Source organism: Rattus norvegicus, chromosome 7 (genome assembly GCF_021556685.1).
Source record: "Rattus norvegicus strain SHRSP/BbbUtx chromosome 7, alternate assembly SHRSP_T2T, whole genome shotgun sequence".
NCBI classification, from domain to species: Eukaryota; Metazoa; Chordata; class Mammalia; order Rodentia; family Muridae; genus Rattus; species Rattus norvegicus.
In genome coordinates this window covers 115,227,536-115,355,000 of record NC_141540.1, presented here as the reverse complement: position 1 = coordinate 115,355,000, position 127,465 = coordinate 115,227,536, and the positions used below count along the sequence as shown (strand labels likewise).

Sequence of the window (127,465 nt, the reverse complement as noted above, 5' to 3'; positions counted from 1 at the left end):
TTGCCATGGGTGATTGGGGTTTAGGGGTAACCCTTCCTCTCGTTGAACAGGTCCTTGATTCTCCACACCTCTTCCCTATACTCCCCCTTACTGCAGCTAACTTCGTACTTCCTCCTTGTGTGGTCTCAACTCAGAGGCCACCACCTCCAAAATGACCACCCTGGCAGCCACAAGCCAGTGCAAACCAGGCCAGCCGAAGCCTGTCCCAGGGCTCTGCCTATCTGGTGTTCATTACTCCAGGGGCCAAAGCCTTGTGTGTCTTACCAGCTTCCCATCCCTAGGCTGGGGATCGGGGAGATGGAGTCGAACCACCACTATGCAAATGCCTACCCTGAGTGGTCCTGGGTGAGCCACGTGCCCTCTCCATGTCCAGCTTCTGTGTCTGTAAACCAGTGCCCTCACACTCAGCCAGAGAGAGGTCACCAGCACGATCACGTTTGCAGTGTCTTCTTCTGGAGGGCACCCGGGAAGCACGCGACTGAACCCTATCACCTGGGGTATGAATCACCCTTAGCTTGGATGTGGTAGAAGTGGCAGATTTCTGGCTCTAGTGCACTGCTAAATCCAGGCGCCATTGCCTCTGGCCCACTAAGCTCTCATAAATAACTCCTGAATGAACAGACAAGCTCTGGCTCTCAGAATTCTGGAGTCTCCAAACCATCATCACAGCAGGCTGAGCCTACCAGACAACTGCTGCGAACAAGGGACACTCCCTGCCCAGGGCTCCCACAGAAAATGGAATGTGGACAGTAAGCTTCAGGCTCCTCCTAACCATGGTCCCCAGAAATGGGAGGGCCTAGGCCTGCAGGCTGAACCCTGCAGCACCATCCAGAACCTTCTGCAGACGAAGAGAACTGGCTACCCTCCCCTCTGCACATGCAGCCTGGCGTGCTTAACTAACGGGCCTCAAGCTGTTTCAGATGACGTCTGCTAAAAAGTAATCGCACCCTAATTTATTCAGCTTGTCAACTTCCCTCTGCCTCCCACAACTCCGGGCAAGTGTGTCGGGTTTGGAAGCCAGCAGGAGCCAGTCTCCTCTCAAGGGGCTGCCTCCTGGAGGGAGCCCAGAACCACTGCTCTCCTCCAAGGGGAGTGCAGCTCCTGCAGGCGCTCGGGGTCAACACTGGCAGGAGCAGAGATGAAGCCCAAGGGGCACAGCTGCCTGTGGCTGGAAAATCAGACTTGTGCTGCTCGGTGTAGGCCACACAGAACTTAACCGAGGGGCCTTGAGCTGTTTCCGTTGACTGGCCGGTCGATTAAAATAGGAAAGCGTAGGCCAGGGTCTGTGGAGTTCAAGATCCCATGTAAGAGTCTACAGTACCCCAACATGAGGACTTTAGCACCTATCCCAAAACAATGTGGCATCTGCTGTCAGTGACCCAGGTTCAAGTCCCCCATGACACTGTTCAGCTAGGCCAGCATCTTCATTTAGTCCTATGACCCTATTCAGTCACTGTTTTTGACCATGGGAGCAGCCCTCACAGGCAGGACAGGTGGAAAAAACAGGTTGCCCAGGCCTAGGTACCAGTGCCATGAACACCGGAACTGACACCACCTGTTATACCATCAGATGCACACTGATAGCTAGACAGGGATGCCACCCGTGTCCCTGTCATGCAGGCACCTCACATAGTCAGACCCACATCTGAACCCGTGAGCTGAGGTCTTGGAAGGAGACTTCAGGATCTAGGAGACAAGGACAGGTCGAGGAGTCCTCTGGGACTGTGTACCAATGTTACCTTCTGCCTACATACACAGGCCTTAGCCTAGAAAACACCATGGTGTCACCTATGCAAGAGAGAGGCTGTTGGAGCTGGGGTTACAGGGTAGCAGAGCCAAGACCTCCAGGCTTCCTGTACTTCAAGGCCACTTGCTGCCCTCCACTGGATGATACCTCCTTCCTCTGGCATGTCCCCTGGGTTGGTTCAGCCTGTAGCACTGGTTGGTACCTCACCATGGTTACACAGGTTTTTCACTATGACCTACATAAATAGCCTTCTGTTCCCAACAAAGTTCTCAATACCCCTCTCCCAGGTCGTCTGCACATTCAGCCTGCCCTCTAGGCTCCTATGAACCCCAATGAGATGCATCCCCCATCACAGGACATCCCCCTCTGGGCTAAGACCACCTCTCCTCTCTATACAGGATAGAGTATGCCCCTACTTCCTGCTCTCTGTGAGTCCTTGCATGCAGATGTAGATGTTATGTGTACAGATGAAGGGGTGGGACCTGTGATATTCTACCTCCTTGAGCCTGGTCAGCTCGAACGTGTAAAACCTGCAGCCTCAGCCTTCCAGAGGCTGCAAGGGACATGATTTTCTCATCACAGAGCTTCTTGGTCAGGGATGAGCTCTGACCCAAGCGTTGTGTTTGCAGTAGAAGAGCCCTGGTCCATGGAGAAACAAGGTCACCAGAAACAGCTAAGGCAGGGGACTGGGAGCTAGTAACCAAGAAGGGACGGGAGGGGAGTCTGGGATAACACAGTGACCACCTACTATGTTTATGTGTACTACTGAGGACCTAGTCGCTGATGCTTACAATTATGTGACTGGTAGTCACTGTGTAAGTTCATGGGGCCTCAGTTTCCCCATCTGTAAATGAGAGAAGACAGGGTTCCACCTAGGCTGAGGTGAGCCACTGGTGGGGACTCAGCATACCCAGTATGCCCTGTGGTCTTCTCCCCTGAAGCTGCTGGTTTTGATCACCACATCTGGTAGGGTTTCTCTGGAGCCACGGGAAACGATCATCTCTCTTTCTTTGCTCAGGTTCCTGTGGGTCAGTGAGAGCTCAGAATGAGCTGCCCATTCAGATCCAGGCCAGAGCCCAACCCACTTCTGCCAGCCCACCCTGAGTCCAGGATGATCCTGAGGGGCCCTGAGGCTCACAGTGTGTCCTGGGATATTCAACAGTTAGTAAAGCTTAATACTAAAAACACATTCTCGGTTGATTAAAATTTATGAGCAGTATAGGCTCCATAGCCACATGACTTCTGGGTCCCGGCCTTCCCCTATTCCCACCTCCTTCCCCACCCCCAACAAATACCAAAGAATCTCTAGAAGTTTCCAGAAGCCAAGTCCAGAGATTGCTGCAGATCTCAATCACTGTTTCCAAAAGACTATACATCCCCACTGACCACTCCCTGGGCACATGAAGAGGAAGGCTGGGCCCTGTTAGGAAGGCTAAGCTCTCCAAGCAGGGCAGTCCTAAACAATCCATTCCCTCTGGCAGTGAAGCCACTTCCTCTGTGAAGAGGAGTCTGGGTCCCCACCTCTGCCAGAGTGTAAGGCCTAGAACACAAGTAGAGCAGCTACCAGCACTCATAAGAGCAGGATTTTATTGATATTCATAACCAGGCCTGTACTGTGAGTTCTAATTTAGACCACAGTACACTAAGGAGCAAGTTCCTGCCCCAGTGCCAGCCCCCCGACTCCTATGGGACCTGGGGTACAGTATTATTTTGCTTCTGGGTCTCCATTTTCTTCATACTTGGCCTGAATCCCAGGTGTGGGGTTGATACACAGCTACTTCAGAAAGTCCTGGGGTCCTAGATGGACTGGACATTTCCCCCAGCCAGCTTATATCCCCTCTCCCTCTACAACCCTGCAGATTTTCTAAGGTTTGTGGTCTTGTCGGCCACTGAGACTTTCTGAGGCATGATTGGCTGCAGGTCACCACTGGGCCATGACCTGGATGCCTTAGCAGTACCTTGTCCTGGTTCCAGTTTCAGCACCAACATGAGGCGGTAGCCCTCCATCGCTGAGCAAGAAAGCCTCAAGGTCACCATCTCTTGACCCCAGCCCACTCCAGCCCTACTTTGAACACTCTCAGGAATGGACCAAGCTGAAAAAGCCAGCCTAGGTTTAAGAAAGAATTGCAAGTAGGCTGTGAGTGAGAGATGAAAGTCAGACACCTCTACCAGTTGCCTCTTTTCTGGAGGCTGAGCTCAAGGGAGCATCCTATCCAGCAGGGCTGGAACCCTGCTGATGTCCCCAGAGGCAAGAACCTAGGAGTAGCCAGACTATCTGCCTCTACTCCCGGCAATGTGGACTGAGACCCCCTTGGTCTCAGACTTACAGTGGGTTCTGGGCAGACCAATTCCTCCTGAGTATCCTGACCCAACAATTCCATGCAGGTCAGGATCTATACATCTAACTCATTTCTCCCTCCATTTGACAAGCAGAGTTTAGAGTGTTCTATTTGAGGTCCCTTTTGTCCCTCAGGAGATCCAGGTCTTGAAGGCCTCTGCCTCCCTGCTTTACCATGCTTGGCCATTTCAGTGACTTAGCTTAGGTTCAAGGCTTTGTACCACCCCCCACCCTGTACTGGCTCTCCCTGAGGTCCCACAAAGTAACAAAAGGACCATCCCTCAGGACAGAGGGCATGAGCCTTGGGGAATCTAGATGATTCAACTCCAGGATCCTAGAAAGTGGAATCCCCCTAGATGTCACTGAGACAAGACTAGGTCATAAAGATGGGGATGATCTTGGCAACCACAGCTCCTCTTGGAGAAGACATAGTACATTCTCATGTCAGAGCCATGTGATAACAGTTGCTACACCACTGCAGATGCACATTCTCCCCACACTGCAGGTGACACCAGCTCCCAGGACACCTGTGCAGTAGGACCCCTACAACTCCCACCAGGAAGGTGTTAGGGGAAGATGGAAAGGTCTACGTGCAGGCTCAAAGGCAGAGAGAGACTCAGAGTGGGAAACAGCTGCAGGGTAAGATCTTTACACCTGGGGCTCCCAGAATGCTAGGCCTCCTCTTCTAGGACCCAGCTAGCTAGAGGATGAGTTACTGTCCTATCTCAAGGTTTGCCCCATACATACCAGTCAGGCTGCTTGTTCTCGTAGGGCCTCCTATAGTCCCTCCCTATATCAACACCCAGCCTTGAGGCCACTGATCATCATGGTCACCACCACTGTGTCCAGGGGCCTCAGAAACACAGAAGAATCATTCCTTCCAGAGGTGACTCGGAGGGCACTCTGGTCCCCAGGTTCTGCAGGGAATGGGGGAGAGAATTACAACCTCTGCTTTATTAGTGGGTATAAACGTCCTGTGTGTTTGATGCCCCTAGCTCCCACCACATGGTTGTTAAGAGGAATGACCATATTTCTCTGTCTTCCCATGGGTCTCATTCTTGCCAAAGCTGCCAAGTCACCCAGACAGCCTGCCCTCCAAGATATCTCCTCTGTACAGGCCTGTCGGAAGCCATGCTCTACACAGCCAGACTCCAGAATGGAGCAAGTTCAGGACCACCGGTGGAGGTCAAGAAAAAGGAGAAAAGGCAAGGTCCCTATGTCCCTCCCATCCCCATTCCAACCACTGATAGTCACTTTCAATGCTTGCAAAAGAAGTCTTCCGCAGGGTATTTTTATAGTGATCCAAACAGCATTTGGGGGATGGATCCATGCTGCTAACTAGAGGAGAAAGCCATTGGTCAGGGTGACCCTGGCCCAAGCCACCCAGCAGAGGGCAGCAGAAGGGCCAGGTCCTCCTGGTGTTGTTGGGGAAACCAGGCTAGGTACACAGCACACACTGAGCAAAACAATGTCTTGGCTTCATACTCAACCTTGTCCGTACTGAGTCTGACTTTCACTCTTAACTGAACTTGCTTGGTACTCAGCAGAGATCAAGACTCGGGGCTTCTAGAACACACAGAGGCAAACCAGGGACTCAGAGAGGCAAAGAGCAAGCAAGGTCTCCTGTGTGGCTGCCTAGACCATGAGTCCAGTTGGCTTGCCTGGAGGGGGAAGAGAACTGAACAAGTTCAGGTGGGGTGCACTGGGACACAGAGCCTGGATCTCTGTGGAGTGTAACTAGGACCACACTAGGTGCATCTCCACAAAAACCAAGGGAAGCCTCCTTCTACCGTTCTACTAGGCATGCCCCCATGGATTTTCCATTACTTCCTAGGCAGAGACCGTGAAAGTGTGACAGCCAGACCCACATGATGGCCAAAGAGTTGGGTGGCAAGGTCAGGGGATACCTTTGAGAAGCCTTGGGACACTCTGTCTCTCTCCATGCTCCCTGTGGTATCTTCAGGCCACCCTTGCCTTTCATCTCTGCTACCCTATCAACTCCCAATTCTTCAGGGAGTGTAGCTGGACACAGAGACTCATCTCGTAGTGGTGCTGAATAATAAAGGCCCCCTCCTACCACACAGCTACTTCGAGGAAGAGGCCTGCCCCACTTCATTCCTGGAGCTCAAGGCTTGGACCAGCTGTTCTCATGATAACTGGACCTCTCAGCAGAGTCTGGTCCCTTCATAGGGATGAAAGGGACAAGCCGGAACACAACAGTGATGACCGGGCCAGCTTTCATCTCCCAGGGGTGTGGGTTGAGGAGAGCCTCCCCAAGCCTGTCTGCATCTCTGAAATCAATATCCTTTTGAGATGGTGTCAGAGTTTCACTGTTTGATCTTGCAAAGCCTTGTTCTTCTGCGCAGAGACAGGCAGGTTGCATTTACTTTCAGATTCCCAAAGAGGAGTCCAGGACCTCAGCTATTAGGAAAAGAACAAGGCAGACCTCAGGCCTGGCCTCAGTGCTCAGCCAGAGCAAGCTCAGAAAGACGGTGCCGGATCCTCTACTGGCTCAGCCAGGTAGATGCCAGAGCTTAGCAGATGCTACATGTTCATGTTCTCACATTCACATGTGAGTGATGGGTCAACTCCCATCAGACATAGAGATTCCCCAGGGCATAGAGAGGAAGTTGAAGCTCAGGGAGAAACACTCCAGAAGTCACACATCCATGAGTGAAGGAGACAGCACTTCAGCTCAAGCCCCAGACTCTACGTTCTTGTTGGATGCTGAGAATGGACGCCAGCAACAAACCCAAGTTCGGCAGCAGTACTCAGCACATCACTGGCCCAACCAACACCAAAGGGACTTGTGCTCCCTCAAGGACAACATCCAGGCTGAGACACCAGGAGTTCTTAGTGCACAAGGTATCTCAAGTCAAGAGATTCCTTGTGAAACATTCAAGGTCCCAAAGCACTCCACAATTGAGCACAGTGAAGTCCCAAGACCCCCATGGTACTATAAGAAATATTAGTTCAGAAATCAGTTTTCCTTCAGACAGAGAGCTCTAAACTGAAGTTTGCTGGTGCCAGGCATGACTTCCAAGGCTGAGGAGCACACGTTTACACACCGGGTCTTAGAGAGGGCAGACACACAGTCACCAGTACTTTCCTCCTCCCCATAATTCTACCCACTTCGGATCAAAATCCAGCCATTATAATTTGAACCTGAAGTGACTCCCACCATCTGATGGGTACCAGATGGGGGATTTGGTACCCATCTAGTGATGCTATTTTGAAAGGTTCTGGAAATTTTAGGAGGTAGAACCTAGCTGAGAAGAAGTAGACCACTCACGGCAAGTATTAGAAAGCTATACCCAGGTCCTGGTCCTGGGCTCTTTCTCATTCCTGGTCTTCATGATACGAACAGCCTCTGCCACATGCTTGTACCTCCATGGTAGCACTGAGATCCTGAGCCAGTGAATCTTTCCTTCCTTGAATTGTTCCTTTCGGGCATTCTATCCCAACAGTGTTATAGCTAAAGTGCTTCCTTTTTCCTCCCTGAGGATGAGCCTAAGATAATTTCCAATCTCTGGTAGCCATGACCTCCTGTCCATGCCTTTCCTCTTCAAGAGAGGCCATCTTGCTCTCCTCAGCCGGTCTCCCTGAACAGTTTCTGCTCCAGCTCCCCAAGGACTGTCTCCTGCACCCACCACTACTCCATCAGTGTTAGGTTTCCAAGATTTATATTTAGCCCAGTTGGCCCACGAGGAAGAGAAGGACGTATTCCAAACCCAGTGTTCAAAAGAACATTCTAGAAACTATAGCAGGCTACGTGTTTTTCAACCAGTGATTAGGGGAGTTTGGCTCATTGTCTGTCCCCAGAAGATCTCTGAGTGTATCCTTTATGGCGAATGTCCCCCAACCTTGTTTCCTTAACTAGATTCTTGGCTGGGGTGAGACAGACCCTCCAATCAAGCTGAAATATTTTTAAATGTAAAAGATAAATTTAGGAGTTACATGTGTGTCTCATGCTAACATAGCATGCTCTCACAATATGCCCAGCACCATTTTAAATACTTGATTTGAGTTAACTCTTTCCATGCTATCCTGGGAGAGAAGGTATCATGACTACCATTATCTTATAATTGAGGAAGCTAAGTTGCACAGAGAGTGGCAGCTTGCCCAGGCAGTTAGTAGATTCTTCCCTCTTCCCAGACAATGGTTCCCTCTCTTTCAGCACCCACATGCCTCAGCTGACTGCAGCACAGAGCCATGGAATGGTAGAGCGCATGGTTTACCTAGCTGCATAGGCTTCAGGATAGTCCCATGGGAATTGTTTATTCCTGACTGCAACATTGGCACAAAAGGCCACCATGGTAAATACTTATTGAAGGGATGAGAGTTTGATGACTGGGTAAGCTTATTAGTGAATGGACAGATTGAAGAGCGGATGGGTAGATTGATGAAGTAAGTAGATGAGTAGGTAGGTATGTAGAGGGGCAAATGAATAGATAGACAGATGTTTCAATGGACAAATGAAAGAACTGATGAAATAAACAGGGAATGGATGGATGGATGGATGGATGGATGGATGGATGGATGGATGGATGATGGTTATATGGGTGGATGAATGGATAGTGAGTGAATAGACATAATATATGAATGAGTGCATTCATTTGAGGATGAATAGATGAATAGAAGGATGGATGGATAGATAGATAGGCAGACGGACAGATTTGTAGTTGATGAATGATGAATGGATGGGTGGGTGATAGGAGGATGGTTGGGCAGGTAGGTGAATGGATGAGTAGATGATAGGTGGATTGGGTAGAGACATGGGATGGAGAGGTAGATGGATGAAGGTGATGAGTGGATGGGTGGGTCAATCAATGGATGAGCAGATGAGTAGATAATGGGTGGGTATATTGAATGGTGAGGGTGAATAGTGAGTAGAACATGGATGAGTGGATGGGTGGATGGGTGGATGGACTGACAAATGGGTAGATGGATGGGTAGATGGATGGATGAATGGATGGATGGATGGATGGATGGATGGATGCTTAGAATAAAGAATCTGATTGGACCAATGGGTGGATCAATCATCAGATGAGTAGGTAGCTAGAGTAGGTTCCTGTCACACCACAGTGCATATTATCTGCTATATAAGTATCTGTTTATGCAGTGGGATGATTCAGAAATTAGTCACAGTTTGGGCCCCATGTGCATCATCTGCAGATTAATTTGCTCCTCCTGTGTTTCCCATACATGGCCATCATTTCCATACTTAACCACAGCATCAGTAACAGTGATAGACACATCTCCTGTCAGCAGCAGCTGGATCTCCCACTGGGCTTCATTGCAGTCTTGGTGTTGAACCATATCCTGGATCCCCTCACAGAAATAAGGTGACTGGGGGCAGAGAGAGGCGTTGCCATGGCTTCTGGGTAAGAAACATCTAAGTCTGAGTCACTGTCTGATGCCACATGCATACACGTGTCAGAACACACAAGCAGGCAGCTTCATATGTGTGTGGTCTGTGCTGTTGTGAGGTAAAATTCTTGTGGCCAGTGGTTGGTTTAATGCCCTCTTAAAATCACTCGTGTTTTGCTGTAGGCTTCCAGATTCTATAGCTGGTCCTGGCCATGACAACTATATTCAGGGGACGCAGATAGAGCCCACCAGTTCTGCACTATGACCTCACAGGGCACCAGCATCTCCAGCCCTTTCTTCACAGGAGAAATATGCACAGCACATTGTGGAGGGTTAGCCACAGACCCGTGGCACCCTGCCAGGCCTGGCATGACACAGGATCTGGACAGGCACCAAGTCTGCTTGCCACCCTCTCCGCAAGCCTGGCTCCTGTACGGTACAGCAGAAAGGACTGTCCGGGGATAACAGATAGTGCCATTAGGAAGCAGTGCAGCCCATCCTTCCAGGAGAGAGAAATGAGGCCGTCAGTTGGTGGGGGCCCCAGGCCTCCAGGCGTGATTAACGGGATCAGGCGACCCACACGCTGCGGCAGAAGGTGCCAGGAGATGATTGCTTACAAAATGTACCAATTACCTTCGCGTCTTCCCGCCCACCATGCCGCCAGGCAAATAAACACATCAGCTGCCAGCCTGCACTAGCCTGGACTTGGAGAGGGCCCAACGTCCAGGGCCATGGGAAGGGCACCCAGGCAGAGGCAGGAGGACCTGCCTCACAAGTTCTTCATAGCCAATGAGACAAGTGACTTGCCTTTGCCAAGGGAGATGTTTAATGTTTAAGCAAGTGAATAGCAAATGCCAAAGGTGTCCCCCCCCAAAAAAAAAACTTGTAAAGGCTTCCCTGTCCCTGGGAGGGACAGCATTGACTGCCCATGAGTAATCAGTAACCTCTAGCCATTCCAGGCCCATCAGCCATGGCCCACGCAGAGATGTATATGTCTTAGTTTGCATGTGTGTCTGCATGCATCTGCATGTGTGTGCCAGAGTTTCTGTGTTATATATATACCTATGCATGTGGCTGGGTCCATGTATGTAATCTTGTCTGTGTAGTGTGTGTGCATACGTGTGCTTCCATGCATGTATATACATACATGTGTCATGTTTGTGCATCTGTGTCCCTATGTATCAGAGTCCATATGTATGCATGTATACCTACATTTGGGTGTATCTCCTCTATGTGTTTCATGTGCAAGCATTGTGCACCTATGTTCATGTGTGTCCTGGGGTCTGTCTGTGTGTGTGGTTTGTGTGTTGTATGGAAATGTACTCACATCTGTTTGGGTATGCTGTATGTGCATTGCATCCATGCATGGGTGTAATGTGCATATCTGTGCACATGCATCCAGACCTTCATAAGTGGGCAGAGGGTGGTGATGATGACAACAGGAGCCGAGTCAATCATGTCGTGATGAAAGTGACCAGATTGAGACCATGAGATTGGATTCCTCATGAAAGGGAGGGTATAGGACATCTAGGCAAAGAACTTCTGTCAGGTACAGAGTGGCATGGATTAATCCAAGAAGAGGTTGTCTCAAATTCTCCATGTTTGGGAGTCAGTGGGGCACCTATGAGTTTATGATTATGCTGGCCCAGGATGAATACAGGAAGTAATCTCTTCCTCAAGGAGTCTGCATTCAGACCCCTCCATAGTTAGAGACGGTCCACAGAGGAAGCTGGAGGAGGAAGGGATCAAGAAACTGGGGAGGGGAGTTATAATTACTTGCACACATGTATGTGCATGATCAAGCATGAGCATAACCTGTCCCATCCTCCAGGCTTCAGAGTCTATTCCATGTTCTTTACAGTTAGATACAGGTACAATCTCTGAGCCACCCTGCTTTCCATGGGGCCAGGGGCCTCACTCTCCTCCATGGGAATGGGGCGAGGAAGAATCTTTTTGAGGCCATGCCAATTTCAGACCAACCATCTTTGGATATGGCTGTGACCACAAGCTAGTCACTCACCTCCCTGAACTCAATTTCCACACTTGAAATGAGCTGTAGAGTAGGCGACCCTCTGTGGAAAGGCAATGCATGGCCTTCGATCAGGCTCTGGTCAGAGCTGGACATGGACACAGACTTTGAGGATACAACTGTCATCGTCATGGGTCACTTACAAGGGGACCTCCTCCCATCTCCCTTCCCCTCCCCACCCTCTTCCAAGCTCCCTCCTAAAGCATGCTGGTCTGATCAACCAGATGTGGGAGAGAGTTACGCCTACAACATGGAGCTAACACAGGGTATAATGGCAAAGGCCTTCTGTGTCCACCCCGGGCAGCTTGCTCTGGTTCAAGATTCTCAACTGGAAGACGCTTCTGTTTTTCCTGCAGACCAGAGCATCATAACACTTTTACCTCCTATCAAACTCCTCTGCTAACATTTCCAAATGGAGCACAGTGAAAGGCCATGAAGGGCAAGGCAGCAGTAGCCAGTCACCAAGCAGCCTGTTCATTCAAACAGTGGTCAACACTGCTACAGGAGACCAACAGAGCTGCTGGGGATTGGCCTGGAAGGCTTGTGCTACCTATGTATTGAAGGCTTGGTCCCCAGCTGGTGAGACAATAGAAGGTGGTAGAAGCATTCAAAGGAGGGCCTGATGGGAGAAAGTGGTCGCTGGGGGGCATGCACTTAACTGGGATATTGGGACCTGTTTCTCTCTGTCCCCTGGCTACCATGAGGTGAGCCATTCCTCCGTTACCACACCCCATGGTGCCTTCCCAAGGGTCCAAAGCAACAGAGCCACACATTCACCGCAGAGTGAGCCCTCCTGAGCCCAACCAAACCTCCTCCTTTTGAGTTGTTTATCTCAGTGACAGAAAGTGAGTAACAGGAACCCAGCAGGAGTTGAGCTGATCTGGCATCCCCAGTAGAGCTGGCCTCCCACAGGCAGGACAGACTGGGGGTGGGGGGGGGGAGGAACGACACAGGACAGCTCCACAGGTAGCAATCCCAGGTCACTGAGACTACAGATATAGATATGTCCTAAGGTCCCCTGCCCCTGGGAGCCCCAGTTCTCCACTGGATTCATCATGAGCCGATGGATTCATCAAGGGCAGCTCCAGGAAAGAAAGTGGTCATGGCAGGGAGCCAGGGCCAAAAAGACAGAGGACCAGCCTTTTGGGAGTAGAGTCCTGAGGATGAGCCTAGCCAGCTCCTCTCATGTTGATTGACCCTGATGAAGACCTGAACTCTCCAAGCCTGGGATTCCTCTGTGTGGAAATGGATGCTGGAGAATGACTAGGAGAACCTGCAGGCCAGGAGTGTGGTTGTGGACATGTAACCGTGTTTCTCTGTCCTCTCAGCTCGGGAGTGGCCTCTTGCCATCTCTCAGCCTACCCAACCCTTTACCTTACTAAGACTCAGCTCAAAGGCAGCCACTACCATGAAGCCCTTGCTGACTGCCTTCCTGTGTCATATTTCCTTCTGACTGGATTCACTGTTTACCTGCCATTCATTCCTCTGCCTACCATCCACCTCTCTGTGGTCCTGTCATCCATCCCTCTGTCTGTCCAGCTAACATGCATACCCCTGTCTGTGCACCTGCTATCTGTCCCTCTGTCTACTTGCTTGTCATCTCTCTCTATCCATGTACTATCTATCTCTTTCTCTCCATCCATTTGCCTACTGTCTCTTATCTCTTCATCCATCTATCATCATCTCCCTAAGCGTGTATCCAACATCAATCTCCCTATCCAACCATCTGTCATCTTCCTCCTTATCATCCTTAGCCACCTATCTGTCCATCTATCACCTCCCATTTCTACCCATTCATCTATCTGTCATCCGTCTCTGTCTATCTTCACATCCATTTCCCTATTCATCCTGCTGCTCTCTGGAAACCCTAAAAAATTCGCAACCCACTGGCAAGAAGAGGTGCCAAGATCAACAGTGACCACATAAAAACAGAACTAACAGGGACACGGAGAACACATTGAACTACTAGCTATCTATTCACGGCATGAGCTATCTCCGGTCTGAGGTTAAGCACATCATCTGTCCAGAGCGTCACAGCCATGTGTGGCAGTCAGTCAGAACACCACGGACATACGATGCCAAAGCCCAGCCTCCTAGGGCTTAGGACTCATTGGCAAGGCACAGTTACATCTGGTTTCAGGGTTTTATCTGCCTCCCGCACCTTATGGCTCTTGTTCCTGTGTGGGTTGAATTTTACACCACCCCCAGACCCACTACGGATGCTGGCTGGGAGTTTGGACTGAAGTTGCAGCAAAGAGAAGCTAGCAGCCTGTGGGTCGTGTATGGGGATGGGACATTTATCTTCTTTGACTGTTCTTGGAATGCCAACAATAAACGAACAATGTATAAAAATATTTCCTAAAACAGCAAGAGAGCTGATCTCCTTAGGCAGTCTCATGGAGGATCCAGGAGGAGCAGTGACTGCACAGGACAGTTCTCAGCCAGGAACCCTCCCCTCTAGGATGACAGGATCCCAAGGCTGAGACAAGGAGTCCCTCAAAGGCAAGAAGACGATAATAGCAAAGAGGGGGCCCTCCCTCTGCTCTCCCATAACCTGCCTGCCATGCCCCTCCAATCCACATACAGGAGGAAGTACCAGCAGTGGTTGCCTCCGGCAACAGAGCAGCCCATGGACACTGTTCTTGCTTGCAATGGCCCCAGATAACCAGGAGACTTAAGACCTGCTTCAGTGCATGGACCTTTGTGGACTACCCTGCACACGGCTGAAAACTGCGTTGGTTAGGGCTTATGAATGAGACCTGACTTTATGAGCTCTGTGCTGCTCTCCTGCTGAACAGGGGTGGAGAATATGATGAGTATCCTCAGAGGAAACGAAATCTAGACACAGACATGAAGGGAAGAGGGCTGGGTGAGGTGAGCCAAAAGTACGAGGAAGCATCACGTGCCAGGGGCCAGACTTGCAGGACTGGAGGAAGCAAAGAGGACCAACCATAGACCCATGACATCCAAGGGCCTCCATAGAGGGCTTCGGGGGACAGAAGGATAGGTAGCTGTTGCTTTTAAGGATGATTTAATGCACAGCCCACTCACCTGCTCTCTCTTGCCTGGCTGTGGCTCCCACAGGGCTTCAGAACACACTGACCTTGACCATGTCCTTACCTGGTACCCTTCTGTGCTCATGGCTCTGGGTGATGTGTGCTGACTCAACACCCACATTCAAACACATACTGTCCACTGTTTGGTGGTGCCCAGAAGCTCAGGCATTGGGATCTTGGTTTCTCTGAATGCAGGGCTGGGAGGCAAGCCTAGAGACAGACTTTGCTATGGGGGCAGCTGGTCTTCTCCCCCAGCTCACCCACTTCTCTGCCCTGAGGAACAGCTGCACAAGACCCCCTATGCTCCCTCCCCACACCACCATGATGTAGCTGCCTGGCTTTGACCTTTCCAGCTCCTTGAATGAACGTCCTTCCTTCTTAGTTACCCATGAGAGCTAGGACAGGGTGAAGAGGTCACAGGACTGCAGCTTCATTGGTGTGATTGCTGCTGAAAACAGTACATTCTTTCTTTCTTTCTTTCTTTTAATTTTGAACACGGATACTAAGAGCCTGGGCCCGTGAACCCGTGTCAGGCCAGGCCAGACTGAACAAGTTCAAGCACAGGAAGCTGAGGCCACAGAAAGGACACAGTACCTCAGAGGATAGGAGGTGTTTATTGAATGGCCAGAGTCTCCTCCACAGGAGCTGCCACTCCATCCACTGCGCAAACCTCCAAACCCCCAAGGACCTTCTGAAGAATCTCTCTCTGTGGGTACTTCTGGGGCATCGTGATCTGAGCTGGTGTCCCTTCTGTCCCTGACCACACTTGTCACGGGAGCAGTGGTCAAGGAGGAGAGACTCAGGGAATGCAGCAGGGAGGAGGACGTGGGAGTAGAGGATGCCTTGTTAGCCATGCTCTTTGCCTTCGCCGTCCATTTGTTCTGAGTAATTGTGTGCAGGGTTGGCCTGGAGCAAAGCAAACACATGAAGCAATTCTGTGTCCTGATCAAAATGAGATAAGGTTAAGTAGAGGACCAAGTCCATGGGAAATTCAACTCGGCAACCCACTTAGTCCACTTCGGCACTGAGAAGAAATGGATGTGGAAACAGAGCCTGGGAGAGTCCAGCCAGTGTGGGGAGGACAGGACTCCCATTCTGGAGAAGTTGGAGGCTGTTGTGGGGGAGGAGCTGAGTCCTGGCAGAAAGGGTATGGAATGGGTGCTGGGCAGTATCCCCATTGGACAGGATATGCTCAGCACACAGAGAGGGCATATGCTATCCATGTGCCTGTGCTGCACACCTATGGTATATGGGCTTACTCAGACCTGGGCAGAGGCTAAAAGTCCCTAGAGTTCCCAGCGCCTGCTGTGCAATGTCCCAGCTCAGAATGCTGTCCTCACCCTTGCTCTCGCTCCTGGCATCAGTGGAGATATTTCTGGCCAGGTGTGTCCTGCTCCATGCCTACCATTTGCCTCCCACTGACTCATCCAGCTCATCCTGCTGACTAGGGTATTCCCTCGAGAACCTAGAGCTAAGCCATGCAGACTTCCTTAAGCAGGCTGATCAGCATAGAGTAACAGGAAAGACAGAATGCCCAGTTCCATGACATTACTCAGTGCTTGAACAACAGACAGATTCTATAAAGCCCACCGCCATCCCCCTACAACACACACACACACACACACACACACACACACACACACACACCAGAATCTAGGTTTTGTCTACCTAAATGAGCCATTATGAGAAGCCACAATGAAGGGAACACAGGCCGTCTAGATCTCTGGACCCACGGAAGAAGGTGTCTTCACAGAGCCTGCATTCTATGGTGGAAGCCGTAGTAACCAGCACAGACTAGAAGTCAGCCTAGGACCCAAATGAGGAAGCTTCCCAGGGACCCATATCCCAGCCCCACCTCAGAAAGACATGTAAGACGTGTGGTACAAGGAGAGAATGCCCAGGAGGTGGGATCTGTCCCCAGCTTACAGGGACTCAGCCCAGGGAGCATGGATAGCTCCGCCTCCCAGAGCTGATGCAGAGAGAGAAAGATAGAGAACCCTGAGCCATGCCTGCCCTTAATCCCAGCTCCCTCCACCAGAAGAAAAGAGGCAGACGGAGCTGGTGAGGCCTAGCCCATTCCTCAGCCTATGCCTCTGAGGGAGGACAGCCTGCAGGGTTCTTCCTATGGCCAAGGAAGACCTAAATCTTTCCACACGGATCCTTGATTTCCTCCATATTTAGCCCCAGTAGAAAGGGGTCCCAAGGTCAATGGTGCACCACACCACATGGTCACGTGTAGGCCTTTGCCATTGCTCAGTGTGACGATTAGTTCGGGTCTTGACTGAAATGAGAAAAGCTAGAAGGTTAGGAAGCACACCTCCGGGCATCTTTGAGTGCTTGAGAAGGCTCTGGTTTAATCTGTTGGTGAATCCAAGTATGCACGGACCATTGGGTGGTGACAGAAGGTAAACAGCGGGACCTGGGCAGGATGGGTCAGCAGGATGCATCTTTGAGGGCATTACTTGGGCCTGGCCTCAGCTTGTGTCTCTCTGCTGCCTGCCTCCTCTGAGTCTACCACCACCATAGTCTCCTCGCTGAGGTCCACGAACTGAAACCATTAACGGAATTAAATCCTCCCTCTCATAATCTGTCTCTGTGAGGTATTTGGTCCTTGCGATAGAAATCTGACTTGTAATACAAAAGCCAGGTATGCGGAGCGACTGATGCGATGTAAGTTATTTCCACTAGAACCGAAGATACTGCTGCATGAAACTAACTCTCCATATACCCCTCCCCCGACCTACTGAGCGCTGCAAGGATACAGAGTCTGCCTAATGCCTAGTCACACTAACCCGTGAGGAGGACCCTGTGGTTTGGGGTGACACTCACCACTCTGTAACTAGCAACGAAAGGAGCCGAACATCCTGGACTTCCCCTCAGAGAGGCAGGACTCTCACAGGAATTAATTCCATTATCTATGGGCACTGTCCCCCACAAAAGACAGCACTAGCCACCCCCCCCAGAGCTGTGGAAATGTGGAGGTAAAGTGTGGGTTTCTGCTTGTCTGGGTCTCTACTCCCATGGAGATGCAGTGTGGACCACTCCTGTGGACTCCAAAGGGGCATCCTGGGTGTAAAGCAGGATATGAAATACTGCTGACCAGCATGAGGAAGAGTCATAGAGTGTCACGTTAGAAGACTGGGGGACACTGCCAGGGTAAGGAGTCGGGGGTATTGACCCTCAGCCAGCATCTGTAGACTGCTTCAGGGCTCCGAGAGGGAGGAAAGGCCAAGCTCCCTACCCCGTCCCCACCCCGTGGACTCTCCCTAGTCTCTCATCCCCCTGCATCCCCAGTGGGGTCTCTGCTTAGGAAGAGAGGACAGAGCCTTATCGTTGTTAACTCAGCAGCTGCGTTTAGCTCTGAAATCCCGCCTGCAGGTCCCACACCAACCTGTGCCAGGTGGCATGTCACTGCAAATGCAGCTACTACTGCCCCTGGGGACACTCAGTGTGACAGTCAAATGCTAAGTGAGCTCCAGGCTGCCTCCTTCAGATGTCACTTTCTGAAGATGATGGTGGCTCTATTGTGGAGCCCCACCCACTCCCATCCTCACATTCCCTACCCTGGGACACAGGCAGGCAACAGATCATGCCCCCCATTCTCCTGGCACATTCAGTGGAGGCCACGGAGACCCCAAAGAGCAGGTCACTGAGTCTGCCATCCCTCTTTATTTTCTAAGACACAGCAGCATCCAGAATTAGGATCTCTATTGTTTATTGTTCCCCCCAGACAAGTGATTCTGCCAAGCAGAGCTCCTACTACGTCCCCATGTCCCCACCCTGGAGCATCCAGCATGAACAAGAAATAAATGCTAAATTGAAGCGAGGGCTGGCATTGCATTGTGCTACCCTCTACAGATGGACTCGGTGCAGCTGGGTCAGAACAGGCTCTGAAGTCCCAGCTTCCATACGGTCCAACGGGAAGGAGCAGGAGCGTCAGATCCATTTCTTGGCATATTCCTATTCATCCATCCTCAGCAACACATGGTCCCATGGCGGGCCTCTGACACTGCCCAACACAACTTGGAGCAGAAGGCCTGTTCCAAAACTGAAAACCCCTCTGAGGTATTTTCGTCACCTTAAATGCCATGTCTGGAATGAAGAAACGACATACCCTTTCACAGTTTATGGCACCATCCAACGGTCAGAAAACAGCCATCAGCAGATCGAGGGCTTCCAGCCTCTAGAACTGGGGAACAAATGTCTGTTGTTTATGGAGCTCCTGGTCTGTGGTATTTTGTCAAAATGCCAAGTGGACCTAGATACCAGCTTGTATCTTAGCAAGAGACTTGTGTTATGTTATCCCTAGGGCTGGGCATGTTTATTCCTGCAGCCTGGCCTCATATTGCTGACTACTGCACCTGTAACTCAGGCTGGTTATAGAGCAGCAGCCAAAAACAGCCCATCTAGGAGCCTAGGGGAGAGACCCTTGAGACTTCTACTGGAGTCTCGTTTCTCCATTTTGTAGAGGGCCCTCACCCGTGGCACAGAGCCACGTTTGAAGGATCAGACACTGTGACCCAACTTCATCCATGCCTCAAAGCTGCTCAGTACTTATTTCCACAGCCCCGACACCATCCCACAAAAGAAGAGGTTTTCTTTAGTTTCAGAGGCAGGCGCATCTGGCCCACCAGTCACTGTCAAACAAACGTTGGCTGGGCCAGGCCCTGTCCTAAATGAACACACAGGTGTCAACCAAAGAGTGGAAGATCTCAACCTACAACCATGGTGAGTCACATCCTTAAAGCTTTCTCCTTGTCAGACCTCCACCCACAAACTCCATAAACCCAGCATCTTCTAGCGCATGCCATTCCATAGATAGTTAGGTTCGTGAGGAGGACACTCCATAGCCATCAAACCCCCTCAAGCCGATCTGGAGTTGAGTGGCTGATCAAAGTGGAGCTCTTCTTCGGGAAGATAGAGGAGGGCACAGCTGGAGCCAGAGGTGGGATACAGAACCCTTTGGAAGGTCGGGCAGCCTTCTCACTTTCCCCTGCCTAACCCAGCTGTCCCAGTCTGTCTGCTTAGTCTGCAGGTGAAGAGACAGTCTGTGAACACAACCTTTGCTTTGTTGCCCACAAGAAAAGCAGCCAAGGTGGGGATGAGAAGGGGGCAGGGCACTGGAGCCTGTGTTAGCTGTCTCTGCTGTGTGACACACAGTTACCTTGACTATTCCCTGAAATCCCACAGGCCAGGAGGTAAAGATGGAAAGGCTTCAAATTCAAGGCTGACCTGGCCTTTATAGAATAAATTTCTGTTTGTGAACCCTAGGTTCCTTCAGAGGCCTTCAGAGGCTCAGTTGTAGTCAGAAGCTCTGGTTTTCCTCTCAGCTCCCAGCTCCCTTGAAGGAAGAACTTGAGACTGAGGCTGCAGGATCAAGACTAGTTTGCTGCTGTGTGACCACAGGACGCTGTTAGCAGCCCTTTTCCCCACAGTAGAACTGTGAGCATTTTTAACATTATGAAGACTTTGCTCTGGACTCCCCTCAGCTCCCTGGTCCAGTCCTTGTGATCTCCATCATAAAACATACCAAGTGTGGTTCAGAAGACAGACCTTATTCCAAGGTAAAATAGAATATTCTCAAGGGTGAGAGTGGGCCGTGGCCAACAGGGTCACTACAGAGAGAAACACACTCAAAGACGGAGCGGACATTACTAGAAGAACCACTGGTGCCGGCTTATACGTTTACAAAGACGTTATACTATTTTCTTGAGGTCTCTAGACTTGAGGCAGCTGTCGGAGGGGCATTTTCCCACCCTGGTGATTGACAACCCCATTTGGATTAACTCTGAAGGGAGGGGGACATTGGTCTTTATCTGACAGCCTCTGCCAGATGGCAATCATACAATCTTTTGGGCAGTTTAAAATATCCTATCTCCACACAAGGCCAGAGATTCAACTCAGATCCTTGCAATCAAAGTCCTGCAGCTCCTGGTTTTAGATGCTTCAGATTACAAGGGAAGGGGTTTGTCCTCAGTGACCTTCAGGACTGCTGATATCTGAGTAACAGTCAAACATGAGGGTAAAAGCCCAGCTCTGGCTACCCCAAAGGCTAACCCTGACCACCAGTCCAATGGTGTCAATGAATGATATAAGGGATAGTGAAAGGCAAGAAGTCAGATGTTAGGAAGAGGAACAGAGGGGCCCAGGGAATACAAGCCTGTCATGAGGTTTAGGTCTAAAGAGCTGAGGGGTTAGGTAAGGCAAGAGGTCTGCGTAAGTAGGCGGTTCAGATCAAAGTATGGTCCTTGGTCACTAGGTTGTGTTTATACAAGATGACAGGAAGATGTTGAGAGGATGAGGTCGTTCCTACTAGAAGATCTGCTCCGGGGAGAATCTCTCCACCATCAATAAGTACCTCAGCCTACAACTCTGATGCTCTAGAATCTAGAACACAAAAGTCAGGTCACCCAACACAAGGACAACACCAATGTCATCACCCTGTCTGGTCTACAAGTGAGGAGGCAAGGCTTTAGAAACATGCCTCACCTTCACAAAGCCCAGGCAAGCCAATATGGGCAGGGTTCCCAGGACACAGAAACCCTGAGGCCACCTTGACGCCCCAGAGGTTCAAGAGCTAGAAGTTAGAGGTTAGGTCTCTGGTCTCCCCCAGGCTCCCACAGCATAGCAAGCTGTGTGGAAAAGCAGCTCAGGTGCCCTGGCCATGGGCTGGGGTTTGGGGTGAGGGTCCTGGCTTGTTGTCTCTGTTTCTGTGATAAACACAATGACCAAAAGCAACTGAGTGAGGACAGGCTTCACTTATTTCACCTTGCATGTTATACAGTCCATCTTGGAGGGAAGCCACAGCCGGAACTCAAGTCAGAAAGAAATCTGGAGGTGGGAACTGAAGCAGAGACATCAGGAGTACCAGATTGTACCCCAGGCCTGTTCAGCTTGTACAACCCAGACCCACCTGCCCAGGGATGGTAATGCCTACAGTGTGGTTGGTCCTACCACATCAATCAGTAATCAGAAAAACGTCCCACCGACATGTACACAAGCCAATCTGATGGAGTGAGCTCCCCAATCTGATGGAGTGAGTTCCTCAATAGAGATCCCCTCTTCCTAGGTGTGTCTAGATTTGTGTCACATTGACAAGAACGAAGACAGATTGATTCTGTATAACGTGGTGTTGATGCTTGTCCTTCCGTCTCTGGGGCAGAATTCTGATGAATGCTTCTGGAGCACTGAGGTAAATTAGGTTTGGTATGGTATGAAGATGGCAGTACTCTACCCTCTAACTCAAGCAGCAGCTTTTGGTCAGCCCAGAACCAAAGAACAGAGCTAACGTGCAGTCTCACCCTGTAAACATCTCACCTAGAAAGGAGGCCTGGAAGGAAGGAAACCCATGCCCAATGCCTAGCTTCCTTCCACCCACAGAGGAACCTGCCCACTCCCAATCCCTGTAGCTTTGAAAAAGGAAGGGCCACACACAGCACAAGGCTTTAAAGGATTTCCACACAGTGTGCTGTGCTTGGGTTTCCACAGGCCCCGGGACAGAGGGTCCAAGGGATGTGTGTACACCTGAGCAGACCTGATTGTTTCACTCCTCAGACCCAGACATCCGGGTCTAACACTGGGTACCAAAGACGGTGCCCTTGGCTGGGCAGGAACGCTCCAGAAGAGGCTGGGGCCAGGAGACAGGCACTTCCTGCCTGATCCTCATTTTGCTCCCTTTCATGGCAGATTTCCGCCTCAATTTGGGTAATTGCTCTCCACTCAGCCTCATTCTTTCCCTTATTCAAGAAGGGGAAAAGCACACTAGAGTCTCTTTGGAGGAGGAAACTCTTTGAGATGGTGCATCTGTTCCCTTTATGGGGGTGGCAGGGTGGGGGTAGCGCCTCAGAATTCCACTCTCTGTCCTTGTCCCTTCTCCACATGGCTTCCAGCCCCCAGAACTGTGTCATCCAAAGGTGGTATGGTGAGGCCATTTCAGGCTGGCAGGCGGGATGGGGTATCTACTCTGGCGGAAGATGAAGGAAATCGAGTCAGAGAGGCCCCAGGTAGCCAGCAGCCCCACCCAGCTCTGAGGCACCAGAACTTACCACAGGGGTTGGGAACTGAAGCTTGAGCACTGCATTCAGTGTTCAGCCAACCTGGGGTACTCTTGTGTTTACCACAGGACAAAGGAGATCAGGTCATACATTCACAAGCCTGGCCCACAGTTACCAGGCACTTTGGTATGCTGCGTGGGGAGGAGACTGGACCACTGTCACTGAGACTCTCAAAGGAATGTACAGTCGGGCAGGGGAAGAAAATAAAAATCACATCCATACCCCAGGAAGAGCTGGCATTACAGGACAGTGACTACAGGACCCAGACACAAAGCTAGGGGAAAGATCTCCAGAGTGGATGGCATTTAGACGGGCCAGGAACACCTTGGCAAAGACCACTTAAGGCAGCCCCTAAGGGCATAACACCTCACCTCCCACAGAGCCTCAGACCTCCCAACACACCGCTGAATGCCAGAGCACTTAGTATGATTTATTTATCTGACAGGAGCTTTTTGAGATCTTAATGTGGTGTTTAGAATCTATTTAAATGGGCAACAAAAAAAAAAAAAAAAAACCCCTCCACACCAGGCAAAAGTAGACCACGTGTGTTAGGCCTTCCAGGCCTTGGCTGTCACTCCCCTCCGTATGCTCCGTGGCCCTCATTTAAAACGAGTGTCCAGTGTATTAAGGAAGGCATCACTATGGGCTGAGGCGGGGGGTTAATAAAGGGTCTGTACATCTGCGATTAGACTGAAAGAAGGATGGTCAGAGTAATTAATTGTTTTTAACTTCAAAAAAATTAAGTTCCCCGTCAGCTCCCACACGCCTGCGTAAATCCTATCTGCTTATGTAAATAATGCTACCAGTGATAACATTAATTAGAAGAATAAGACTTGTGCTCACCCAACTGCAGATAGCAGGTAGTTGGGGAGAGGATTAATTCCTATTTTAATTAGAAATGTATGTTTTTGGCACTTGGCCTCCGGCACAGAACAGTGTCCACGTCCGGGTACAAACTCTGGTTCTTTCCAAATGTGGTGACTTCCTAAAGGACACTGGGGGACATTTGCTTCCAAATGGCGTCCCTTGCCAGCACGGAGCTGGCTAATGACAAAGGAAGGGACAGGAGAAAGGCAGTCTAGTGTGAGGGGCCACAGGGCCTGTGCAGGCCCAGCTCCTCGCCTGCTCTGCCTACATTGTTCCATCTGCAACCAGCCAGCGATGCCATCATGGGGGAGCTGCAGAGCCGTGGAGGGGTACCAACCATGAGGGGTGACATTTGCTTCTAATGCACCCAACACAGGAAGGCGCCACGGGGACAAGATATAACGGAACAGATAACGGCAGAGAAACCCTGCCGTAGAGGGCATGGGGTCAGGTCTGCTTCACTGTGCTCACATAAAGGAGAGACCAAGTGTCTGCCCCGTGTCTGCAGCACTGTGCTGGTGTGAGTGCTGGACTGAGTACTGGACTGGAGCTTTGTGCCAGCATGACAGGAATGGGTGATGAGCCTGCGATGTATTGGGTGCATGGAAGGGGTAGGGCTTGTTTCTGTTTGAGTCTGCAGTCATACAGAAGGTTAAAGGACACTACCCAGTGGACAGCGATGGTCAGGCAGAGAATGCCTCTCCTCTGCCCACCTCCTAGAGGGAGGGTAAGCAAGGAGAGGTTCTCATACCCAGAGAGGGAAAGTGCACACTAAAGTGCGTGCCTCGGATTTCTACGCTGGACCCTGAATGACTGGTCCCTTAGGCTGGAACTGGATTTTGAGACTAAGCTTTAAGGTGGTGCCAGAGACAGTAGGAGGCTATTGGACTTCCTTCCGTGACATTTGTCACACAGCTCGTCAAACCATAGTGGGATGGGAATCTGCCGTTTCACAGACCAAAGAAAACTAAGGTACCATGTGGCAGGAAGTGGGTCCCAGCGTGGGCTCACCATTCCACCCCAAGGCAGAACAGATGCTGGCTGGCAGAAGGGGACAGGCCTTGGAACAGGACTGGATGCCATGATCTAGGTGTCCACGGGGACACTCCTGCTCTGTCTGCCCTGAAGCATGCCACTTTCTTCTGTAGCAATGACTCTCCCACTGTGCAGGGAATACGGAGCCAGTGAGAAGTACTCCAATGAGTGCCTGAGCCTAGGCAGACACTCTGACCATTGTCTGTCACAAGGTGGGCAGCCAGGGGCAAGACCTCCGGGCCTATTGCCAGGCACACTTGGGCTCTCATAGGTATGTGAACCCATGTGTATGTTTGTGAGGTAGTACACATGGGTTGTGAATATGAGTGTGAGGTGAGTGTGTCTGTATGTGTTGTTGTGTGTTCATTTTGTACATATATTACTCTGTGTGTGTGTGTGTGCGTGTGTATGTGTGTGCGCACACTCACGCTTGTATCTCCATAAGTCTCTATCCATGTAGCATGTTTAAGCTTGGGGCCCTGACGGCCTAAGTTCACACCATTCTCTTCACTCCACCCAGAACTAGGTGACTGTGGTCAGGACTCAGTGCCCTTGACCCTCTCCTTCCTGGTCAGAACATGTGGGGGGAGACCAACCAATGGGAGACGCACCGCTCCTTTGTCCACGGCTCTCACATCCACAGTCCCTTCAGACAAAGGGACAGCTTTGACTACTTGTGCAGAGCAACATCTCAGACAAGCCACCTTGGTGACCCGCCCTCTGCTCATTCTCCCTGGTGACCCCTCTCAACTCTTAGAACCTTTGCATGAACCTCACAATCTGGCTGGGACCAGAGCATACCCAGTGTTCCCAGAAGGTTACCTCGCACCCTAATCTAACACCATCCATGGCTCCTCAGCCACCAGCAAGGAGGCAGCAGATGCATGCAATCGCTTCCCTCAGAGGGGACACCTGGTATTGGGTAGGACTAACAGACTCCCCGCATCTGGCTCTGAGAGGCAGGGCTGTATTCAATTAGCAGCATAGGCAGGGTAAGACACCATTTACTAACCAGCCCAAAGAAACCCCAAATTCCGAGCTGACAGCTTAGCAACTCGTGCATCTCACTGGGCAGCCACTCACTCAGTGGCCATGGACCCTTTGTCCTGTACTTGGTGTCAGGATGTGATGCAAACAAGAAGACTTTCCCAAGAATCTGGCATGGGGTGGGGAAGACCCTGGGACTGGGACTGCGGGGTCCCAAGCCATGGGCAAAGGGGTTTCCATCTGACCAAGCAATGAAAGCTGCAAGGCGCCTCTGTGAGGTTCCTGGGCACACCCCACCCACAGCAACCCAGTGTCTGGGCTATAACCTCTGCCTCGCCACTCCTGATCTCAGCTTCCGCATTTGAGAAATGTACTTTGGAGCCTCCGTGTCTCCAAATATTCTACTTCCCAGCAGTGTGGCGTGATCTCGTCTCCTTCAGACCCATAGTTGTTGCTCTGACTTCAGGCTCCCAACCTACCCTACCTCCAATGAACCCTGAGCTCCAAAAGTTTCCAGAATCCAACCTTCTGCTCTCAAGTGCCCAACAGAGCTCCCGGGAAATCCGCAGGAACTATCCAAGAGGAAAAGCTTCTGGGGCCGGCTTAGACTTAGACCTGGCTGAGAACAAAGAAGAGCCTTCAGACACCTGGGGTTGTCTAGGGGTGCCTGAGTGCCACCAATTTCCTCTCATGGAGCTGTAGCAAGACATCAACAGAGGAGTGATACCCACTGTCCCTGCCTCACTCTATAGGAGGAAGCAGAGCTGAGCCAGGGCAGCCTCGTTCCCAGCAGCTGCTTGCTGCTCCTCTCCAACTCAGCACTGCACCTGGTAAGGTAAGAACACTGTCCTTCCCAGTGGGTCACTGAGTGGAAGCCCTGCCTACAGACCTCTTGACCAATCAGGTGGTTACCAGGATGAGTGGATAGAAGGATTTCCCAGTCCCCAGAGCACCAGGAAGTCACCCAGAAGCAAGAGGGGGTGACTAATTAGAGCCTAAAGTGTGCCTCGATCCCAGCTCAGGTCATACAGTCATTGACCATCCAGCCCTGAACCCCTAGACTAGCCAGGACACTGGCCTCACACCACTAGACCCACCACTGGCTCCCTGGGTCCAGTCTGACATGGTACCCAGATGACTCTCACCATGATGATACAGCCCATCTCTGGGAACGTGTATGTGCTAGGCCCTCCTGTCCCCAGAGTTCTGTGGTCACCTTTCATATCACCCTTTGGAGATATGGGACCTATAAGCCTCCTGCTTTACAGATGGGGAAACTGAGTCACTAAGAGACTAGCTTGATGGAGTCAAGAAGCTGTCTGAGCCTCCTGGCTCCATGTCAGACCGCCTACGCTGGGAACAGGCAGGGATGGGAAGGAACCAAAAAGAGAGACACAGTAACCTTACTGGTCTCCATTCCAAGCTGCTCCAACGTAACAATCATCTAGGCTGAGGAGCTACCATGTGTGAGCCAGCTAAGCTCACAAGGGAGAGGCCCGCTAACTGCCATCTCTCCATTCCACACATGAGCAAACTGAGTCCCTGAGATGGACTCAGCAGGGTCCTCAGTACCCAGCGAGCCAGGGCAAGTCCAGGTGAGAATTCAGCCCCAGCAAGGTAACCAATGAATGAGTGAGTATATTACTGAAGTGTCTGCTCCCCCCCCCACCAAGGGCAGTGTGCCCTCCCCTTGACCGTGACTTCAAGCAACCCAGTCCCACTGTCTCACTGTCCATGGAACCTGGTGGACTCTTGATCTCACTCCCCGGGTTTCCTTACCTAAGGAAGGGAACATACACCTGCCAGGTAAGGCCTTTAGAAGGCCCTAGCGATAGAGGTACAGCACCTGGGACGGGTTCCTGCCTCCCAGTCTCAGCCCCTGTCCTTCCTTCTACTGCCTGAGTCAATGCCATGGCCAGCAGTACCCAGCCTACAGTGCCTAGGCCTGCAGCTAGAGAACTCCAGGCCCCAAACCAGCCCCTCCCGCTGCTGGCTGCCTGCCGCCCCCTTGAGGCAGCATCTGTTCCCAGCAGGGATGAAGCTAGCACCCAGCTGCTATTTTTGTGCGTGTTGGGCGTCTGAGAGCTTTGTCTAGACAGCTCCAGACACACAGAGTGAATGAACCCTGGCGTGCCCTGTCCCATCCTGGCAGGAGGAAAGAGGCATCTTCAAAGCCAGATTTCAGCTCCAGAGCCATCTGGAATAGCCAGGCAGTCAGAAGGGAGCAAGGTCACAGGAAGAACCCAGAGAACACCAAATTCTACCATACTATCCCCAGTCGCAGCTCTTCTGATGCGCGCAGCCAGTCCTCCCCCCAGTGTCACGCAGTGAGAAAGCAGGTGACACGATAATGGCCAGGTTGCCAGCCCCAGATGAGTGTCACTCAACATGTTTCTCTGTAGAAGCCTGGGGGGGGGGGGGGCAGCTGTTTACAGTGTGACCGACCTTAGAGCGTCAGGCTCTCCGTAGCCTCAGTTTCCCCTACAGAGCAAAAAGGGGACCTCTTTCTTGAGGTTCACTGAGAAACCGTTCCTTCCAGCAGGCACTGGTACCCAGCACTCTGCATATACCTAGGCCCAGAGAAAACTTTCCCAGCAGCACCGACAGAATAGCTGTGGCCGTGGTGCCTCTTGGACACAGTATTACCAGGCTCTGATCCCGATTTTTGGACCCAGGAGAGCCCATGGCAGTGGAAGAGCCGAGGAAGAAGCAGTGTGCAAGACAATCCCCTTCCAGGAAAGACCACTACTGATTGTCACTCAAGGATACAAAAGATCTCTGAGGACCTCCTCCCTTGGGGGGAGGGGAGCAGCAGTGTCCCTGTGCTTCAGGAAGCTGGGAAAGAGGCTGGAATGTGTCAACCTACTTGGCTTGCACCAATAGAAGGAGGCCTCAGGGAGTGGAATGGCTGGGACCTGCTTTGAGACAGGAGACTGCCCCACAGATCCAGACTCAAGGTCAGGATTTTGTAAAATCTATTTTTTTCCATGCATCTTCAAAAGCGACTGTAAGTGAATCGGACTGCTTTTGGTGTGTCGGATGTTTGCAAGTGTGAGTAGCTGAGGATGTGCTGCCTGCCTGAGGCACCACTCCGGGCCAGCACTTTGATCTCCCTCCTGCCCTGGCAACTTCACCTGCCCTTGTTCCTGCTTAGACCACAGGGCAGGTGGCATCCAGTGTGGACACAGAGAAAGGCAGGTCCAGAGGAGCCCAGAGCATGAAGCTGCCAGAACCGGGCTGGCATTCAAACCATGTTGTATGTGCACTAGCCAGAGAGAAAAGACCTCACAAGGGTCCTGGGCTGCACTGTATGAGTGCCGTATGCCAGAGCTAACCAGAACTTGGGACAGGGAGACATCAGTGGTGCTGTTCCCATGAATACTATGTGGAAACGGAGGCAGCTATTGGCTATTCCCAAGACATAAAAATAGAATGGTTCTAGTACTGTGTCTAACCTGAGACCCAAAGGTCTCCAGGAACCTTTGGGTAAAGACAGAAGAGGGTTGGTTGGTCCCTGGCAGGGGCTGGGGAAAGTAAAATGAAACACCTCAAAGTAGAAAAGGGTTGGATGGGGTGAAATCTCCCCACACTAAAAGGGGAGGGTCATGGGAGACGCAGTGAGCCTTCTCCAACAATATGATTGCATGAACCCCTGAAGGATGTTTGGAAACCTTTAGGCTGCCAGAATCTAATCTCAGCATACCAGGGGAATGGCCAAGGGAGCCACCATTCACTCATGCACTCATCCAACAGTTACCAAGCACCCCATCAGAACCAGAAAGAGATTCCATGGAGGGAGAAAGGAGACCTTGGGGAGGCTGGAGGAAGAACTCAGAAGCCCAGATGGCAGCTTCCTCCTCGGAACCTTGCAAACCACTGAAGGTTCATCAGCAAGGGAGAAATACAGCAGCTCCACAGTTGTGCAACAGCATCCTTGGCTATTAGGTCAGGAGGTTTGCTGGAAGGCGTCACCTTGAGGGGCGTGGCTAGGCAGGCCACCTGGGAGTCTGCTCAGCCAGGCCCTGCTGATTCAGGTGCCTGGGGAGTGAGCTCAGGAAAACCCTTGGGATACCAGCTGAGTCCCTATTCAGAAAGGTGTCACTGTTTCTAAAATGTGAAAAGGGGACTTGTTAAAGAGTCAATTGCACCAATTAAAGCAGCTTTTCTTTGGGCAAAAGCTCATAAATATGACACTAAAATATGTCATTTGCATAACGTTTTCATGAATTCGGAGTGCTCTTTATTGCCACAAAATAAAAGTGGCAGATCCCAACAGTGGAGACCCTCTGCCAGCCCCAGTTGGACACCATCTTCCCTGCAGTGACCATCCTCCAGCACCAAGCCAAACACAGACATCATCTCCCAGGACCCGGCCAGAAAGGATCCCTGCGGTGATGCCCTTCCTCCAAGTGACCAGGCAACAGCTAGTCCCATGCTCCTCCCTGGCAGGTAACCCATAGGTGAGGCCGCAATCCATGGGGCTGTGAGCAGCTGTGGACTGAACAGAGGAAGGGTCAACGACACACCTCACACAATGGCTTGAATGTCACCTGCCAGGGGTCCCGGCACAGCCCTGCCTAGCCTACCTTCTCCACATCATTCCGGAGTACATAGGTCTTCCCTGAATGTCCCACCTACCATGTTTACCTTCATGAGAGACACTACCAGAGAACACTGAGGTCTTGGTACATATCCGATGTGACCAAAGTTCCCTTCCACCGAGGTCAGAGGTCAGACCAGGACCTGGACTGTTTGTAAACAAGACAGAGTGCCCACATTCAGAGAGTGCCCAATATCATCCCTCAGCCTATAGTTGATGCCGCAGCTCAACCCAAGGCCAGGGTCAGTGCTCAGCAGGTTATAGGTCAAGGCTCAACCTATAAGCAGGGATTAGAGCTCAGTACATGGCCAAGATTGGGTTTAACATGCAGCCAGAATCAGGACTCAGGCCACAGCTAGGAAATGAATCTTAACAAGAGGGAACCAACTCATCCCACCTCAGCACTACTCAGCTTCAGAGTCTACACCATCAAGGCAACATGAGGAGACCCCCCTCCACCCCAAAAAAAAAAACCCTATTACTTCTAATGGCCAACCACACTGTTGTCTGGTTGTCTCTCTCACTTTCCCCAGCCCAGCCCAGCCAGACAGCAGGAGAAGGTGTAATTAAAAATCAGGTTTGTTAACACGACACAACGTACATAATATTTAAAACATCCGAGTGCCTTTAACTCGCTACCAACGTGCGTTCGCTCATTAAGCAGGCTTTTTTTTTTTTAAACAGCAGCAACACTGCAAATAGCTCTTATTAAAATGCTCAAAACACCATCTGGTCCTTCATTGAGACTCTGAAGCTGGTGGAGGTGGCCCAGCATGCTTGGCGACACGGAGATTCCTGGCTTTATCTGTTCCCGACCCCAGCCAGCTGCTCTGGGCTCTCCTCCGCAACCTCACCCTCCTGCCCACTTCATCCCCACTGCATCCTGATTTACAGGTGAGGATGCAAGGCTGGACCAAGAGATGTTTGCCCCAGTTGCCAACTGGAAGAGGATGTACAGATCTTGAGCATGGATCCTTCTGACGTGGGTCCAGACTCTCTCTAAAGAGGAAGGAGATGGGAGCCTCGCCAGTCTATGTAGCCAGAAATAAAGATGTCCGCCCTCAGAATGTCCACCACCATCATTAAGGTAATAGAGGTGTGGTGTGGAAGCCCACACCTCAGTTAAAAGGACAAACAGACCCATGTGGAGGTGTTTTGCAAAGTGTACAATGAACATAAGAATTCCAAATAGAGCCAAGGGGATTCTGGAGCGGTCCCTAGAAATAAAGCCATAACCTAGTGGAGTGTCAGGAGGTGTTGGATTTAGACACAACTGACGACCTTCCAGTGATGGACCTCGGCAGAGGGAGGAATGAGTAAGGTACTTGAGGTGAATCTACAAGAAGGGAAGAGACACCTGAGCGATCATGAGACCAGAGGAGCCTCAGAGTGGCATGTCCTGACTGTTGACTACTGTGGCCTGCCAACTCTGTGCCTCCCTGTGAAATCCAGGTCAAGGCTAAAAACCAGGAATCCCAGGCTGCATCCTCTGGGTCAGTCCTCAATCCGGAGATGGGACCAGTCCTCTGCTCATTGCCTCAGTCTCTCCTCAACATACAGTTCACCGAGCTACTATGACAGTATGAGACAGCATGAATCCAGAACCACAAAGGCCTTCCTGTTACTCACACAGAAAATAGCACAAGTGGGAGCCCAGAGACACAAGCACACATGAATATATTACACACATATTTCACACACATAGATATACACATGCACACATGCATGGTACAGCCCAGTGAATGCATATCAGCAAAGACACTTGCACACATGTGCATATGTACACATGTTCATGACACGAGCAAACAGCAGTGCACATGCATGCCAGCAAGAACACATGCATACATGTATGCATACACAAGTGCACACATGTTTTCATATGTATGGCACAAGCAAACACAGACACACCTAGAGTAGCATTGTGCGTGTGTATGTGTGTGTGTGTGTGTGTGTGTGTGTGCGTGTGTGTGTGTGTGTGTATCATGCTCATGTCTCATGTTCCCCATGTGTATGGCTTCAATCAGTATTGAATGGCATCAGGCATGATACTGTGTAAGAAAATACCAGTCAAAATCCCACTTAAAAACTAATTCAAGAGATACTCCAATGCAATATAAGTATAGGAAAGTTCTTAAAAGGACAACATGAAGAGTCCCTGTCCCCTATCTGTTTTCTGGATCCTTGGAGGGGAGTAAGCCCACAGGATCATACATGTAAAATCAGCCTGTGCCACTCCACTGTCCCCACTGACTACCTAGACTATGACCCTGGCACCAGCTCTAGAGACCCCAAAGACGAGTAGATGTTGGCCAGAGGAGGGGATCTGGGACCATGGGCTGGCAAGCAGATGTCCCCTCCTCCCACCAGCCCCCAGCAATAAGCAGAACGTGTCAACTTATGCCCAGCTGTAGATGCCAAAAAAAGAAAAGAAGAAAAAAAAGCCCTCAGGGTTTCAAGGAAACTCACAACAACTTTAGAAAATGTGAGAGCAAGATGAATGTTCTGTTTCTCCCTGCATTCAGCCAAAGCCAGGAGCCTGAGTTTGTCACATGCATTTTGGAAACCCCTGGAAGTGGTCTGGGCCAGGGAACCTCCTTCAGGCCTGGCATTGTTCCTCCTCGGCCAAGCCGCCTTCCTGAAAGGAGGCGTCTTTTATTTCTCTTTATTCTCGGGAATAATGGCTCTTGACAAGAATGACTCCCACTAGCAATTAGCAGTGATTAATGTGGAAGTCCACTGCAGCCTGGAGGAAGCTCTACAGGAGGGGTGGGCAGTGCTGGCATATTCATGGCCTTGGCACAGTGCTGAGCCCCAGCAGGGGCACTGTGGGGACTCCCCGACCCTTGAAGGTGCTCTGGGCCTGGAACTGGGCAGAAGGCATGGTGAAATAGCAAGGCTGGGGTCAGAAGCCAGCCTGGCTCTTCCTGTCACGGACACACACACTGAACATGCAGACAGATCTTAGTCCTGCATGGCTGGAGAGTCTTCCAGTCCTTGGGGAAAGTCAGGCAGAGTCCTTTGATCTACACTATGGTCATTTCACTTCCCACGAAGAACAAGACTCAGGGACTCATTTGCCCAGGGCTTTGGAACCCCAAAGTTGGTGCCAGACACTCTTCTTGTCTTTGCTGTATGCCTCAGTTTCCACAACCTGAGCTGTGGAGCAACCATGAGGGCTAGGGCTATCTATCTCTCGTCTCGTCAGGCCCTCCTGCCATTCCGGGATAATCCATTCACCCCAGTCTCTTGAGGCCCACAGCTGTGCACATCTGCACTCCAAATGCCTCGTCACCCATCTCATTTGTCCCATCCTCCCTGAGGTTCCTGCTCCTCTACCAAGGCTCAGAGAGAAAGGACACAGGCTTGTCATCTCCTTCTCTTAATTGAATTTTAGGGCTCATTAGTACTAAGTAATTAGGGGGCCAGGGAGCACTCATCACCCCAGCAACAGCCCAACTATTTGGGCTTGAATTCGGGCAAACTGCAAGGAACAGCCCTGAAGAGAGGAGACCCAGAGACTCCTGTTTGCCCGTCCATGTCCCTGGTGAGAAGCCTGCAGAGAGCAGGGATTAGAGGACAGGTACAACACTCAGCAGCCTGTGCCTTCCTCCCTCCCAGAGCTCAGATTCCCCAGAATACCCTAGGATTCCTCCAAAGCTGAGCCCCAGCTGCTTCTCTAGCTTAGCCTCCCCACCCCCATCCCAAGCGTAGTAATGACCACAGAGCCACCTGTGGGCATCAGGAAGTCACATGTGAGCCAACTGTTCTTGCCTTCAGGTAACCTCTGCTGGCCCCATCTCCCTCCTCCACATGATGTGACAATCTGGACCAGCCCCTGCCCCACCATCACACTAAAGTGACCCTCACTTTCCCATCTTAGTCTGGTCTCAGAGTGAGGCATCCTTCCAGTTTCCAGATCTGCAACCTTGTATTTACCTCCCTTGCTTTACTTAACAAGCCATCTAGATAGGTTTTTTACCCACTACAAAAACTGACCTCCCTCTCCCTCTCTCCGTCCCCCTCCCCCTCCGCCCCCCCTCACATGTGTGTATACTATACACAGAGTTGGATGTCTTTAGCTCGTGTGTGTGTGTGTGTGTGTGTGTGTGTGTGTGTGTGTGTGTGTGTGTATCCACTGGGCACAGAGTTGGATGTCTTTAGCTCCCATGACCTCAGTGGTCCCTTTGGGGTGGTACCCCTCAGGCTTAGGGACACATATCCATCAGTTCATTTCATTGGTAGGTTTCATCCCCATTCCGCAGGCCTGAGTGCTTCACTCCTTAGGGAGAACATAGCTTACATCTGTCACCGTCTCTAGATCCCAGTGGTCAGCGTCCATCCCCATGCCACCCCTTCCTGAGTTTCCTATAGCAGGCCTGTCTGTACCTCGACTCTGCTCAGACCCCACCCACTAGGGCCTGTGGCTGCAGAGAAGTAGAGCCCCCTCTAGGAGGAGCCTGGATTCTCCCTGAGGAGGCGGACCGGTCGAAACTTGCCTGCTCACACCCTCCCATCCTCAGATTTACAGAAGAGGAAACTGAGGCACAGAAAAAGGAATTTAAAAACAAAAAAACAAAAAAACCTTCCCTTATGAGCCTGGGGGTGTGGCAGGGTCTGGTTGCATGCAGCAACCCAGCTGTTATGCAGAGTCTCAGCCCAGGATGAGCCCTGTAGCCAGAGTATCCTCACTGTATATGGCACGCTGCTAGGAAACCACCTCACAGCTCTGAGGTATAGTTCTTGTTCTCTCCACAGGGTTCTAACTCTGGTCAGCCCCAGGACCCAGACTATGGGCAACCCAGATGCAAATACTTTAAATCGTCAAGACAGACTAGAAAAGGGTTTCCATGTGCTCCTCTGACCAAGATGCTTTGGCCCACTAGTGGAAAGGTCATGGTGCCCCGATTTCAGTTGCTGTCAATGGTCACCTACTAACCCCGACCTGTGTTATAGCCCAGGAGGAGCAGCCACACCCAGAATTGACAGTAGATTTAACTAGGACACTCAGTAACATGCAAAGGTGACCACATAGAGCCCAACTGACCATCACAATAGATCCCCTCGACCTTGGCATTGAGGTTTTTATCCAGGCATCCGTGTCTTCCCCCATCCCACTCTCGAAGCCATCCCAACTCCCTGTCTTTGCTGAACACAGCCTTTATCTACAGGGGAGGGACGTAAAGTAGGTCCTTCACAGCAACTCAATTACACCTCCATTGGAAAGTCTAACACAATCAATTCAGGGAGCCGGCCGACATCATAACACAGTAATTAGGAACAACTTCCAACTCAGGGCTTCCTTTGAAGACTGTAATTGCAATTAATTAAACATCCTCACTGCTCCTCAGAATCTGGTCTTGAGAAAACCTGGAGAGATGGGTCCTACCTCTATTCCAAGCAGCTTGGGACTCAAAGCATGTCCCAGTGTTTGAATACAGCAAGGCATGGAGTTACCTGGAACAGCTGTAAGGTGAAAGGGACCCAGCCTCTTAATTCTACATCTGTATCCTGGACTCACCTCCCCTTTTCTTCCATTCCCAGAATGGTAAGGGCCCCAGGACGCTCCGCCTTGGCTCACCAAGGTGATATCCCAGATCATGTGATTGCTCTGAACACTAACTTTGAGCACCTGCTGTATGCAGCTGTGCCATGAGTGCACCAGGACAGAAACCCTACCATGGCAAGATGGGTGCGTCATCCGGGTGTCAGATCTCCCTCTCATTTGGTGGTGCACCCTGAGGCTGAGCCAAATAAACAGCAGGCAGCTCAGGTTCCCAAGAGGATGAGGGGCCCTGGGAGACACCACTATACTTGGAGCAGGGGACTGGCAAGCCCTTAAGGTATGGTAGCATACGGGAGCGGCTTACCCAGTATGGGTCTTGGCTTAGTACCCCAGCTCCTTGAAAGATGAGGGTGAAGTCCCACCACCCAAGGTGACCCTAGAAGAAATGTTTTCCCTCCAACTTCTGAAGATAATTTGAAGGTTCGTTTGGTTTACCAGATGTTTATTTGCTTATTTGTTTGAGACAGGCTATCACTACAAAGCCCTAGCTAGCCTGGAACTCACTATGTAAACCAAGCTAACCTTGTACTCATAGAACTCAGCCACCTCTGTCTCTAAGTGCTAGAATTAAAGGCATATGCTACTATCCCTGACCTTATTTGAGGCCCTATGATGGTTAGCTTTGCCAACTTGACACAGGCTGAAATCACCTGAGAAGAAGGTCACAGCGACAGGTTGTCTACATTGTATCAGTCTGTGACTTGTCTGGTATGGGGAAGGGTTGTCTGAGTTAGGTTCATTGATGTGGAAAACTCAGCCCACTGTAGGCAGCTCCATTCCCTAGGCAGGGGGGCATGACTGCATTAAGAGTGGAGGACTGAGCTGGTCTCAAGTAAACAGGCAGTCTTTCTGCTCTTGACTATGGATACAGTGTAACAAGTTCCTGCCTTGACTCCCTAGGATGATGGACTGTAACCTAGAATTGTTCGCTGAATAAACCCTTTCTCCCCTAAGTTGCCTTTGGGAGGAGGAGGTGTCACAGTATTTTATCACAGCAACAGAAATGAAACTAGGACATGCCTCATATATTTATGATCCAGGCATCATGAGACTTGGAAGGCAGACAGCTGGAGGCAGCGTCAGTGATACAGAGGAGGGACCAAGAGTTCCAGAAGATGAAGCACAAGGAAAGTTATGCCAGGGGCCATAGCATAAACAGCTCTGGGAGTGCCCCCAACTGTGTAAGGAGGCTGAGGAAGTTGAGGTCAGGTAGGCCTTCCTACCACCATGCCCTCATCCACCAGCTCCTAGAGGCAGAATCTACCTTCTCAGACTCAAGGCAACTTGATGCATGCAGACGTCTGGCCGGGCTTTCCACAAATGGTAGAGACCCTGGGACAGAATGTTCCCTGGGAGTGGAGGGGAAGGTGGAGATTTAGCAGAAGCTGGCCATGGGGCCACACCCTTGAACTTTTTGGCTGTGGCTCAGCTCCCATCACCCTTTCTGACCTCTCTCTTTGTAGATAGGCCTCTAGAGAGGCAGTGATTAAGTGCCTGGCATCCTATCCTTGGGAGCATGACTGAGAGGCATGCCCAATATTTCCCTACCGTCTTGATAAAGGAACTCACTTGGTTGGCACAGACTAATGTCAACTGGTGTGGGACACTGCCTGGAACATGGGAACGCATTCACCCTGGGGCCACATTTGAGTTCCTGCAGCTTCTAAACATCTCTCAGAAGCCAGTGTCCTGTGGCCAGGGAGATGGTGAGAGTAGACAGTGTGTCAGTTGAGCTAGCTAATGTGGTGGGAAGGCCAATTTGAGGGCACAACCAGCAAGCTGGGGGAGCAGGGCTTCCCTGACAACCCTGAGCCCAGGAAGCAAACATTCCCTGAAGCTTGTGTTACCGGTCATTACAATTACCTGATCACTCAACCCCTCCTGTGGTTCAAGCTCACTTGAGCTTGGTCTCCTTAGCCTGGCAGAACTCCTGTTGCAACCTTTGACCCTTGCTGCCTCTCCCTGGAATTGCCTAGCCTTTGCCTACAAGATCTCTGCCTTCAGCTTCCTTCCCTACCTACAAGGCAGGCTCTTCCTTTCCCTTTCTTAGCTCAAGTGCCACCCCCTCCAAGAGGCTTTCACACACTGCTTGAAATAGAGTTTGTACCGCTATGCTATTTCTCATGCCATCTCCTTGCGATGTTTAACTTCCTATTTGATAACTCATTCGGGAGTCTTGGTGCTCTATAGTCCCACATTGGACTATGGAGGTCTGCCTCTGAGCTCTCAACCAACCACATGCCTTTGAAAACTACTTGGAAAAGAAATTTCTAGAAAGGTGAGGTTAAAAACACAAAAGGCCCAAACTGCCCCCCCCAATTTTTCATTATTATACTGTAATCATAAAGTGAGCCTATCACTGCTGAGAAAGAGGAGGCTCATGGTCCATCCCCGCAGGGCAAGCTGACCTAGGGGACTTAGTGTCCTGGAGGACTTCTCCCAATGAAGAGGCAGGGAGCTTCCTGTCCCTGGGAGAGTGGCTTTGAGGAATGCCCCAAAATGGCTGGGAGAGGGGTTGTTTGTTTTGGGTTTTGCAGAACCTGAGGAGGCTGGCCTCCAGTTGCCCCCAGAGTGCTCTGCCTCACTTCCATATCCCTTCTTGGCTCAGCTGGCTTCCTTGACACCCTGCCTGTGTTTGGGGGATAACTAAATATCTAAGGGCTGCTTTTTAAGGAGCCTAAACAGCTAATAGACCGTACGGACAGACAAACGCTAGCACACAGTCAAGATGGATGCTGTCTCATTAGGAATCAAACATCGTCATGAAGATGCTGTTGGGCATCTCTGTACAGTTGAAGAGAAGATCCTCAAGGTGGGAAGGAGCCCTAAGCAGAAGTCAGAGTTCCCGGCCAGTGCAGGGGGGGAGGAGGAGGAAGAGATCCCCTCTTCTGTAGCACTAAGCTGTCTTTGGTGCTGTGCTGTGCCCACCTCATACTCTTCTTCTCTTCTCCCTCCTCTTCTTCTTCCTCCTCCTCCTCCTCCCTCTTTTTCTTCCTCCTCCTGTCCCTGCTTCTCCAACACATCCCCTAAAGTGAACATTCCATCTAAGTTGTTCTGCCAAGAATTGGATTTTTTTTTCTCCCAGCACTAGGAAATTATAAATAACTCCTGTATTAGAAGAAACAAACAAAAACAGAAGCAACATCTCTGAGTCCAGATGCTCTTGTGTGGGAACGGGCCTCCAGCGCACCAGCCTCTCTACGCCAGGAGCCCAAAGCCCCCAAGCAGGATGGAGCCCCGTCCTTTCACTAAAGGCCAGTTGGCCTTACTGCTTGATATCACACGATGTAGAGAAGTCACCAGAGCCAGGCAGTCCCTCCTTGCTGCCCACCTACTGTCGACACAGACTTCTGCCTCAAATGAAATTTTCTCAGATTTTCAAGGGAGTAGTAGACACCATTCTTCTGGGAGGGGACAGAGAGGAAGGCAGGCTGGAGACTGTCAGAACTCCTTCCTGACACTGCCTCTCACATGCGTTCCCCGCTGCTTACACTCTACCCCTGTGCATCCTTAGCGGCTGCCATAGAAAACAGAGACGCTGAGGCACAAGGATGGTCAGCATCCAGCTACTCCTTGGAGGCCAGACAGTCCACACCAAGTGAGGTCCAGTAACTTCCCATCCTGGTGCTGAGCAAGAAAGACAGCTGGGAGGTGGAGACCTGACCTCCCACCTTTCCCCGGGATCATCTCATTCTAACAGCCTGACAAGGGTCACCTTTTCTACGTGACTCTCAGACTCACTAGGCAGTTGAGATCGTGCAGGCATGGTGTCCCGTGCCCCCTCCCCGGCTTCCCTGGCGCACGGTGCAGGAAGAGGCCCGATGCGGGGACCAGAGAGGCAGAGGCTTTATTCGCTGTCGCGGGCGAGGGTGCGCCAAGCAGGACGGCCAGCTTCAGAAGGGAAGGCGGCGGCGGGCGCCAGCAGCACCAAGCCCGGTGGCCGACCAGCGCCCGCATAGCTCAGCGCCAGGCGCTCCAGGCGCCGCTTGCGCTCGGCTGCCTGCGCCGTGGCGTGCAGGGGTCGCAGTAGCGCGGGGGGCGGTGCGCCGGGGCCGCGCAGCAGGAAGTCGAAGCCCGCGCGGTCCCGCGGGTCGTAGAAGAGCGGCCCAGTGGCTGGGTCCGGGCCTGGCGGCCAGGAGAACGGGAAAGGCAGCGTGAAGTCCTCGGTGAGCACGCGGATAGCGAAGTCGTCCTCTTTGCCCAAAGCGCGGTAGGCGCGCCCGATGCCACGGAAATGCGCCTCCCAGAGCTGCGCGTCGCCGCCGTAAATGTCAGGGAAGCGCGGCGCAGGGGGCGCAGCCGGACCTGCGGCGGGCGCGACAGTCAGCAGGGGGTGTCCCACGCTTGTCCCCGGAGTGAGGAGGCTGGGGGACATGGAAGGAGAGGCCACTCGGCCAAAAGAACCAGGTGAGGGCCACTGGGGAGTGAGAACTGGGCTCTATCTCAACACCGAAAGGGGGCCTGCCTCCATCCCTGACCCCTCTCCTGCCTCCTTGTCACCTCTCCCTCCAAAGGGAAAGCTATCCACTTTCCTGAGAGCAGACTGTGGAGGCCTGCAAGGTCCTAAAAGTATGGAAAAGTCAGACCGCTGGGCGGAAAGTTCAAGATGGGGAGGAGGCTAGTTAGCCAGGAAGCCCAGGATAGTAGGATTCACCCAGCAGGTGGCGGCAAGCAGCAGTTGGGGCAGGACATGTCTGAGTCACTGAACAAAAGCCACGCTAACTACTGTGAATACATCAGACTGTGTGCCTGGTGGTGTGGGTCTTCAGCTCGGTTACCGTGAGGAGGAAGTAAGGGTAAGGAGAGTGGAGCTCTCAGGTGGAGATATGGGGTTACAGGAACCTGGCAGGACCGCAGATGCTGGTCCCCAGATGCTGGTCCCCAGGACAGGACGGAGGCCAGTCTCAGTCTCAGACTGGAAAATATGTGGGTTCCCACAATGCAATGGGGGTCAACATCCATTTTTGCTACAGGCAAAGGCCTAAGGAGAGGAAAGTCATGCGGGAGGGCTCAGTAAACCCACAGAGTGCCACACGGATGCCCAGGAGCCTCTGTTATCTTTCTCACATAGTGCACTTACTGAGCTCCTGCTGTGCGCAGTCGGCTCTGGGCTAGGTACTGTTTGTAGCCATGGGCCAGACAGCAAAGCCCGTTCTTCCACCTTCGTAGATAAACAAATGCCTTCTTGAGTCAGAACCTTGGGCAGGATGCGGGGTGTTATGCCAGGAGGAGAGATGAACTGGAGGTGACCCACCTAGCCCAGTGGGGAGAGACAGGTCTGCAGATGGTTTGAGATGCACAGGCAGGACCTGCAGGGCCACACCCTCAGTCTACAGCTCAGAGGGCCAATGACATCCCTGCCCCTATCCCCGCAGCCTATCCTGCCTCCCTGGCTGCCTTGGAAGTCCTGTCATACTGCTCAGTACCAGGGCGGGGTGCAGCCACAGAAGGGAGCACAGGAAGTTCTCTGAGGGGCTGGTAGAGACAAGTTTTGGAGAAGTGAGGACTGCAGTAGGTCCTGGGAGAGGAGACAGTGACTCCATCACAGCCCTGGGCATGGACAGGGTGGTTTTATCAGGCCACCGTTGTACCAGGTGAGTATACTTATAGAGGTACAGTAGGGAGAGCAGCAGGGAGACTAGTAACATAGCAGCTGCCTCTGGTCCGGGTGAAGCCGCTGGGGCCAGGACAGCAGGGAGAAGAGCCCTGCTTCTGAAGATATCTTAAAGTTAGTGTGGAGACGTGGAGTGGAGCTCTGTGGAGGAGGGGAAATGCGGGCTACCACTTGCTAGAGAAAGGCAAAGCTAAAAGAGAAGCAACCAAGGCCTGAGAATGGAGAGTTTGATTTGGAACGGGTTGGGTTGTAGCCTTCAGATGGGCCCATGGAGAGCACAGCTGGCTGGAGACAGACTTGGAGAAATGGGATTTAGAGCAATCACCTGAGGAGGGAGGGGAGGAGGAAGGGAGGAGGTAGAGAGAAATAGAGGGGGGAGGGGAGTGCAGGAGAGGGGAGAGGAGAGGAGAGGGGGGAGGGGAGTGGAGAAGAGATCCAGAGCAAAGCCTGGGGCCATCTGTCCTTGCCAGGTCAGAGAGAGAAGCCAGTGAAGAGACCAAAGAGAAGACAGTGATATAGGAGGAGTGTGGGAGACTCTGGAAGCAGATAGGGCTGAGTCACGTGCTACCAGTGGGTCACATCAAATGAGGCCTGAGAATTGGCCTCAGATTTAGCATCACGGAGGACATCAGTGACCTTGACCTGAGTTGCTTCAGGGAAATACAGAAATTAAGCCCGATTAGAGCAGGTCCAAGAGCAAAATGGGAGAGAAAGATTTGGAGGCAGCAAGGATAAGTAACCTTCCGGCAGAGCTTTGTTATAAATGAGGAGCAGAGAAATTGGGCAGTTGCTACAAGGGAAGTGAAGTTAAGAGAGCCTCCCGCCTCTGTGGTAATGGCTGAGGCAGAGGATGGCTTGGGTGTGGCTGCGGCAGAGAGAAGGGTGGGCCGGGAGTGGCTAAGGTGGAGAGAGTCAGGGCTCAGTGTGTGGGGGCAAGTACCTGAGTCCTGTGATGGTTTCAATGTCATGGGGAGGGAGGTTCACAGCCAGCAGCTGGGGCACAGAGAGAAGGCACCTGGTTGTTGCTAGGAGAGAGACCAGGTAACCAAGAGAGTAGTCAGCGCCCTGGCCTGATGGAGGCGCCCTTCAGGCAGCTGCTAAGAAAGGAAGGTGAAGACCTGGTTCTTCCAGCCCAAAGGACACAGACAATGGAGGGGTGGCACTGGGGGGTGGGGGGTCCCAAGCAAGGACAGGAGAAAGAGATTCCTGGCCAGGTGGGAAGCAAGACAAAACAGGGAGATGGCTAAAAACAGAGGGTGTGTTTCCCCCAAGTAGGACAGGAGCTTCCTCAAGGGAGCAGAACAGAGAAGAATTCTATAATGGATATAGGGGAGCTGTAGTCACCATGCTGACCAGATCTTGACCGAGCTCGAAGTAGATGAATCCAGAGGCCTGAGCCTCGGGAAGGGGAGAAGTCAGCAGGATGATAGGAAAACAGTGAACAGAGAGGGTAGTGTCCCCACTGGGGTGGAGGGCTAGGGTCTTAGAGGGTTTTTAAGGAGGTGTGACCAGAACAAAGGAGGCCCTGTCTGCTCTCCCCAAGGAGGGCTCTCAGGGCAAAGGATGGTTGCAGGAAGGAACTCAGAGGAAAAGACTGATGTCCTCCACTGCCTGAGCCCCACCCCCACTTTCTAGAAGACAGCTGGAGTGCTGCTCCCTGTTCCCACATTCTCAGAACCCACCTCCAATACATACATTCTCATCAGACATCTTCCCCATGTGTCTCACCTGGAGTGGTGACAGGGGGCGGGGCCAGACCAGTGGGGCTGAGGTCCCCAGAACAAGGGGAAGCCATGTCAGAAGCTAGGGTCCCACTTCTGTTTACGTGGCTGCCCAGGAGACTGAGAGGGTCCTTCTGGAAGACAGAACCTTGCGTTTAAAGGGGCCCCATCTGGAAGGGGGATGGGGCAGGGTTCATGAGAGTCGGAAGGTACCTTCATATCCTGTCTCGTCTCGGATCAGTGTGGTGTTCACAGGCCAGTCCATGCCCACAGGGCTCGTGAGAACTTGATTCCCCTCAGCCACACTACCCTGCCAGGGGCACTGCAGGAGTGTTTCCAGAGCCCAGGAGCTCCATCATCAGCCCCTAGCCTCAGCAACTCTAAAGAGCCCAGACTTGAGCCAGACAATGCTCCTGCTTCAGGAAGCTCTGTGGACTTGTGCTCTCCCCCCATGGCACTCCCATGGCTCCAGCAGAGGAATCAAGGATGTGGGGCTGAAAAGGTAAGAATCTCCAGCAGGAACTGCTGTGAGTAGCAGGGCTCCCTGAAGTCAGGAGAACTGAGCACTGTGGCATAGCCTCCCTGTGGTACCACCCTAGCACTCATGGTCCAGGAGCTAGTCATAGCCCTAAAAGAGGCTGGAAGGTATCGCTCCCCTCCATACATGCCTGCAGACTGTAAGGAGGACCAGGAGCCAAGAGAAGAAGTGAATGTCCATGCTTGTAGCTGTGTTTGGGGCCTGGAAGAGAAAAGACCCAACCTCCAACCATCACTGTTGCAAGTTCACTGTTGGGGGGTGCTATTTGTTACACAGCCACGCTGACTGATACAGCAGTGCTGCAGTGGGAGAATGGGGCAGCTTCATGGAAGAGTAGCCTATCCATCATCCCCTACCACTACCACCCACATCTGCATTTTCACATCTCCTGCTATCTCCCGCATTGCTCTCCTCTGCAGGGCAAACACCCTCTTGTCTTTCAGGTACCACTCTCTGCCCCCTTCCAAGGAGCCTTTCTGGTCTGCTCTGTATCTCTGAGCCCACAGAGCCATCAAGGGAAGTCACCTGTGTGAATTAGTCCCTCCCTTGACTTCTGTGGCCTCATTCATCCTGGTAAGGTGCCTGTCTTGCTCTAAGTGGCCCGTACCAAGACCACTCCCTTTCAATTCCATTCAGTCATAGTGAAAGGACTGAAGTCCCTCCCAGTCCCCAAATAGCCACAGCCAGGCTATTGCTCCCCTGATTTCCCTGACTCTTAGGGAATGCTGTTTCCTGGCCACCCATGACACTCCACCTCAATAGAGCTTTATTTAGTTCTGTGTCCCATGCACATAAGCTTACACCTTCAGTGCTACATCAATGTGCCACCCTGTCTATCTCCCAAAGTCTTGGACCAGTGCCCCTCATCCTTCCCCAGCCCTGCCAGCTACTGCTCCTCGTGACTAGGAGTCAACCCTGTGGTAGGAATGAGACCGGCCATATTGCCGGTCATGGTAGCTTTTTTCACTTAACACAGTGTCTTCGGCGTGTGGGGAGTGGGGCACATGCAAGACATCAGCTTTCCTTCTTGTTAAAGGCTGGATGGTATCCCCTGGGTGCCTTGTCATGTGCCCCTATCCAGTCAGCCATAATGGACACAGGCCACTCCCACACCCTGGCCTTGCGGTGGTGGCTGCAAACCAGGAGTGACAGACACGTCCTGAGATCCTAATCTCGATGGTTTTGGATGCGTGCCCAGAAGGGCGATTACTAGATCATATGGCACCGCTATGTTTAATTTTCTGAGGAACCTCCATACTGTTTTCTTTACTGGCTACACCCTGTCACACTTCCCCTCCCCCACTTCCCTGAGTCTTGCCTTTCGGTAGTCTGTCCTGACAGGTCAGAACTGGCAGCTTGCCCTGGGAGGCTCTGATGTACCTGCTGGTCAGGTGTCTGTCCACTCTGGAGAATGTCATCCTAGCCCTGCCCTGCTTTCATTGGGGTTTCTCTGTTGATGACTTGAGCATCTTCTTTCTCTGTTTGACTGTAACACCTTATCATACATTAGAGAGATGATTGCCAACACCTTCCCCTGGCTGGGGCATGTGTGGGGGGTGGGGGAAGGCTGCCTTTCGTTTTACTGTTTCCTGTGTTTTGCTGAAGTTTTTCGCTTGGACACTGCCTTCTCCATCTGTCTCCATCTTCTTCCCCTGTGCTTTTGGTTTCACATCCAGGGAGACCAATGTCAAACCCCCTGTCCCCAAAAAGGTCTTGCAGTTCATTCCCAGCCCGAGGTAGATGTCTCCAGAGGGTGTGAGTTGGTCAAAGGGACTGCGCTGTGCTGCCGAGAAGAAGGGAACAGACCCATGTCTGGCCGCTCCTCCGTCCTTCACCCACTGGGCCCAGCACAGTTCAAGGATCTGCAGCTCTAGAACTCAGAAACAAAGTCTGGCTTCTCAGAGGCCAGGAAGAACTAGGAAGGTGCACTGTGTTTCCTTAGGAAAGGGGTTCAAATTCCAGGGTTCCCAAGTTGCAAGAAAAAGAAAAAGAAAAAAATAACCTGCATCACTGAAACACTGAGGGCTGGGGAAGGCAGAGGGTGGGCCCCTCTGCTAGGAGAACTAGTATGCAAAGGTTTGATAGTGAAGCCCAAGAGAAAACTACCCGTGGCTTCCTGAGGAGATAAGATGCTGGACTCCCAGCTCATAACACCCCACTGCTGGTCCTAAGATGGAGAGGGTGCTATACGGAAGCAGCTCACTACAGAGGCTCCAGGACAGGGTGGCAGGCTCAGTGAAGTCCAGCCTTCACATCCCCTCCTCATCCTCTCCCCAGCCATAGCCCTCTGATCACAATCCTGTCTGTGACCACAGCGCCACCTACTGGCTGCATGGAGGAGGACAGGTGACACATTGAGGCAAGATTGAGAGGCTAGTACCCTGGAAAGAGGATGACAGATAGCCGGGAGGCCTCGTCCCCACACCGGACTTGTTTAGAGGCCTGAGTCTGCATCCTGCTTCTAACACCGACAGCTGTGTGACCAGTGTCTGACTCCCTCTGAATTTCATCCCAGACCAGGACAGTGGGCACATCTGACCCCTGGGTGGCATGAGGAAGGGATGACCCCCACTTGACAGGGCACCTATGTCTGGCAGATGTTTGGTGGTGCTCGCAAGCTGACCAATACAAGCTCGGCATAGCCAGGATCACTGCTGAATTCAGGTTCTCATGAATACCATGGAAGCTTGTGGCTCATGCAAAGTCATCATTCCTACCCACACAGGTATAGTACACAGCTAAGAACTGGTCTTAGCGTAAGGACAGTATCATAGCTGCAAACCCAGGAAGGGATACGTATGGAGACTTGAGGTAATCTGTTTAAGCTTCCTGCGGCTTTATTTAACAAGCAACACACAGAATTCCTAAAAATTCAGGAACCACTCAGAGCCCACTGGGCTGGCTCCCACACACTGTTGGTGAAAGGCCCTAGGCAAAAATGGTTTTCAGGGTCCTAGGAGCCCCACATACACTCACAGAAGCCACAGTACCAGCTATGTTGTGACCTGCCTCATGGGATAGGTAAGGAGGTGTCAGCTCCCCCTAAACGAACCTGTCCAACGCTGCCCCTCAGAATGCGTGGCCTGGGGGCTCCATGAGCATCAGGAAGTCCGGACTGACAAGATCAAGGTGCGAACCAACTCTAAGTCAGCTAAGGGTCTCCTTTCCTTCTGGCTGCAGACAGAACCCTTTGGCCTCATTCACTTGGTTACCAGCCCCTGCCTTTCCTCCAAGGCAGGGAAACTGAGCTGGAGCCGTCATGGGGACTGCAGCTCAGCGTCAAAGCTGCTTATAGCAGACTGGAGCCAAGCAGCCCTCCATCTCCAGAGCCTCAGCTCTGAAGAGCCAGGCCCCAGCCTCCAGACTTCCCCAGACTAGTGGCCTTTGCAGATGTCCTCCATACAATCCCGCATGATGTCAGGATGGGATTCAGCTCTGTGGTGACCCAGACACCTGATGGGTCATACCTGGCTCTTCCCTCCATCTTCCTCAGGTGCCCCAGCCCTGAGACTTGTCTTCACAGTTCCACAAGAGCAGACCGCAAACCTTCCTGGTGTCTACACAGGCTTTCCCTCACTACTCCCCAGGTCCTCAGCCTAACATCCCCAACTGACAGCTGCACTACCCGGCCTTGAGGCCTAGCTTCCTGCCAGGAATGTCCAAGGCCAGGCACTATGACATCCAGCATCATCAGCCAGGACTGGCATCGTCACCATCTCTCACAGACTATTGTTAGACTGGGATGGTGGCCACCATTTGGCACCAGAACCAAGATTCTCTAGCACCCAGACAGGAGAGCATAGCATCTCATGTCTTCAGCTGGAGCCTTAAAGAGCAGTCAGAGTCACAGCCCCCATCTAGGCCCTGCTATCACCACAGGGTCCTGGACTCCTTTAATAGATGGTCCACTCATCCACAAGTAACAGAATGTCGGGGGCTTGAGGGACCAAGAGACAGACATGAAGCCTTACTGGGAACACACATCCTCAATGCATGTGCAGACCTGAGCACGCATCCCCAGCCTACAATCCTCAGAGAGTGCTGGCACCATAACACTGTCTCTAGAGGGTGCTCTGGACACTGGAGCCATTATGACCTCAGGGTGAGGTCAGGGCCAGTCAAGGCACCAGAGAAGGGACAGTGCCCAGGACAGTGCTAGCAACTGGGATCTGTGGGTGTCCTGCTCTGAATCTCAACATGGATGGGCAGCATTCTGACAGGTCACGCAGCCGCACCTCAATTGATAGGACCTCATCAGCCATGTCCCGCAACCCCAGGTCAGTTCAGCCCTGGAAGACATGGGAGAGCCAGAGGCCACCCAGCCCACAGGCACCTGGCTTTTTCCCTTTCCAGGGCAGCAAAACACATCCCAGAGGGTACATCCTAGGACAGCCATGCTGGCCAGTGTCTAGCGGTATCATCTCCAAGAGCAGACTAAGGGAACTTGGGGTGGGTTCCATGCTATTGCTACCCTCAGTGTGATGGGAGGCGTGGTGGAGCTCAACCACAAGTTCTACCCTTACCAGGAGAGGAGAGAACAGAAACTTCTCATGAGGCCCAGAGATGAAGATGGGCAAGGGTCACCACATAGTATGAGCCAGCAAATGGACAGCTGGACAGACAGGGATGGGCTGCTGCCTACTTCTGTGTCAGCTTCTTCAGGGCAGAGTGGGAAAGGCACAATCGCTTGTGTTTTTACAGACTTGACCTAGAGAAGAGGAGACACTGCTGTTCACACACACACACACACACACACACACACACATATACACATGTACATGCATACCCACACACATATACATACAAATATATGTACCATATATACACACATATATGCACATGTGTACAAGTACACATATGTATATATACACATACATGGGTATATACACACATATGTGTAAATATATATACATGCATACATGCATAAGTACATCTGCATATGCACACAAATGAGGCACCTACTGGGTAGCTTTACCCACAGGCCACAGCCTCAGCCTAGCCTTCCAGGTCTGCTGTTTTAAGTTGACTTCTTCCTCTGGCACATGGTCCCCTATCTCTTGCTCTTGCCTACAATGTCCAGAGCCCCCTTAGGTGGCCACTTCCCCCTATGTCTCACCTCACTGCAGTGTGATCCCCATGAGGGGAGTTGAGAGTAATAGTTGCTGACAAACTTTGCTCTATGCACGGGGCCAAGCTCCCAGATGCCAGCTTTATGAGGACACAGTCGACTTTGTACAGTGTACCAAGGACTGGGCTTCACCCACCATACTTGTCCTCTACAGTTTCAGATGACTTCTGAAGAGAGCTAGTTCCTGGCTCACTGACAGCCACCCTCCAGTTGAGCGTTCACATGGAATATCCTCCTGTGAAGACACCAACCCTGTGCTTGGGCCCCGTCCTCAGGACCCATCTTAACCTCAATCATTTGGAAGGTTCAACCTCCAAGGATACATGATGTAGTGAATCTTTTCACTTGAGCCCTAGAGCAAGGAGTGAAGCCTATTCATAGCAGGGTAGCAGCCTGCTCCACAGCCAAGGCCTCCCCTCTGGTCAGGTGCCTGCTGTTCCCTCCTCGCCCAACTTTAGAACCGTTTTTCCCCAAACCTGTCCCCAGGATCTAGGAAACAATCTCACACAAGAATATCCTGCTAGATCCAGATGGAAAAGTAGGAGGCACACAAGCCATCTACTGGAGTGCTCTCAGACAGCACGCATGCTAGCTAGGTTAATACTCTGAAGGCTATTCCAGGGCTCCATCCAAAGATTCAGAGGGGCTGGGGTTGCCTTGGAGATGAGAATTGGTCGAATACTGTCAGGTATAGCTTACAAGCTGAGAAGTGGTAGAAAATTATGTAGAGAGAGGGTCAGGCTGAAGTTTCAGATAAGTTTGTCAAGATGACACCTAAGTAAGACTTGAAAGAAATGAGCAGCTAGGAGCTAGAGAGATGGTTCAGCATTTAAGAGTGTGTACTCTGCTCTTAAAAAGTCTGATTCTCAACCACCCATGTCAGGGGACTCATATCTTCTGTAACTCCAGAGCCAGGAAATCTGATGCCTTTTTCTGGCCTCTGAAGGCACACATTGTGTGTGTGTGTGTGTGTGTGTGTGTGTGTGTGTGTGTGTGTGTGTGTGTGTGTACATGTATGTATATACACAAAGTCATTTAAATTTTAAAAACGAGGAACCAGAAAAGCAGTGATAGTAGGGTGACCTCCTGATAGAAGGGAGCAGCTAGTGCAAATGTCCTGAGGTTGTAGCTTGCCTGGGGGTTTAGAAACAGCCAGAACTCACTGGACTAGAGTGGAATGAGCAGGAAGCAGGATGAAATAAGATCCAACAGGATGGGCTCCCTTTTGCTCTCTGGATTTTGTTTGTTTTTGCCTATTTCCTGTATAGTCTTACATATAATAGAATTTACCAGTTTTAGTATGTCCTAGATCACAAAAAAGAAACTCAGTCCCCAAACATTTTCCCACACAGCCTTGTAGTGAGTAAGCTCTCAGCCACACTCAGCCCAGGAGCACCAACCAATGTTACCTTTTCCGTGATGTCAAAAACAACATGGAGTGTAGCCTTGGTGTCTGGCTTCTTTCATGTGTCATACTGTATTTCTGATGTCCGTGTCATTATTGGTCTGTTTTTACCGGGTTTCTGGGGGGTGCGCTATGGCGTTTTTAGAGAGAGCATTTGCACGCTTTGCGGTTTCAGCTGTTATAAGTCAGACACTATTAAACGTTGGTGCAGGAATGAATTTGTATGTGACTCTAACACAGGAGTGAAGACACACAGCTGGGATGCCTAAGTTACATGCCCACTGTGCGTTCAGCTTCACCCAAACTTTTTCCCCAAGTGCTGAGATTGTAATATCCCCACCCCAGCGCTGCAGGGACTTCCTGCTTTCACGTGCCCACAGCTTTTGATGTATTTGGTCTTCCAATATTATTTTTGAGATGCCCTGAGCTTCCCCTACCATGTCTTTGGTTTGTTTTGATTTTTTTGGGGGGGGTCTGTTTTTCAGACAATATGGCTTCGTCTAGCCGCTGCTCTGTCATCTGCTTCTCTCTACAGGTGGCTGTCCCATGAACTGTTTTGCCTGTTTGGTTCAGTTGTCTGTGTCTGGGTTTGGCTCAGAGTTCTTGATCTGTCTGGGACCCTCCCTGTTAACTCCATGCTGTTTTAGGTTATTTTATGCATGTGTTTAAAATATACATTGGGGTTGCTTTGTGAGCGTGTGTCCGAGTGTTTCACTGTGTGCAATATGCTGGCATATCTGGCCTGCCTTTCCTATTAGAATTGCTTTGGCATATTTGTCAAAACTCAGTTGCCCTGGTCTGGGGAAGTTGCTCGATGGTTGGAGCACTTGTCTAGAAACCATGAGGACTAGAATTTGGATCTTCAGAAACCCATGGGTATGCTGGATAGTCGTGGCAGCCTGCCTGTAATTCCATCTTCGAAGAAATGTCTTTGTTGGGAAATTATCTTGTTAATTGACCCTGCCCACTGTGGGCAGTACCATCCCCACAGTTTAATGGATGTCATGAAGATGCCCTTGCCTCATCCTTGATTGGGAAGGAAAAGAGTATGTCTTTCATGGTTAAATGTGAGAGGATCTGGGGGAAGGGTTAGGAGCTAGGGGCGGGGTTATGTTCTTGAGGGCCATTTGAGAGGGCGCCTCTAATTCCATTTCTATTGTGATTTCATTGTTGCATTTTTCAAACACAGTCTCTGTGTCTGTTGATTGTGACTTTGTTCTTTAGTCTGTGGATCTGGGAAGTTATGTTGATTTCCTTACATTTTCAAGAGGAGCCCTACCTGGAGATGACAGGTGAGGAATTCCATATGTTTTTAAGAGAGTTTGTGTCCCTAGAGGAAGTGTATGAGCCTGTGCTTTCCTTTTTTGCAAGTCCACCGATGATCAGGTGTTGTGATGCACAACTTTAATCCCAGAACATAAGAAGCAGAGGCAGGGGCTGGAGAGATGGCTCAGCGGTTAAGAGCACCCGACTGCTCTTCCAGAGGTCCTGAGTTCAATTCCCAGCAACCACATGGTGGCTCACAACTATCTGTAAAGAGATCCGATACCCTCTTCTGGTGTATCTGAAGACAGCTACAGTGTGCTTATATATAATAAATGAATAAATCTTTAAAAAAAAAAAAAAGAAGAAGCAGAGGCAGCTGGATCTTGTGAATTCCAGGTCCCAGGACTGCCGGGACTGAACAATGCGACCCTGTCAGGAAGAAGACTTGGAAAGAGCAGGCTTGGGTATCTCACAGGATGAGTTGGACTGTGTTTTTTCTTGTTTTCTAGATAAATGTCAGTATTATTTCTCCCCCAAGTGCTCTGTCAAAAGTAAGGAGCTGGTGGGCCTGAAGTGTTCACTGTAGGATGTTTCAATATAAAATAATTTTTATCATACATGAGCTTGTTATTTGCCTCTAGAATGAGTGTTGGCATTTTCTGGCCTTACTCGTCTGTCCAATCTGTTGTCATCCTGGCTTGAGTAAAGTTCTGCATTCTATTCCTTTATCGCCCTACAAACACCTATAAGGTGTATAGTTAGGCACCACTCTCTTTAAAACTAATCATTTACATCTCCTTTTTGCTTTTTTTTGCTCCACAAGGGACTTGTCAATGAATTTGGCTTTTCAAAGAACCAGTACCGGGCTTTGTCAGTTTTCTCTGTTTGTTTGGGAGGAAGGGGGTTCATTTTTATTTTGAAAATTTTGTTCGTACAGCATATTTTGGTAATAATCTTTCCCCTCCCCTAACTCCTTCCAGATCCTCCCCACCGGGCTTGCTACTATTTCTTTATTTTGTTTCTGATTTCTGATTAACTCTCTCCTTCCACCCTGTGGGTCTTGGGGATTGATCTCAAGTCATCCAGCCTGATTAAAATGTCCTCAGTGCTCAGCCACCTCGCCAACCCTCTGGTTCTTGCTGTTTTCCTCCCTTAAGTTTAATATGCTGTTTTATTTTTACAGATGGGATCCCTAGTCCCTGGAGATTTGTTTATCTTATGTGTATGAGTGTTTTGTCTGTGCACTGCATGGATGCCTGGTCCCCACAGAGTTCAGAAGACAGTGTCAGAGACCCCTGAAACATGTCCGTTCTAGGAATGCAGCCTAGCTCTTCTGCAGGAACAAGTGCTCTTAACGTCTGAGCCATCTCTCTAGCACCTGTCTGTCGTTTTGTTTTTAAGACAGGATCTCACTATGTAGCCCAGGCTAACCATGAACTCATAATTCCCCTGCCTCAGCCTTGTGAATATGGATTACAGCGGAGGCCTGCCACTCGCACCACGGATACAGTCCGTGCAGGAAACACAGACTCCGGTCTTTCCTCCCACGTTTTGGCAGTCTTTGCTGCTAGATGGTAGCGTTTGAATCACTCGCATCCCATGTGACTGCTGACGTAACTTGGTGTTCCTGACCTGTGTCTGTTATTGTCGTTTTGCAGTTCTGACTTTGTGTTGATGCCCTTCTTTGTCATCGCTTAGGTATTTATAGTGCGCAATACGGCCTTTGAGCTGCACCCCACCACTTACCGTGCCAGAGCTGTCAACACATCATTAAGACTCTCCCCGATCTTACACCGGTTATATCTTTTAATTCTACATGTGCTACAAGCCCACAATGCATTGTTTCACAGTAAATATTTTAAACAAGCAGAGACCTTTTCGAATCAGTTGCATATTTAGCGTCTCTGGTGTTCTTTATTCTGCTATTTCCATACATGGATCTGTCAGTCTCCTACCTCTGGGTGGGGGGTTGAGGGGAGCTCCTCTAACACTGTCTGTGGTCTGGGTCTCTGGGGATGAATTCATGGGTGGAGGGACACATTATTAAAAAAATGCCATATCTCACCTGAAGGTTTCAAAGATATTCTCTTGGATAGAGTCTTCCAGATGGCTGAGGTCCCCACCCCATCCCCACCTCTTTCTGATCTTGTGTTTTGTGTCGTTCTAACAGGGACACTGCTGCCTGGTGGGTTTCCTTTAATATATCTTTGTTGCCCTTTGTGGATTTTTGTTTTGTTTTTCTTGCCTTTGGTTTCAGGTGGCAGACCACCACCACCCATGTCATTTGGTGTGTTCTTTGTGTCTCTTTGCTCGAGGCTCACTGAGTGTCCTGGATGTGTGGCTCTGTAGTCTTTATCAGACTCGGAAAGTATTAAGAGATTGCGAGTCGCCCCCATAGCTTGAAAACTCTGCCCCGCCTTGCCTAGTCTGCTTGTGTTTTCATTTCCAGATCTTTGCTCTTTACCAGTTTCTCCTTCCGAGGTGTGCAGTCTGCTGTTGGGGCCACACGCTGGAGTCTCCATCTAAAGCATGATTCCTACCCTTTTTATTTCTCCCCTTTCTTTCCTTGGCAGCCTTATCTCATTCTACCATGTTGAACATAACTGTTTCGGCGACCTTGTCCATCCACTGATTTTTGTGACTCCTGCATTGGTATGCATCTGTTTGTTTGTGACAGGATTGCCCACTGTAGTCCTGGCTAGTCCAGAATTTGCTATGCAGACCAATCTTGCTGAGACATCCTCTCACCTCAGCCTCCCTAACGTTGGGTGTACGGGGCCTTCCATGTTGATTATGGTCCATTAATTATCTTCTCTTTGTGGATTGTTTCTTGCTATGTTACATTTCTGGAAAATTTCAAGTGACTGCCAGTAACCATGAACTACGCCTGGCTCAGTATGATGCTGTTCCTGCACCAATGAAGATTCTTCAGCTCTGCCTGGAATATGGACTGTTAAAATAGCTGCTCTCTCTGAGCCTTGCTTTTTAGAGCTTTGACGGGGAGAGCAAGAGCATCCTTGCTTGGGTAGATTTTTCCCTGTATTCGATGTGAGTCCTTAAAGACTTCATTATGGAGATAGGAAAGGAATGAATGCTTCCTAGCCCTGAATCAGCTCTGAAGCTTGTTTCTTCTGCTCCTAATCCTTCACACACCAAAGTCAGATGAAGATGGGGTTGAAGGGGATACTGACCACCGAGATCTCCCCACACTGCCACCCTCCAGGTCAGCAGCTCACCAACACCACAGGCTTTCCTGGCCTCCACTGGGAACTGGGTTGTATCTCAGCAACCAGGTTTCACAACCTAATGCTCGCCCTGGAGACTTGCATGTCTCTGGGATCATTGTCCTGTATTGATGGTGTCTACTGATGACCACGGTCATCTTCTGCCAATCTCTGATTTCATAAAGCAAGAAGGAAATCTGGTCCTGGTGGCTCCATCGTGGATGCACGGGTGGCAGGGATCAGAGACACGGTATGACAAGTGTCTCGTGTGAAACAATGAATATATAAAACATTAGCGACTGTTACCTTCTGGTATAATCGTGACGGCTGTCTTTTAAAACACTCATGATGGCTCTTTTATAATATGCCTCGTGACCATGTTTAGTCTGCAGGCATGGTTATCCTCCTCACCTACCCTAGAACAGGCCCCCCGCGTAGGAAACGTGTGGAACTGAGAATTACGTATGAACTAGCAGATGGCAGTCATGAAGCAAGGAACAGAAGCCAATATAGAGGCACAGAGGAACTAGACTTGGGCAGCATCCAAAGCCAAAGGGCCTTTTCTTCAAACCCTTTATGGTAACTGCCAGTCTAGGGAGATACTTTGCACACTTTTCCAAAGCATAAAGCCCTGTATCGTCTGTGTTCTTACCACTACTGCTCCTGCAGATCTGCCCATGTACACAGAGACCCCTCAGGGGATACCTGGGTAGGCAGGATATTACCTATGCTGCTCTGAAACTTTGGCTATCCAAGTTGATGAGAGAGAGAGAGAGAGAGAGAGAGAGAGAGAGAGAGAGAGAGAGAGAGAGAGAGAGAGCGCGCACTGGAATGAGCAACCCTGAGCCCTTCTGGACTATTAGTGTGTCTGTCTGTCTGTCTGTCTCCCTGCTGGGCCAGGCTGCCTACTCCAGACCTTAAACTTCTCAACTCATAAGAATCCTTTGCCTGAGAAACTTTTACAAGACCCCAGGGATATAAGTGTATATAACAGGCATACAAGCCAAACATTCCCTAAGACAGGTATATACAACAGGCATGCAAGTCAAACACTGGCTGATCATAAAACCACAAAGCATTTTCTCTTAATCAATTATTTGGTAGGTAGGATCTTACCATTTATTAAAGATGAAAGCAAATTAGTTACTAATGAGATGGATGTGCTTGTTTGTCTAACACAATATAATCCAAAGTTACGCCAATTTGATGCTTACATGCTGGGTAATGCTGGCAGGAAACTATTCAAAGTTCATTTTCCATGATGCTGTGTGCAGGGCAGAATGTGTGGGTGGTGTGTTCAGGATGTAGGCTATGGTGAGCTCACACGACGCCGCTCAGGCAAACACTTTCAGAAATACCCCAATTCACAATGTGTTTGATTTTGAGTTTGGTTTTGGTGCGCGTTCAGAAAGTTTACTGTCATCAAATTTTTGAGGCTCCAACATGCAGTTAGTTACATGACCCTGTGTGGGTTCAGACCCGGTCTAAGAAGCTTTGACTTAATTCAACAGTGTCCTAGAGCCTCAAGGTAAGCTCACACACACACACACACACACACACACACACACACACACACACACACACACATTTCAGGCTCACCAGACCACTAAACAGAAGGACAGACACATAGAAGGACATTGCAGAGCCCGATCCAGAGTAAACCACGCCCTGCACATGACCACGTATAGATAAGTGCACATGATGTTCACACCCAGAACTTGCTCCATTTCAGAATCTTCTCCCACGTTTCTGTTTCTACGAAGGAGTCATCGACATGTACCCAGGAACCGCCAGACTATGCCTCCTGGGGCCAAGAGTCCCACCCTACCACCTTCCTGCTGTGCAGATCCAAAAGCAGCCAAACTTCCCTGGAACACGAGTTATTTATGGAGGAAGCCTACAACTCAGGTGAGGGTAGCCTGGGCAACAGGTCCCACCTAGTGCTTCCACCGGAAGTGGTCCTGAGGATGGGTAGAAGGAGCTCCTTTCTAGGACTCAGTGTATCACAAAAGTTGCGGACACACACAGTCGTCTGTGAGCCCCCTGGCTTGTTCTTGCCTCCTGAAGCACCAACAAAATAAATCTTAAAAATGCCATCTCCTCCTCCTGGCCACACCTCCTCTCCAACCACAGCATTTACATTTCAGCTTAGACATGAGCCTCCCTTCTGGAGCTTTCTTCTTCTTCATTCCAGTGCCAAAGGGTATCAGGTGACTAGATAGACAGTTGAAAAAATCAAGGAATTTGTGTATGGAAGGATAAAGAGATGATTTTTGAGTGGATTTATGATGATATGGGTGAATATAATGGCTAAATGGATCGAAATATGTATTAATAGGTAGTAGTTAGCTGGGTGTAGGAGTGGGTGGATTTTGGAGTACCTGGGTAAATGGGTGGTTAAAGAAGTATGAAATGAACAGGCATGAGATGAAGAGATAGATCGCTGGATATATAGGAATCAGGAGGAATTGATGGGTGGGTGGGTGGACAGAGGGAAATATCAATAAGAGAAGAATATGCAGATGAGAATGTGTCCCACCTTAGAATATGCAGATGAGAATGTGTCCCACCTTAAGCCCCATGAAGGACCACTTAGAAAGCAAGACTACCAGACGACTCTCACCCAGTGTGTCTGACTCTCACTCTCACTATATGCCTGCCCCTCCTTCCCCACCCAACCCTCTGCCACAATATGACCTCCCAAAGGCCTGTCATCCTCACATCCTTCTTATCATCTTTAGCCATCTGCTTCAAGATGCTCCGAGACATAGGCACCTCAGACCTTCTCCAAACCAAGTACCTCACCAAGAAGATAAAGAGGATGGCTCAGAGGTGCCCCAACCTGGTGATGGAAACCATCCATGACTACTTCAAAGACAACCCAGAGGTGGTGTTGCTAAGGCCCCTGGGGCATGGGGAGGATAGGGGAGCACTGGATTCCACACGTGACTCAAACCCTGAATCTTACATAGGGAAGTTCCATCATTCTGGCAAAATTTCAATGTCCTTCCATGCCAATAGGCTAAGGAGGGAGGAAGGGAAATGTGCCGACTTAATCTCACCACACTCGGAGCACACTCATGAGGTAGAGGCTTTGACTCTCACAGATGAGGAACTATGTATGGCTTGGGGAAGAGGAAGATTTGCCTAAGGTCACAGAACCAGTAAATGGTAGAAACTGGTGGGTGAACACGTGGGTGGATAGGAGTTGGGCAAATGGGTGGATGATGGATTGATGGGTGGATGGGTGGATATAGTGGATATAGGGTTGGGTGGGGAGATTGGTGGGCAGATGGCTACAGTGACTGACGGAGAGGTGGATTGATACAGGGAGGGAAGGAAGGAAGTGTGGGTACTGAGTACACATGGAGATGGAAGCATTCATTTATGAATACTTGAATGCATGAGTGCACGGATGAGAAAAACCTGCCCAAGTGTTGATGAAGAGAGGACCTCACTTTGAAGGGGGAGTTTTTAAGTCCACAGCAGTTCCCTGAGGACAGACGAGCTCTTCTTCCTCCTCAAGTCTGTAGGCCAGGTTCAAGCTTAGCACTGGCAAGTGTCCCCTAAGAATTGCCAAGTGAATGTGTGCCTCCCTCCGGCCTCCTTTCATATTCACCCGTCACTGTCAGACACCATGGTTTCAACCTAGCCTCTGTCCTCCACAGATCTCCTGCCGACACAGACTGCGGCTGTTCGAGGTCCTGGTGACGGTCATTGGAACCCTCAATGTCCTGGAGGAGACCTGGCAAAAGTGCTTCATGCAGCTGGCCCTGGAGCACATGACCAAGTCCACGGTAGGCCACCGCCCCACCCCCAGCACACAGGCTGGTTCCTTGAGGGCTTCCAAAAGCCCTTCAGTCAGCCAATCGCCTGGGGGTTCAAGCCATGCGTGTATGGTATCTCTGAGCTCTCCCATCCGCCTGTTTTCTGTATGTCCTTGGCCTTGAAATGACCTCTTCAGCAGAACCATCTCATGTGAGACCTTGCTAGACCCATATACAAAAATCAACTATCTGGCTTCAGCCCTACTCTTTCTCAGGATGTCTCCTCCTGGCCATCTCTTCCCCGATGCCCACACACCAGCATCTGGAAGAACTATTGCCAGCTTCACCCACTCTCAGACCCCAACCCAGCTTCAGCTCCTGCCTCTTGGGTACCTGCTTGATGGAGACATAAAGCCTCGGGACTCAGCTGCCCCAGCCCACCAAACTAGGCATGAACCAGAAATATCAATGGTTCCCTAACATTCTGTAGGGCATTCCAGGGGCCTGAAACAGGTGGTTTTCTCCAGATCCACTGACCCTGGGGAGCCCCGTGTTGAACTACTCTGTATACACAGCACGAATGGTTTTCAAAAAAAGAGTGACTGTCACCAAGATGTACCACAGTCCAAGCTACAGCCTTCTACAAGTGAGACAAGGCTGATTTCTCTGTCCATATCACACAGAAGGTTCATGTCACAAGGAGAAGGTTTGTAATAACATACTCACTGCCACTTCCTAACGGTGGCCCAGCACAATGCCATCCAGGGGAAGCCATCCAACACAAGGGCAGGAGGGAGCCAGAGGTTCTAAGAGACTCTGAGTATGGTAGGTAATTAGATGGAGATGGTCCCCAGGCCACCAAATGATGACATGGGTGGGACAGGGCCCGTGGTTGCAGAGTTAAAATCTAACCGCTATACAATGCTCACACCCATCAGGATGGGAAGAACTTTGGCTTGCTGGGTATTTTGTACAGTCCTGACATCAGCCAGCTTACCAGGTGGATATTATTACAGGAAGAGGTGTGCCCACCCCACCAAGAGGGTCTTATGCCAGAAAGAGGATGGGGGCTCCCATAGTTAGAGGACTTTGCCAGTCCACAGGGTAGAGAGTGGACTTGATGAGCTGCCTGGTTTTCAGGGGAGTCTGAACAGCCTTGATGTAGACTACAGAGGAAAAAGAGAGCAAAGACTGTGTTTACCTAATTCCTTTTTTCAAGTTTTTTTCCCCATCATTGTGAAGTATGCTGGCTTCGTTAAGGAACTACACAGCAGAAGCCAATTCTTTTTTTTTTTTTTTTCCGGAGCAGGGGACTGAACCCAGGGCCTTGCACTTGCTAGGCAAACGCTCTACCACTGAGCTAAATCCCCAACCCCTTCAGAAGCCAATTCTTAACAGTGAATGTCTGTCATACTAGCACATAAGCTGAGGCAGAAGAACCACCATGAATCTGAGGCCAACCTGGACCACACAGTGTGTTCCAGGCCAGCCTGAGCTACAGAGTAAGGTCTTGTCTCAAGAAACTGAAAGAAAACCAGCAAGCCAACAACAGAGCTGCACGCACTGGTGCAGCTGCAGGCTTATTTCAGCAATGCCCCAGGACAGGGACCGCACCTAGAGGTGAGTGCTACCGATCATCCCGGGGCATCATCTCCCTGGAGTGGACAGGGACCGCCTGAGGCTTTCTGACATGAGGCTGAGGTTTGGCAAGCTGAGTGTGGATGTGGCAAGGGGGCCAGGGCTGCTCCGCATTTTCTGCCTCTGAACACGTCCAGATGTGTCCCCACCTCTGCACCACAGGGCTTTTGGCAGTGGCTCACACTGTCGGAGCAGAGATCATCTTCGGACAGTCCAAAGTCCAGGACACACACATTCCCTGGAGGCGTCTTCACCAAGGTCCAATTTTGAGTTGAAAGGTCCAATTTTGAGTTGAAAGGTCCAATTTTGAGTTCTCAGCTTCTAGGAAACTCTCCATTCTCTTGCAACGTGGACTAAAATAAGATCACTGCCCCCTAGTCTTGGTGCCTTCAGTGTAACTGTTAAAATCAAAGCCATCTGAGCCCAGATTAATCATATGTCCCCTTTTTCCCTCCAAGAGCCCAACATGGCTTTGCCCTGCATGCTCTAGACTTCCACCCTGAGTCTAATCACGGCGCCACGGTCGTGGCCACGTGCCCTCGGTCTGGCAGCAGAATCCTCTGATTCCGGAAAACCGCTGAGCGCCCTGTGCTAGTGACAGCATCCCTCTGCTCTGCGCCAATGCTGATACGCAGAACTCTCTCTCTCTCCAAGCTTCTCGACTCCTATCCCATCTCTCTGGACTAAAAGTTCACAACATTCCAAATCTTCCAGCAAGCATTGTAAGTGCTGCATCTGGAACTTTTGGGAGAAAACAGTTCTGGTTTTATTAGGATCGACTCACTGTACAGAAGAACGGGTTTTGCTGTGACACCTAGAAACACGCGCATCGTGCATGCTGCTTTTATCCAGTCTTGTTCTTCCTTCCCGCACAACTACCGCTAATCATCTTCCTCTCGCAAGCAGTCTCCCGTCCATTTTCATTTTTTTTAACGTATTGTTTAATCTAGATTCCAGGTATAAGACAAGACAAGGACATCCATCTTTCCCCATCTGGCTTATTTCACTTGATCTCCTGTTACATCTATTTTCCTGCAGAAATGGAATCAGACATACATCCTTTGTATGTCTGAATAAAACTGCACTGTGTGTTTCTACTGCGTCTTCTTTATCCATTCATCTTCTGACGGAGAACGAGGCTAAGTCCATACCTTGACTGTTGCAAACAGGGCCATGTAAACATGGATATGCACATGTCTCTGTGGTAGGTTGACTTAAGACCCAGGAGTGGTAAAGGTGGATCATGTGACACATCTTCTTTTAGTTCTTCGAGGAACGGCCATACATAAATCTCACCCCCTACCACCATCCTCACCAGGACTTGTTCATCTTCTCAATGGCGCCCTGTGCTACATAGGTTTTATTGTTAACTTGTCATGAGCTAGATTCAACTGGGAAAAGAAAATTCCTCCGGATTACCCTGAGTGTGTATCTTTACTGCTAATTGATGTAGGAAGGCCCAGCCCACTATGGGCAGTACCATCCCTAGGCAGAAAGATAGCAAGGCTTAAACCAAGTGTTCCTGCCTGATTTCTGCTTCAGTTCCTGCTCGAGTTCCTGCCCTGACTTCCCCCACAAGTCAAATAAACCCATTTCTACGCTAAATTGATTTCAGTCGATGAGTGTTTCACCACAGCAGCATGAAACCAAACTATAACACAGCCATTCTCTGTAGGATGATAGGGAATCTCGATGTAGTTCTGACTTGGCTTTCCCAGAGGACTAAGGATGTTGAACTTTTTTTCAGACGCTTATTGACCGTTTGTACTGCTTCTTTTGAGAACTGCCTGCTCCATTCATTATTGGATGATTGTCTTTTGGTGTTTAATTTTCTTAGCTCCTTAAATGCTCCCGATATTAATCCCCTGTCAGATGAATAGCTACCAACGATTTCCACCCTATCCTGTGGGCTGACCTTTCACCCTGATAATTGTTTCTTTTGCTGTGCCAAAGCTTCTTAATTTCATGCAATCCCATTTGTCAATTCTTGCAATTGTTTCCTGAGCTATTAGAGTCCCTTTCAGAAAGTCCTGGCCTGTGCCTATGTGAACGAGAATTCCTGGAAGGAATCTGTGTCCGCAAAGGCTGATTAACTGACTTCAGCCATGTGGAGAGGGCAGAACGGTGCAAACCCAGAGCTTAATTGCAGTTTATCGTGGGCTATCTTTAGCCTACTAAAACAGCCACTCCTTGCCCTCCTCTGCATGAGAACAAATACTCCATCACTAAGAGACATAATATTCTAGCATATTTTTAAAAAACCCTTTAGAATGCATTAATTTATCAAAACCCTAGTTTCCCACCAACCAAAGGGATAAGATGTTATCAGCAGCTAAGGCCTAAAGTAGAGGCCCATCTGGCTTTAGCCCTCCTCCCTGCTCTAGTTGGAAAATACCTCCACTCTGGCTTTCTTTTGTTCTGTCACTATGAAAAGTCCATAAGAAATGCCACCTGCCTGGGACATGGAATTTAGAGAAGACTAAATCTGTGTTCTAGATTACGGTCACTCATACTCGGCTCCAAAATAAACTATCTTCTATCCCCTTTGAGATGAGAGCTGATTAGTTTCAAGTTGTCAAGTCTTACGTGAAAGTCTTTGATCCATCATAAATTGAATTTTATCTGTTGTGAGAGATAGTGATCTAGTTTAAGACGTCCACGTGGGGATGATCTGACTTTTTTTCCAACACCATTTTTTAAAAGCCATTCTTCCCTGCAACATAAATATTTTTGGCACATTTGCTGTAAATCAAGAGGCTATAGTGTGTTCATTTCAGGAGTCTCTACTCTATCCCATTGGTTGGTTTGTCTGGTTTTGCATCAGCACCACGCTGGCTCTGTTACTGTGGTGTAGTGTCAATACCTCTGCCATGACTCTCACTGCTTAGAGTTTTTTGGTATCCAGCATCTTCTGAGATTCCATATTAATTTAAATTTTTTTCTCTTTCTACGAAGAACATCATTACATTTTGATGGGGCCATATTGAATCTGTAGGCTGCTTTTGGTAAGGTAGCCAGTTTCATATTATTTATCCCGTCAATCCATTAACAGTGAAAGGTCTGTCTTCTGGTGCTTTCTTTAAATCCCTTGGGCAGTGTTTTAAAGTGCTGATGCTACAAGTCTCTCACTTCCTTTGTTGCGTTTATGTCTCCATTGCTGCTTTCGACGCTATTGTAAATTGGATTTATTTTCTTGCTTTCTTTCTTAGCATGTGTATTATCAATATAGGAGCATTACTGAGATATAGAAAACCGCTGAGTTTCGCATGTTCATTTTTGTGTCCTGCTACTTTGCTAAGTGTTTGCCAGATCTAAGAGTTCTCTAGTGGTGTCTTTTGGGGTTTTAGTAGAGCAATGGTTCCCAACCTGTGAGTCACAACCCTGTTGGGGGTCGAACAACCCTTTCTCACAGAGATCACATATCAGATGTTTACATTACAATTCATAACAGTAGGAAAATCACAGTTATGAAATAGCAATGAAACAGTTTTATGGTTGGGGGTGGTCACCATAGCACGAGGAACCATATTAAAGGGTCACTGTATCCTGAATGTTGAGAAGCACTGGTATAGAAAGAATCACGTCATCTGCAAATGGGACGGAAGTAATTTGAGTTCTTCTCATGTCATTTGTTTCTGTATCTTTGTACGTTCACGAGAAATTCAAACTCTATACCAGATACAAGGGTAAAGAGTAGACATGTTTGTCTCCTTCTTGATCTTAGGGGAAATGCCCTCAGCTGCCTTCATTTATCGAGCGCTCAATGTAGATCTGAATGTATGGCCTGTGTTGTGTTGAGGTATTTGAATGTATGGCCTGTATTGTGTTGAGGTATTTGAATGTATGGCCTGTATTGTGTTGAGGTACACTCCTTTTAGTCCTGGCTTCTTCAGAGTTTTTATTATGAGATGTGAATGTTATCAGTTGCCTTTTCGGCGTCTACTCATATGATCATATGATATGGTCATGTGATTTCCATCCCTCATTCTATTTCTATCCTATGGACACTTTATTAATTTCCATATATTAGACTATCCTTGAAATGAAGCCAACTTGATTTTGGTGTATGATTTTTCTTGGTTACTGTTCTATCTCTGTGAAGAGATGCCATGACCAAGGCAACTGCTATAAAAGAAAGCATTTATTTGGGGGATTACTTACAGGTTCAGAGGACTAGTCTGTTACCATCGTGACAGAAAACATGGTGACAGAAAGGCAGGCATGGTTCTGGAGAAGCACCTGAGTGCTTTGCATCCTGATCCATAGACAGCAGACAGACAGAGAGAGAGAAGAGAGAGAGAGAGAGAGAGAGAGAGAGAGAGAGAGAGAGAGAGAGAGACTGACCCTGGAATGGGCTTTTGAAACCTCAGAGCCCATTCCCTGCAATGTACCTCTTCCAACAAAGACACCTCTCCTAATCCTTCCCAGCTGGGAACCGAGCATGCAAATATATGAACCTACGGGAGCTAATCTCATCCAAACCACCACACTCCATTCCAGGGCCCTCGTAAGCTTATAGTCACATCATAATGCAAAATTCGTTCAGACCAGCTTCAAAAGTCACCATCATCTATTACAGTCTCAACACTGTTTAAAGTCCAAAGTCTCTTCTGAGACCCAAGGGAATCTCTTAGAACTCTCTGTAAAGCAGATCACATACTTCAAGCATATAATGTCACAGAATCTATATTAAGTTCCAAAACGGGAGAAAAGGGAGCGTAGTGAGGAGATCCTGGGCCAAAGCAAATCCAAAACCCAGCTGGGCAAATGCCACTCTGCATCTCCATGTCCAATGTCAAAGGGCTCTTCAGAACTCCAATCCATTCGACCTTTGTTGCCTGCAACACAGTTCTCTCTATTGGGCAGGTTCCAGGCCCAGACAGCAGCTCTCCTTGGCAAGTATCCCCATAGTTCCGGCATCTCCAACATCTTGAGGTCTCCAACACAACCCAGGCTTCGCCTTCAAAGCTTCACACAATGGCCTCTGCAGGTGTCCATGCAAAGACTTCCCTGACACAGGCCTGGCTTCCCCTCCTTTCCATAACTGGAGAGGAAAATTCCACAGCCCCTTTCCCATATTCTTCACACTAAAACCAGAACCACATGGCCAAAGTTACAGAGTTCTCCTGCTTGCTGGGGCTGGAACCTGAGAGCCTCGAGTTACATTGTATCAGCTTTCCTTCTATGGTGGTTTCATTTGCTACTTAAGCTTTCCTTTAATTCCTTCTCACAAACTGAAAGGTCAGCTAGGTGGGACCTTGCCCTAAGGTTAGCACTCTTTTTATTCCATGTAGCATCAGACTTTCCTTTATACTTTTTATCTCCTTCAGCCCAGTATGTCATTACCTTTCCTTAGCCCCTTTTCTCCTCAAGTTGTACTTTTTCTATTTCTCGTTACACTGTTTGCTCTTTTTCATTGTAGATCTGCATGAAAGTGGGCACTAATAGCCATACAGGACACACAGGATGCAGTCAATACTAACGCCTTGAAATCTCCTCTGCCAGTGGCATTAACCCCAGAACTCTTCCATTAAGGACAAGGGCGAAAAGCAGCCTCATTCTTTGCCAAAATATCACTGTCTCCCATGTTCCTGCTATAGCCCTGTAAGCTCCACTTAATATGTTCATCCACTTTTCCAGTCCAAAGTCCCAAAATCTTCCATTTTCCTCCAAACAACAGCATGGTCAGGCCTGTCAGTAATACTCTACTCCCTGGTTCCAACTTCTGTCTTAGTCACTGTTGCTGTGAAGAAACACCATGGCCAAGGAAATTCTTATAAAAGAAAGCATTTAATTGAGAGGCTTACAGTTTCTGAGGGTCAGTCCATTGTCATCATGGCAGGGAGCATTGTGGCAGGAAGAGAGAGAGAGAGAGAGAGAGAGAGAGAGAGAGAGAGAGAGAGAGAGAGAGAGAGCTGTTGACTTTTGAAATCTCAAAGCCCATCGCCAACAAAACACCCTTACCAACAAGAACACACCTCATCCAACAAAGGCACACTTCTCATCCTTCCTGTCTTAGTCAGGGTTTCTATTCCTGCACAAACATCATGACCAAGAAGCAAATTGGGGAGGAAAGGGTTTACTCAGCTTACACTTTCACATTGCTGTTCATCACCAAAGGAAGTCAGGACAGGAACTCACACAAGGCAGGAACTTGGAGGCAGGAGCTGATGCAGAGGCCATGGAGGGATGTTACTTACTGTCTTGCTTCCCCTGGCTTGCTCAGCTTGCTCTCTTATACAACCCAGGACCACCAGCCCAGGGATGACCCCACCCACAATGGGCTGGGCCCTCCCACCTTGATCACCAGTTGAGAAATTGCCTTACAGCTGGGTCTCACAGAGGCATTTTCCTTAACTGAGGCTCCTTTCTCAGTGATAACTCCTTGTGTCAAGTTGACACACAAAACCAGCCAATATACCAACAGCCCACTAAGAACCAAGCATTCAAATATATAAAAATATGGAGGCCATTCTCATTCAAACCACCACAATGGTATTAATGTGTTCTTGAATTTGTGTCTGATAGTATTTTATTGAAAATTTTTCTACGTACATTTGGGAATTTTGTCTCTCTGTCTCTCTGTCTCTGTCTTTGTCTCTGTCTCTGTTTTCCTCTGTGTATCTTTGTCTCTGCCTCTCTCTCTCTCTCTCTTTCTCCGTGTGTGTGTGTGTGTGTGTGTGTGTGTGTGTGTGTGTGTGTGTGTGTGTTCATACCTTTATATGATTTAGCTATTGTTTTGGTTTAAGTGTGATATGTCCCTCACTGGTTCATGTGTTTGAACACTTGGCCCCTCTACGATGGTTCTGTTTTAGGAAGTTGTGAGACCTTAACCAGGTGGGGCTTTGTTATAGAAAAGGGGCCACTGAAAAGCAGGCCTTGAAAATTATAGACTTGACCTACACTATCTCAAGTTCTCTCTGCTTTCTAACACACCAAGATGTAAGGAATCCACCCACAAGTTCTGTCATGCTTTCCCCACCATGAGGACCATTCCCTCTCAAACTGAACCAGAGCTAACTTTCCACTGAGTTAGTCATCTTCCTCATGTGTCCCAGCAATGTGAAAGGTAACCAACTTGGACCTCAGGATAACACTGGCTTTGTAGTGTTATCTCTCCTTGTATGTATCTCTCCTTGGTATGAGATGATCTGAGGAGTCCTGATGCTAATTCTTTAAAGGCTCACCCAGATCTGAGATTCCTTTGTTGGGAGGCTCCTCACTACTGTCTCGTCCGTACTACTCATTCTACACCTGTTGAAGTTGTTTCTGGCAACGTGATTTAATTTGGTCAGGCCATGTGTTTCTAGGAATTTAACCATGTCTTCTAAAGTAGTCCCTAACGGTTGTCTGAGTTTCATTGGTATTGGTGATAATGTCCCGCTGCCCCCACCTCATCTCCAACTTTTTAATTGTTTCGTCTCTCCAGCTCTTGGTTTGTTTGCTAAGAGTTGCAGGTGTCTCTGCAACCTTCATGGCAGCAGAGTAATAAGCTGTGGGAGGCTTCAGCTCAGTGGGACTCAGTATCTGGTGTTTGTTCAAACTTCGGGAGTCTGACCCCCAGGTGGTTTATTTTAGGGTTATTAAAACACAGCACAATCTGGTTAATTTAAAAAAAACAGCTATTTTTGTGCTGATCAACTAAAATCCCACATTATCAACAAAGCTACCTAAATCTCTTTGAGGAACAAAGTAAGCTAAATCCAAGACAGATCTGACTACATTGAAAGTCTTTGTTAAAGTACCTCTGACACCTTGCGGAAAAAGACAGGGTCTACAGATTAACTCACAAATGCAAACCGACGAGATGGGTCTGGGGGGGGGGGGAGGGGGCTGGTGCCAGAAAGTCTCCTGCCACACAGATTGTACAGAGGTCACCAGACTAGAAAGCATATCTACCCCAGACGTCTGAGCTGACTACAACGTTTTCCATGCTTTCCCTTGAAGGAACAGCACTGCGCGTTTAACATTCCAGGTGCTCCCTACAAAGGGTTTGCAATAATGTATCTTTTTAGAAAACCAGCTCCTCCGTTCACAGTGGCTTTCTGTTGTCTTTCTAGTCTCTGTGTCACTTGCTTCCTCCTCATCTTTAGCACATCCATCCCATCTGGTAGCTTACTCTTGTTCTCTAAGAGTTTGAGATACATTGTTGCCCTTTTTATTTGTGTTTTTTCTCTTTCTGGTAGTAGTGGTTGTTGCTGCTGCTGCTGCTGCTGCTGTTAAGATAAGCACCTGCCCGTGAACTCTCATTTTAGAGCCACCTTTGTTGCATTCCTAGGAAGCTGTTTTCATTTTCCTTTGATTTTTTAGGATTTTTTTTTAATTTCTTCAGCAACTCACATCTAGAGTGTACCATTTAACCAGTGTATACTTGTATAGTTCATGTAGTTTCTCTTGTTATTTACTTTCTAGTTTTGTTCTATCGTGATCTGATAAGGTGCAATGCTTTGATTTCAGACTTTCACGTACATGCTGGCTTGTTCTGTAAACTATCAGTGGAACTTGTTTTGGAGAAAACTCTGCAGCTTTCTTTCTCCATTTCTGTAGTCTTTATTCCTCCATTAATTTTTAAGAGAAGGTTGGTAAATATGGCTTCTGGGTTGTCAATTCTTTACTCTTGGAGCTCAAAGAGGGTTTGAAGCATCTTCCCTGAGAAGTCTGGTATCACTCTGATCAGCTGAACTTTAAGTCAGCATTTTCTTCTTGAATATTCAGCCCTGTGTCTTTGTTCGGTAGTCCTGGCTTTTTAACTGTGACTGCACTGAGTGACTCTTGCCTAGGCATGTCTGTTTGGGGTTCTAAATTGCTCTTGTTTCTTAGATGCCCTCTCTTTCCCTTCCTTTGGGGGGTTTTCCACTACACTTCTAGCCCCTTTTCCTACTCATTGGTTCTCATATTTGGTTTTGTAGTTAGCCCTCAGAATTCCTACAACTTATGACCATGTTTATTTGTTCTTTAATTGGTCTCTGAATATAAGATGTCTTCGACTGGCACATGCCTTTAATTACAGCACTAGGAGGCAGAGACTGCCAGATCTTGTGAGTTTAAGGCCAGCCTGGTCTGTAGGGTGAATTCCAGGACAGCCAGGGCTCCGTTACACAGAGAAACCCTGTCTCGAAAGAAAAAAAAAATCTCAACTTCATGTTAAATTCCTCCCATATTGGTGATCCTTTGTTTCCAGCGTTCTCTGATATACTGAGCGTTTCATTTCCAGCATTTCTGTTTGACTTGTTTTATTGGTTGTTTTCCGACATTCAGCTTTCTTACTGAACTCCTCAGTGTTGCTGGCTCTCCTGCCCATGTTCTTCCATGGCTTTCTACTTCTTTATCTACTTGTTTCAATATATTTTACTGTCACATCGTATCTTTTTGTTAATACACTGACATGTCAACCCTCCCCATATCTTTGATTTAGTAGTGGAAGAGTCATGGCCTTTTGCAGCAGTGAAGTAACAATGCTTTACTTTTTTGTGTTTCTCATGTTCCTGAGCTGTGTGGTTTGCTCATCTACTGGGCTATTTGCCTCTTGAGACTTTATTCTGGAATCTTACCAGCCTTTCTCTTTGGGTTAAATCCCAAGCACCACTCCGAGAAGAGAAAACAAGCTACTATGACAACAGCAACACCAAACCAGAGCAGAAAAAGAAACATAATTAAGATCAATTAAAGCTAACTGCTACATCACTGATAACTGCAGAAAAGAAAATGGCAGAAATTATGGAGATATTGTAAGCTGTCAAGGTACAATGGTTAAGGTAAGCAATAAAATGTATATAATATATATTATATATATAAAGAACGAAAGGGTTGGGGATTTAGCTCAGTGGTAGAGCACTTGCCTAGCAAGCGCAAGGCCCTGGGTTCAGTCCCCAGCTCCAAAAAAAAAAGAAAAAAAGAGAACGAAATAGGGCTGGAGAGATGGCTCAGCGGTTAAGAGCACTGGCTGCTCTTCCAGAGGTCCTGAGCTCAATTCCCAGCAACCACATGTTGGCTCACAACCATCTGTAATGGGATCTGATGCCCTCTTCTGGTGTGTCTGAAGACAGCAGCAGTGTACTCACATAAAATGAAAAAAGGGGACAGGAAAGGGGAAAAGGAAGAAGAGGGCTTAAATAAAAGACAACAAAAAAAGAACAAAGAGGGTGAGGAAGAGGGGAAGGAACAAGAGATGGAAATCTGAACAGGAAAGAACAATTTGTAAATACTAGACAAGGTGGGGTGTGAAAAATACAAAAGCTTTCTTTTTAAGTACAATAAACAAACCTGGACTGCTGAGATGGCTCAGTGCAAACCTAGAGTTGTATTCCTGACACCTACATAGAGGTGAGATAAAAAGCCAGCTCCCCAAAACTGTCCCCTGAGCCCCACATGCACACAGGTGTGCCCACATGTACAGATCTGCACACTAGTAATTTTTAAAGACTTGTGTGTATGTCTCTCTCTCTCTCTTTCTCTCTCTCTCTCTCTCTCTCTCTCTCTCTCTCTCTGTGTGTGTGTGTGTGTGTGTGTGTGTGTGTGTGTGTGTGTGTGTGTGTGTGTGCAAGTGCCCAAAGAGGCCAGAAAGGGGTTTTGGGTCCCTAAAGCAAAGCTAAAGCTGTAGGTGACTGTGAGCTGCCAACATGAATTCTGGGAACTGAGCTTGGGTCCTCGGGGAGAGCAGCAGGATGTGTCTTAACTGTCATAGCCATCTCCCCAGCCTCCAGCACCCCTCCGAATCTTTATTTTTCAAATTTTATAACACATGTAAATGAGGCTTTGCCTTTACCCCATCCCACCTCAGTCTAGGGGTGCGGGGGAGCCAGGGCTGGGGCTTAGTTTTATTTCTGTTCCCTGCACAGCTTGTCTTTCTCTGTCACCTCTTTCGGGAGTCCTGCTGCTCCTCTCTCTTCCTCTTTGGAATAAAATCCACCCCACCCCCGTTACTGTGACACTTCTCATTCACAGTCACACACAGGCAGCAGCTTCTAACGTGTCACCCCTTCAGAATTCTAATTTTCAGGAGACCTCGATTTTGTTCACAGAGCCATTCTCTTTCATTCCCCCTCTAGGTGTTAGGGGAAACCAACATCTTATCTATCTTCACTTTCCCACCTCAGGTGCTGCAGGAGCCTGTGACCTTGGAGGAGGTGTGTGCTTGGCTCCAACATCCAACAGCTCTGAGGCTGTAGCCACCAGCAGGGCATCCCCCAAACCAAGGAGGCTCTGACACTTTCTACCTGTTGGTGGCCTCCATCTCTGAAGGCTGGGCTCAATCCCCAGGCCGCCTGCCCCCTTTAGACACTGTCACAATCCCAGCTGTCATACCTGTTCCCCTGAACAACAACCACAGACCAGGATTCCCACAACCACCTCCCAGTCTTCACTTAATTATCTCAAGCAGCTAAGGGAACTCAGGGGAAGGCTGTAAAGCATGTGCGTAGAAAGAGGTGTGGGGAAGGAAGGAAGCATTCCTGCGCTCTCCAGGTACTCCCAATTCCCAGAGACTTCTCTGGGTTGAGCTGTCAAGGAATGTGTGAACCCTAACCTGTGCAGGCTATTTCCTGGAAATGACCTGTCTGGGGGAGCATTCAAGGGCTCAGGGGCTTCCTGCTGCTGTTTGCAACATTCCTCCCTCCAAGGCATAGGGCAGGAACTCCCTGAAATAAGGTCAGATGACCCACTATGGGACAAGGCAGGTCTGAAGGTCTCTATGATCTGCCCCAAGACAAAACGGAAGAGAAAGACAAGGGTGTCTGCAGCCTGCCTTGGGGAATGTGATGGTTCATCCCTGCTGTTAACCTGGGAATCCAGAGAACCTCAACCGAGGAGCTGCTTCTATCAGACTGATTGTCTGTGGGGCATTTTCACAACTGCTAATTAATGTAGAAGGGCCTAGCTCACTTGGGGCAGTCCCATTCCCTAGGCAGCTGGGCCTGAGCTATGTAAATAAGATAGCTGACTGTGAACTAGGAGAGAGCCAATAAGCAGTATTCTTCCAGTTTCTGCTTCAAGCTCCTGCCTATCCTATGTGGCAGGTTATAACCTACAAGGTGAAATTAACCCTTTCCTCTCCAAGTGCTTTGGTCATGATGTTTATCATAGCAACAGAAAGCAAGCTAGGACATATAAGATAATTCTAGATTTTGTGCTCTACCATGCACGAGGAGGAAGGAACCAGGGATAAAACAAAAGATGTGTGTTCTCACAGCATGCACTGTTAATAGCATTCAGGGAGGGCACCTCTTCTTGTTCCGGTGGCATCAATCGATTTTCACGATTTGTTTAGCATGAGTACATATTCATGGTGCCCATGTGCCCGTGCACATGGAGGCCACAGGTCCCTCAAGTGACGTTCCTCAGGAGGACATTGTTTCTTGAGACATTGTCCCTCACTGGGACTTGGAGCTCACTGAGTACATAAGGCTGGCACCTCACCAGCCAATTGTAGGGATCCACCCTTGCTGCCTCCCCAGCAGGATGATTGCAAACATGTCCTGCTTTCTATATGCCCTGCTTTCAGGTTCTTGCACTTTCCACAGTGAGTACTGTATTGTCCATAAAGAGTTTTACCTGGTGTTGTCCTCTATGTCCAGCCTCTCCCTTTCTCCAGTCAGTTGTTTCTCAGTTTTACTGTGTAGAAGGTTGTATGGTTTCCTCCCTGTCATATCCAGAGCTCTGCCCAGCATGGCTTGTCCTCCCAGCCCTTTCACTGCCACCATCATACCCAGGCTACCAGTCCCTCCAGATGCAGGGGATGGTGATGAGAGGGGCAGATCTCAGTGCTCCCTGCTGCTGGCATAGCCCTAGGTTTTCAGTTCCCTTGTCCTTCAGTTCCTGGCTTTCAGAACATGATTACTGTTGCTCCCTCTTTTTAATCTCCTAAATATAGTTTTAGATGAGGGACTTCTGTGATGTTTTGGGGGAGTCTTAGGGGGGTTTTGTTTGTTTTTTTTTTAAGTCGCAAAATCAGATTCAATCCAGTCTGTTAACGAGAGGCCCTCACAACTGTGTCTATAATAAGCTGTAATTGGTATATTGATTTCACAGGACAATTTCCTGCATCACAAGGGAGAGCAGGAGGGGGAGGGGCCTCAGACATCTACCCCGGCTGATGCTGCCAAACCATCAGATTCGAGCAGGCAGCTATATCCTGCTGGATCCACCTCTCTCCAACCCCACCCAACAGCACCCTGAGTGGGTGGGAGCAGGTTTGGCAAAACACAGCAGACTTGCTGAGAAGAGCATTGTATGGCACCTAACTGAGCTGCAGGCACAGCTGAGCTGTGGCTCCTAGCTGCCTGGGAATGGCCCTCATGCAGGTAGATAGGGGCTTGGCTGGACTCTTCCGTGGAGTTTTACAAACACTGGCTGTCCAGACTGAGGTCTTAAGGTGGAAATGTGGCCTCTACTCAAAACTCATGGTGACAAAGAATGGGAGGGGAGGGGTGATTGACATCCTAAGCTGCCTGGGCTCCACGGGAAAGGTGACATTAGCCAGAGGCCCTATGAATGTCCTGAAAGCAGACTTACAAATAAACATGGGTTTGACTAGAGCAAGAGGGATTGGAGCTCCAGGCAGGAGCAGAGTGGGAGTAAAGACTGGGGAACAAAGACAGCACTCGTGTTGTGGGCTCTAGAAAGCCCAGCATCAGGAGACAGCCCATCTCAGGTTCCCTTAGCCTGTCTTCTATCCAAAAGATGGCTTGGTAAAGGCAATACACGTGGAGCTGCCCGGCTTGGTACATCCCACACTCGCCCTGTTCCATATGTCCCACCCCCCTTGACCACCACCCTTCTTCCCCTGCTCAGGAACTGGATGATATATATCAAGATGCAGCCAGCAATGTGTTACTGGCCCTCTGTCGGCATTCATGGCCGGCAGTAGCCAAGCACTTGGAGACGGAGCTTCTGACGGGTGTCTTCCCACACCGCAGCCTGCTATATGTAATGGGCATCCTGTTCTCTCAAGGTATGTGCTGTCATAGGGTGGATCAAGGGACGGGCAATGGAAGGAGACCGTGAAGGGCCTCTGGGACCACCCTCTACCTGTGGCTATAGTTACACATGGGTCATACAGCTCTGAAGCCCTACACTCCCACAGTCCAACCAGCCCTCAGCAGTTCTGAGCTCCATGCCCCACAAGCCCTCAGTAGCCCTGGCCATTCTACAGACCTTCCCATGAAGGGGAAAGGACCTCTGTGATACAGTCTGATAGAGTCACATTGTTGTTGGTTCAGGAGTTGGCCAAGACCCTGTGAGATTGTCACTCTGCCCTGACACCTCTCTCTACTGACTGTCGAGTTGCTTTCCCTTGGACACACAAGGCAGATGAGAATCCCAGCTCAAAGAAGTAACTTTGATTGCCAGAGTCATGGAGGTTGCCTTACCTCGTACCCTGGGCTTTCTGCTTGCTTCATTCATTCACTCTTTTCACGTGCATGTGCTATCCTTTAAATCTTGCCCAATCAAGAAGGTGCTGGTTGTGACAGGACCAGCTGGCTGGAAGGCCACTCTAAAGGGTTTCCAATAGGAGGCAGGCAGTATGAGCCACATCTAGTCAGGCTTTGGGAGCTACAGGTCAACAGCCAACAAGGTCAGGCAGGAAGAAGAAGCGGGGGGGCTCCAAAGATATTCTAGAAAGTTTGTGCTCAAGCCTGAGACCAGGCAGGATCTGACTTAGCTCAGCCTCCCCTTTTCCAAATTAACAGGCAGGGTAGGGGGCCCTTCCAATGCAGAGGGATCCCCAAAGCAAGCCTCCCATCATGGTAGAATTCCCAATCTTCCTAAAAGGCCTTCAGTCCCACCAAGTGTCCCTTCCCAGCCTGACTTTTCTATACCTGAAGGGACCACAGCATATCCCAAAAGGCCAGGCTTCAAAGAAACCCTCCATTTACCAATGGAAAGCAAGGTCCAAAGAAGGCAAGCAGCCTAACCACTGGACACAGGCAGTACCAGGGGTCCAGTCTCTAGACCCTCACCGCCAATCCATCTCATGTTCTTCCTACTGGAGGCTGCCCTACCATATATCTGTGGATCCCACCAGGCAGGAGCAGATGGTGTCTGGGGGCAGGGGGTTGTGCTAGACCTGGCCTGTAGCCTACCCTCTTTTCCCACAGAGAAGTTTCTCAAGAAGGAAGACAGAGAGAGCTGGAAAGATCTGCTTTCTCAGGTACAGAGGGAGCCCATCACCCCAGAATTTCTGAGGGGTATCAGCAAATGAGAGACAGCAAGCTTACCCGGGAGCCCCTGTTGTGGCCTTCGAGGAAGAGGGAAACAGGAAAGGTGGAGAAAATGAAGGGATTGGTCAGAGGAAGAGGAAATAGGGACGGCAGGAAGTTAGACAGAGAATCTCCACTTACAGATAAGCACCAAGCATAAGGGCAGGAGGTACCTTGACCAAGGTCACTGGGAGAGCCAGGATTTGATCTTGGTCTCTAGACACTTGGTACAGAGTAGATGCTCAACACAGACAAGTACATGCCACTCAACTTCGGGGACTAGAAAAAACACAGGGGCCAGAGTTAAGACCTGGGAAGGCTTGGGTGAACTGAAGGTGTGGCAAGCCCAGAAGCAGTCCCACAACAGGCCCATCTCTGACCTTCTCCCAAGTGAGAGGCTTGTACTGGCTTACAGTCCAATGTCAACTACTCACAACTGTGGCCTGGGCTGACTTCCTTTGCCTCTCTGTTGCTTAGTTTGTTCATCTGTGAAATGGGGAGAGGTGGTTGTGAAGGTCTTGTCCAGTGTAGAACCCAAGGGGGCCCTGCTGCTCAGTGTTGGTAATCAGCATTGTGACAGGCAACAGGCAGAGAAGCAGAAGTGTGGTTGGAGAGATGAAACAGAATTGCAAGAAATACGTCACTGAGGACAGGAGGACCAGAAATATCACTAGCCACAGTCATCTGATTGGGGATCCTCCCTACAATAAGTAGGACTTGCCTCTCTGTGTGTGTTACACACTGTGTATCAACATCCAATAAATTTAGAAGGACTAAAACCAAACAGAAGACTTCTATAACCAAAAGCTAAACTAGAGGTCAGTGTTAAAAATATATCTGAAAACATTCCAAATGCTTGGGGATTAAATAACTCGTTTCTCAGTAAAATGTAGGAGAAAGACATCTGAAGGAAAATTAGAAAAATATTTTTATGTGTTAATGAAAACCTATTTGAACATCCTGAGGTACAAAAGGCTTTTTTAAAATATTAGTGAGGATCTACAACTTCATTGTTAAAAGCTACCAAGGGAGAAAAAACTAAATCCAAGATAAATAGAAAGAAGGAAAAATGCACTCAATGCAAGAGAAGTGCCCTAAGTATGAGGCCAGCTTGGTCTACATAGCAAACACAAAGAAAGGAAAACAAGTTCCTCACAAAATATCACCATACTGATTAAGGGGGGAATGTCTCTTTCAGCACAGACTAATTAACAACTGCACAAACACTTTCTGTAATAAAGGATTCCTTGCAAAACAGAAGACTATCAGAACTGAGATAAGAAGAAGCAGACAGCCTCAATAGTCCTTGAGAATGGCAACAGAATCTTCCTGTTCGGAGCCAAGCCCATTTTGCCAGCTGCACAGCAAGCAGGCCAGTCACTGAACTGCAGGCTTGCAAGAGTAACGAATTTATTCATTAGCTGCCTAGGAAATGGACACAAGGAAGCAGGTCTGAAATCCACCTCTAAACCTGAGTGGGGAGAGGTGACTGGATCACACTTCATCTTAAGGCACTAGGTGTCACCAGTCAGCTGACAGTGACTAAGAGCAGGTGAGGTCTGGTCTGTCTATTCAGGGCAGCATCTGGCAAGTCGGGATTTTTCCTGAGTTTTGCTTCCAGCAAAGAAAATGCCCAGTTCTACCTGGAGGACTCCAATGGAGTTCTGTGACTCTGAGGAATCCTGTGGTGTTGTTCTGTGGACCCTGCACGCCCCTACAAAAAGCGCACAGCAGCCATCCTTGCTCTAGCCTCAAACTGGACATTGGTACTGCCAGCTACCAAGGGAGTAGCTCATGTAGGGCTGGCAGAGCAATGTCCCCAGTGAGAGATCTGAACCTACAACTGGATGTCCACCTTAGGAAGCCAGACAAGGGGAAGCCTCACGAACACAAACCAATTAAAAACAATCAAATTCCAAATTAAAAAAAATTATGTATATAAAATGAAGTTGGATGCAGGCAGCGGGTTGGATGGATCTCGGAAATATTCACTTAGCTTAAAAAAAAAAAAAAAGCACACACTGAAGGACTTTAAATACAGGCAATTCCAGAAAAGCCGACACTAATTTATAATCAGAAAGGGTCATGCTGGTGGCAAGTCTCGGGAGCTCTGTGCAGATTCCAGGAGCTAGAAGGTATATGAAGCCCACAATTCTAATGTGTGTTCAGATCTCTTGCACTCTGTGCTGTGCACTTCACTGTAAGTTAACGACGCCTGAAGGTTTTAAATGGTAACACAGCTCCATGAGTAAAGGTGCTTACACCAACCCTGATGTTCAATCCCAGGACCCACATAAAGGAAAGAACTGACATGTGTTCTGCCTTCATGTATGTCTGGGCACCATGTGTATGCAGTGCCTGCAGAAAGGGCAATGGATCTCCCAGAACTGGAGTTATACATGGTTGTGAACTACCATGTGGGTGCTGGGAACTAAGACTAGTTCCTCTAGAAGGGCAGCCAGTGCTCTTAACCACTAAGCCATCTCTGCAGCCCGTGTGTGTGTGTGTGTGTGTGTGTATGTGTGTGTGTTATATATATTATATACATATATGCATTATACACATATATGTTACATACATATGTGTGTTACACACAGATATGATTTATATACATATATGTAACATTACACATATATAGTATGTAATATATATGTATATATATATCAATTGGGAATAGATAGGCTTCAAAGTTTCAAATATTCTGATTTTTCTAAATGAAATGGTGCCTGCCCTGTATAGTCCCTGGATGATCTGAGCAGAGTGTAGAGCACATGCACAGACAGAAACACTGACACTGCCCGTGCTGCAAAGACAGGTATGCATAAGCCCTGCAATCCATGCCACACCAGCTTGGGTCAGACTGGGCCACACACAGAGGAGACTGCAGAACTATGGGGAGGAAAATGTTTAATTTTCAGAGTTTTGGCATTCACATTGCAGACAAGAGGCTGCAGTACTCATCACATTGAAGGGACAAAAGGAACCGGGTGAGAAGACAGGACCCCCTACACACACACACACACACACACACACACACATACACACACACACACACACACACACAATCTACTATTTCTGGGTAACCTGGAGGCATCCAAGGAGTCACAATCTGGGGTCAAACTGGCATCTGTTCTGTATCCTAGAAAGCAGGGAAAGGGAAAGGACCAAGAGCAGGGCCCAGCCAGGACAAGCAAGCTTTTTGCAGGTTCTGCCATCTAATGGGAGTAATATCCATCTCTGGGATAGAGGAAGACTAGGGGATGACATAAACAATCCTACCTACAGGGGGCACTCTAGGACAGTCATCTGCCTTACAAGACGCTCCCCCTTGGGTTCTCAGTGTCTCTCATTTAGGACTTCTTTAGGATAAATCCCTAAAAGTTTAGTTGCTTAAACAATTGTATTTTGGGATTTAATTTGTGTCAATATTGTTTTTTAATTGGTGCTGCCAAAATGTTCACACATACACATACAAAAAGCTGTCAATTCAATCACCCTGCCACCAAAGAGCACTTCTTTTCCGTTACAGATCTGTTGGGCATTTTCAGTGCCGTGCAAACAGGGCCTTGATGAAAGTAAGAGTCGGTACTTACAAGCTGTATGGGGCTACTGCCTGCTGACACTGTTGTAGAGTGAGAAATATATATAGATATAGATATAGATATAGATATAGATATAGATATAGATATATATGCAGGAAATATACTCAAGTAATGATCAAAGGTGTGGCTGCATAAGCCAGCAACGGAGTCATTTATCATAATCAAGGAGTACATACCACACCATAATTGTGTGTCAGGTGTGATAAGACTGGTGGCACATAATAAGCCTGTTCCCACCAGCGTCTCCACATTCACACACACACACACACACACACACACACACACACACACACACACACAGAAGCAAAGACCCTATGGCAGCAGCAATAGAAACCTCCCAGCTCCATTCCAACTTAATGGTCTGTGGTCCTAAGTTGGTGAAAATAATATTATGAATCTAATCTTTACACAGTCTTGGCCCAAGTTAAATATTAATTTCCATTTCTTTTTTGAATATTCATTATAGGATAATCACATTGCTAGGATTACAGACACATCCAACAGTGCTTGATTTGTTTGTTGTTGCTTGGGTTGGGTTGGGTTGGGTTGGTTGGGTTGGGCTGGGCTTGGCTGGGCTGGGCTGGGCTGGGTTGGGTTGGGCTGGGTTGGATTGGGTTGGCTTGGGTTGGGGTGAGTTGGACTGGGCTGGGCTGGGCTGGGTTGGGTTGGGCTGAGCTGGGTTGGGTTGGGTTGATTGAGTTGGGCTGGGCTGGGTTGGATTGGGTTGGGTTGGGTTGGGCTGAGCTGGGTTGGGTTGGGTTGGCTTGGCTTGGCTTGGCTTGGCTTGGGTTGCCTTGGGTTGCCTTGGGTTGGTTGGGGTGGGCTGGGTTGCCTTGGGTTGCCTTGGGTTGGTTGGGGTGGGCTGGGTTGGCTTGGGTTGGCTTGGGTTGTGGTGGGTTGGGCTGGGCTGGGCTGGACTGGGCTGGGCTGGGCTGGGTTGGGGTTTTTCAAGGTGGGTGCTAAGGTTTCAGACTCAGATCCCCAAGCTTGCCCAGTAAGCTCCCTTAGCCCCTGAGCCATTGCCTCGGCCTCTAATTTCCACTTCATCAATAGCAACCAAGTTGAGCTTATGCCTCCTTCATCAATATGTTCCCTTTTGCAATTTAAAATGGACTGTCGTAGTTTCTCTTCTATTGCTGTGAAAAGACACTGTGACCAAGGCAACTTATAAAAGAAAGCATGTAATTAGGGCTGGCTCACAGCATCAGAAGGTCCAGGACTATCTCGGTAAGGATCATGGGAGCAGGCAGGCAGGCATGGTGTTGGAGCAGTCAGTGAGAGCTTACATCTAGTCTGTAAGCAGGAGACAGAGAGAGAGCAAACTGGAAATGTTGTAGGTTTCTGAAACATCAAAGCTCACCCCCTGGAGACACACCTCCTACAATACCTCTTAATCCTTCCTAAATAGTTCTGCCAACTAGGAACCAAGCATTCAAATATATGAGCCTATGGGGGCCATTATCCTTCAAGTGACCACATTCCATTCCTGGTCCCTACGGGCTTGTAACCACATCAGAACAAAAGGCATTTAACCCAACTCCATATGTCTTCATAGCTTTTCACAGTCTCAACACTGTTGAAAAGTCCAAAGTCTGGCCTCTTTCAGGACAATCTCAAGGCAATCCCTTAATTGTAACCTGTAAAAATCAAAAAGAAAATGGCATACTTCCAACATGCAATGCCACAGAATCTACATTACCACTCCAAAAGGAGAAACCAGGGGGCATCGCCCTCTCAACTGTATCTTTCAACTTAGCTTATATGTTTTAAACAAACTTCTTTGACCATTTATCAATACTTTCCAAGAGTTGGGTGTGAAGGGGTAACCCTAACACCAGAAGAATGTTGGGAACAAAAACCTCAGGCTCGTCGTTGACTTACGGCATCTGGGAACGTTGGAAATGGAGGACTCTTAGACATCATTTCAGCCATCTTACCGAGCTAAGCTGGAACCTTACAGAATCCCGTGTTTCGTTAAGAAACAGTCAAGTGCCTATCACCGGCTGGCACCGCGCCAGGCACTGGAAGGACACTGGGAAACAGACTGAACTGTGCCACACTGCAGCCTCCGGGGCTGAACACAGCCTGAACACAGCTTGAGAAATGCACTCCCCGTCTCTGAGATCCACCCAACAAGCACAAGTGCTGCAAACATAGAGGAGGGAGGAGCAGGGGATAGTGAAGCCAGGGCTTTGAGGCTCTAGGAAAATGCCTCCAGCCCTGCTCGCCTCACCTGCTCACAGATGACCAGAAAGTCAGTGCCGTTCCTGAATACAGATGTATGGTCCAAGGAATTGCTGTGGGCTATCACCAAGGCTGGAAGGACACAGCAAGAGCATGCCCCAGAGAAGGTAGGCCCCTCACGGTTCCCAAGGGCCCCAGCCTGTTCACCACGCAGGCCCATGGGCTGTGCCCCAGAGAAGCAGGGCCCTTGAACAAAACTGGTGCATCTAAAGAGAGAAGGAACTAGGCTCAGGCTGGACTAGAAGTACCTCCCTTCCTCACTACAGGCTGTGGTTGAGACCATCCTTAGGCAAGATAGGAAGGGTGGTCTCAGGGTGAGGGAACCCAGGGAACCCCGGGGAAGTTGATCATAAGAGCTCAGGTCAGGTGGGTCCTGCTCAGGACAGGATGTTGAACCCTACCAGGCCTTCCTGTTTGTCTACTACGGGCTAATCCTTCAAGCTGAGGAGAACAGCACCACCGTGAGGACGCATCTCAAAACCCTCTTGGAAACATCTCACCAGTGGGACAAGCAAAGGGAGGTGAGTTCCCAAACAGGGGGGAGTGAGGCAGGGGGTGGGGAGGTAAAGGCCAGTTTCCTCTGACCCTCTAACTGCATAACCCAAACCACAGCTTCGGTCACGGTCGGTCACACACTAACTGGTCATAAACTGAGTTGTGCTGGTCACCTACTGATTCCTGGTTTCCATCACACAGAGCTCTGATCCTCATCACATCCTGAACCGTGGTCCTATCTCACACTGAGCCTTGATCCTGTCCATACTCAGCCTTGTTTCTAGTCACAGAGTGAGCCCCCTACCTGGTTTCACAATGAACCCTGATCATTGAGCGGGCACACTGACTGTTAATCCTGCTCCCATAGTGAGCCCCGAAGGTTACACACTGAGCCTCTCTACCTTGCTCCTGACACGGAGACCTCCTGAATCTGGTCTCACACTGCATCCTTATAACTCTCAAACAGTGGTTCTCCAGTCAGAATCTGAGCCCTGGTGCTGCTCCCAATCTGAGACCTGACCATGAACACACACTGAGGCCTGATCCTTGCCTTACACTAAGCCCTGCTCTTGATCATGTCCTGAAGGCTGATCACAGCGTGATCTCTGACTCAGTCACAAACTAAGTCCTAATCGCATCTCCTGCACCTCAGACATCTTCACTGCTGCTCTCGAGGACATCTGCTCAGAGCTGAGCTGGCACGAGAGACAACCAGCCCCAAAAGCTCCCTTTCTGCCTCTTTGCCTCCCCAATTCCACCAGAGACACCTCCTGGGTGTCTGGGCTCTGGGCTCTGGGCTGCAAGTCCTAGATTGTGGGTGAGTGCCTGCCCCTGCTGGTGGACTGGGGAATTACTGGCTCCGGGGACTCTGCCCACAGGGCATTGCTCTCACAGTGGGGCTGGTTGCCGTACGCCACTTGGACGATGCCTGGGCCATCCTAGAACAGTTCGGGCGGAGCACACCGCTCAGGTGGAGCCTACAGAACCTTTCCCTGAAGGTATCAACTCAGGGTTCCTGGGGTTGTAGGCTGGGGTTGGGGGAGTAGGAGTGGACATCAAATCCCACACTGCATGAAGGGAAGCATAGCAACCCCTGCAGGATTATGGTTGTCACTGAGGCAAAGATCTACCCCAAAAGGTGAGACACGTGACCCGAGAACTGCTTGTGGCCATTGGAGGGGACTCCACTCTGTGCCACCTTACTGCACCCTACATGACTCCCCCAGAAGACAGTACCTGGGAGCCTTTCCATGGGGATTCCTGGGTTGGGGAGGCTCTCTGTGATCTTGCAGGTCTGCTATGGTTAACCCTGCAACCCAGAGAAGGCTCTGCTGGGTCTTCACGTCTGGCAAATGGCAGAATTGAAGTGCATGCCTCTGACTCTCCATGGGTACTTGTCACTGTTATATAACGCCACCATGCTAGTATGGTGATGACATCTGAGAGGAGAGGTGACTCTGGGCCGCACCCAAGCAGGAAATTCCACTTTGCCCATTACTGCCTGTCTGGATAGAAGCATGATCTTTAACCCATAAGTGTGTGTGTGTGCCCATTCAGGTGCTGAGCTATAGGGAAAGAGCTATCACAGGAGAGGCCCCCACTCTTCCAGTTCCAGTAGAGCATAGAACATCGCCTTTGATGTCCTGGTATCCCCAGGACCCATCTCCCTAAAAATCCAATTCCACTTCCACAGTTCTCATTTGGTGAGCAAAGACCCTTTAGACACTCCCCTCCCCCTCCTTGCTGAGATCAGGGTACCCCCTCTCACCACTCCCCAAGTAGACTGTGGGCAAGACCCGACACCAAATCTACTCCTTCCCAGCCCCACACCCAGAGCAACAAGGACCTTCGGTGGAAGTGGGCCAGCAGCACCATGCTCCTCTCCTACGGCCAGATGGCAGCCTGGGCCAAGAGCCACATCCTGCCATGGGTGGACAACATCTTATCCAGGATGATCTTCTACTTCCGCTTTAGTTCCTGGGTACAGGTTACCTCGCTCACCATCACCCCAGTCCTGCACCTTCCCCAGGACACAGCCAGGACTCCAGCTCTGCCCTGCCCCAGTTGCAGTCAGAGAAGCCCAGGGCCATCTTTGGCCTGTGCCCAACTCTCCTGCCCTCCCGCCAAGCCTCCTGTGCTGTGTGTGCATTGCCCTGGTGCCTTTATTATCCCTGAAAATTTCTCTGGTCTGATAAGGACCCCATCCCCCACTTCTTACAAAGCAAATGTTGGATTTTTCACTTGGGGAGGGCTGGGTCCTAAAAGGCCAGAGTGATACCTTTCTCTAAGGAGTACCATGACCTGGGTTGTTGTAATGGCCAGCGATAAGTCTTACCCATTAAGGCTGTAGTCACCACACCCCAGAAGCCCTCACAGGCCCCTCACATTTTGACCAGGCTCATAGAATTCACACATTTAAACCAAGAGCATGCGCTCCTTCCTAAAGAAAACCCTACCCACCAGCCCCCAGCCCAGTGATCCCTGCCATGGCCCCTGACCCAAGGGTGCCTGAAGATGGTGGCCTTGGCCTCGCTTCTTGCTCTCTCCCACAGGCTCCTGGGCTCTCAGCCTGATCTGTGCCCTGGGGCTTGACCTACACAGGATGAGACCCTGAAACAAAGCTTCCTTACGAGCATCTCCATGCTGGTGGGGGCCATCAGCCGAAGTGAGGGGGCCCACAGCTACGAGTTCTCCCAGACGAGTGAGCTCCTCGAGTGTCTGATGGTACGTGCCAGGCCCTGAGCACCGGCTGCCTTTCCCTCAGGGCAGCCCCTCCTAGGTAGAGCTTCCTCTTTCAGACCATCGGCTTTCCTAGGTACAGGAAACCTCCTCCCTCAGACCTGGGAAAGGGCAAGGGCAGTCCCAGCCCCATCTGGAAATACTCCACATGCCCTGAGTTAGTTGGGTCTTGCCGGGACCCTGAGCAGACCAACTATGCCCACATTACAGGCAATGCCACAGAGACTCAGGAAGCCCAACACATTGCATTCTGCATAATTTCTTGGCCCAGGTCCAAGACCAATCACTTCAGATTCTGGGTTCCCAGGTAGATTCTTTGGGATAATGAGAAATGCACAAGAAGCTGGGCGGTAGTGCCGGGAGCAAAGGGCCATTGATCAAAACAGGTTCCTGTCCCCTGCCTGAGACCCAACAGCAAGTGGGATGATTTATAAAGAAACAAGAGGCAGAGAGGCCTGGAGCTAGTCCAGGGGTGGGCAGTTAGGACTCAGTATCCAAGACTCAGACCTGGCCCGTCTCGTGCCAGAGGCCACACTGGCTCTATAAGGGCGGGCCAGATCTCACTGCAGTGTGGGTTAAGCCGCAGCATCGCCCAGGTTGCATGGAGTGGGACTAAGACTTGGGGTCCGAGGTGAGGTCAGCTCGCTAGCACCTTCTCCCGTGGACTTACAGACACTGATGGAGAAAGAGCCACAAGACACACTGCTCACCAGCGTCCACCAGCAGGTCATCCGCATTGTCTCCAGCCTCTGGTAGGTTACAGTCTGGGACGACTGCCAACTCTCTGCCCAGGCTGCTAGCAGGAAAAGGTGGAGGGAAGTCAGACGTCGAGGCCCTGCAAGAAAGAGCAGCTAAGCTGCTGTGGGTCACAGGGGCCAGTGAGGGGTCGGGAACATTTAGTCTTAAGCACAACCTCTCCACAGAGTTAACTCCCTCTCCCAGATAGGCAAGTAGGGAAGACCCAACGAGGACAAGCAGCTAGACCCAGCCAAGCTCCAGGGAAAAGGAGCGAAGCTGGGTGTAGAGAGCCAGGGATGCAGGACCTGGTTTATCTCTCCACCCACAGATCAGGGAGGAGGTCAGACCACAGCAGGCAATCCACATGGCCTTTGGCAGGTGGAACTGGGCGGCTATCCACTCCCGTCTGCATTTCCCAGAGGCTTCACCTCTGCTAGCCTTCACTTCCTATTTACCTGCTGTAGAGCCACTGGTGATCTCTAGGTGCTAGGCCCTGCATGGTCTCTGGAGACAGAGCTGGAAGCCAGCAGCAAACACCTCTGTTCTCCAAACATGCCCCTGAGATGGGATTCACACAGCACACGAACTGAGAAAGGTACTGGAAGAGAGGAAGCAGGACAGGGAGAATGTAACATCGTCATGGTAGGAGCCCCAGCACCAGGTCAAGGAAGCTGATTGACAGTTGGTAGAGGATTGCTTCATAGCCTGTTCCTATAAGCTTGGTGCTCCGCTAGAGTCCAGGGCATAGCCTGAGGCTGACAGAAAGGAAACTGTTAAGCAAAGTCCTTCACAGATGAGTCAGTGAGTCCTGCAGGTACATGGCTGTGGGAACAACACCTCCGAAGGCCCTTAGCTAGCTTGAGTTGATAGATGAGTAGGAGATTGGGGAAGCCAACTCATGTACAAATCTCAGTAAGAAGCAAAGGGCTGGGGCTGGAGAGAAGACTCGGCAGTTAAGAGCACTAGCTGCTCTTCCAGAGGTCCCGGGCTCGATTTCCAGCACCCACATGGCGGCTCACAACTGCCTGTAACTCCTGTTCCAGGGGGTCGGACACCCTCACGTGTTCGTACATGCAGTCAACACACCAATGTACATAAAACAAAAATAAATGGTCTTAAAAAGCAGAAGTGGGAGCGGCAAAAGGCTGCATTGTCAGGAACAGAGGATAGGAGACTCCTAAACCTCTGCCTTGGCAATCCCAGGATGCTTTTCCCTCCCAACAGTGCGCTGAGGCCACCCATAGATGTGGAAAGGAAGTCCCGCCTCCTCTCCATCTGCTTCCGAAGCATCCTTGCCCTGCCACAGCTGGATGCCCTGGAGAAGCAAGCCTGCCTCCTCTTGGAACAACCCAACATCCAGGTGCAGCCTGCACTTAAGCTCAGGGGACTCTAGCAGAGCGTCAGGCGCAGTGGGCTGTGTGTGTGGCTGGATGGAGAACAAGGGCTGGCCACTCCACAGGACGGGGTGGAGGCCCTGGGTAGTTGCCTAAAGGCTCTGGGTCTCCATTTGCCTGCCCGGGACATGGTGCATGATCATCATTTGGGCCAAGATTACTAAGGCTTACCTGGTGTGTGCCTGCTCAGGAACTCCATGTGTAATGGTGTGCACAGTTCCCCTGCTGGCTCAAGATCCATGTAGAACAGGCAAAGTCACCACTGTGTTTGCTTCCCTTTCTCCAAGCCCCATGCCAACCCAAGGAATTCACAGAAGAGGGGAGATGGCTCTCTCAAAGGGACAGGTTCCCTGATATTGCAGGAAATTGTCCTTCCCCGCTAAGGTGGCTTAGGGAGTCACCTTCCCTGAAGGTGGGCTATGTTTCACCACACTTACGAGCCTGCCTGGGTCACTACTTTTCAGGACTCACCTGGCCCACCTCTTTAATATTAGCAGGCCTTGCAGAAAAGATACCTGTCATGTCTCATGGCTACCACCAGAGGGCGCATGAGATTGTCAGGCATAGTCCCAGCCTGGTGTGTCAGTAGCAAAGGACAGGACAGCTTTGCGAAGGGAGCTCCACTTTGTGGAGCAAAGGCACCAGGCTGTCTGTGTACCCTTCCCACCTTCCTGAAGTGACTTGGGGGCAAGGGGTACACAGCTTAGAAGAAAAAAAATATCAGCAGTGAGGATGCCAAGGGCCTGAACCCTGCCCAAGGGCCCTGTTTGTATTATACATCCATGAAGCTGTGTGTTCAGACTGTGTCTGGACAGATGGGCCCTTTGGGTCAGAGGGAGTTGTAGTGTCTGTCCCAACATCTTACAAAGCAACTGGTGACTGGAAGACTCCTTGGCTCTGCAGAAAACATTACCAAGGTCTGGGTGTCCACACTGGGAGCTGGGGGCATTGATCCAGTCTCCTGTCTGACACCACTCATTCTGTCTCGTGTCCTATCACTCAGGACTGGCCACCTGTCACCCCTGGGGAGGATAGTTGTCCTAAGAAACAGAGCCATATCTCCAGCTCAGCAGATGGCCAGAGTTCCTAATGGCCTCATGAGAGTCTTACTGTGCATTTCTGTGACCGCCCCCCTCCTCCCTGAAAATACCATTGGTAAACACTTTTGAGGGTCCTTATATGAACCCCAGATGTCACACCAACCATATCTTTTGCAGGACCAGGGAAAGGTGTTTATCCAGGCCCTTTTTAAAAACTTTTAAGAGGACCAGTGAAATGGCTACTATGTAAAAATGCTTGCCACTCAACATTCATGACCTGAGTTTAATCCCAGAATCCACAGTAAGAGAGAACTGCTAAAAGCTGTCCTCTGGTTTCCATACATGTACTGCATAATAATGCTAAGTAGATAATGAAATTAAAATTTGCTAAGAGCCTAGGGATGAAGAATTCCTTTCAGTAATAACATCCCTTTTACCCTGGGGTTCTAGGGCAGGACAGCCCTGGTCACATGTCTACATGTCTATGGAGCCAGCCATGCTGGGACTGAATTGTCCTGCTGCCATGGGTGGGTTCCCAAGGCCTTTCTAGCCAATATCGATCCTGTGTGGCAAGCCCCCTTGTCAGCTGTGGGAGCCCAGCCTGAACACATGCAGAGAGTGGGTGCCACTGGACACTGCAGCAGTTTTTGGGCCTCGTCCCCACAGGACCTGGCTGACCTCCTCTCTTCCACAGGGACTGTACAGCCAGACCATGGAGGCACTGGACCACATGCTGCAGTGTTTCATGGTGCAGAACCCCACAGTCAATGAGCTGCACTTCCTGCTGTCGGTGAGAGTTTCTGGCAGCTGAGGGACAGGGCAGGGGTACACAGCTCTGGTCTGAAAGTCCCAAAGAGGACATTCCACAGAAAGCAAGATCTGGCCAGTAGGCTTCACATGTCTAGAGGTTTAGAGTATCTGGAAAGGACAGGGAAGCATCAGTTAACCTGACCTGCTGAGGAAATGGCTTCCCCTACCACCTGTACCCATGCCTCAATGTCCCTCGAGGACATGGATCCCACAAACCACCTCATCTGCCCACTAAGGGGAAACCACTCAGAAGATAGTAAAAGCCTAGGAGGAGGGCCTGGGCCCAGAAGACAGGCCAGCTCTACCGAGGCCAGAGGTCAGGACCAATGGAAGCTCACTAAAGAGTCCTAAGTGAAGACCATAGCCATCCCCGAGAAGGACCCACAGGAGTAGCCTGGGGCCAGGGAGAGGCAGGAGCAAGCTCAGCAGGTCAGAGTAGAGGTGACCTGGACCATTGGAGAACACAGGCAAGGGAGCTCCAGAGCAACTCTAGGTACCACCTAGGAATGTGCCCAGGTAGCAATGGCTTTTACCAGTGTAAGTCATGATGGTTTCCGCACTCATTCCTGGGCCACAATCTCCAGATACCCTGTGTCTCTATCAGCTGACCACCCAGCCTCTCAGCCATGCGGCTGTCTAAACCAATGTCTACCCTCTACCAGAGGCAAGTGCATCCCTGTTTGTGTGCATGGCAGAAGGTTCTAGAAAGGACCGCCTGGCATCCAGCAGGCTGAGTGCTTATTGGGGAGGGAGTGTGTCTGCTACCCAGGAAGAAGGTAGTCCTGAGGGGTGGCTCTAGGGACAGACTGACAAGGGAACAGGAGATGATGAATCTGGACTTGGTAAAAGGCCAAAGAGCTTTGCTCTGAGGGTGGGCAGGGATGGCCATTGCTGGAGGTCTGGCAAAGCACCTGACCACACCCACCCTGCAGCACCTGTATATCTGGCTGACATCAGAGAAGACTCATGAGCGACAACGGGCTGTGCACAGATGCACAGCACTCTTCAAATTCCTGAACCATAAACAGTGCCTAAGTGTAAGCACCACCTCCCCAGCTCCCCAGCTCCCCACCTCCCCGCCTCAACTCACTCCGTAGACCAGGCTGGTCTCAAACTCAGAGGTCCGCCTGCCTCTGCCTCCCAAGTGCTGGGATTAAAGTCATTTGCCACCATTGCCCTGCAATAAATCTATCTCTCTCTCTCTCTCTATCTCTCTATCTCTCTCTCTCTCTCTCTCTCTCTCTCTCTCTCTCTCTCTCTCTCTCTCTCGTAACTGTGGTCCACAGAGTGGCTACTTATTTTGTTAGTAGTTTTATTGGGTTCAAAGCTGAAATCATAATGACAATGACAATTTAGATAGTCTCCTACATGTTCACTGTCCTAAGACACTAAGGACCTGTTCTAGGCCACACCACTCATCTGGGCATTTTCTGCATTTGTTTTGAGCTATAGTTTGGAGTCAAGTCCTTATTTTTTGCATAACCCCAACCCCTACCACACAATACAAGAGATCCTCTAATGGAGGCCATTCTGGGATGCATGAGTAGCCAGTGGGATGCTGTAGGCAGGCCCCTATCAATGCCATGCTCTCTCCCTAGACCAAGGAGAACTTCATAAGGGTTGGGCAGCTGGTAGCCATGCTGGGGATCCTGTGCCAGGACTCTGATAGTACCATCCAGTGTGTCAGTCTAGAAGCTTTGGGCCATCTCTATCAGCTTCTGATGCACCAGAAAGGTGAGTGTTCTCAGCAGCACAGCACACCCAGACCCTCCCCACCTCAGCCTGGTATGGTGAACTCATACCAGCATCCCTGAACTCCACCTCTCCCCAAGTCCACCCTCAGCCCAGCCTTGACTCTGTCCAACCTTCTGCTAACACAACCCCCAAAATACCCAGGCCTGAAACCAGTTACTAATGGACCCAGCTGGACTCCTGCCCTGCCCCATAACTCCAGCCCACTCTACCCTGTTCATATCCCTGCCTGCCCTAAACAGCCCAAGAAACACCAGAAGTAGAGAGGGAAAGCCCTCGGGAGCTGTTCGGGCCTGATGCAGATGGAGCTGTCCGATGGAGCAGTGGGGACCAGAAGGGTTGTCCTCCAATCCCCCAGGGGATGGCATCCAAAGATGACAGCATCTTCTACATGAGCAGCGACCAGGCCCTCCAGGTCAAAGTCTTTAAAGTCTTTTCAGCTGGGCGGGTGCATAGCCAGAGCAGACTGCCACCCACATCTGTGAGCAGTGATAAACACATCCTTCCTGAAGCTGTTGAGGGAGAGCCGGGCCGGTTGGAGGGACACCAGCACTCATTGGAACATGTATACCTTGTCAGGGATCCTTTGTGGATTTCCTCAAATCCCTTTCTTGAGGTCTTCCAACCTTCTCTAGAGTATTTTCTCATTTACAGTTCTCCTATCCCTTTCAAACCTGAGTTTGAATTGTGTTGTCCCTCAGAAGCCGCATCCTGAGGCTATGATCTAGAGGCTGGCCTTAGCTGGATGGCCCATGCTAAAGCAGCATAAGACCTGTGAGTTCAGGAAGTCTGTGAGGTACCCAAGCAAGACTTGATCTGATCCCATGGACTCTGGAACTCAGCATCTCTAGAGTGCTGTCCAAGTACTGAGGTTCCTTAGAAGTTTAGTACATAATCTCTGATCCCCTGAGGACAGCACCTCAGTGGACCCGCCTATCATTAAGAAAAAAAAGCTCACTTAGTCCTAGTTTGCACCAGAGAACCTGGGCTGGAGGCAGAGGCAAGGCAAGGGGGTATGGGTTCCACTGGCTGCCAGTCCAGCAAGTGCCAGAGGGAAGATGAGCCACTGACCGGGAAGCATAGTGTTCAGGGCCTGGAGAAAGGCATTCTGCCCTGCCTACCCTTGGGGTAAAGACAGAGATAGTGTGGATGAGAGCAGGGCTGCAGCATGGATGGGAGGACCTGCTAATTGCACGATGAAGTCATCGTCATCGTCAGTGTCATTGTCATCAGCTTTGCCATAACTTATCACCATCACCATCATGGCCACCACTGACATCACTCATACCTCCATCGATATCCTTATCATCTCCCATCACAATCCCTACTACCAATCACTACCACCACCACCATCAGTACCATCACCACCACCACCACCAATACCTCCACCATCACCACCAACATTCACTATCGCCACTACCATTGTTACCACTAATACCAGTATCCTCACCATCACCTCCACTGCCATTAGCATCAATCCTACCATCACTGTCATCAGTATCCCAACTGTCAATCATCACCATCACCACCATTGTATTACCATTGCCTCCACCATCGCCACCCCCACAACTGCCACAATCACCCTTAAACATCACCTTTGCCATCACCACAATCACCACCACACCGGCTTACATCCACTCACAGCCTTGATTAAAGCTCAACATCACAGGGGTCTTTGCCTTTCCGGTGTCTTCAGCACTCTGGATTCTGTGGATCTCACCACCATTCCCACTTGAACTTTTTGTAAGGTTGAACGTGGTCTACATCTGTACTGATCAGAGAAGCCCCTGACCACATGTAGCTACTGAGCTCCTGAAACGAATCTAGGGCTCCCAGAGAACAACTTAAATGTTAATAGACTTTAAGTCTATCCTGGATCTAAACTACTATGAGTGGTTATATTGGACAGCTGTAGTCCAATTCTTTGTAGAAGATTCTGTCTGTGTATTGACCTAGCTCAGCTCTATTCTCCAGGGCAATAGGGAGAAGGACTTAACCCTACCAATCACCTTGCATTTATTTCCTCAAGTGTCCTTTCCATCTTCCTGAGTGGCTCATGAGCTACATTCAGACATGAGACTCACCACTAGACTGACCCTAGAGAATGTGACTGGAGACACCAGCCTGGCCCGCACATTCTCTCCCTATTCCATTGCATCTAAGGCTAGAGGTCAGACAGACAAGGTGGTCTGGAAGATCCTCCGCAGCTCTGAAGTTCAATTCTCATTGAGTAAAACCCTAATAAGGAGAAGTGGGGCCTAATCATGGGCAGCACCACCCTGAACTCAGGATACTTTATGGATGAATTGGAATCAAGAAGGGAAGAGGAAAGGATGAAACAAACTACCTAAGAACAAGCCAACACTGACTGGGAAAAAGAGCCCTGTGCCTGCCCAGTGCTGGGCCTCATATTCTCCCTTCTTGTCCCTACACATTGGTTGGGGCAGGGAGGGGTGGAAGAGGTTGTATACTGGGCCCACATAGAGAGCTAAGAGGTGTGGATGCCCAGAGATTACAAAGGAAAAGGGTAAAGGGACTGGGGCAGGCACAAGGTTTGAAGTGACAAGGTAACAGGCTCTCTACCCTCACAGGCCATCACAAATCATCTGGAAATGGCAGAGCTGACTGACCTCATCTGGACAACCATTGATGGCTTGGGCTCTACCAGTTCTTCCTGGGTGCAGGCGGCTGCTGATTTGCTTCTCCTTGTCATCCAGGAGCATGGGGACAGCCTGGCAACTGTGAGGGGTTGGGGCCCCACCCAGGGCCAGGGAGGAGAGGGGCAGAGTTGGAGACTAGGCAGTAGGCAGCATGTAGGTGCTTTTCTCTGGACCATGATAAAGACTTGGATCCCATTGCAGGATGGGTGGGTGGATGGATGGATGGATGGATAGATGGATAGGTGGATAGATGGAAGGATGAGTAGATGAGTGGGTAGAAAAATGGATAGATGGGAAGGTGGGTGTGCAGGTAGGTAGGTAGATGGATGGGTGGTAGATGGATTGGTGGGTGGATGGGTGAATGGATGGATGGATGAATGGATGGATGGGTGAGTGGGTAGGTGAGTGGATGGATGGATGGATGGATGGATGGATGGATGGATGGATGGATGGATGGATGAGTAGATGCAGGAGTGACTCACAGAGTCCTGGTGGCCCTGATGGCAACAGCAGAATCATGAGGTAAATGTACATTAGTTAAGTGCAGCTTTGGACCATAGAGAAATGAGGTGACAGGGAAAAACAGACCTGAGCTTCTAGAGCTTGTGGTCTGATGGGGTAACAGGATATAGATGGAGATGAATAGAATGGTCCAGTAGTTGCAGAAAGAGAGAGAGAGAGTCATGAGTCCTAGGGGATGAGAAGGATGAGTCCAGTGGGAGGCAAGTGGTGCCAACTTTTCCAGATGCCTCAGTCTGCTTCAGGCAGGTGTGCAGAGTAGGTGGGGTCCCCATCAGACACCTCCCACTACTCCCTACCCCTGAGCAGGTTGGTAAAATGGGCCAGGCCATCCACCAACACCTCTGTGCCATCCAAATGCCCCAAGCCAAGGACAGTGCCCTGCGTGTCATCACACTACTGGCCCGGAACCACATCCCAGAACTGGTGGCTGCCTTCCTAGACTTTTCCACGCCCCTGGACAGGTACCTAGCTGTATCCTCCTCACTGACCCCATTACTCAGGGCAGCAGCTTCTATCTCCTGTCCGCCCATCACGGCCCACGGGAAGCCCAGAATGCTTGGTGTAGGCAGGAGCCAGCACCTCTGTTCACTTAGTCATGACCTCTTTGGCATTCCACATGAAACATTTACCCCAGCCTCCACAACGCAAACCAAGTGCTCCCTAATTCCAGAGTGCGCCTACCAGGACCCCCACAACCACAGAGCCTCACCATCCATCAGTGTGGCCCCCTCTGCCTTGCTCTGTTCTTCATTCTCTTCTTCCCTACTCTTCTAAGAGCCACCTTAGCCCTCTCAGGTGGGCCTGACTTTTCTCTCAGGCCACTGGACCAGTGAGGATAGGCCAGGGAGAGAACCCTGGACCCACTGTCCTCTTCCACTCACTCTCCTGCCTTATCCTGACACGGCTGACACGCTGACATGCCTTATTAAATGTTTGTTTGATGCTTACCTTGCTTGAATACCCTTTAGTTTTGTTCTCATTTCCAGCCTTTTTATGTGTGTAATACACATGTATGTATCAGATGTGCGTGTGCACATGGAGACCAGAAGTTGACACACAGTCTTCCTTAGTCTCTCTCTCTCTAACACGGAAGCAGAGTCTTACAGCTGGAAGCAGAGCTCACTGACACATGGCTAGGGTGGCCAGCTTGCTCTGGGTAGCCCATCTCTGCCGTCCAAGTGCTGGACTCACCAATGGGCTGCCACGCCCACCTGGCATACGTGTAGCTTCTGGGTATCTGAACTCTGGTCTATACACTTGCAAAAACAGGCTCTTTAAACTACTGAGCCATCTCCCATGCTTGAAAGTCTCTGTCTGTCTGTTTTGAGACAGGCCTTGCCAGGTTGACCTTGAACTCAGTGTTTTATTCCTGCCATTCCTTCCCTGAGTTCAGTCAGTTCTTTACAGATCGTACTGACGATCTATCCTTTCTTGAGCATATTCAAGTGGTCAAGTCTCTAAGCACTTGCTCCTTGTGGAGTGGGTGAGTCCAGGATTCTCCTGTGGTACTGGTGCCCTCGGGGTGTCTTCACTTTCCTGGCTCCTACCTTCTAGTTTTTGCAGTAACTCTAGAGTTGTTTGTCCAAGTCACTGTTCTATTGCTGCGAAGAGACACCATGACCAAGGCAACTCTTATAAAACATTCAATTGGTGTCTTACATACAGTTACAGGGGTTTAGTCAATTATCATCATGGTAGGGAGCATAGTGGCAGGCAACTGTAGTGCTGGAGACATAACTGAGAGCTACATTCTGATCCGTAGGTCAAGAGAGAGATTGACACTGGGCCTGACTTGGGCTTTTGAAACCTCAAAGCCCACCCCCAGTGACACACTTCCTCCAACAAGGCCATGCCTCCTGATCCTTCTCAAGTAGTGCCACTCACTAATAACTAAGCACTTAGATCTATGAGCCTATGGAGGGCTTTCTTTTTCAAATCACCACCCTGTTCATTTTGTTCCTACTGTTGGAGCTGTTGGAGTATTTCATGGGATTTCGAGTTCAATTGCTCCACCTTCTGTCAGTATGGCAAGGGTTAAGCCATCTACAAGACTAGACTTGGTAGTAGGCACCAGCACCATATGTCCTCCAATTCTTTTGTTTCCTTTTCTCTTCTTCGACAGGGATGTCTCCTTCTTCCCTCTTTCCTCTTCCCTCCTTCCCTTTCTCCACCAGGTCTCATCCCCTCTTCTGCCTTCTCCCTTTCATCCTTCCTCCTTTTTCTTTATTTTTCTTCCATCTCTCTTCCTCCCCCATTGTCTTCTCCTTTTCCCTTTTTATTCCCAATGCTATTTGAAGATGGTGTGCTGTTTAACTCTCTCCCCTGTGGCCGGTGCTCTGACCTCCCAGAGTTCTCTCTCTCTCTGGTGTATTTTAAGACTTCAAGTGGATTCATCTTACTGAAGGTGATTTTGATCCCATCTGAGCTTTCCCTTACCCTGTGTTCACTCTCCAGAAGTGTCTCTTATCTGCCTCTGTCACAGAGCCATGAGGTGAGAGGTGGAGCTTGACCATTAGGGCTAGTGAGGGTTTTTTTCTCTCCACTCCCAGTGATGAGGCCACAGTTGCATTGTTCCCACCAGGCTCTGTGCTGTCTTTTGAAGAATCTAGAAAAGTGCCAATCTTGACGAGCAGCACCTTTACCAATGCCCAGAAATTTCCGGTTCCATTCGCTACCGAAAGTTATGTCTTCCTTACTCAGTTCCAGGCCCTGTCCTTGTGGGCCTCTGTGCCGGAGGTTTTCCACAGAGATCTCTGGTCCTGCTAGGTTTGCGGGTCCAGGAGAAAGGAAGAGAACTCGGGCAGGTGTTGTTCCACCTCCGTTTCAGGCGGGGCTGAGCAAGCAGGAGAGGGACTAGCTGTCGAGGGGTGCAGGAGGGCTTCTGGCGGTGATTTTGGAAGAGCAGATCTCTTTCCCCAAGTGGCAATGTTACAACACTTAAGACAGAAGCTCTCAGACAGCGGGGTGATTCTTGCACACCTTTAATTCTGAACACGACCTTAAATACAGGGGTTTTTTTTTGGGTGGGTCACCTCATCTACATAATCGGGGGCGTGGTCTTGTCTCTACGACTGATCTGTCTTGAGCCCACGTAACCTGTGGAGGAGGGGCTTGGAACATTGCTGTAAGTGGCTTGGTCTGTCTCAAACCTCTCCACAGGGGTTTGTGGGGGGGAGGGGGCTGCAGCTAGTAAGACCCTGATCTGAGATGTTGGGAATGCGCCTGCTGTCCCTGTTAGGGATTCGATCTGTCTTGACCAGGAATCAGGGTACCTTTCACAACTCGGCGCCCCACATGTCTCCAGGATAACATTTACAGAATCTATTCTGAGCACCAATGGAGTCTCTTGGCTAAGTTTATCTAGATTTACATTAGCTTCTTCGAGTCACCTGGGCATAGTCATTTGTGATGTTTTTTGATGTTGTTGTTTTTCTAGTTTTTGTTTTGTTTTGTTTTGTTTTTTGTTTTAGGGGTTTTTTTTGTTTTTGTTTTTGTTTTTTGTTTTTTTTGTTTGGTGTGTGTGTGGGGGTGTGTGTGTGTGTGTGTGATGGTTTTAAACATAAAAGTTCCTGCTGTAACTGCCAGGCAGTTTGGGGGCTACATTGGTGGTAGACGTTTGGACATCAAAATAGGCTTTATGGTTCAGATTCCCAGAAGAGCATCCTCCTCCCAACTAGAGTCCTGAAGCAGAAAGGGCCCCTCTCTCTTATTTTTAAAGGGCAGAGATCTGTTTACTTACTGCTTTGATTTTCTCTTCCCTATGCACATAACGCTATGGAGAGATTACCTATTAGATGCCTAGCATGGACAATCTTTCTTTAAAAAACCAGCTGCATACCCTTGCTGTATATGCTGACAGACACCTTGACTCTCAACACTCAAGAGGCTGAGATAGGCAGACTGCAACTTTAAGGAGAGTCTTTGTACAGAAATCCTCAGAAACAAACAAAAACAAATTGCCACCTTGCCTGGGATTGCTAGGAGTGGTAAGACAGGAGTTTCCTCCTCCAAGTTCAATGACAGCCAGATCTACAGAATAAGTTCCAGACCCACAGAAGAGACAGGAAAAGCCTGCTCTAAAAAGCACACCCATCCCAATGGTGTAGTATGTGCTAAAAGTGTAAACAGCCGTAGAATCTGGACTCTTCCGATGTCTTTCTTCTTGCCTGGCTTTGTTTCCCTCTAGCTTCATGTTCCAACTTTATGGTGTCTCACTGCAGTGATCTGTGGCACTGTGAATGCCAAGCTTCCTCTCCACTGTCGGTTAAATTATTTCCCACTAGAGACCTTGATGAACAGTGCATCTGTGTCTTAACATACTCAAGAACCTCTCTCTCTCTCTCTCTCTCTCTCTCTCTCTCTCTCTCTCTCTCTCTCTCTCTCTGTGTGTGTGTGTGTCTGGAAGAGACAGCTGTGCTGTGTCCCATCTCCATGAAGGGTGGTGCAGGGTATTTCCCAGCGTGCTCTTGCCGAGTCACGCTCCAGGAACAGGATGCTATCCTAGCATCTCTCCTGCTCTGTGGCCCCAGTGATGTTCAGCACCCGAGTTGTAGTCAGTCATCCAAGTTGACTTGGTGGGCGCTGGTCATCTTACAAGGTTCACTGTTAATTCCATGGTTGAGCTTGACTTACCATCTTCCCATTTTCCTCATTTTTCTATGTGTACATGTATACAAATGTGTGTATGCACATGGATGGGTGTAAATTCTATGACCGAGGTTGAGGTCAGGGATCACCTTCAATCGATTTTCCACCGTGTTCATTGAAACAGAGTCTCTCAATCAAGCCGGGCACAGCTCATCTCACTAGCCGTTTACTCTGGGGTGCTCTGTCTCAGGCTTCTGGGGCTGGAATTACAGATGGATCACCACACCTACCTGGCATCTCCGTGGTTTCTGGGTATCAAAATCCTGGTCCTCATGCTTGCCTGACAAGTTCTTAACCACCTCCCTCCTTCACTTACACAGTGAGACTCTCCAAGTGTCTTTCCTGCTTTTCCATTGGCTGTCCCTGCTATAATATGTAAGAATCTTTCCCAAAAGCCGGACACAATCCCTTCTTGCCTGCAACGTTAGGAACATCTTCCATGAGGCAACTACTTCCCTGTACCTGCCACACCCTTTTGTGAGCAGACACCAATTCATGCTCCATGCACTGCCTTCTTCCAAGGATCTCTTGTTGGCTATGGTGTTGCTCTCTCCAGCCCATCTGGAAGGATTCCTATAGGACACAGTGTGGTCCCAGAATCACTAACTCACTCCTCTCCTTGCTCAGTCTCCTCACAAGTCTATCACTTCCTGCCCTCAAAGGGTTCTATGTCTCTATTCCAAAGCCACACAGAGTTCTAGTTGTGGCCACTCGGTGGCAATTGACCTCACCTATACAGAGCAGCCTCGCCTCTGACTTTCCAAGAACGTCTTCTCTATGTTCTGCCCCTTGCATTTCCGTAAACCATGTCAAGTGAGTGTGCAGGCTGCCTTTCTCCTCTTGAGCTGTTTTTACTTGACTTCTCAGAAGCACTGCTTGAGGGGCCCCGAGGGATGTCTCGGTGCTTCTGGGCACTTACTGTTCTTTTGGAGGACCACAATTTGGCACCCAACACCAGTACTGTGTGGCTCACAACCATCTAACCCCAACTCCAAGAGATCGGACACCTTCTTGTGGCCTTCCTTGGGCACTCAATGGTGTGTATACAGACACAGATACACAACTCATACACATGCGCACTGGTGCGGTCCACACCACCCAGTACTTAGACCGTTCTAGTCCTCGTCTAGACACACCAGTTCCCTTTGTTAGTATTGCAGCTTTGACTTTCAGTATTTCTACATTTTTGTTTAACTTCTCTGTGTGTGTGTGTGTGTGTGTGTGTGTGTGTGTGTGTGTGTGTGTGTGTGTTGCCTGGGAGTCCAGAAGAGGGCATTCCATCACCGAAGCTGTAGTTAATGGGTGGTTGTGAACCATGTAGGTGCTAGGAACACAGCCGAGGTCCTCTGCAAGAGCAAGGGCTCTTAACTGTGAAGCCATCTCTCCAGCACCCAGACCTGCCTACTGCGGACAAAATTTTATCAAGCTTGTCATAGCCAATCATCGTCTTTGGTTGGAGTACATGTTCTGTTTGCATGTACTATAACTGCTAATGTGTTCGGGATTGACTTTGCTATCTTGACTCTTTCCCGACAAGAAAAGAGCCTTCAAAGTCCTCTCATGAACTGGCACGGCCCTGTGTCAATGCCTAGACTCTGCCCTCGGTATTGCCCCTTCCAAGTTCCTCTATACTAAAGCATGTGTCATAAATTCGTTCTTCTGGCTGGGCAGTGCTCTGCTGTGTGAACTGTGCATGTGTGTGTGCATGTGTGCGTGTGTGCGTGTCGTTGTGTCTGAGCCACATTCTTGAAAGACATTCTCTCAAGTTCTGGAATGACATGGTGACATAGGTCACCATGCCCAGATAGGGCATTCACAGATTTTCATACCCAAGGGTAACTCTGAAACCAGCCTCCTGCTGATACCATGGGACAACTACATGTGTTTGATCCTGTCTCTGGTTTGAGGGAGGCGGGGGTGTGTGCACTTGGTGAAAGTTCAAGGCCGTATGGCCTTATCCAACCTAACACCCCCCCAGTCCCCACTAAGAACAGCCATGACTTCCCACAACATCCCACCTAATCCTACCAAGAACAGCCACGGCTTCCCACAACATCCCACCTAATCCTACCAAGAACAGCCATGACTTCCCACAACATCCCACCTAATCCTACCAAGAACAGCCATGACTTCCCAAAGCAGTTCTGCCTTTTTCCACTCCACCAAGAGTGGTGTATGGAGTTCAGCTTCTACACATCCTCCTCAAGGCTTGTGCTGGTCACGCCTTGGACCACGCTCTGTAATGGATAACACACTAGTTCCCACTAGACTCCACGTCTTTCCACCAGCTTCTTCCATGGCCCTGTATTGCTCCTTTTGAGAAGTGTCTGCTCAATTCTGTCAGTCTGTGGGTTCTGGCTGTCTCCCCTCTCCTTTATTTGCTGCTCCCATCCCTCCCAGGCCCACTTCCCTGTAGCTTTCTCACTGTACCTGAGATAAAACTGCCCATAGCAACATCACACTGCTGGGACCTTCTCCATCTTGGATAGCTGTCGGTGATCAGGCTCGCATCCAGCCTATGCTCATCCCGCTGGTTCCTGGGTCTCTCCACCTCCACTTCATTCTTGCCCTCCACACTTAGGGCCTGACATATCCATGTTGCCCACTAGGCTGCTACTCCTGAGACATCAAGGATTTTTGTAATTCTGCATGTATGTCTCACAGAATGTATGTCTCCATGTATGTCTGAAAGAAGTTACCTTCAAAGGCTAGTGCCTAACACACGAGGGGGGAAGGGGACAGAAGGCCCAGTGAGCAGAAACTCTTACCCCGCAGGGTCTCAGGCTCAGGGAGGACTCACTCACTCTGGCCTCTTGATGCAACCGTCCTGTGACCACACTGTAGCTGTCTACCTAGCAAGTGTCAGCGGGGACTGGGGTTATTGCCACAGGGCCTTAAGGGTAACCCCCTTGGGTCTTCCTTGACATTTATGAGACCAACTCAACTTCCTGGTCTTGCCCCACAAAGCCCCTTCCACCCTATATTCCAGCTTGGAGAACAGGGCAAAGCAGAGAACATCCTTTCGGGACAGCCCTTACCTACCCTCCCTGCCCTGAGCCTCAGATGGCTGCAGGGCCAGTGCCCACATACGGACAGGGCCATGATCTGAACAAGCATATCTCCCTGCAAAGTAAACCAGGATCACACTGCCCTTCACTGGGGCCCTAGACGAAGAGCCCACTACCCAAGTCAAGCAGGCTTGGGTCACAGTGCCACACTTACAGTTACCCCCTCTATCCACAGCCAAGCCTTTCGCCTGTGGAGGGCCCTAGGAGCAGAACAGCCTGCAAGCTACCTGATTCTGACTGTGCTGCTGGCTTGGCTGCAGAAGAGGCCTCTGCCCCCTAGTGTCGGTGACGGCAGTTCATATCCCAAGGAGAAGTCCTACTTGCGTTCACTGGCTGTGAGTCTCTGACCCCATCCCTGGCAGGCAACTGTGTGAGCACCCAGATCAGTGTGCCAGGCTTCAGGGAAGGGGGCGGATACCCAATCCACTCTCTATCTGGAGGAGAAGGGCATAGGGCAACCCAGCTCCTAGACTGAACTCACAGACCTTGTCCCCCAGGTTCAGTTCCCAATGACTTGGCTCAGAACTCTGAGCCCTTAGCAGTCTTCAGTCTGCCCATAGGACTGCTAAGAAGACTGAATGAGGTAGCCTTGGAGGGACCTTTGACAATGCACAAACAGAAGCCTAGAGTTTGGGGCTCAAAGCCATGACCCCTATATAGGCATCAGAGACTCAGAGGAGCCATACTGTTGACAGCAACGCTGTCCCTATAGGCTCCCCTCTCCAGTTTTTTCCATTAGCCCACACCTCACTTTCACACCCTAGCCAGGACATCCGCTTGCTAAGGTGGCCATGTCTATACCTGTCTTCTTCGGCTAGGCTCTTGCAAGGCAATAGCTGTGCCAAACTCCGTGTAGAATTTTCTCAGAGCCTGGGTCCCAAAAGTACCTAAGTGATAGCCCAAAGCACACAGCTGCCTCCCCACACCCAAATCCTCCCCAGACAGACAGCGACCTGTAGACTGAGAATGCAGGAAATGCTTAGGCTGATGCACAGGTTGAGGAATCATGGGTTGGGGGAGCACATCTGGCTACAGAACATCAGCTAAAGAGCACAGGCTGGGGAGCACCATTTGGGGAGCACTACATAGCAGCAGAGCCTAGTGCTCTGCTAATGCCCAAGCCTTGGTCCAGAGCCTCTAGTGGAGACTACACAAGTGGCATAAGCTGGCACAGGTTAAGGGGCACTGCCTGGACACTTAGACTTGGTCCTTGGGCCCTCTGAATGGGGAGGGGAGGGATGTGATAGAGTGTGGGTTTTGACTAAGCATCCTGGGCCAGAATCCCAGCACTTCAGATCCATACTCACCCAACTCCAACAGGCCATGAACACAATTCACGAACTACAGTTTGCTCGAGAGTTCAAGAAAGCCGTGCGGGATGTTTTTCCCCAGCTGTTCCTGGCCCATCTGGCCCAAATGCACTATATCCTGGAGCTGAGCCAACCCACAGAGCCTGAGCAAGAGCAGGAGGTCCAGGAGGTAGCTGTGCTAAACCCTCAAAGGTGAGCCCCAAGGTCTCAGAGGTAGCTAACCCGGGCTTTAACACTCACCAGTAGGAATGACTACCCAGGACAAAGTTAGCTTCCTGCCCAAGAAACAAGTGTGTGCACCCACACACAGAGGACCTTAGACAGCAGAATGTCATGGTTCAGATCAGGAGTCAGAAGTCAAAAGTCAGAGGCTCTGCAGGCCTGCTCTTTATTACTCGCTTAGCTTTCTGTCCCCAGGATATGTTGGTAGTCTGTAGCTCAAAGCTGTAGACTTTAATCTCAGTTTCCACCATCCCATAAACTGTCCTCTGCCTGTGTCTAAATACATTTTTTTTCAAGACAGAGTTTTGCGTGTAACCCTGGCTGTCCTAGAACTCAATCTTTAGACCAGGCTGGCCCCAAACTCTTAGAAATCCACCTGCCTCTGCCTCTGCCTCTGCCTCTGCCTCTGCCTCTGCCTCTGCCTCTGCCTCTGCCTCTGCCTCTGCCTCTGCCTCTGCCTCTGCCTCTGCCTCTGCCTCTGCCTCTGCCTCTGCCTCTGCCTCTGCCTCTGCCTCTGCCTCTGCCTCTGCCTCTGCCTCTGCCTCTGCCTCTGCCTCCTGAGTGTTGGAATTAAAGGCATGTGCCACCATTGCTGGGCTAATGCCCACTTCTTATAAGGACACAAACCACTGAGTTTGGACCCCCTTAATAACTTAAATCTCCACCGCATGGTTGGGGATAGAGGAAATATCTCTAGCTTTAAAAGGACAATGTCTTAGAGTTTCTATTGCTATGACAAAAAACTCTATGACCAAACAACAAGTTGAGGAGGAAAGGGTTCTTTTGGCTTACACTTTCAGATCCATAGTCCATGACTAGAGGAATCAGGACAGGAACTCAAGCAGGGTTGAAACCTAGAGCTTGGAGCTGATGCACAGAAGTAAGAAGTAAGGATGTTTCTTACTGGTTTGCTTCACATGGCTTGCCCAGCCTGCTTTCTTAAAGAACCCAGGATCACCTACTCAGGAGTGGAACCACCCACTATGGGCTGGGCTCTCCCCCCATTGATCACTAATTGAGACAATGCCTTACAGCTGGATCTCAAAGAGGCATTCCCTCAGCTGAGGCTCCTTTCTCTATGATGAATCTGGCTTGTGTCGTGTTGACACACAAAACCAGCCAGTACAGACAATTATCTCATAATAGTCACGATCCCAAATTCCACCCATGTCCAGGATAGCAGCCAGCACAAACTGTCCCAAAGACAGGTGTGTGTCTGCTTTCTTTGTCCCCCTGGGAGGGTACTGGGCCACATAGACACGTATTAAGCAAGGGCTACCCAGTTATGACACAGAGAACATTCTTTTCCTTTTTCTTTCTTTCCTTTTTGTTTTTGTTTTTTTTTTCTTTCAAGGCAGAGTGTCTCTGTGTAGCCCTGACTATTCTAGAACTTTCTCTGTAGACCAAACTGGCCTTGAACTCAGCGATCCACCTGCCTCCGCCTCCTGAGCGCTGGAATTAAAGGTGTGCACCACCGCCGCCCAGCAGGGCACCTGGCCTTGATCTATGTGCTCCTTGTGATGGGTCCAAGACATAGCCCTCCCTCCCCACAGCATACACATGGACCAGCAGAGGCTCAGAGTGGCTCTGACACCTCTCTAGCCAAGAGGCAGTGAGCTGGACCACAGATGACCATCCGTCCCTCACTCGCCATAGCCAATGCTGTGGGTGCCCGAGTGGGCTGTGATTTGTCTCTATGTAATGTCATAGGCAGTAATGGCCCACTCCTCACCCCACGTGGGCAGGATTTCAAGGACACTCCATCCTGCCACGGTAGGCTTCCCTTGGGCTTCCCCTTGGCGCCTGGTCCTATTTCCCAAAATCCAATATGCAAGTCTTTAAAACCCACTGGGGCTCACTCTTTTCATTTGTCTCTGTGACGATGTGCTTCGTGCAATTTGTCAGTTTTAACAGCTCTCCCTGAGGCATGTCACGGAAGGAAAAAAAATGTCACTTCTCACAGTGCCTCTGAATTCCAATATGTACAAAATCTTTTTTATTCACATCAACCATGCAAAATACATGAATCTTCCCTAATAAGCTAAGAAAACATTCTCCTCCCAGAGCAAGCCGGGGAGAATTGCAAAGATGGCTGCTTCCTCCCTTCTGCTTCTCCCCGCTTCTCTTCCCCCAACACCTGCTGCCCTCAGAACTCTGCTCACCTCAGAGTCACCTGTCAAGACCTCCACAGTCACCCCTATGAACAGCAGCGCCTGCCTCAGCCCCTACCCCACCATCCACCCAGCCCTCAACATCTAGTAACTGATATCCCGGCTCCTTTGCTGGCTTGTTGTCTCCGCCCTATGGACGGAAGGTTCTAGAAGGCAGGAATGTCTACTTCTACACCTCAGGAAGGTCCCACCCTCCTTGGCTCATGGGTGGCTTTCCCTGTGAATGGAAAGCGCAAGGAGCATCCTTCTCTACCTCGGCTCCCTGTTCTCACTGGCCACACCGCACACAGGTCCTAAATGGTAGTCCAAGCAGCCAAAGGCCCTGAAACATGCCCTGGGTAGAGTGCCTGAGCTCTGATTCACCCAGATTTAGACCTATACCCATTCCTGAACCAATGGGAGCATTCAAGGCCCTGATTGACTAGTATGGCTCCCATATCTACCCCAAGCTGAACAAGACGTGAGCCTCTCTCCCCAGAGGAAGGCAGCCTGGCAGGAACCAACCAAAGGAGCCCAGTCATAGGCAGGCCACCCAGCAGGCACATGAGCAGGGTGACAGTAGGAAGTTTGTTGGCGTTCTTTCACTCTCAAAGGGTAGGTGGCATCAGTGAGATATACCACAGTGTAGGGCCTGACACCTTGTGCCAGGCTGACTGGCACTGTGGAGAGAGAAAAGGGGGCGCTGAGAGAGGACCTATGAAGCCACTGGTGAGTATATCAGTGGCTGTAGATGCTCCTCAGGGTGAATGACCCAGAACACTGGGTGGCAGGGGAGGTAAGACTTGACACTGGAGGTTCCTGATGCTCTGTTCAGCTGAGCTGGGCCCTATACTCAAGAGTGGGGCTTTGGGTAGAGCATGCCTTTGGCAGGTGTGGGTCCACCCTGGCTCACAAATACTCACGCTCTGGAGACTTCCACCACCCAGGCTGTTTCTCGGCTGTGTCTGTCCCCTGCCTCTCAGAGGACTTCCCACTTACTTCCACCACAACGCGTGAGATGAGTCCTTTCTCTATTTCCAACTCACTCTCATCCTAGCCTGGATGTTGACCTTTGCCCTGCTGAGCCGAGGGACAAAGACTAGTGGTAGAAGAGAAGCAGGTGTGTGGGCACACTTATCTCAGCACTGGGCTCCACACCTGAACCAGGAGGGTCCTGAGTTCAAGGCTAGCCTCATTGAACTTGAGGCTAGCCTGAGCTACATTGCAAGATCTTGTCTTTAAATGGAAAAAAAAAAAGGAAAATGGAGGAGGAAGAAATTTCCACGGTGTTTGGTAACAACGTGGAGGAACGAAACCTTGCACAGTGGCAGTGAGATGTGAGATGGAGCAGCTGTGTGGACCTCAGAAAAGCCAACTGTAGCATGAGGTGTGGTGGCATGTGCTTGTCATGTCAGAAGGATTGTGAGTACCAGGCCAGCCTGGGACATACAGAGAACTTATCTCCAGGAGGGAAATACCTGGAGAATGTCCACATGGCCCAACAATCCCACCTGACAAGAAACATCAAAAGCAGAGCCTCAGGAGAGTCTAAGAAACTTACTGACAGATGCTACTCACAGTGGCCAGAACTGGAAATGTGCCAAGTCGGGGATGGACAGACGGACAGAATGTGACCCATCCAGACAATGGGATAATATATTAGTTACTTTCTCGCTTTTATGTTCAAATACATAGAAAGCAACTTAAAGAAGGAACTCTTCACTTTGGCCCACAGTACTCGGGCTGAACTATCATGGCAACAGGAACATGTGACTGGGGCTGTTTCCCACTTCTTGGTGGACAAGAGGCAGAGAGGGGTGGTGTACCAGAAGGAACCAGAGAACCTAGAGGCATGTTCTAATTTTCTAAGATGCTTATAAATCTAATCAAGATGGCCCATCACAGACAACACTCCAAATTAAAGGAAATTCTGACACATGGGACATCATGGACAAGCCTGAAAGACATGAGTCAGTCATCACACAGAAAGCAGCTGAGCAAGGTGGCACAGCACTGTGATCCCAGCAGCTGCAGAGCAAGCTCAAAGGGAGAGTTAAAGGAATTCTACTCTTGCGAAGTCCCTAGAGAAGTGGAAGGCAGAAGGGGCCGTGCCTTGGGTTGTGGCGGGGTTGGGGCAGGAGTCAGGGTTTAGTGGGAGTCTGCATCTGGGAAGATGGGAGGTAGTAAAGGTTATTATAGCAGTGCAGCTCGCTGCCACTGACTCATGCTTAATTAAAATTAATATAATGGTGAGCTAATGAGAACTGCACTTTACCTTAGTTTTAAAAAAAAAAATAAAGGGCTAGGGAAAAAAAATGGCTCATTGGGTAACTGGCTGGGCAAGCCTAAGGACCTCAGTTTGAATCCTGCTACTGGACACACTAGCGCAAATGGGTAAACCTGACAGCGAGACGAGAGACTGAAACACGAGAATTCCTGTGAGTCCACAGACACAGCAACAAACCTGTCTCAAGGTGAGAGGTGAGGACTGGCACCCTGTGGTTGTCCCTGACCACATACACATTGTAGCCTACTCCTAACCACGTTCACACAGACTCACATGCCGGCACACACACACACCCTATACATTATTTATTTATTTAGCAAACAAAAACAGAATAAAATGAAAGGCATTGAAGGCTGTGGATGTGTATGCTGGTGTCTGGTCAGCCCTCGAGAAGCACAGAGGCACTGTCTCCTCTGTCTGAGGAGCCTCAGCAGGTGTAGAGAATGGCACTGTGTCCGGGCACCACTGGGATGTTGGACGGTGGGGAGTCTGACAAGAGATAGTGTGACCTTCTGGATGGTCAGGGGCACCGCCCTATGGCTCAGGTGTCTCCTCCAGGGGCTCTCTCTGCTGCTTACAAGAATGCAAGAACTTGACATGGCACCCTGTCGTTGGGGAATTCTGGACAGGGGGGCGAGAGTTGTAGACCTCTGGAGACTGTGATTTTCTCCCGGAAATCTCCAGGCAGAGATTCCCAACAGCTCTTGATGGTCATCTTTCTGAAGCCATGCTGTGGCCACGGAGACAAATCATCCGTAAAGAATAAGCTGTCACATGGGCCCAAGATGCCCCAAGATCAGAAGATTCCAGAGTGTCACAAAATGAAGCACATACCCTCCCACCCCCTTCTGAAATCTGTCACCCCTCTGTAGCTGTGACTGATATAGAAGATACTGCTTTTTAATGCCAGCCGGGGAAGAGAGTTCAGCCAGGTGGCCCTTAAGTTGTCACCATCAGGGTCTTTCAGAATGGAATTTTATCCTCTGACACTCGGTTTTGCAAATCTACCCTGAAATGGTGCTGATCTCCTAGACAGCCCTGAGGCACAGCAAGCCCACACATTAGCCTCATGAACTCCCAACAACCAGGTCAAGGGCGAACGGTCAAGTGTGGGGCCACGGAACCATGGAACCGGAAGGAGCTGGTCTGGAGTATGAGTGGGGTCAAGTTTTGTCCAACCGCTGAAATCTTGTCTCAAGAGCAGTAGGAAGTATAATGACTCCCTCCCTGCCTCCGGCCTGCATGTCCTGCACACTTAGCCCCGTGCCACCCCCCACCCCCGTGTCTGCTCACACCAGAAGGAGTCGCTTCCAGGTTAAACCGCCCCTCCTCTTACAAGCACATGGAATTCTTCCTTATGCAAATGAGGCATCTAGGCCCTCCCGCCCCTGACCAATGCTGTACACCCATCCCAAGAGCCCTACACACCCCTAAAAGTTTAAAAAGCCTTTGTTACCTCCCAATTAAACAAGCTGCTCCTGCAGCCTGTCCCCCAAGAAGTCGTCTGTCTCTCTTCATGCTCACTCGGCCTTGTATGAGGTCTCCATCATCCATGCAGCCCCGTTCTCCCCTTGTTTCCCCTCTCTGGGTCTGCTGGTTGTGGTCACGGGTGTTTGTGCCATTAAGGGAGAAGGATGGAAACAACAGTCAAGGAGCCAGGCCACCCTGGGCTTCATGGGACTTGCATTCTCCCACTTTCTGCTTGTGTTAGGTAGACACTAGACACTGAGGTCCCTCACAGGTTCCCTGCGACTGGTCAGAGGAGCCTCAGACTACCAGTTCCAAAAAGCATGTCCCCCAAGTCTCCCACTGTGGCAGACTGCTTGAGAATGGCCCCAGAGCACTCAGTCATTTTAAATGCTTGGTCCCCAGTTGTAGAACTGTTTGGGAAAGCTTAGGAGGTGTGACCTTGTTGTGGTTGGGTTTTGAGGTTTCATTATCTCAAGCTCTTCCCAGTCTCTCTCTCTCTCTCTCTCTCTCTCTCTCTCTCTCTCTCTCTCTCTCTCCCTCGCTCCCTCCCTCTCTCTCTCTCTCTCTCTCTCTCTCTCTCTCTCTCTCTCTCTCTCTCTCTCTCTCTCTCTCTCTCTGATAGATGTAAGATCTCAGCTACTGCTCCAGCACCATGCCTGCTGGCTGCTGCCATGTTCACGTTCCCAGCCATGAACTCCACTAACTCTCTGAAATGGCAAACCCCCTAATTAAATGCTTTCTTTCATAAGCAGGTCCTAGTGACAATTGTGTTCAGCTCTGCCCTTGTGCCAGCACAGCCCTCCTCACCCTGGGCAGGGGAAGGCTCAGGTGGCATTTGCAGCTCTGGGTAGAGCCTGGCCTCTCTGCTTGGCTGCAGCACGTCACTGGAGGCGCTGAAGAGCCTGCTGTCTACCACAGGACACTGGCATGACTTTGCTCACCTGGAACTGCAGAGTGCGTGGGAATACTTCACCTCCATCCACACCTATCCACAGGCCGTGGGCCTCCTTGCCAGGTACTAGTGGGGCAAGGGAAGGGAAGGCTGGGCATATGGACCACAGCGATCCATACCACTGAGCTTTCTGGATCATCTGAGGCCACCAAGGGCAGCCCAAAGCCAGCATCCCTTGGATCTGCATGTGTGCTTACAGCACCCTGAAACACAAGAGGCACGCGCCACACTCAAAGAGAGTGCAGGTGCAGACTCTTTCCCCAAGATCCACCCTGCCCTGGGACCTCAGGAGCAAGGTCTAGCTGTTCCTCCTCTGCCTTCCCCATGCATAGCCCAGGCCTGGCACATGGGAGAGGAACACAGACACAACCTGGCCAGCCTGGGAGGTGGTAGAAGGTACACTCGTGGGCGGTACCCACAAACCAGGCCCTGCCCCCAGGGCCATGGTGCAGAACCACTGCACACAGATCAAGGCAGTTCTTGGCTACTTGCTACCCAACCTGCAGAGCCAGCAGGAGCGAGAAAGGAAGACGGCCATCCTGCTCCTCGTTGAGGTAAGGCAGGGAGGGAACAAGGGTTCCATGTAGTCTGTCCCACCCTCTACCTGCCTGACCCCCAGACAAAATGGCTTACCTCACTCATCCTGTGGGGATAGCTTCCCAGACCGACCCCTTCCAGGTCTGCAGGGGCTTCTGAGGCTTCTCAGCCTATAGCCCGGGGCCTGTCTCTCCACCCTTCCCTGTCCACAATGACCCAAGCAGAGTTAATGAGCCTTGGGCATGGACTCATGGGACCATATTCAAGTGTGGCACTATCCTGCTCACATATAACTCGGGCTCTACCCACTCCCACCCTAGAACCTGGCAAAGGCAGAGATTTGAAGGAGAGGTCACTTCTATATCTGGTACCAGCTACCTGGGTCTAAGCCAAGCAAGGGCTCTTGTGCCTCCTCTCCCTCCACCAGAAGGATTTGTGAGGTGCTCTTCCTGGGGCCCTGTTTTCATGTTCCATGAGCCTACCAAGGGTGTAAGTTGGCTCCAGACTAGCTAAATAATCTCTCTAGGCCTCAGTTTCACCAGCCGTACCTAGAAGGGTTTGACCATTGAAAAGTTTCAGATGCTTTTTAACCCTGGTACCCTGGGGAGACTAGCCAACCATCCTTCCCCAAGCCCTACACAGGCCTAAGCCTCACAGCCCCCCAACAAAGACATAGGCTAACCAAGAGAAGGTACCAAGCCTGAGCCACTTTGCTCTCCGGGGCCCCCAGTTCCTCTATAGTCCTGCCCTGTTGGAGGTGCTTTCTAAACAGGCTGCCCTGACTGTACTGGCTCAAAGCCTCCAGGACCCCAGCTCTGAGATCCGTGTGGCCAGCCTGCAGGGCCTTGGAAACATACTCTTCCACCCGGAGAAGGTGAGAGCCAGAGGGACATGCAGCCCCAAGCAGGAAGGGTGGGTTGGGACCCTAGCTCTGTCACTTGGGACACTGACTCTCCCTCCCTGGGTCTCAGCTTCCTCCTCTTCAGAAATGGACATATTTTAAGAGGGCACTCCTGTTCTCCAGGGACATGTCTCCTTCTCATAAGGGGACAGACTCTCCCGCACAACTCTAGAGGCCCACTGAGGAGACAGACAGACAGCACCTTTCACCCTGCAGAGTGGCCCCCTTGAAAGCCATGTGTCCCTTATCCTTCAAGTTTCAAGTCCCAACTAAGAGCCCTGTGCTCTCACCATAGCGAACCATACTCCTTACAGACAGCTTGGGGCAAGAAAGATTACAATGGTACCTTTGGGGGACCTGCCTTTCCCTCATTCTGCACCCCTCTCAAGTTCAGGCCCTAGGGTTTCTGACACCTCCCTCACTGCAGGCACCATGTAGTGAACAAGACCTAAGGCCCTGGATAACACCCTTCCCAGACTCTAGTGAGAAGGCCTGTTTAGCACTCAGCATTCACATCTGTGGAATGGGATGGAAATTGAACCTGCTTGGTGTGGTAGGCAGGTCATGAGACCATTGGTGGCCATGATCATCGCCCTGGCCATGGTCAGCCCTCAAGCCACTGCCATTAGCCATCACAAGCAGCGGCAGCACCCCCTTAAGGCCACGACCCTATGAGCTAGTTTATTAACTCCATCTAATAAAAATACTGAGATAGGCGAAAGTGTCCTTACTAGTAGAGAAGTGTCCACTCATCTACCCTAGGGAGTGACAGGTATGCAACCCCTTCTGTCGCTGCTGTGGGGCCTTCAGAGAAAATGTGATCATGAGAATGCCACAGAACTAAAATCCTAATGAGGCCCCAAAACATCCTTGACCATCAGCCTGTTCCACTCCAATTCCATTAGATGTAGAGGTCTGCACATGGTTAAGGCAAGTCCAACCATTAGAGTGACCACGGTCAGCAAAGCCCTTGCACTGCATATAGCACAGATGGTGCTTATAATGGGGTGGGGTGAACCCAGTGTAGCACTCACTCACCAACCTGTTAACCCACCCACCTATACATGTGCTCTTCCATACATACATACACACTTACATACATACACACATATACATACATATACACATACATACATGCATACACACATACATACATATACACACATACATACGTATACACATACATACACACATATACAAACATATACACACATACATACACACATACATATACACACATACATATACACATACATACATGCATACACACATACATATATGCTATACACATACATACATGAATGCATACATGCATATACACATACATGCTATACATATACATGCATGCATACAAACATACATACATACAAACATGCATACATACATATATACATATACACATACATGCATGCATACATACATACATACACACATACACACACACACACACACACACACACACACACACACACACACAAATACATCTTTCCATGTATGGACTCCTCCATCTACCCATACACCTACCCAACCCATTCATCATCCTTCCACCTACCCATCTATTCACCAACCCCATCCAAACAGACTAGACCTCAGACTCAAGGGAAAGACAGGGGCGGAGGCTCAGGTCAGGTACCCCAGGTGAAGCCAGATGAAGGGGACAGACCTGTGCCTTCCACCCACCGCCCACTACCGTCCCCACAGGAAAGCCTGCTCCAGAGTCAGCTGCCAGCCTTCCTCAATGGCTTCTTCCAAAAGAGCGAGGCAGTGGTGGTAGGCATTATGGGCATGGTATCGGACGTTCTGCACCGCCTGGGCATGCAGGGCGCAGGTGCACAGACTCTCAGCATCGCTATCAACACCCGCTACTTCTTTGATGACGTGAGAATAGAGCCAGGCGTGGCTGGGCTTAATTCCCTGGGCCCTCCCCACACCTCCCTTGGGCCTCACAACCCCTTCTGCCTTCTCAGTGCACCTGGACACTGAACCCTAAGGCAGCTGCCAAGCTGTGAGCCCACAGGTGCACCAGATGTAGCCAGATGTGCACCACATGTAGCCAGGTGTCCACCAGGCAGTGCTCAGCCCTCTTCATGACTGAAGAGTGCCAAGTCTGCTTGTCCAACCCCTCTGGGTCCTGGCCTACTACAGACCACTCAGATAGGTGCCCAAAATAACTGCACCCTCCACTAGGATGTGGGGAGTAAGTCACCCAGCTACCTTCATGGTCAGGGTGACAGTGGGCAACAGAGGACAGGGTGATTCCATGGAAGGATGGCCTGAGGCCTTGTCTGAGAGAAAGCCCAATACTCCTCTGAGTCCAAGGGAAGAGAACCAACCTTACCCAGGGTCCCCGAACCTGACAGAAGAAGTCTGAGGAAACAAGGGAGCTCCAAGCTGGGAAGTACTAGAACCTAAGTTCCTGTGTCATAGGAACAGGACAAAGTTCGAGCAGCAGCTATGGCACTGTTTGGGGATCTGGTGGCAACGGTGGCAGACAGAAATCTCAGGGGCCTGCGGACCCAAGTATGCCAGAGTATGGTGCCTTTGCTCCTGCACCTGAAGGACCAGTGTCCAGCTGTTGTCACGGTCAGTGCCAACCTGTAAGCCTTTCATCTTGGCAGAGGGACAGGGCAACCAGGTATAGAATAGAGGGTAGTGGCAGGGGGTCAAGTCACCACAGGGCTCTCCAGATCATGGTCCCCTCCCACGCACTGCCATATTCAGCCAGTCAGATCTGTGGATCTACCAGCTACAACAGAGCATGGTGGGGATACGGACAAACAGTGTGCCTGGTGATGCATGAATACAGCCGGCCTTACTGTGCTCCACTCTCTGGAGTCCCTGACACTGGGGGAGGGGACAATAGCAACCAGCTCCCCAAAAAGCTCAGACAGAGCTAGGTATCCTCCTGTCTTCCACAGGGCACTGTGACCCCAGGGTGGGAGCAGCTTCCCAGACAGCAGCACAGAAAGCTGCTGAGCTGCTAATCGCAGCCGTGGTCTTGGGGAGTGGAAACCCCGGGGGCTCAGTCACACACGAGTGGTGGGTGACCCCTCCTATGGCTGTCTCCGCAGCAGGCCAAGTTCACGTTCTACCGCTGTGCTGTGTTGCTCCGTTGGCAGCCAAGGCACACCCTGTTCTGCACTCTAGCCTGGGAGAACGGCCTCAGTGCCCGCCACTTCCTCTGGACCTGCCTGGTGAGGGACCAGGGTGCAGGGTCAGTAGTGGGGGCCTGAGATAGCTGCACCCCCATGGACTCTCCTTCCCAGAGAAGTGAGGCTGGCAGGGTAAAGGTCAACAGTCACTGAGGCCCATGGCAGTGACAGGCGAGCTCTCCTCTGGCCAGATGACCCACAGCCAGGAGGAATTCAGCATTCACCTGTCCCAAGCCATCAACTACCTGCACAGCCATCACCGCCACATCAAGACCTGGGCAGCTCTTTTTATAGGTGGGCAGCATGGGCCAGGCTTGGGGTCCTCATTTCATCTCATCCACCCCCCACTGGGGTGGGAACGAAGGCCTGGGGCTGAGTAGCCTCCATCCAACAGCCATGTCTCTCTCTCCATCCTGCACAGGGTACACCACCTGCTACCAACCCCAGGCCGTGTCACAGATGTTAAGTGACAAGGACATCAAGCTGTTGTCCTCCAGTAAGTGGCCCACACCTTAGGCCTGTCTCCATACCTCCCAGCTTCTTGCAGCATTCCTGTCGCAGATGGTGGGTGGCACAGAAAGGGACCGGGGCCTCCTGAACAGAGCCCACCCCACCAAAGCACTCCATGCTGATGGAAAGAGGCCTCTTAGCCTCCTGCCTAGAGGAACTGGAGTTGGCAGTGGAGGGTTACTCTCAAGCCGGGGTCACCTCTGACTTGTCCTTTCTCTCCTGAAGCTTTTAAAGACCTCAAAAAAGACCCAGAACCTGGCATCCGGGAATTTGCCACCAGACAGCTCTTGTTCTTTTGGAAGGTGTCAGCCAGACCCAACCAGTGACTTTGAGTCATCCTCCCCACCTCTACCCCCAGAACAGCCCTGCCCCTACCCTGTCCTAAGAGCTTGGTTGTACATTTTTTCACTGGAAAGAAAAATCTAGATTCAAAATAAAAACAAAAAGCAAGATCAGAATGGCTGCCAGCTTCCTGCCTACCACCCGCGAGCCCTCTGCAGTGGCCAAGCCAAGCCCTGAGAAGATACTAGCAGGACTCCATGAGACGGTGACAGACGAGGAGAGGCAGGGCAGAGGCAACCTGGAAGCTCTGTGGTAGACTCTGCTAATGACAGCTCACGGGTAGGATCAACTCCACATGACCGGAGCCTGGGCCATAGTGCCCACAGCTGAGCAGGCCATCCTCCCTCCTCTCAAGGAGGGAGGCCTGAAAGTCCGCACAGTCCCGAGATGAGAGCTCTATACGGTGGAAGTGAACGGCATGCCACAAGAGGGCATCAGATCCCCTTATAGAGGTCTTACAGTAGGCCTCTCTACCCAGGGCAGCATATTTCTCCAGCAGGGCCCACCTGCCAGCCCCAAACAAAGCCCACTGGGAGGCCTCTTAAATTTACAAGAATCCAGAAGAGTGTACCTAACTCCCCGAGAGCCCCACAGGCATATCCCTTCTCAGGCAGAGCCTCTTCCTCAGCCTCGGTCCCTATTTAAGAAATGGCAGGCAGACTCTGTGGGCCCAGAGATTAGAGAACCTCTTCACAGCCTGGCATTCTCAGAACCCGCCCCCCACCAGCTCCACCAAGGGCCCCTCTAGCTAGCCCTCCTATCCTGGGCTCTGTGCCTGCCACCCAAGAGCCTCCACACTACATCCCCCAGGCCTTACAAAGTCTCTGCTAGGTAGACGTCCCCATGCCCTCAGCTGGGTGCATCCCCAACACTGTGTGTCTCTCCAAGTCCCTAAACTATGTGCTTCTTGGGACAGTGACATTGGGCTTAAAACTTGGGCAGCAGGGGCTGGTGAGATGGCTCAGCGGTTAGGAACACAGGCTGCTCCTCTAGGGGTCCTGAGTTTAATTCCCAGCAACCACATGGTGGCTCAAGACCATCTATAAGGGGATCTGATGCCCTCTTCTGGCATGCGGGTGTGCATGCAGGAGAGCACTCATACATCAAATAGATAATAAAAAGATTTTTAGATTAAAAAAAAAGCAAGCCTACATGGCAGACTGAAAGAAAAAAAACAGTGATTCTGTGCAGATATGCCACAGGGGTAGTGAGTTTCCAGCACATACAAGGTCACCACGACTGAGTCTGGCTGCACCTTGCCACTGCCTGCCTTACTGGGGCAGGCAGGAACAGGGATTGCTGGGAGTCTACGTGGGCCCTAATGGTTTCTGGGACCTAGTCCACAGTTAGGTGGAACTTGAAAAGGGAACCATCCGAGCAGGCAGTAATTACAGGCACCTTGGGTCTGTTCTGGGCACAGCAGGGACTGGGTCTACAAAGGCCTGAGGATCACGTCCAGAAGTGTGTCCATGCCGTAAGACAGACGGTACATCCACACTGACACTGTCCCTCGTGCCACCCTTTACTCGGCTAAGGGAAGGGCCAGCCAGCCCACTGCTCAGAACTTATGAGCAGGATGAGGGTGTCCTAAGCAGACCCACGTCACCCAAGTCCACCACACTCAGATCTACCTGTACCCCAAACCACTGGTCGCATGAAGGTGGGGAATGGAGGTCACTGAACGTTGCAAGTGACCCCTGCTCTAACCTGAAGAGGTGATTCAGTCCTCAACTGTCACCAGTCCAAGCTGTGGCTCGGTGCTGATGTGTCAAGAGCTTAAACAAGGCAGGGTGCAGAGCACTGTATGGACACCAGAGGGCGCCAAGGAGGCGCACAGCAGCAGCAGCAGCAATAGGACGGAAGAGATGGAGACCATGGCCTCCCAGGACCCACACCCCATTCCTGGCTCTGCATCACTCTTCACACACATCCACAGCTCCTGATTTATTGCCTTGAGAGTCCAGAGCACCTGGTAACAAAGGTGCTGGAGAAAGGTGAGGGTGAGGGCGCCGCCGCTGAGGCTCTCGGCCCAGTGGTTAAAAAGAGCCCACCTGCGATACACAGGCCAGGGGGAAGAGGCCCGGGCAGTGGGTGGAGGGGTTGGACAGGACTGGCAGAAGGTCCAGGGACGGCCTCAGAAAGACAGCCGTGGGCACAGATGGGGACAGAGCAGGAACGCACACAGCCGTTGGACTCCTTAGACCCTGATGTAATGGAGTACAGGGCGTACAGAGCCAGAACCCGCACTACATGACGCAGCATCTGGTCTTGTGCGTGTGTGGGTCTTTGAATCTCAGTCTCTGCTTAGGCCGGTACTTCTCCAGGTAGGTGAGCTGCTTGCTGTTGATGGCCCCACGGCGCTTCCTGCAGACAAGGACAAACGCTGGGTCATGAAGTCTGGCTTGGACACCTTGCTTGCCCCTGGGAGCTCCAGACCCTGGAGGCCTTGACTGGACAGACCCACAGGAAATAAGACTAAGCTGGTGCTCCAGGGAAAACAGGGAGGCCTGGGCTTCGTGAAGGCTGGGGAGCGCATCTCTCCCTAGCCAGCCAGCACCTCCTCAGTGCTGTACAAGAGAACTGTGAGTCTGTATTTAGTGCCGTTCTTCAGGTTGCACACCAGTCTGCATAGCCCAGGCTCCCCTACGGACCTCTGCAGACCAGTAGGCCGTACTACTACAGCCATTATGGGACTGCCCCAGGGAAACAAGAGATGGCTGTGCCTATTTCAGGCAGCACAGAGGTGCCTATACATAGATATGTCCCACACATGCCACAGGCTAGGGGTACAGTGTCAGCTGTGCAGTCTTTGCCCAGAAAGATCAGGAAGATGGGGGTCCTCCAGGAAGGCTACCATACCACAAGGAGGTATCGGCCTGGAAGCATCCAGGGAGAGTAGAGAAGGGGACTTCACAGGAAAGGCTACAGAAGTGAGAGGCGAGGGGCAAGGAAAGGCCACAGGGACAGCCTCAGCCCCGCCCAGCTATCAAGACCCGCCCCATTCCCTAAGCCCCGCCCACACGCGCTAAAGCTCCGCCCACACATTGGCTACTCACTGTCGGATGAACTGGATGGCATCCTCGTACTTCATCCCACTCTCGATGAGAGCGAGAGCCACGAGCACTGGAGCCCTGTGGGAACAAGCAGAGCTGAAGTTCCCTGAGATTCCGCACCCTTTCTCATCCCCCTGCCTCGTGCTACCTGACAAAGACACGGGGCATGAGGGCATAACTGACCCCCAATTCCCTCAGTTGCCCTTGGAGAGCACGGACTCCAGACAGGTCTGGCCCCTCCTGTTCAGCCTGAGGGATGCAGACAACCTCTCTGTGCCTAAGCACCTAGAAAAAGAACTATGTGCATACTGAATGAGTCCGCCCTCCAGCCCTCCTGCAATCCGAGTGTCCGGGGACGCTCTCCTGCCTGGCTCATTTCCATCTAGTGTGAGCAGCTGTTCTCTCCCAAGCTGGGGTCAGGCCTGGATGACCAGCATGTCTTTGTGGCAGCTCTTTTTCTGCATGAGGTGCAGTGACTGGATCAGAACAGGAAGCCCTCTCCGGGCCTTAGGTATAGCAGATGTAACCCACATCCAAATGCACGAAGCAATAAAGTTAGACTACAGGGGTGTAAGCGGAGCCTCCAACAGCAACATGAGCCCCACCTGTCACTTACCTTCCCAGGCCCGCCACACAGTGCACAGCTACGCAGCTGCCCGGGTCATTGTAGAACTTGGCCTTCAGCAGGCTCAGCCAGTCCTCTACCACCTTGCCAGGAGGGGGCGCCCCATCATCAAAGGGCCAGTCCTGCAGAGGAAGAGGCCTGAGGACTTGCCCTAGGGATGTTAGTTTTCCTTCCCTTGTCCCTTAAGACTTCCATGTGGGAGGCAGAGGCTAGCCCACAAGGAGAAGGCTCCAGCCCAGGGTATGCTGGAGCTTGGTGTGGGGAAGATGTGGGGAAGATGGAGAAGGGACCATTTTGAACCTATTGGTACGAACGGGTGAACCAACATGGGTCTTCAGGAGCTAGATGTTGGGAAAGAGTCCTTGGGGTCTCTGCCTCCAAACAGAAGCTCCTAGAGGCCTCCAGTTTAAGTGGCCATCCTGAGTCTAACCCAAATCCCTCCTGTGACAAAGGAAGGAGGTCCGCTGGGGCAACCTTGCACTGAGAGATGCTGATATACCTTTGCCTCGTGCTCACATTCCCCTAAACAACCACAGTATGGGAGGCCCTGGGCTTGCAGGACCTCACAGGAGGGAAGGCTCAACAGGACTCCCTCCCCTCCCCCAGGCCTGAGAGAGCCCAAGGTCTTCTTCCTCTACAAACTGATAGGCAGTGGATTTGAGACCCCATTGACACAGGGTCCCCACAGTGGGGTGAACTAGAGTCACTATGGTGCTGTGGGCTGGGCGCCAGGGCCTCTGCACAGTCAGCCAGGGTCTGCTGCGTAAGGCGTGGCTCATCTGAGCTCTGCACTGGGAAGAGAGGCCTTGTTCCAGGAAACTGCAATAGGCTAGAGGCGGCTCCTATGGCTGTCTCTCCTCTGGCCTCCCAGCACTATGACCAGTTCCACAAAGTTGCTCCTCCTCCCCTTAGCTGAGCCCCCAGGGTAAGGAAGCTAAGGAAACAGCAGCTAGGACCATGGCCTCTGCACAGCATCTCCCGGGACCCACTGCTGCCAGGAGATGGGCTCCCACATGGCAGGCCATGAGAGGCTGAAGAGAGGCCCCTGGGAGCCATAGCAAAGCATAGCCAGGCAAGCACATGCTGAGCCCCACCTCACCTGTACAACAGAGCTCTATGTACTGCAGGTCTCCAGGGCTGCCTGTCAGGGCTCAAGCCTCAACCCACAGTGCCAAATACACCCAGCAGGTGAGAGGATCAGCACCTTTAGAGGAATGCCATTCCCCCAGGCGAGCTCTCCCGCCTCTCTGCTGGGGTCTAAGAGAATGTCTGACTTCGAGCCTCACCGGCTCCAAAAAGGAGCCACACAGAGGCTACATACAGGCTGCCAATGGACTTGGAGCACCTGGTAGGACCCACAGGCTCCAACACAGACAAGCCAAGTGCTTCGAAGATCCAATAGCACCAAGTGTGTGTGACCTCCCCCTCAGGGCTAGTCAGGGAAGATGGGTGCAGGGGTGATGACTTCCTCACAGTCATCTGTCCCGCACACCAGCACAGGCACAGATACATAGCTCAGGATCTGTCAGGTGGCAGGAGAGGCCCCAGCTTCACAGGGAAGAGTCCCAGATCTCCTGCCCAGACCTTGCTTAGGGCAGCCACAGTGTCCCAAACCACATGTCCCTCACCACAACAGTGATGCCGTCCTTCTCCAGAGGGGTCTTGTCATAGGTCACTTCGCACACACGCACCACAGTGGTAGCCCCATACTTCTTCAGGTCCTGGGGTAGAAAGAGGGGTAGATGGGGCAGTTCAGAATCCCGAACTGGCTCTAGACCAGGGCTCTGCCCATGCTGAGTCCCCACAGGCCTACCCCCTCTGGAACTCCTAAAGAGAGCTGTGTCCCCTCATACTGCTTCCCCTGAGATGAGCAGGTTTCATAAATCAACAGGTGGCCTAGGATACTTAGTGACTAGCAGGGTAGCCTGCTGGTACCTCCAAGGTCAGCTGTCCTTGCCCCACCTGAAGAAGGGAAGGGGAACGTCTGTGTTTACTAAAGCACAGCTCACCCGCTCTGATTCAAGCCCCTCCCCTCCCCCATCCCTCACACCTCTGTAGCAACTAGGACAAAGGGTATTAACAGCAAAGCCTGGGTCTCCAGATAAAGCCACTAGGTTCCCAGCAGGTTGGCTTCATGTGTGGACTCCACCAAGGCCCTTCTGAGTCTCCAGCATGCAGACCTCAGGAGTTGGAACCTTAGCGCCAGCTGGGTGGCACCACTCAAATGCCATTGGGAAAGCCCCGTTCCTCCAGAGAAAAGTTCACTCAGCTCACAGCCAACATGGGGTATTTATACCCACAGCCACAAGCAGGGCCAACCCCCACCTACCTGCTCCCAGTGGATATTTTGGGAGTGGTGAGGGATGACGGCCTGGCTGGCCATGTGATGGGAACAACACAGCCACCGCAAGGCCAAGCCCCAACTATTCTGAGAGTGCAAGAAAAACGAGGGAGTGTCCAGCTTGGAGACCATGCGGATGCTGCAGTCCGTCAGGGAGAAAGCCACCACCAGCTCAGGGCTTAGACCCAACCCTGCTCACATCTGGAGCCCTGATGATGCTTATACACTATATGGCCCTGGCCCTGGTCATATAGGAAGCCTTGACTTTGGTCACATACTGAGCGCAGGTCACATACCTAGTCACTCATGGTGGTTTGTTTTCTGTCTGTCTGTCTGCCTGTCTGTCTGTCTGTCTGTCTGTCTTCTAGCTCCTCATTTGCTGTCACAAAGGTTCTCAACTGCAAGAGGGGCAGTCTTCCCTGGGGTAGCACCCAGCTATGTGTCCCGGGCCCCAGTTCCCTGACTTAGGGTGTCCACTGCCCTCCTCTGCGCAGTCTACCCAGAAGCCCATGGGGCTTAGCTCATGCCACAGAGAAGAAGAGAACTGAGAGCATGCAGCTCCAGACCTGCAGCAAGGAGGCCATGCTGACAGCCACAACTCCTCCTCCCAACCCCCCACAGGCTGGAAAAAAAATACTCGGTCACATCTAGGGGTGAAGTGAGGGTGACTACAGACAGCAGACACCTGCGGGCTCTCCATGCCTGACCTCTGCGGACTGCGACGTCACTCTCCTAAGACTTCCTAACACCTGAGCTTGGGGGCTGAAATAGCCATGGGGTAGTTCTCCCAGCCCCTCTTCCACCTGCCCGTCTCCTTCCCTCCTCGCTCGGCCTCCCCCCCCCCCCCCCCCGGAGCTGGGGACCGAACTCAGGGCCTTGCGCTTGCTAAGCAAGCGCTCTACCACTGAGGTAAATCCCCAACCCCGTCGGCCTCTTTATTTGCTCGATTTCTGCAGAGGCTGAGGTCGCCCAGGGTCTGGACAACCGCGGCCTAGACAATGTCCACTCTCCCAAGCCTGAACGCTGCCAGTCCTCCAGGAAAGCCAGCTGGTCATCAGCACCCATCACACCCTGAGCCATGCAGGATGCCCACCCAGCCCTGAGGGCCCACTCACCTCGATGAACGTGCTGAGGGTGGCATTGCTGGGGTTGTGGGTGATGAGGAAACGCATGTGTCGGTAGCTCACCTCCACAGGTGCAGGCCGGTTCATGCGGGCCATGCCTCCTCCGGGGACCCAGAGAGGACTAGCCAGCAAGGGCTGCACGGGGGGTCCCCCAGGCCCCCACACCAAGTCCAGTGAGATCCCCGTGCTTGTCCGAAAAGAAAAGACTTCTTAAAACCTCGCCCCTACACCCCGCACAAATATTGTGCAAATAACTTGGGAGAGGGAGAGGAAGCTGCCTGGTGGTGGATGATTCCAAAAAACCCCAATTCTAAAAAAAAAAAAAGAAAAGAAAAAGAAACAAACACACCCCTCCCCCACCCCGCAGCAAGATGGGCAGCTCCAAGGTCCTGTCCCTCAGAGTGGAGTAGTTAGGAGGATGCAAAAATAAAAATAACAACAACCAAAAAAAACGAGCAACGAGAACTTGGGGTTGGTGACTCTGGCCGCAGAGCAGTGTCCTCGATGGGGCTGTCGCTGGAGACACCCTCTCTGCATCGGTGGATAGAGGAGTGAGTGTCCCCTTTGGTCAGAGTTGGGCCCCAGCACTCAGGACCAAAGGAAAAATGAACTTGAACTCAACCAACTCTGCCGTGGTAGGCAGGCAGCCTCTGGTCCGGTCTGTCACGTTACCCCATCAGGGAACGGCGAGTCCTGGAGAGGGGCAGCGGGCTCAGGCAGCAGTGCTGGCCTCCGGCCTGGCAGCAGAGGCCATTGGGAAGCAAGGGCAATGGTGAGGGCCAGAGGTGCACGGGCCTCCTCAGCGGCAGCACCCACGATGTTGGGAACGGCAGTAGTCAGAGCTGCCCTCCTGGGGCTCCTCCATCAATCGCACCCTGGTCTTCAGAAGGCACAATCTACGGGAGGGGCAGGGAAGAAATGGGAGTTCCTTAGATTCTACATGTTAAGACACAAAAGAACAGACAGCTCCTGCCAAGGCGACCCCAGGCCCCTGTGGTGACAGGAGAGTGACACACAGCCACAAGACAGGGTGAAGAAGGTATCAGGCCTCGCCCCAGGAGCATGTGAACCCCACCAGCAGAGTACATCTACAGCAACAGAGGTCGGGCCAGGGAGCCTGGCCCCCCATCTCACAACCCGTGAGGGCTGTGGTTCTTCTCTTGGGACTGCTGGCCACAGAACAATGTAAAGCTCAGATCGTTCTGTAAGGGCAGGTCTCGGGGACAGTGGGTACTGACAGAGGAACAGGGGTGAGTGGCCTCAGTCGCTGCCCCTCAGGCTTCCTGCAATCTCTACCCAATCTCTACTTACTGGTACTTGCCAGGCACTGGAGGTAAACAAGACATTCTCCTTGCAAGAGACCACAGGCCAAGGAGCCAGCTGCCAGGCTCATGCCAAGGAGGTGACAGCACAGGTGGCCAGGAAGGGAGTCACACCATTGACAGGACCCAGGGGAAGGACACTATTGGAGGACATCAGCCTCAACCCACTCACCCCACCTTTCCCTCCAAAAATATACTGGCAGCAAGGAACCAGAGGAACCGCCAGCTACCTGCCACCCCCTGGAGGGCCTGGGAGACCTTGGGCATGTCACTGGCCTCTCTGGACCTGGTTCCCATCTACACAATGAGGGTTGGACAAGATGGCGCCACAGTCCCTTGGGCTATGACCCGGTAGTTAGTAGAGCCTGAGCCCCTGGACGCAGCCCACCCCCCACCCAGCATTCATCTTTCCGAAAGGAAGGTCCCTCCTGGATCCCATCTGGAAGAGTTATGCCCAGACCTCTCACCTCTCTGCCTGTGCCCCAGCACCCACTTCTCCAGCTGCCCACCAAGCAAACCAGGCCCGCAGAACCTCAGCCCAGCACAGGAGTCTGGTCCCGAGCTTCGGGCAAAGGTTCAAGGCTTGCCTTGTTCAAGGCTCCACTGTACCAGATAGCGCAGAGTCCTCACTTACCACCTTCTACCCCTGAGAACAGCTCAGCACTCCACTCCAAGTCAGTGCTACGGCTCACAGACAGTCCTTGCCGCCCTTCTGGAAGGACCAAGATGGAGGGGCACATTGGAGGAGGGCAAAAAGGAGTCCTGTGCCTGCTTTAATGGGCCAGGTTCTCAACCCCTGTGCATGCAGAGCCACGACTAGCCCGGTGTAAGCAAGGAAAGTCTTCTCTCATGCTATGACACAAACACCCGGGGCCTCCTGGGAGGGGCATCCCATGTGTGCACACTGCAATGCCCTTGTGTGTAGAGAAGAAAAGAAGAGAAGGCCCCAGGAAGCCAAGGAAACTGAATGCACCTAGCAGCTACTGTAGGGGTGGAGGTGGGGCTGTAACATCTGGGTAAAGAAAGCCTGGACCACCTCTAATGTTCCCCCAGGGCTGAGAGGATGGAGGCAGGGGTCCAGGTGTAGGTGTCACCACGCTGGACTGCCTCTTATCATACCTGCACAGTTCACTGCAGTCTGGGCCACACCCCTAAGTGTGGGCAAAAAGGCATGCCCACAGCAAGCCTGAGTCTACCCAGGCTCAACCACACGGTGGCTGCCCCCCAAAGGGAGCCCCTCCTTTGACACATCACTCCCTTCACCCGCTTTGGAGACAGTCTTTCTCTGTCCCTGTCCTGCTGCCTGAAACGCACCCTGTAGACCAGGCTGATCTCAAACTCACAGAGATTTACCTGGCTCTGCCTACCGAGTGCTAGGATTAAAGAGGCATGTGCCACCACGCCAGGCTGCACACATCACTTCTACGGGGTTGAGAAGCCCGGAGAGCAAAACAGGAGTTGCAGAGAACGGGGTGTGAGCCTCTACCTTAGAGGTCCCTACTGCATTCTAGAAGGCCTGACCCAAGGCTTGTGGGCCACAGGCTACCTACACCCCTATCCCAGCAGCTCTAGTTGTGAGCAGAAACTGAGCTCCCCTTGTGGATCCAGGCACTCAGTCAAGCCACCACATCCTCCCCACCCATCGTGCTTATGGTCCTACTATGGCCCGGGCCCTTTCTCCAACTGACCCTCTCCATCCCTGCCCAGTCTCCTCTAGCAGTATCCTGAGCCCTCAGCTGCTCCCAGAACCCGCATGTTTTTCAAGACCCATTTTTATCCCTGTTTGCCAGATGAAAACATGGGCCAGAGGGGCGTGGAAGGAACTTCTCTGGACCCTGGCCAGCGCCGGCCGTCCAGCCACACGGGTTTTCTCAACATCGAGTCTAGTAATCAGAGAACACTTGAACCCCAGAAAAAAAAGAAGAAGACACGGAGGTTCACAGAGGCCCCACCCTCGAGTGATGGGGTGGGAGTGCATCTAGCTTCACAAGGGACCTAAATGGGACCCTGTGTGACACTCGGGAGTCAGGGGTCACAGGGTTCAGGGCTCTGTGCTGTCAAGACAGGTAAGAGTGCTCCTTGGATGGGCTAGGGACCCCCAAGGACCCGTGGTAGGGCGAGGGGAGCGCACACAGCTCCCGGACCTCAGCGGGGCTTCCCACCCAGCACGCCAGGGAGCCGCCATCCCGTGCAGGGCCCATCCCAGTAGGGTTAGGGTTCGGGAGCGTCCTCGAGGCTGGGTCCCCGCCGCCCGCAGCCCGGCTCACCCGCGCCCGCAGGCGTGCGGCCGCCTCCATGCGCCGGCCGGCCGGGCCGGGACCCGCGCGCGCCCTCCGCAGCGGCGCCGGCTCCGGGCGGATGCCCGCCGCCCGCCGCCCAGCTATTTATAGCGCCCGGCGTCACGTGGGGGGGCGGTGACCGGCGGGCGACCCGACTCACAGCGGCTCCCGCACCTGCTGCCTAAAGATAGCACGCAAACAAAGGCGCGGCCAGTAGAGGAAGAGGAAGGAGGAAGGGAGAGGACCACCGCGGACCCGCCTGCCATCCCCTCTGCATCCTGCTAGGCCGGAGACCTCCCTCTTCAGAGGAGCCACCGGCCTGGAGGAACCCTTCCAGCTCTCCAGCTTCAGAGGCATTCACCGAGCAGCTACTGTATGCTCAGCAGCGCTAACCCTCACTTCACCTTAAGAGCCACCACTACCAGACTACAGCTGAAGAAACTGAGGCACTGAACCTTCGCACGGTTGAACTGAGTCATACAAGAGATGAGAGCCTCCTAGATACTGGCTCATCTCCAAGGCAACTGATACCCACCCAGCTCTCCTGAAGCCTTCCAGGGCATCCCCTTAGCAGGGTCTTCTCCTGGGCTCCACTGACCAGGCAGAATCCTGGTTTTGCCCTGGGGCATCCCAGGCAGGAACCCTATGCTCTCCAGCGTGTCAGTCCACACCTGCCCCAGTGGCTGCATGGCCCTGGGAGCCTTCTGGAGCTGGGCTTGTTGAGTTCCGGCTCACAGAATCCCCAGAGACTTTGCCTTGCTGGGAACCCTGGCCCAAGCCCGGCTCCCAGACAGAGGCCTGGCCCTGCAATCAGTAGTTGGTGCTGGGGAGAGCAATGGTCCCTGAAAGGCTGGGCCGAAGCCAGGAAAGGGCATGCTCCTAATACTCCCGAGAGAAGTCTCATTAGCCAGCCCCACACAGCAGAGCCTACTGTCCCCCATTCTCGCCCGGCACAGATTAAGTAGGGCTGGAGCATCCCACTGCAGCCCCATCCTGACTCACCCCCAGAAAGCCAGGCAGCCACCTGAGATCCCCAGATTATACCACCCTATAAACCCACCACGGTAACTGCATTGATGCTGACCAATCCCACGGCCTCAGCTGTTCCACTAGTTCCCATCCTGACAGTAAACACTGAACCCTCTACAAGGCACTGGCATCCAGCAACTCAGAGATGTTAAGAAGATCACCCAAGTCACACAGCCAGGGGGCTAGACCATGTTTGGAGATTTGCCCACCCCCAGAGACCCTGCTGATCCCAGTCCCAGGTAGCTAGGAAAAAGCACATCAAACCATGTCTGATAGCCTACCAGTTGTCTAGAAAAGGGTTTGTTAGCGACAGGCCCAGCAATTTCTGAGATACTGCACCAGCCAGGGCTGCAACCGGGGCTCCAAGTGACACCCGCCCCCCTGCATGCTGGGGCCTCTAGCTAAGCCTGGGGGCACCTGCTAGAGCTGGCAGGGCCCCAAGCCTTTCGGAGAAGTCTATATATAACACATCCAGGGCCTTCTTGGAGCCCTCCCAGAGCACCCATCTCTGGAGCCAGGAGGGGAGACCCTAGCAGGCTCCACCCACATCAGTTCCTAGGAACCCATGCAAAGCTCTTACACCCCTGTGCCCCATAGTTCCAAGGGTACAACCCCTCACAAAACAGGCTCCCTAACCCCATGCCATCCCTAACCCCCTTGGCCATGTGCCCCAGGCCAGGCAAGGCATCCCTAAAGGGAGGAGGAACCTAGCAGTCAGCTCCGCCCATACCCCACCTCCTACCCAGGCCTGGCACCAAGAAGCTCCCGCTTGTTTATGGAAGGAACAAATGACCCGGCGTTCTAGGCAGAAATCCAGATTGGGGAGCCATCCAGAACCTATCACGAGACCTCAGCCCTCGAGGTCTGGGAGAACCTCAGAGGAGGGGACACCCATGCCACCCTGACAGCAGCTCCATGCCTTCCAATTGTGAGCCACTATGTCAGCTGCCCCTTTACCTCTTGCCTTGAGGGGCTTCCCCAACTTAGTCCCTCAAGCACTATCT

The 127,465-nt window shown here is 50.8% G+C and overlaps 3 protein-coding genes across 14 annotated transcripts; 1 reads left to right on the top strand and 2 right to left on the bottom strand.

Moving 5' to 3' along the window:
- Positions 1-39,476: 39,476 nt before the first annotated feature.
- On the bottom strand, positions 39,477-43,475 carry C7H8orf90 (chromosome 7 C8orf90 homolog). 2 transcript variants are annotated; one of them, XM_087559505.1, is made up of 3 exons: positions 43,195-43,475; positions 42,989-43,115; positions 39,477-39,951 (listed from the first exon to the last, which is right to left on the bottom strand). In XM_087559505.1, the coding sequence occupies exons 1-3, from the start codon at positions 43,198-43,200 to the stop codon at positions 39,494-39,496; spliced, it is 591 nt and encodes a 196-aa protein (XP_087415631.1). In that variant the 5' UTR covers positions 43,201-43,475; the 3' UTR covers positions 39,477-39,493. The 2 variants fall into 2 exon arrangements, with proteins under 2 accessions (XP_087415631.1, XP_087415633.1); XM_087559507.1 differs by lacking the exon at positions 43,195-43,475 and adding an exon at positions 40,727-40,807 and having other exon boundaries at positions 39,477-40,627; positions 42,989-43,059.
- Positions 43,476-47,661: 4,186 nt separating this feature from the next.
- Positions 47,662-114,798, top strand: Mroh5 (maestro heat-like repeat family member 5). Of its 5 annotated transcripts, none has more exon segments than NM_001432528.1 (30): positions 47,662-47,796; positions 56,275-56,450; positions 57,284-57,429; positions 58,211-58,339; positions 73,736-73,895; positions 75,043-75,095; positions 80,990-81,097; positions 81,395-81,511; positions 82,364-82,483; positions 83,308-83,466; positions 84,087-84,209; positions 84,897-84,976; positions 86,187-86,322; positions 88,091-88,186; positions 89,139-89,243; positions 89,805-89,940; positions 90,201-90,373; positions 92,550-92,699; positions 93,447-93,601; positions 101,031-101,190; positions 102,248-102,357; positions 109,172-109,309; positions 109,686-109,800; positions 110,514-110,657; positions 112,386-112,562; positions 113,112-113,267; positions 113,756-113,878; positions 114,028-114,130; positions 114,258-114,332; positions 114,572-114,798. In NM_001432528.1, coding segments are annotated over 30 exon segments (3,804 nt in total). In that variant the 5' UTR covers positions 47,662-47,716; the 3' UTR covers positions 114,673-114,798.
- A 1,821-nt stretch (positions 114,799-116,619) lies between these two features.
- On the bottom strand, positions 116,620-126,832 carry Ptp4a3 (protein tyrosine phosphatase 4A3). Of its 7 annotated transcripts, none has more exons than XM_087558067.1 (7): positions 126,743-126,832; positions 123,788-123,865; positions 121,823-122,727; positions 119,995-120,087; positions 118,358-118,488; positions 117,745-117,819; positions 116,620-117,052 (listed from the first exon to the last, which is right to left on the bottom strand). In XM_087558067.1, exons 3-7 carry the CDS (start codon positions 121,925-121,927, stop codon positions 116,935-116,937), a joined length of 522 nt encoding a protein of 173 aa, XP_087414193.1. In that variant the 5' UTR covers positions 121,928-122,727; positions 123,788-123,865; positions 126,743-126,832; the 3' UTR covers positions 116,620-116,934.
- Positions 126,833-127,465: the final 633 nt, after the last annotated feature.

Bases quoted from the DNA above. Each gene is read 5' to 3' on its own strand.
- C7H8orf90 (XM_087559505.1), bottom strand. The intron at 39,952-42,988 runs GTGAGACACATG...CGCCCGCCGCAG, and splicing joins GCCCCCTGTCACCACTCCAG to GTCCGGCTGCGCCCCCTGCG.
- Ptp4a3 (XM_087558069.1), bottom strand. From the start codon at position 121,927: ATGGCCCGCATGAACCGGCCTGCACCTGTGGAGGTGAGCTACCGACAC. The intron at 120,088-121,822 runs GTGAGTGGGCCC...TTTCTACCCCAG, and splicing joins CCCTCAGCACGTTCATCGAG to GACCTGAAGAAGTATGGGGC. The intron at 117,820-118,357 runs GTAAGTGACAGG...TTGTTCCCACAG, and splicing joins TGTGTGGCGGGCCTGGGAAG to GGCTCCAGTGCTCGTGGCTC.